This window comes from Ixodes scapularis, unplaced genomic scaffold (genome assembly GCF_016920785.2).
Source record: "Ixodes scapularis isolate PalLabHiFi unplaced genomic scaffold, ASM1692078v2 PGA_scaffold5__190_contigs__length_132052651, whole genome shotgun sequence".
Lineage (NCBI taxonomy): Eukaryota > Metazoa > Arthropoda > Arachnida > Ixodida > Ixodidae > Ixodes > Ixodes scapularis.
Window position 1 is genome coordinate 76,614,204 of NW_024609880.1, and position 110,731 is coordinate 76,724,934.

The 110,731-nt window shown below is 46.3% G+C and overlaps 4 protein-coding genes and 3 pseudogenes across 5 annotated transcripts; 4 read left to right on the top strand and 3 right to left on the bottom strand.

Annotated features, from left to right (window-relative positions):
• The first annotated feature begins 22,821 nt into the window (after positions 1 to 22,821).
• On the top strand, positions 22,822 to 25,615 carry LOC8025955 (progranulin). The gene is made up of 2 exons (XM_029988098.4): positions 22,822 to 23,147; positions 23,491 to 25,615. Exons 1-2 carry the CDS (start codon positions 23,063 to 23,065, stop codon positions 24,381 to 24,383), a joined length of 978 nt encoding a protein of 325 aa, XP_029843958.3. The 5' UTR covers positions 22,822 to 23,062; the 3' UTR covers positions 24,384 to 25,615.
• A 1,976-nt stretch (positions 25,616 to 27,591) lies between these two features.
• On the bottom strand, positions 27,592 to 50,421 carry LOC8025954 (SH3 domain-binding protein 5 homolog). The gene is made up of 9 exons (XM_042294357.1): positions 50,288 to 50,421; positions 47,261 to 47,323; positions 46,272 to 46,400; positions 45,039 to 45,206; positions 44,234 to 44,364; positions 43,841 to 43,883; positions 41,460 to 41,664; positions 36,774 to 37,132; positions 27,592 to 30,557 (listed from the first exon to the last, which is right to left on the bottom strand). The coding sequence occupies exons 1-8, from the start codon at positions 50,330 to 50,332 to the stop codon at positions 36,810 to 36,812; spliced, it is 1,107 nt and encodes a 368-aa protein (XP_042150291.1). The 5' UTR covers positions 50,333 to 50,421; the 3' UTR covers positions 27,592 to 30,557; positions 36,774 to 36,809.
• LOC121045853 lies at positions 34,962 to 36,004 on the bottom strand (annotated as a pseudogene).
• A 297-nt stretch (positions 50,422 to 50,718) lies between the features above and the next one.
• LOC8025956 (PAXIP1-associated glutamate-rich protein 1) lies at positions 50,719 to 51,529 on the top strand. The gene has a single exon (XM_002400453.5). It carries the CDS (start codon positions 50,916 to 50,918, stop codon positions 51,372 to 51,374), a length of 459 nt encoding a protein of 152 aa, XP_002400497.1. The 5' UTR covers positions 50,719 to 50,915; the 3' UTR covers positions 51,375 to 51,529.
• Positions 51,530 to 52,585: 1,056 nt separating this feature from the next.
• LOC115327150 lies at positions 52,586 to 54,474 on the top strand (annotated as a pseudogene).
• Positions 54,475 to 56,416: 1,942 nt separating this feature from the next.
• LOC8025957 (angiomotin) lies at positions 56,417 to 75,398 on the bottom strand. 2 transcript variants are annotated; one of them, XR_005714722.3, is made up of 15 exons: positions 75,137 to 75,368; positions 74,274 to 74,391; positions 72,185 to 72,600; positions 70,062 to 70,485; positions 69,210 to 69,250; positions 68,967 to 69,045; positions 68,125 to 68,270; positions 67,276 to 67,425; positions 64,106 to 64,222; positions 63,653 to 63,720; positions 62,972 to 63,106; positions 61,921 to 62,135; positions 60,502 to 60,647; positions 60,105 to 60,167; positions 58,602 to 58,895 (listed from the first exon to the last, which is right to left on the bottom strand). XR_005714722.3 is itself a non-coding variant. In XM_040205718.3 (14 exons), exons 2-14 carry the CDS (start codon positions 74,341 to 74,343, stop codon positions 58,830 to 58,832), a joined length of 2,073 nt encoding a protein of 690 aa, XP_040061652.1. In that variant the 5' UTR covers positions 74,344 to 74,391; positions 75,137 to 75,398; the 3' UTR covers positions 56,417 to 58,829. The 2 variants fall into 2 exon arrangements, 1 of the variants encoding a protein (XP_040061652.1); XM_040205718.3 differs by lacking the exon at positions 60,105 to 60,167 and having other exon boundaries at positions 56,417 to 58,895; positions 75,137 to 75,398.
• An 18,439-nt stretch (positions 75,399 to 93,837) lies between these two features.
• On the top strand, positions 93,838 to 95,291 carry LOC115327154 (annotated as a pseudogene).
• The last annotated feature ends 15,440 nt before the right edge of the window (positions 95,292 to 110,731 follow it).

Genomic DNA, 110,731 nt, shown 5'->3' on the forward strand with positions numbered 1-110,731 from the left:
AAAGAGATTATAAACTCAATTGACACCTCTTTGCTCTGAAGGCATAATTTTGGGTATTGTGCAAGACAAGTGGAATATCTCCACTTTTTTTTCAACTTTTTTATTATTACATTTTCAGCCTTTTTGGGATGCTATGCAACTACTATCTCCAAGTAGAGGCTGCATTAGCATATAGAATTTCTATCTAGTCTTGATGTGCTTTTGGACAACTGAAAAGGTTATGAAACATTCATGTCAGATACCGCCTCACTGTTGTGTGCAGGTGACAGCGACAAAACCCTGAAGCCGTGCTTGCACACCAATTCCTCGCAACCCCAATGGATGCCCTGCTGTTCTGAGGCCAAGCTTAACAAAAAGCATTGCTTAGGATTCTGTCGTAGAGCAGTGAATAGGATGCTGAAAAGCAGGTTCCGGTGGTTGCAAAGGTGCTGGTCACAGCAACATCATTTGACTTTCTGCACAATGCGGGCTTGTATAGCTCTATTTTGGGGTCTCTCCCTTGAGCCCCAAGAGTCCGACCCCGAGGATGGTTTAAGCTTTGACAGCAGAGGACACGCTGTGCAGTGCTGAAAATCTGAGAGGTGGCCACCCCTGCAAGTATGTGCTGCCTACCAGGGTCTCCCTGCTCAAACTTGAAGCCTGGCAGCTGTTGAGGCTACTACAAGCTTTGTCTCTCGTCACATCTGCGAAATATGCTTGTGTGTATCTGCTTGCAATGTTTTGTCATACTTTGTAACTTGCCAAATTAAGTAGACACGGTAAGTCCCTTTGGCTGCAGAGTGGTCTACCTAAAAGACAGTTCAAGCAGAGTTTTGGTATGGCACCTAAAAATGGAAGTTTGTAATAAGGTGATGTTTCTGAAAAAGCTTTTTAACACAATATTTTTGGCAGGTTAACCTTGCAAAAATGCAAACCGCATAACTGAAACGTCGAGGCATTAGAATAGAGAATAATAGAGGGCCTCCTCATGGGTGGCATCTTGTTTCCCATTGACTGCATAAGCATTCTGGCTCTAACAGTACATTGTTCCAAGCATAGAGGAAGAAAAGGTGAAGAATTAACTGTGGTTGCTGGTATCTGAACGATTGAACTTGCACCACCGTGTCACCGTTAATTGTGAAATTTCTGGTTCCCTGTATATGAAATATACATCGACATCTGAAGTCGAGATACGAGTCCCGGCACATAAACAATTGCACCGAGATTTCCTGACCCAAAATTTGTATTCGATGTATGACAATTTTGTCGGGTATGACCAAGGTAGTGCTGCAAACCTTTATTCCATGCTATACTGAAATCATGACAGACGCAAAATGGTGCCTAGGGAGCATGTTTTATTGTGCATGGAAATTCTGCACCCCCATCAGGGGCAGCACGAGTGTGGTCAGTGAAGATGACTGCTGGCTATCTGCAGCTGCTTGTCCCTCCACAGCCTGCAAACAAAGTACACGAAAAGTGTGAATGTTGATAAAAACAAGCATTTTTAAAGACTATGTTACAGAAATTGCATAGAACAAGAGAATCCCAGGGGTGTGGTGAGCAGTAGTGTATGGCATACCGCTGCTTTTATCTTCTTTTAGAACTCTTATGCAGTGCTGGAAATATCAAGAATGCGAGACTCCTGTAAGGCATTTTGTTTATGCGGGCACCTCCCTAACCAAGGAACTGCTCAGACCAGCAAGCTCATGCTGTGGGTCTTCCAGTACAACACGCAACCTATGAAGCAAGCAGCCTTGAGCAATGTGCACCTAGCATGATCCAATTACTTTGCAGCAGACAGGCCTGCTCTGTCCATCACATGAAAAATGGAAAGCGAAAAGTTGGAAATCACTCACTTCGAAACACAACACAAGGTCCGAAAATGAAAAGGAGCAAAAACAGAAGAGTCCTGCATTCACTTTCCTTTATGCTATAACTGTCTGTCATAACTGATTCCCAATGACAAGTTAACTGTTGTTCCCGTCAATGTTTTTGGTGCTGTGGAAGTCCAGCTCTTCCGCATTGCATTGAGCAAACAACAAAGACTGTGAGCCCAAGCTGCTCTGGGTGTAACTCAATAAAGCAAGGACGAAGAAACTTGGCCTGGAATAATTCATTAGTGCCATATGACACAGGTTTTCTTTCGACGGTTCTCCAAACAATGCTTGCCAGCCAATTTTAGACCTTGACTGCACTTCTCTACATCTAGGGCACTCGTGCTGTAATGTTGGGTGCCCAGCAGCATGTGCAATGCAACCAGCTGCTCCCTCTGAGTGGGCAGGAGGTCCTAAACAGTGCAGCTGGGGGCAGTTCAGGCCCTCACCATCCAGGGTGGCAGTGTACAGCTGCAGCTGAAAAAGATTAGCACAAGTGACCGATGACCGGAGTAGCAAAATTGCGACAGGCAGCGCTATTGTTCCCGAGCGCGCCGATAGCAAGTGCCAGTCATGTTCCATGTCTCAAGGTTGGTGGCTGCCAGAAAATTGAGGGATAAGATAGCTTTCGGAATGCAAGCTTTAGGATGGGCTGCTTTGTGCCGGCCACCACCGTGTGTCGCGAATTTGCTGCTCCGGTCGTTGGTCGCTTGTGCTTATCTTTTTTCGCTGCAGCTCTACCTGATGACTGGTGCACAGCTGACATGACACAGTTTCAGTAGCACGCATACATGGTTTGCAGGTAATGTCATGTCAGTATAAAAGACAAGACCTTTGAGTACTTCCAAGGGCACCGTGTTGGTGACCACCACTTGGTACATGTCAGATGTGGTTAATGGCAGAGGCTGCTCATATTGCCATGCACGTCTCCGAGCAAGCTTGCCCGTGGCCGAACGGTTATTGTGCTTAGCTTGCACACAAAGGGCTGAGGTATGATGCCTGGCCGCACATGCACCTTTTTGTTATTTCTGTAAATGTTGCATTCTGGTTTAATTCAAGAATCCCATTGCTTGTTCAAAGTCAGAATGTTCTACGCACCAAACTTTCTACACGGATGTACATGAGGGGCTCGATCGTGCTAGTCCGCCGACCTTCGATGCCTGTGATGTTACCTCTTTGTATTTTTGTTTTCGGCACAAGTTTGCCAAATTAAACGTTTAGTTTCTGTTCATTCATCACCTGAGCATCTGTCATTCACGAAATTTTGGTGGATGTGCGGGACATTAACAAAAAGGTGCATGCGCGGCCAGAAATCGAACCTTGGCCCTTCGTGTGGGAACCAAGTATGAGAACCATTCGGCCACGGGCGCGCTTGCTCGGAGACGTGCGGGGAAATACGTGCTAGTGCACGCACTTGGGCTAAGCCTAGGCATAAGTTTAAACCGTCAAGTGATGATGACAAAGTTTGTCCAGTTCAGTATGCAGAAAATATTGCTCTGTGTGGTGGCGAGAACCATCTGCTACTTACTCTCAACTGTGACAGATTGTGATATCTAGCCAAAGGTGGAGGACGTGAATACCTGAGTGCAAAAAATGAAGAGAAGTATACGGAACTGCACACCAATGATTTTGCCGAGTTCGACAGGCAATGCCCAGCCAGGTGCGTCCTGCTTCCACAGCCCTTTGCAGCAAATATTTTTAGAAGTGGACCTTTTATATAAATAGCAGACACCGGTTTTGGAATTGGTGAGCCAGTTTTGTCTTAGTGTCATTCCCTTGTCAATTTCATGGCAGTGGGTAGATGTGGTGTTGCCGGGAATGTTCGGTGGAAGCAGGTTGCTGTTGGGAAACAGGACCGGAGGCACCGTCTTTTTCCTGACACAGTCTCATTAATTGGATCTGTGTCTTGTCCGACACAAAACTCAAGTAACCATGTGTGGATTGTCTCTGCGCCATGTGTACACTTAAGTTTTTGTAAGTCTTGCTGAGGTGTCACCTTGCTAGAAACATCAACACGGTTGGACCTACAGTCACCTTGGGAGCTACCGACCAGGCACAATATGTTAATGACAGCATCTTCTACATAGTTATGCACAGTGCAGGTCATGTTCACATTTTTGTGCAATTGCTGAGATGGGTACAAAAGCTGTCACTTTGGGCAACTGGAGCCAGCGCAGTTCACCATGATCACAGTGTAGCAAAGCTGCAACCCCACAACATCAATGGCCACCAGCAGGGTCCATATCACAAGAGCGAATGACATTTTAGCGAATGGCGACATTTGAGCGAATGGTCGTTTTAGCGAATAACGGGGGCGCGCGTTAACCCATCCGTCGCGCTGCGCTTTACGCCGCTTCGCGGCGACAGTCTGCGGCAACTCATTACAAAAATATGAACTCACTTGGCCCACCCGAAAACGCCGCTTCGCGGCGTCCGACTATTCGCTAAAGTGTCGTTCGATGAAACGTGGGCGTTCGCTAAAACGTCATTCGATCAAGTGAGTGCCTCCCCCACCAGCATGAGGCTACCGACGACACTCATGCATAATACATGTCCTGACACAGGCGCAAACCACGTATTATGGAGATGAATCCAGACTGTTTTGTATACCTACCATTTGGTGGTGGTGGAGCTGCCATCTGTGCTGGGTCCTCACTAGCACCTTTGGCCACAGCAGATGAGTCCTGCATCATCCAATCAAACACAAGTTAATGCACAACAAATTGGCAGCCTTTCTGGTTCCGCGTTGATGTAATGCCCATTGCCTACACTTTAGAATTCAGGTATCGGAGTGCCTCATGCACAGCTCTAGAGAAATTAACTCGTCAGCTTGAGCGCTACGATCCGAGCTTTCAAAGAAACATCACGAGGCAGCACACTCGTGCAAAGTCAATAAGACCAAAAACAACACAGTGTCTGTTTACTACACGTAGCAAGTTTTAGGAGACCGTTACCGTGTTCTGCGGTGGCCACGGTACGGCTGGTAAGGCTTTAAGCGCGCTGAAAAGCGTGCTTCAAAGTTACAGCGCGAGCTCCCAGTAGCAATTTCGGTGCGCACGGCAACGGTACGCTAAAACCGCCCATTGAGATGCCATGCACTTACTTACCGACACTGCAGCCGAGATGCCGTGTGGCGACGGACGAGGCGCGTCCGCCCTCGAAATCATGCGCCTTCTTCCGTGTCTTAGCGAGGAACCTTTCTCATATGGGCCAAGATTCTGTCCTACTCGAGTTCAGCGAGGACACTTGGTTCACGTCCCCCACCAGACTGCCGAGTGGTAATCGTGACGTGAAAAAGCCCGACTTGACAGCAAAAATTCCAAAAAAATAGGCAAATCTTCGTACAGACACACGAGCACTTTACGTGCGACAACCACCGTCGGCCATGACGATTCATCACGATCGCGATGCAGCTCACGCATTGCGATCATCTAAATTGTTTCACTTACGTAGAAAGACATGATTCATGCGACCTAGACTTGACACCGGTAATTATATTTAGAATGTACCGCATTATACATTTTCAGAAGTTAAAAATGTTGCTTTTACGAGACCCTTCGATGCGGCGTTGCGCATTTCCCTCTAGGGACATATTTTGGGGACAAATCCCGATGAAGTTTCAACTCAATCGCCACTCTCCGTCGACGTCATCAACGCGCCGCGATGAAGTTCCCTGCCAGTTGAGTTCGCCGCCGATTGAGATTAGACTCCTCCCACCGGCGACGTCACGATGAAGTTTCTTCATCGCTTTTTCCAGCATAGACAGACTGGTGAGTGGATAAACTTTTATACGATAAAAGCTTTTTTTTTTATATAAAATAAATTAAAAGCAGAGGCTCTTCAATCACTTTAAAAAAAAATTGGGTTGTGTGGTATGTTTATACAGCCTAGAACTTGGTCTGCCTCACAGGGGCAACGAGTCTCCCAGCTGTAGATGAGAAATTTAGCCAGTGCGGTACAGCCGCTAGCCTGGGATCTTTAACGTGCATCACGCAGTAGTGATACACGACCGCACGCCGGTACGATGCTCATCCACATCGAAACGGGCAGGGGTGGGGATTGAACCCATCTTCAATCACTTCCTCTATTTTCTCGAGCAAACACGCGTAAAACAGATTTTTTGCAAGAGTGTTCAACAGGGCGCATTTCATTGTCACCCAAAATGGCTAAGGGGCGGGGTTCAGTCGGTTTGGTGAATGTCCCAGCCCCTCTCCCCTCATATGGCTATATAGTGAGGAGAGAGGGGCTGTATATATATATAGATATAAACGAATATGTGCAGATGAATGAACCGTACTTAATCCAATGAATTAAAGAATCCAAGTTTTTCAGGAACCCGCCGAAAGCCAAAAATTGGCGGAGCCAATTTTTGGCTTTCGGCGGGTTTCTGAAATCAGTATCTAAATTTCAAATTCAAATCGGTATCTAGGTACTTTTGTTGTACCTAGATATCAGTATCTAAATTTCAAATTCAAATCGGTATCTAGGTACTTTTGTTGTACCTGAGGTACAAACCTAGGTACCTTCATTTCTCAGTATCTGTATCTGTATCTTAGGTACATTTTCCAGTAACTTGTAACTAAGTGAAGTTACTTTTTACAGGTACTTTTATATTCACTTCGTCAAAATCGTAGAAAATACAATATAACATATAACTGAAAATAAATTATAATTACAGTCGTAAAGCAATATAACATCACGTAGTGTTTCCACGCAATAAATCGAACTCAAATTTTGCACTTTACAAAACTAAAAATGTTTGTAAAGAAAAAAAAAAAAAAAATCTGGGAGGACGATTAACTTTCGCCTTTAAGAGTTGAACGCGATAGGGTTATCGGGCCCCGTTCGCATGGCCTTCTCAATTGCTTCTCATGCTCTTGAGTCACACAACGACCTAGTCTTTATGATACAACACTCCCGGCGCGATTGAGGAGCTTTCGCCAGTGCTTTGATACCATTTTACCCCGCAAGGTTTATTTATGTGTTGCTCAGCACGCGCTAACAACACTCAATGCGATAATGCCTTTACCCTGACACAGACAGACATCGATGCACTTTAATGACGGCAGGATCGCAGTGTCATTCCCAAGCCCTCCGTTGCCTAGTAGGTAGCATGTCTGGCTCGCAAGCGAAGGGTCGTGGGAGCGATCCTGCGTAAATTCTTCAAATTTTTCTTTAAGGCAAATGAATTAGTTTATCAAGAGAGATCATTTGAAACATGCGGCGACCAATAATTCGTATGTCTTTAACCACCTTCATTCCACGCGTGACGTCACGTTTCACATGAGCGTTGTGGGTTGTTTGAAATTCCCGCGCGAAGTCATGTGGCTGTGACGTCACGACCCTATCGACCATTCAGGAATTTCCCGTCACGCCACCGACGCCACCGACATCCAACGGATTTTCTGTGACACAAGCTCCTAAACGCGCTCGCGTTAAAATATTCTCTTCCTTCGTAAAAACATTGACACCAATAAAGCACGTTTATCAAACTTGTTTTTGTGTACATCCCAGTACACAAAGGATTTACTTCCAATAATAATGTGACAAATTTGAGAAAAATACTTGACGTGAAAATAAAAAGTACCTATGAAGTAACTGTACCTGTACCTAGGTACATTTTTAAGCGAGTAGCTAGATATGCACCTAGGTACATTTTCGTATGAGTAACTGTAACTGTATCTTAGGTACAGTTTTGAAGTAACTTTTACAACCCTGTACATGACACATGAGAGGCCAAGTTCCCAGAACACAATTTGCGCCTCGAAATTCGTTTTCTTTCCGTCCGCAAACGCCGATCGAAAACGGGCCGGTTTAAGTCGCGCTCACTCTCTTCTCTGTGGTCACGTGCCGTTTTCTTTGGCTCATGGAGAGGTCTAGAGTCACTGTATGGGTTCCCAGAGTAACGAAACTCCGAAGGTTCGTTCTAGAACCACGGCGCGGCGCTGAAACCAAAACCATGGCGCCGCCATCTTGGGTCCACGCGTCGACGGAGGTATGAAGGCAATAGTGACATGCATTGGAGCGTGTTGAAAGAGCTGGTTCATTCCGCGATACTCGGAATGAACCAGCTGTAATCGGCACACACACCACAAAGCTTGCTTGTTGCAGTGGGCTCGAAATCTTTCCGTTTTACTTCTTCCTCCGTCTTGCGGTTGCGTTCTTTCCAAACAGGATCCAGAAGAGTCTCTTTCCATCCTCCGACCTGCTGCTGCACCCAAAAGCGCAACAAGCAGGCATTGTGCCAATAAGTACACAACATCCTTGTTTTTGACGTCGGTAACCGCGTGGAAAAACGCGCGTTCGATGGGTTGTTTGCTGGACCCAAGATGGTGATGGTTCAAGCTGCTTGAAGCGCTGATGAAGGTAAGTCTAGCAGTGCTTGTGTCACGTGACCGCTCCCGTCCAGTGATGCTCACCACGAAAAACATGATCGGCTAGAGTGAGTATGTTGTCGGCAAAACGCAAAAAAGAAAAGGAATGCCTTTCTTTGGGAACCCATACACTGACTGTAGTGGTTATTATGTGGGTTCTCTTTATTATCCCTACACTCATATCCGTAACCCGAGTTCGTTTATAGTGAACTGCCCATATAGGGAATATGGATTGTAGTTAAACGATACGTCTGAGGTGCGCCGCAGGACCTAATAGACCTTTCTCCGGAAGTGCTCTTTCTAGCCTCGACCGCAAGGAGCAAAAGCGAACAATAAACTCGAACCCAGACGCTCACGGGGAGGGGGGGCTGCGTTGGCTGCGTCGGCCTGCGCCGCCGCTTCCCGTTGAGGGCTTCTTCGCTGGTGTGCCGACTGCCGTTTTGCCGGCATCGGTCCTGTTTACCGCGGTATGTGAGTATAGTGCCCATAATGTGAGAGCCGTGTGTCCATGCGCCACTTTGCCGCTGTTGGTTTCCATCTAGCCGAGCCAGAAAACATCTCGCGACGAGTTGACCGCGCCGCGAGTGACGAAGAAGAAGCAAACATGGCGACGGTTTGTGCGATTGCTTTGGTGGCTCCGGTGTTGAGTGTCTTCAACGTCCTCGTGAGAAGATTCCCCTGCCCTTCGAAGTTATTGCAAGCACCACGAAAGATGAGGAATCATCGTCTCAACTACAAATAAGCAGGCCTTCACGAGCAACAACGGTGCCGAGCAGGCGCTCGGCACAGTTGTGTCAGGCTCACGCAGCCAGCGGCACAGTTGTGTTGGTTGTGTCGTCAGATGTTGAACAACGCCGAGGTATTTTCATTTATCATTTGGAATGGCTTCAAGAGTGGGAAATTAATCTATTTCGCGGATTGTTAACGCCGAGGCGAGTGCCCTCCGTTGCAGTGCCGTCGTCGCGCAAAGTGCAGAGAAAACCGAGTGGCGATGGCGGCGGTGCTCTTTGATCTTGCGCCGTCGGGTTCATGAAGTCCGGAGTAAACGTACGTACGTGTGTCTGCTGGATCGTTGTTTTGGACTTCCTCAAAACTCTTTCTCACGCGCATTTTCCTTGTGAAGCTTAGTAGCTCATTACACCTCATCGTCGACTGCGCTCATTTGACTACGACGGACGAGTCTGCGTGATGTGAATTTCACTGCCTAAGATCCTTGGTGCGCTGTATTGAGGGCTAATAAAATATCACCGCGAACTTCTGAACAAACGAGTCGAAGTTTCGTCTGCTATCATAACTGATCGTCTGTCACAATATTAATCAGTAGCGTTCCTAGACTCCGACCCCACAGGCACCATGCTTCGTTGCCCGGTAGTAAGTGTCTCATGGTACCTCGTAGAATTCCAGCTCCCACTTCAAGTAAGTACCATCCTTTAGAACTGGCAATTAATAGTTTCGAACCCAGACGCTCGCAGTGTGTGTTTGTGTGTGTGTGTGTGTGTGGGGGGGGGGGGGGGGGGGGGGGGGGGACGCGTGCTTACATACTCGGAGCCCTCGTTTACGCCGCTTCGCAGCGGCAGACAAAGCGCCCATTACAAAAGAAAGCTAATCCGAGCTGTCTATGTAACTAGACTCATTCGCTAGTCATTCGATGAAACGTCGTGGTCTCGTTTTCATTCGCTAAAACGGCGTTCGATCAAGTGAACGCCTCCCACTTATTTCGGCTCGGCAGAGCCGCGCTGCCGCAGAAAGGCAAGCAGATCGCGAAAATTGGTCTCAAACGTGCCACGAATGTAATATCGTATACAAGAAGCCAACAATCAAGCATTTGAAAGCTACAAGAAAGCGGTAGCGAAATATTTACTACGCAATGAACCCGGACTGAAACGCGGATGTCAAGGGTCAGCAGACACCGAGAACCTTTAAGACAAGAAAGGTTTTCTCTTGTTTTCTTGATCGAGATGGGTTCTCGAATGTTCACGACATCTTATCTGCTTAAGAACGGGTCGCGGAGGCTTCTGGTGAAGACATCGTTCACGATGTGCCGGTGCATTCGGACAGCCTGCCGCATCCAGCTCCCCAAAGCAACGCCGCCAACGCGGCCCCCCCCTCCTGCCTGCCAGTTCTCTCCGCGTGGTGGCGCGAGCGTAGATAAACATGGCGGCGCCCTGGAATCGGCGCGGACACTGGTCTATATTCAGCGATGTCATTATTGGCGAGGCGCTCTGACCCGTTTGCCCCCCCCCCCCCCACCCCCCAAACACACACACACATCTCGGTGTTTACCCAACACAAGGCCAGTGCACATGTCAACAGGCCTTGTGGGCATGTTCATGTCACCTTTTTAATAGTGCACGGGGCACAGTGTCACGGCGTCCCAACTTCTGGCTGCCCAAGCTTCCGTGGACTGCCACACTGGAGAGCGACCTCCAGCAGAACAGGCGTCTGCCACATACACCACAGCTGTTGGGACGCCGCCAGGATCGGGACTGGCGACAGCATGACACTTTTCTGATGTTATCAGGCGGACATCGAGGGACCACTTTTTTCGACGCGGTAAACACACCAGTCGGCAGTGATTTCCATACACCCCCCCCCCCCTTTCTCTTGTTTTTCTGAAGGCATCCCCTTAATTCGCAACGACTACTCCATTCACAATGCCCCCCCCCCCCCCCCCCCTAAAAATTTAGAAACCCCCCTAATTTCTCTTCCTGGGGAAACCTCTGCCAGTCGGAGACGCATTCCAGGTTGGTTCCAGGCACCATAGTTTTATTGCGAGAACCCTTCCCGCTCCCGCGAGTGAAGACACCGGTGACCGGACGGCCGTCTTGCTCGTTGACAAACTGTGGTTTTGCGAGCGTTGCAGAGGCTGACGGCAGCGTGCTCAAGACACGTTTTCTACTCGTTCATCGTCATTCGTCTAAAAAGTTTTTCAAGACTCTCCGTAGGTGTTCAGACCCGCCGATGAGAACACGTGGACATTTTAACGAAAGCGCAGGGCCGCATGAAAAAGGCACAACTGGTTGAAAGCAAGTTTCGACGGTCTCGCGGCGTGATCAAAGTTTCCTTGGCACGCCGAAGTGCTGCGTCTCTGTCTTCGCACGCTTGAATGCCGATCAAAAATCGGCGCCGTGGCAAAGTTTTGAAGGTGTGTCGCCCATAGATGCCTTTGCATCATATATCGGCCACGGAGTTCTGGATCGTCCAGCTGTTCCGGCGATTTGCTATCAATAAAGGGGGAAAGGTATCTGTACGGTTGCTCTCATGTTCCAAATCTACCCTAATGGATCACATGAGCAACGCTGTAGAGCAAGGATGGTTTATGAAGGCAAAAGTACGAGACGGCGAGATTGAAAATCTTTGAAGCGCTGCCCATATGGTCGTGGGCCATCTGTTGACCAACGCAATTAGGCGAGCCGCTCTCAAACTTGATGTCATGTTCAGTGACCCCGGAAGTGTACTTTATGTGTGTGTGTGTGGGGGGGGGGGGGGGGGGGGGGGAGGCTGGCAGTCAAAATAAAGGGGGGGGGGAGTGAAGAACATTACAATAGCAAAAGCCACCATTACCAAGATTTTACAGTTTATAGAAGGTTATTATCACTACCTATACCGTGTGTCCATTTCTGTCATGAAACAATGCGATGTTGACACAATCTGATCCATTGATCTACGGTGTCGATGTAAAATGCAGTGAAAAATCGAGCGCCTCCACGCAGTAAGCTTACATTTTTAACGAAGGTGTATTTTAATCGTAGACGCATTCCTGTGAAATTTCTTGGCGCAGCTCCGTTCCTGTGAAAAGTTACAACAATGCATTCTAAAAAAAATTCAAAAAAAGTTTACCACCGTGGGGTGCACTTGTTCTTCTGTGGTAAACCTTCACTGGCGATTCCCTTTTTTATTTCAGCATGTTTCCTGTTTTTATGGTCGTCTTTGAGAAAAGGGTAAAACACTGAGTTTATCTAATAGGGTACCTGCCTGAACATAGCAGGATGGCTCACCAAAAACCTAACGGTGTTTCGAAAACCAGACACAGAAATGCAGGCTAGAATGCAGTGTGTCAAACCGAAAAAAATACGGGTTCGGTTACGGTTCAGGTTCAGGTAAATTTATTTTGTTCCGGTTCAGTTCCGGTTCGACTAATTCGATCCGCGAACCGGTTCGGGGCGCTGAACCGGTTCGCGAACCGGTTCGGAAATTATAAATGACAAATTGCAACATCAAAATAAATTACAAATAAAACATCTGAAATCAGCATATACGAAACGGGATACATCGTAGTGTAAGGATCAGGGATTTCTACCAGGAATGGCTTCTTTATGTGCACTTAAAGGTTACCTCACCGACGTTTACGCATTCGGACTTAATCTAATTGGGTCCGACGCAGTAGCTGTAAAATCCGCGACCTCTTTATAAACCCACTTACAAGTAGAACTCGCTAACTATCCCGCCACCTCGGCGTGTAAGCAATTGAAGGAACAGTGGGGAGAAAATACAGCTTTCTTTATTTGAACTAGCCTTCGGTAACTCAAATTAGACCCTTAAAGAAGTTTTCATTAAACAAGATACGGAATATGAAAAACACTTCACCGAACGCAACGCCAGAAGGACGTAAGGATAAATATTAAAATAGAAGAGTTCGGTGTCTCACAAATATGTTAGCTTCTAAGTGCCTATACGAAACCGGATGCATTATTATCAAACTCCACAGCCTTTTCTTTTCTCATTCCGATGGAAGCAAGCTTCAAGAACTCGCGCGTTCTAGAAACGTGTTATGAAATAAGCACACAGCAGCATTTAGGATTTACGAGATTGTAGGAAAATGAAATCCCGTGACTCGATTTTTTATTTTGCACAGTCTTCCGTTCAAGCCGCGACCAGCGCAATACTGGTTCCTATGTCAAGATTTATGGATGCAGCGTTTTTCAAGATTCATGGATGCAGCGTTTGTCAAGATTCATGGATGCAGCGTTTATATTCCTAAGACTGAGTGGAGAAGAAAAATATGTAAGCGAGGTGTGTGTCAGTTGACGGCACTTAAAAAACAAATGGCATTGATAGCACATTCATTGTCAACAGCGCGTGGCCGAACCGTTTTGACATAAGCCGGTAACCGTTATTTTTTTCCGGTTCAGTTCCGGTTCGGGTTCATCGCGATAACAATATAACGGTTCGGGTTCGGGATCAGTTCCGGAAAAATACCGGTTCGGTTCCGGTTCGACACCCTGCTATACTTCATTTCAGCTTCGGTCCAGACGCAGCCAAAACTACAAGCGCGAGCTCCGGGCTTTCAGCATCCCTGCCAAGCACGCGCGCTCGTGCAGTGCAAGCACTGTTCTAAGCCACATGCTCGCGCTTTTAGCATCGGCTGCGTCTGGACCGAAGCTGAAACGAAGTATAGAATGCCATGATTCTTTGATGCCTCCGACGACCACCGTAATGCGCAGCTTCAACAGAGACTGCAGTGCGATTTCTCCCTTGACAACCTGTGTCGCTGCTAAGGCCTCCTGTTTGCTGCCTTGGCAGTTGGAATGCTTTAGTCCCTCAACATGCTACATCTGTAGGCAGTCCCTCGTTCAAGAAGGGTGTTGTATTTAAATTTTTCCCAGTTTCTATACACACTACCTAGATGGCGCCACTGTCCACCATTGCGCCCGTGTTGTCAGGGAGCGTCCCCGTGGCGCTTGACCCCCATGCAACGTTACTAAAACACTCAGTTGGGAAACTCCCATAGAGACAGCTTTGAAAAAATGGCCCCAATCTGTCTCCGAGCACCGAGCTAATGACGAACGCAACGCCACCATTTCTCCCGCAGCGGCCACTTGAGGAACTGCACGTGACATCCATTTTGGCTTTAAAGGGGCGGTGCAACAATTTGCAGACTTTGGCTAATTAATTGCGGGAATTGATCCCGGCCACATATAAAACGAAGGACCGAAAACTATTCTTTCCTGCTTGCCCTAGTTTTCCTAAAAAAATAAAAGAAATTGGTATCTCCGGCACCCCTCAACTCAACATTGAAGCGGCACCAGCTTCGCCTGTGACGTCATTCGGAGTGGCGTTGGTTTCCGGTTGGGTTCTTCTGGCTTCCGTTTCCCCAGCGCTCGCCGGCTCGCCAGGCTCGCCGCTCTCCCGCCGATTCCCGACCAACATGGCGGCATGGGCGGACGGCCTGAGCGACGTCGAGCGCAAGATGCTTGCTACACGACGGGCAGTCGAAGTCGAAGTCGAGGTCGAGACACCAGGAACAATAACGATACCACGATACTACGGACCACGACCAACGCACTCCGTCGAGCGAGGGAAAGACAAAACGTCCGGGTTGCTCGTGTAGCCTCGGGCGTCGACGGATGACGGCGACGGCAGGTTTTGTTGACTTGCGGTAGATGGCGCCACAAATAATTCATCCCTTTTAGCGGCAATATTAGGCTTTTGAAGCGTTTCTGCATGCCTAAACAACAAGATTTTTTAAAACTTAACCTTAAATAAAGCTTACAATTGCCTAACACTATCACTTACAAAAACCACTCCGAATGACGTCACACCACAGGTTCCATTTGCGGCCACCATGTGGCCGCAGGTTGGGAAAAAAAAAAACGTTTTTTTATTTTACGATTACGCAGCGAAATAGAGGTGTTTTGGGGTATGGTGGCACTTTTTCTCTTACTTATGCCGAAGTAAACAATATAAAAAATACAAGCTGCACATTCGTTCAGTGCTAAAATCATTGCACCGCCCCTTTAAGAACAGACACAGCGGTAGAGGTTACAGGGGTGCCACCCCCGTCGCCCCGGCGGACGCGCCGCGTTCAACTACCGATGTCAAAATGCACCTAGGGCGGGACGCGCTACCTGAAAGGCCGGCTGAGGCATGGTTGAATAAAAACAGTATTATACAGTTTTAGTATAGCGTTGCTGGTTCTTACGTACGCAATACGCTATAGTATAGCGTACGCTAAAAATGACCTGCTCGGACCGAATTTAGTTGTGCGTTACGTTTTCGAGTGAACACCGCGCATGATCTTGGGTTAGATTTGCTAGAGCTACAGAATTCCGCGTGCTTAAGCGCGGCCATGCTCCTGGAAAGAAATATTGAAAATGAAAGCGTGTCCAATAATTTTATTTCAAATTAAACCAAGCCGCAGCTGCCTCGTCAAGCGCGCTTTTCTGCGGGGTACAGGGGCTACAAGTAAAGGCCAGTTCAGACACTTGCGTTTGAGTGCGTTTGACTGCGTTGCGTGTAGAACCGAAAGCGAGTCACCGGCACATCTGTGCTTCGTATGAAGCGTGCAATACAATTCAAACAATCATCTTAGCACACGATATAAGTAGCAGGGATGTCCTGGTTTCTCGCTGCCGCCACGCAGTCAAACGCAACTGTCTGAACCAGGCTTATAAGAGTGCGTAGCCAAGCTCGATCACGGAGCCACCGTCAATCGTCCCGTTGAAACGGCACCTTTTATCAATGCTATCGCGGAATGAAATTCATGACCTACTGATGTCCAGTGCATAGCGAGAACTTCGGCAATTTTTTAGAGTCGCTCGTCCGTCGGCGATGAACTGTGCGAATAGGATTAGCGTTGAGCAGATCGCAGCGTTGACGCACATTCCGAGCGGCGAACATTTTCACTGTGCACTCCTTCAGCTGCACGACGATCTGATTTGACCGCGGTAGGTCCCAGAAAGAATTGCCGTGCTGAACACCACGCAATTTCACGTAACACAGAACTTCGAAAACACCACGTCGCCCTTGCTGCGCCAGTCGAGGTAACCGCCATCTTGAAACTGGCGCTCTCGTTGGGTCCGAGATCTCTCGAGAGCATCCTGCAAAGCCCGCCTCGCAAAATCCCCAGCGTTGCGTGCGTACGCAATACGCTAGCCCTCCTATTGCGTTCTGCGCAAGCGCACTCACGACCCACAATCTCCTTGCGTACGCAAAGCTATAGCGTACGGTCCACTAAAACTGTCTATTAATTGTGCCGCAAAACCCTGCAAACTAAAGATTTTAAAAACATAACGCGCCCCCCTTTTTGTACTAAACTCCAATAAATTTCATACAAAAAGAGTCTTTTTTTATTTGTTTTTACGCAAAAACAGGCTTTTAAAAAGCTCAAGCTGACCACAGTGCAGACAAATGATAAAGAGTGGCGCTGTTGTTGCATTTAGCTCGGTCTCGGTGGACGCCAGCGGCCCAGGTTCCGACGGCGAGTTTCCCAACTGAGTGTTTTAGTAACGTTGCCCCCATGTTTGTTTACCAAATCAGTACGTGTTTGGACCTTGACCCTGCCTGACGTGTCTTCTCTTCCGGGGCATTCCCGCCCTTGGGCTCCGCCGGTCCTCGCCTCACCACTTCGTCATGTGAGACCTCGTCTTTTCCGCAGGCCCACGTAGGCCCTGCGCTCCTTTTTATTTTCATGGGTGGCCGTCATTTACTCAAAGGGCTTTCTTCTCGCGTGGACCATCTCCCCGCCTCGGGCTTCGGCTCTCCCCACGGAAGCAATTGCTCGACCCTGAAGGTTGCTCAGACCGCCAAAAGAACAACAAAAAACGCGGCTGCAAAAAAAAAAAAAAAAAAGTTAGAAGAATTTTTGTGTTCTTTGGGAAACTCCACTGGGCGCAAAAAAGAAGTAAAACGAAGAAGCCAGCTGGCTGGGTGGACAAAAACAGTGCGCTGCGAGTGCAGTATGGGAGGGCCCCTGAAAAAGGACCAAGCAGGAAGTAAAGTTTCACCTGGTGGTTCTTGGCCCGCTCCTTGGAGTCGTTCTCAAACACTCGATCGGGGCCGGACAATAGTAGATGGCTGTGCTGGTCGGAGGGGTGCTGAAGGTTTGGCAGACAAGAACAAAGTCATACGATGCCAAAAGTGACGTCCAAAGGTGTGGTCAACAGGGAAATAATGGAGTATTTATATAACGAGAACAGAACTTGGTTGCAGGGGGTTGTCGCGCTTCTGCGTGTTGCCGCTCGTAGCAACCAAACGTCGACGTGATGCGCCTCAGCGCCAAGTGCCCACCGCGCACGGTGGGTGCTCAAAGTGCTGGCCGCACAAGACAAAGCTACACGGACCGGCGGACCGCGGGAGATGGAACCCGAGGGTCCGCGCACGAGTCCGTTCCAACTCAACTCCTCCTGGCTTGCCAGGGGGTTAAAAGAGCGCGCCGACACTGGGCCTGACTTCAACGAAATTTGAAATATTCCCGTCGTGTTCAAAAATAGGTTGAATATGATTCCAATATCTGTAGATGACAATCGCACGTTTGTATTTTGATCCTGGTGGCTGTATTTTTCGTTATAAATGGCCCACTCTGGCAAGCGCTCGGAGAAGGCCCAGCTTAGAGCACGTGACATCCAACGCAATCGTGACGTAGGTCGTCTCAAGACGAGCGAAGCTACGTGAGGCTGACGTCCAGAGGATGGCCTAGTCGTTCCAGCCACCGAAGCGGCTGCCTTTGTACGAATTTTGAGTGACGGGTTAATCTTCTATAATCTTCTAGGGGGACAATAGCGACTCCTGCGACACACAAAAGGGATTCTCGGGAAGAGGGGAGTTCCTCGTTCCCCTCTTCTCTCGTCGTAGCCGGAGGCGAGACAACCTCCGTCACTAGCTGTCAAGGTTCCTAGACGAGCATTACAAACGAGGCGTTAGCGACATCCACCAGGTGCTCTTTGCTAATCGTTTAATTCGTTTTAAAATTCCTTTTCGAGACTTTTTTTAACAAGATATTGGTATGTTCCCTATGATACTGCTCTTTTGAACACATATAGACCAAAAAATGAGCGCCGAAATTTCGTTGTAGTATCCCTTTAAACAACCGTATTGGTCCCAGTGCCAGCGAACATCCCACCAATCTCGGAGAGGCCGTGGAGGCTCATCTTTTTCCTTTCCGCCGGTTGTAAACTATGCCCCGCGGGCATTCCCCAATCTCCCGACCCAGTGACCTTGCCCGCAAGGGCTCTTCTCACGCCCACTTGGGGGGCGGCGACTTGCTTACTTTACCACGCCAAGACTCTTGACTCTGCGGTTAGCGGGACTCGCGACACAAAGCACAAAGACCGATGCCGCCTTCCGAAAAGTCGTCGAAGCGGCGCCCCTAATTGGAAAACACCAAGGCCGGCGGGGCCTAAAAGCTATTACCGCTCGAAGGGAATCTTTCCCGCCATCCCTACTCAGGGGAAGAGAAATCTCCATGATAGTGCTATGCAGGCCACAGGCGCCGGCTTTTACTTTTTCTCCCCATTTTCTCGGAGTTGCCGCGTCGTCCGCGGTTTCCTGACACTTTGCTTTACTTCGTAATTTTTTTCTGGAATTTCACGGACGAAGGTTGTGCCGCGATTCGGTGAATAACCAGCCGTAACAAAAACAGCGCCACGTGCTTGCCCTTAGCCAAATACGTGGCTTGGCGGAGCTGAGCCACAACGGGAACACAGGGGGGAGGGAGTGGGGGGTGCAGGCATTTTTCAGTACGCACGCACGGGGACTCAGCATATTGCCCAGCACCCCCCTTGAAATGTCAGCGGGTGCTCAAGCCCCCGTTGCCCTCCCCGGTTCCGGGGTCCCTGGTCATGTTTGTTAATGAGTCAGGCCTCTGATCAGTAATGAGGAGCTCTTGCGCGGTATTCTGTAAACAGTAACGACGAAAAAGAAAAAAAAAACAAAAAAAAACGTACTCTCTCTTCCCCCCTTCCCCCCCTCCCCCCTCCCTTCTTCTTTCGCCGCTGGACGCTGGGTCAAGCTCGTTTCTGGACTGCGAGTGCCGCAAGTTACGAATACAGTCATCAGAGTAAAGTAAAACGCTCTGCTCCAGAAGCACATGCGGCTTCACGCATGTACATTGCACTCGCAAAACATAACCACACGGCGTCGAATCTTGGTCGGTATCCAAGAGTGCGAAGGCACAGAGACGCAGCCCTTCGGCGAGCCAAGGAAGCTTTGATCACGCCGTGAGACCGGTGAACCTTGCTTTCGACGAGTTTTACCTTTTTCCTGCGGCACTGTGCTTTTGTAAAAATTCCCATATCTTCTTAACGGAAGTCTCAACGCGTACACGGAGTCTAAAAAAAAGCTTCTTCGGCGAATGATGACAATCGAGCAGAAAACGGGGTTTCAGCACGGTGCCACCTGGCTCTGCAACGCTAGCAGAATCGTAGAAGCTTTTAAAAGTAAACATTTGACAGAGATCTGTCTGGTTGGGAGTAATTAATATTAAAAAATTCGAACACCAACCAAGCCCTTCTGTAGGGACCCAACGTTTCAAGGCCAATTCGGCCTCTTCTTCAGGGGCGACTACGGCTATGGCCGTTGAGGAGCAGTGTCCTTTTCTTTTTCTTCTACGGCGTGTGTCTGGTCTTCTTCTTCTACGGCTCTGCCTTTTTCAATAATGTGACGAAGCCCATTCACATAGGCGGATGGTAAAGCCCCTAGAGATCTGTTGATGTTCTGTGGCGTTGTTTGAATGTGCCACGATTCTAGGAACAGTCTTTTTCGAGGATTTGTCTCAACGTCAACGATGCATGCGTTGTCGAAGTCAATGCGATGGTCCTTGACGTCGCAGTGCTCAGCAACCGCGCTACGCTCGTGATCGAATTTGCGCACGTCATTTTTATGTTGACGGATTCTCTCTCTAAAGTTCTTCGTTTCTCCGATGTATGAGGCCGCGCAAACCCCGCACGGAATCTTATATACAACGCCTTGGGCCCTTTCTTTACCAGGGCGATCTTTTGGGCGTGGCATGAGTCGTCCAAGGGTAGACACAGGTTTGTGCGCTAGTTGGATACCTTCTTTCGCAAGCACACGTGCCAGTGCCTCGCTTGTTCCGTTGATGTAGGGAACGCTGATGCGGGAGGTTGGGCGGAAATTCGCACTTAACTGTTGCTGCACGTGTCGTTGGTTTCGGCCTACACGGCGGGCAACGCGATGGATGAAGCTGCTCGTGTAGCCGTTTTTCTTAAGGTCAGCAATGACGGTTCGTTCCTCCTTTCTTTTGTCCTCTTCTGATGAGCAGATGGTCTTTGCCCTGGTTAAGAGTGTCCTGACCACCGACGCCTTATGATTGGCTGGGTGGTTGGATTGAAACTGGAGGTAGCGTCCAGTGTGCGTCGGTTTTCGGTATACAGAGAATTTTAGCTGTTCCTTTTGCCGTTTTACTAGCACGTCCAGGAAAGGTAAGGTTCCGTCCTTTTCGCGCTCCACAGTGAACTGGATGGCAGGCTCGATGGTGTTGAGATGCGCCAGGAATTTGTCCACTTCAGATTTTGCCAGGACGCAGAAGCAGTCATCTACATACCGCAAGAAAATCTTGGGTGGTGTAGATAATGACTGCAGTGCCTTCTGTTCAATAGCTTCCATGCAGAGGTTTGCCGTGGTGACAGAGATGGAAGCACCCATCGCGGTTCCACTGGTCTGCTTGAAGAACTCCCCCCTAAAGCTGAAATATGTACTGTCGAGGCAGAGCTCAAGGAGGCGGCACAGTTCATCGACGCTGAGGTTCGTTCTGTCGCTGAGGTTTTTGTCTTTTTCTAAAGCGTTCCTAGCCGTGACGACTGCCAGGGGAACAGGAACACTTGTAAAAAGCGAGATGACGTCGAACGATACCATGGTGTCCTCAGCGCTCAACTTTAATAGTGCAACCTTCTCTACGAAATCGCTGGAATTGCGCACATAGACTTTACCACCTCGCCACTTCGTGCTCTTTCCAACTATCTTCATCGCACCTTTTCTCCTCTTGTGGGAAATACGACGACCTATGTGCGCAATTCCAGCGATTTCGTAGAGAAGGTTGCACTATTAAAGTTGAGCGCTGAGGACACCATGGTATCGTTCGACGTCATCTCGCTTTTTACAAGTGTTCCTGTTCCCCTGGCAGTCGTCACGGCTAGGAACGCTTTAGAAAAAGACAAAAACCTCAGCGACAGAACGAACCTCAGCGTCGATGAACTGTGCCGCCTCCTTGAGCTCTGCCTCGACAGTACATATTTCAGCTTTAGGGGGGAGTTCTTCAAGCAGACCAGTGGAACCGCGATGGGTGCTTCCATCTCTGTCACCACGGCAAACCTCTGCATGGAAGCTATTGAACAGAAGGCACTGCAGTCATTATCTACACCACCCAAGATTTTCTTGCGGTATGTAGATGACTGCTTCTGCGTCCTGGCAAAATCTGAAGTGGACAAATTCCTGGCGCATCTCAACACCATCGAGCCTGCCATCCAGTTCACTGTGGAGCGCGAAAAGGACGGAACCTTACCTTTCCTGGACGTGCTAGTAAAACGGCAAAAGGAACAGCTAAAATTCTCTGTATACCGAAAACCGACGCACACTGGACGCTACCTCCAGTTTCAATCCAACCACCCAGCCAATCATAAGGCGTCGGTGGTCAGGACACTCTTAACCAGGGCAAAGACCATCTGCTCATCAGAAGAGGACAAAAGAAAGGAGGAACGAACCGTCATTGCTGACCTTAAGAAAAACGGCTACACGAGCAGCTTCATCCATCGCGTTGCCCGCCGTGTAGGCCGAAACCAACGACACGTGCAGCAACAGTTAAGTGCGAATTTCCGCCCAACCTCCCGCATCAGCGTTCCCTACATCAACGGAACAAGCGAGGCACTGGCACGTGTGCTTGCGAAAGAAGGTATCCAACTAGCGCACAAACCTGTGTCTACCCTTGGACGACTCATGCCACGCCCAAAAGATCGCCCTGGTAAAGAAAGGGCCCAAGGCGTTGTATATAAGATTCCGTGCGGGGTTTGCGCGGCCTCATACATCGGAGAAACGAAGAACTTTAGAGAGAGAATCCGTCAACATAAAAATGACGTGCGCAAATTCGATCACGAGCGTAGCGCGGTTGCTGAGCACTGCGACGTCAAGGACCATCGCATTGACTTCGACAACGCATGCATCGTTGACGTTGAGACAAATCCTCGAAAAAGACTGTTCCTAGAATCGTGGCACATTCAAACAACGCCACAGAACATCAACAGATCTCTAGGGGCTTTACCATCCGCCTATGTGAATGGGCTTCGTCACATTATTGAAAAAGGCAGAGCCGTAGAAGAAGAAGACCAGACACACGCCGTAGAAGAAAAAGAAAAGGACACTGCTCCTCAACGGCCATAGCCGTAGTCGCCCCTGAAGAAGAGGCCGAATTGGCCTTGAAACGTTGGGTCCCTACAGAAGGGCTTGGTTGGTGTTCGAATTTTTTAATATTAATCGTAGAAGCGTATGCACTTGGGCTAGTTGGTGATCCATGTATGTGAGGTTAAAAGCGCTAAAAACAACGGACAAGTGAAAGAAACGTACAACACAGAGCGCTCTGTGTTGTACGTTTCTTTCACTTGTCCGTTGTTTTTAGCGCTTTTAAGCTCACATGCTAGCAGAACCGCAATTTTTCGACGAGCAAGATGGCCGTCCGGTGGCTTCACTCTCTCGCGCTGTGCGCTGCAGCGGCCAAGCGGAGAAGATAGGTAGCGAGAACTTTTGACACTAATTTTGCCTAACGTTTTCCTAAAAACAAATTTGGGTTTTTAAAACAATTTGAATAAGTTTAAAAGCTTTTTCGGGTGTCCATCATGGACCAACAGCAACAATCACGTGTTTCTTTTTGTGTTTTGAGCGGCATTTTTCTATGTGTCAAAATCGCGAGCAGTGTCAGTTGCCCCGAGTGATCTGTGCCAAAAAGGGAATCTCGTGTGCTTCGCTCAGGAGATTAGAGATACAAAAATAGCTCGACATTCGGCCAGAGACAACGTTTTGTGAGGACGGTGCTGTATTGCTGCGCGATAGCCCTTGTTTACTCGTCTCGACGCCTGTGACGCTGCGCTTGCTGCGCTTTTGAAACTCAAGATGTTGCCCCGACTTTGTGCACTCGTCGTTTTCTTTGGATTAGCAACTTGCAAAACTTGTCCCGATCGTACGCCCTGTCAGAAAGGTATGTTATGATTTACCTCTTCCGTCACATTCATTTTCTTAAAGTATACTTTTTGAATTTTCTAGTATGGCTGTGTGCGAAGTACTTTTTAAAAAATCTCTATCAAAACCAGTTTATGAGCGTGTAATAATGAATAGTCTGATTAGAGGCAGAAGCTGCCACTGATCATGTGTATAATCAATATTCATAATCCCTCGGGGCATTTCAGTGTAGGTCGTTTCTGCGTGGACGTCTTGGTTTACAAACATTTCTGTGTGTAGGCTTTTCGGAGTAGGATGTTTTAGTGCACTTTGCTACGTGAAGCCTGCACAAGATATTTTGCACATGTAATACTTATTTCTAGATAGCACATGTTGCAAGCTGAAGGGTGGCAAGTACACCTGCTGCCCACTGCCAAATGCCGTCTGCTGTCCGGACAAGGAGCACTGCTGCCCCCAGGGTTACAGCTGTGACAACGAGACAGATGCCTGCAAACCATCTGCAAGCTCCGTCCAACCCCTCCTGCAAGCCTTCGCCAACACGAGAACCAAAGAGAACTATGTAACCTGCGGCAAGGGCGAATACCTCTGCCCGGATGACTTCACCTGTTGCAAGTCGGGGTTCGGGGTGTACAACTGCTGCCCCCTTCCCAATGCCACATGCTGCTATGACGGCCAGCATTGCTGTCCCTCCGGAACAAGCTGCGACTTGAGCAGAAGCCAATGCACACTCAATCCACAAGTTAGGCCTAAGGTCTTCTCGCTGAAGCCTGCTCATCTGTTAGGCAACATGACGCCCGGCTTCATTTTCTGCGATGACAAAACGAGGTGTGATGATACTGAAACATGCTGTCCAATATCCAAAAGTACATATGGATGTTGTCCCCTCCCAAATGCTACTTGCTGCAAAGATCTTCGTCATTGTTGCCCTCATGACTTGGTGTGTGGAGAAGGAGGTATCTGTACCAGATGGTCTGACCCCTTCACCAAGGCGACACTTGCAAAAGAGGTGGCCGGGAGGGCGACCAAGATTGTCTGTCCTGATGGGAAGTTTAAGTGTCCCGATGGCTACACCTGTTGCAAAGCCCCAGACAGTTCCTGGAGTTGTTGTCCCCTGAAGAATGCTGTCTGTTGTGACGACCACATTCATTGCTGTCCCGAAGGTTCCGTTTGCAACACCAGCAGGGGGAAGTGTCAGTCGAAGGTGAATGGTTCCCTGCCTTGGAGTTTGAAGGTCAAGGCAATTCCCATTCTGTAGGACATGTTTCCTAGATAATAGAGAGTTTTAGCAGATCATTTTTTCGCCCCGATAACAATACGTCTCTCCCTTCCGGCGGCATGCTCACGGCCGCCGGAAGGGAGAGAAGGTATTGTTATCGGGGCGAAAAAACTATCTGCTAAAACTCTTTTATAGAATGCCCTTGCTCCCTTGAGGATTGTGAATTTGCCAACCCCTTTTTGATCACTCCATTTTCTGTATTACCTAGTTTTTTTTGCTAAAAGTCTGTCTTTAAGCCTTGCTTGTTAGGCAATTGTCTCACTAAAGTGGCAATGTATTTTTTTGTAGCTAAGCCAGCCACTATGCCACACCCAAGGCCACAAGCCTCGAAAATGGTTTAGGATATAAGACTTTTACCAGAGAGTACCTTTACCCTGGGAAGGATCATTGCTCTACTTTGATTATCAATGAACTTGATCTGCTGCAATTCAATAGCATGATCAAACAAACAAATATTCAGAACTGAGTTACAGCTATATTACAACAGAATGAAACTTAACTTGGTAGACTTTAGCACTAACCTAGACTATTAAAATCTTTCACCGTTTTTTCAAAGCATTCTGTTGCTTCCTTGTTTTTCATAATGTGAGAACAATAAAAGGCATGCCTACAATTTTTACAAAATTTGTAAGCATGTGTCAGTTTGGTCTAGAGGTGTAACCTTGCCCTTGCAGTCCTTCAAGGAGTGCTAGTAAAGCACATATTGGTGGTCAAGCAAGAGCTCTAATTAAAGTGGCAGTGCAATGGTATTACAGTAATTTTTGTTATATTGTTTATCTAGGCACAAGCGAGAAAAAAAAATGTCACAGCTTCCCCCCGAAAATTGCTATTCTGCTGCGTAAGCACGAATGGAAAAACAATTAATTTGCCGATATGCAGCAACGTGTGGCGGTTAAGGGAACTGCGGTGCCACATCACCGGAGTATGCGCGGAAGTCGCCACAACCCGCCCCACTCTGCTTCTACGCTCACAGTAGTCCTGCAACAAACCGTCTTTTGTCTCAGACGCTCACTGCAACTTTTGCCGATGCTAATCCTCGAAAAGCAGAGTCACGGAGGGAGCGGCTGGAGGTTCTGAAGACAGAACCCAACGAGTGACCGGGTGGTCCCCCTGTGATGTCACTCGAAAGACAGCACGAGAGTTGAGGGGCACCTTGACCTTCCATTGGTTCCATTCTTAAAAATAAAAAATAGCGTGCGCAAGAAAAAAAATTGTTTTTGTTCTTCGTTCAATAGGTAACACATTAATTCCCACAGTCAACTGGCCAAAGTCCAAAAATCGTTGCACCACCCGTATGAAGGCACATTGCACGCCGAAAGATGTATACATTTTTTTAAACTGCCTGGATAGAGTGTAACAAACTAAAATCCTCCTCCCACCAAAAAAAAAAAATTTGCAATATCTATTACACCAAGGTGTAGTCTGGCGAGTCAGTGTGTTTGAGTGTCTTCCACAAGTTTCCATATTCTTTTTGCACCATTTTATTTATTATTTTTATGCAATATCAATGTCGCAAGATGCAATTTGGGATTAAAAGAAAGAGAAGTTGGGCCGAGCTGGTTTAACGAAAAACAGCACAAAAAGACAACAGACGAAGAACAGGAACTGACAGGACGCAGCACTGACCATCAACTAAATGTTTATCAGAAAAATACAAAACAGAAGTGATGTGGGTTTTGTTTTCTTTTCTTTTTTTTTTTTTTTAGTAAACATTTAGTGCGTAATCAGTGCTGTGTTTGGTTTGGAGTGGACTGGTTTTGAGAGGCCACAGCTAAGTTCCCGCTGTGGTCTTTTGCTTCATTCATTCGCTCGTTAGGTCCACTTTCCCTCTTTTAAGAGGAAAAGTGTCTTCTGGCACGCTTCCGTGGATTGCTGCAGGAGCGAGAGGGGAAGGAAGCTGTCGTGGCTGCATCCCAAACCGCCGACACCCGGGAAAACAAACCGGCTCTTCGAAGACAACAGTATGTGAACCGTTTCGAGGTTGGAATTTCCATCCTTTGCAGAGTCAGAACCCCTGTGCTAAATGTCGACGGATTTCGTCGAGAATCGGCATAACGACAGCAGCGATTTCGGCATCATTTTTTTTCACAGCGCATGGAGGAGACGCATGCAGGGGGCACATCTCTCTCCGCGCTCCTTCCATTCAATGGGAGTCTGACAAAAGGACTCCCCTTTTGACATTGTTAATGAGATTGACCTCAAAATAAGAGTAATTTTTGAGCCAGCATGCCTGAGCAGACAAAATCGCTCCAAACTTGAAGTGTGTCTTGCGGCATATATTGCAGAGACATTAAGGTGGTAACAGTCTTAGTATTGGAACCACATAATCTGGGTAGTTCCCTAAATTGCAGACTTTGAGCTTTTCAAAGCTACTATTAATAATTATATTCTTGTTGATTGTGCCTAATTATTTGTATTTCGTTATGATCCCCATCTGTTCGTCCACACTCTCTGTAATGCCTTCGGGCCCTGAGGGAGCAGTAAACGAAATGAAATCACACTAATTAAGTTTAGTTTTGGCAAAGGTGTACCTTTCGACAAATGTGATACATCCAGGCAGTTTTAATTTTTTTTTTTTCTTTCTTGAGCCTACAGTACTTAAAAGGATGCTGAATTGAAATCTGGATTCCACAAAACATGGCGGCAAAAGCGTGCAACGGGATGCTACAAACACCAAAACATTACTCGTACAGCGGTATCTCAAACGGATGACCATATTTTTTAAAAAAAAAGGAGGCGCATTTGATAAATATGTTGGCGTCTTGTAGAGTCAAGAAGGAGAGAGAACGGCCTCGCGTTTTTTCCGCCTTGCCGACCTGGGGGCGAAGCGAAGAGAGGAGGAAATATGTTCATGTCACGCGCCTCGTCGGCCTCGTTCGATCTCGACCACTTTTTCCAAAAATACGGTCATCCACTCGAGATATCGTCTTATGAGTAGTGTTGTAGGGATTGTAGCGTCCCCGCCTGCAGCTCCTGCATTGTTTTCTGAAATCCAAATTTCGGTTCACCATCCCTTTAAACAGTGACAGGGTAAAATTGCTGGTGCCAAACTGTTAACTCCAATCTACATCAGAATTAATGCTTGGAAACCACAAGCATCATGCTCTTACAATAGAATGGTACAAAGTTTAGAAGACATGCAGCCAATTGGGGTTGTATGTCGTTTGGTCGCACTATGACATAAAACTTCATTGAAGGCACATTTTTATTTGTCATTTAGAGATAACTCGACTTGTGCTCTATTCTAAAACAGTGTTTTGCTTTACTTTGTACAGCGTTGGCATGCACAGCGTTCGTCGCATTGTGTTTGTTTGCACCTTATGAAGAACTTTTTATTTTCATGCATGCTTAAAAGATCTCAATTAAGCTGGGATCATGCTGTTGGACATGCATATTTCCTATTGCTAACTACTACAAATTTGATGCATTACACAGCATATATTTGGCAACCTACATGGACGGTGGTTTTGAGTCAAAACATGTTGCGTCACTACACTTGGGTTACTAAATATGTGTAAGGCTAACACTATTGACAGAAAACGTCCAGTATGATTGAAAACAGATTCACATTTGAACTCTAGACATTTCAGAGATGACCAAAACCATTTGAGAACCCGAACAACCACTCTACAAATGTTTTAGTCGATCCCACCAGATAAACTAGAGCTTCCTTCTAAAACTCATATAAAATGTAGGGAAAACAAATGCAACACGTCCAAGATGAAAATAAAAAGCTTTGGTAAAACATTTTCGCAGTCTTGTGACCGACGTGTTGCTATGCCGAAAAAGCAAGGTCTCAATTTGATTTTGATGCTACAACTTGTATGCCTTGCGATGCATGATAAATTGCTACCTGGAATGTCCAGCTCATATTTGCCACTTGCTCCAAATGCTATTGTGCTGTAATGGACAGCATTGTTTTTAGGCTGCCAGACCCCAAAACACAACTGTTCACTCTCTCTATCGGTATAAAATCACTGGCAGAATGAAAATGGCACGGAGTTTCTTCAGTTTTCCTGCCTCCAGTACAAGCTTTTGAGGGGGACAAGGGGCCTTAACTTCTTTTTTTGTGTCGTTTATTTGTCTATTGTGCTAAAATTTGATTTACTGATGTATTTCTCTGTAGTACTTTTAAATATGCAATTAGTCTCCATACGGCTGCACTAGATCCTGACTTATCAATAAATTTGTGGTCTTAATTAGGTCCCCTTTATGCATCATTAGCATGAAACTCTTCACCATAGGCAATTTTTTATAGATTTGGATTCACTGAGACAAGCTTTATGTGGTGATGCTTTTCTAAGCCTAATTTATTTATATTGGTAAAATTATTTATGACCAAGCTGCAACAAAATGGAAAGCTGTCATCTTTAAAGGACTAGTTAATTGAAATAATCACATGACATTAAAAGCAACAAGAATAGCAACAAAAACACGCACAGAGCATGTCTTGCCGAACGTAAATCTATAAAAATTTCCGATACATTACGAAGACTTTCACGCGAACAGCCCGCATGAATGACCTAATCAGAATTACAAATTTATTGGCAAGTAAGAATTCTAGTGCAGATGTGAAAACCAATCGCACATTTGAAATTGCCATCGAGAAATACTAAATTTCAGCATAATAGATGAATAAACGTGAAAAAGTTTTAAGAAAATTTAGACCCTTATTCCCCTTAATAACGTGAGCTAAGAGTGTGCATGCGCAGCCAATGCACGACAGAGGGCAAGGAGAGCGCGCTGGAGGCAAGGTATTCGAAAGAGATGCCCTGCCACTCTCATACTGTCGGCCACCACACCGACCTCCATTTCAGCCGAAAGATTCATTGCAAATGACCATGCGGCAAAAGTTTGTGCATACGTTATTGATACCAGTGACAGCGTTTTCGGATGAGTGACACCGATGTTATTTGAAGCACGAAAGTTCACCTTTCGTCTCTTAATGAAATCTCTGAAGCTCAGAAAGAGCAAGCAGAGGATGAAATTTCTTGTGCGTCTATACAAACCATTCATCTATGTATACTATCTACAGAACATGTTCCTGCAATGCTACCTCAAATAAAAACGCATTCCACGTTCCAAACGATTTGCGTGCAGCTCGGGTCAGAACGGGCAGTTTAAATTCTTTGAATCCCAATGCACAATGAGGAAAGCGCTTTCACATCTACGCTGCGTTCATAGACGGCTGGTTTACCAGAAATTGAACCACTCGTATAGCACCGGTGTAGCACGGGCCTGGCTTTGGGATAACCTACCCTCGCAAAAACAAGCAATTCGCAGCTCCACAACCAGTCAGAATGTGCCGCTGTTCCGTTAACAAACCACGTCTGCACAAAATAAAGTTTGAAAAGCGACAAAGTGAGGATCGTCCCACAGAAAACGCGTATACATAGAGGGGAATACACTGCCAGTGTCTTGACTACAGAATGCTTGGAATCAAGGCACTGACTTGAGCATTTGAGCAAAATAAAAAAAGAAGAAAGACTAGCAGTACAGAGAAACTAAAGTGATGCAGCACCCGGAATTCTAGAACAGAAGGCTAAGCAACAAGGTGACATTATGGCCCGACAGTAAACTAAGTTTTTTTTTTCTTCTTTCTAACAGATGATGGAGCTAAAAAAAACATGTTTCAGAATAAAAGTGCAGTAGTTAGATTCAATTGCAAATGAAAACCTTCACTTTAAAACGATTGAGCCACTCGTTAAATTAAGGGAATGCCACAAGGAACAAAGTGTTGTTTTCAATACAGAAAGCGTTCAACGCTACCTTATCGACCCGTGAGGCGGTTCTAATGCAATATGTATAGGTGAAACTATGGCTTCAGAAGCTCTGGAAATAATAACATGTGTGACGTAAGTATAGCATGAAAAAGTAAAATGCTAATTTCTGGGTGCAGCCAGCCTTACCTGAAACATCAAACAGCTCCCCTATCATAGAGTGAACATGTGAAAAAGTATACAACCTACGAGGTGAGCCTCGGAAGGGGTTGAAGAAACTGAGATTCTGACAACTGCACCATTGCAACATTCTCTAAAAGTTGAGATGATTTCGACAGTCGCAGACAATGAGCGCCGTGGCTGGATTCACTCTCCGAGCTAACCAGCCACTTCATGGAAGCTCTGCGATCCTGCACGGGCACTGCCGAGGACACTGCAAGGAAAGTATATAAAAAAATGTCAAGATATACTTTACTTCGGTATGTAACAAGCATTCACAAAAGAGAAACCTCCTAGTATTTCTTGTAGCAATGTGTGTGTGTGCAGTGCGACTTTGAAACTCTGTTGCAACAGTAGTTATCAGTCGTCCGAGAGTTCAATTGGCTTGTCAACTTCGAGCCGCAGCCATTTCGAACGACAGATTGTCTTTGGCGGGTCGCTCCAAAAATGCGAGTGAGTCTTCCACTTGTCGATTTGGAGCATGCCCACAGAGCGGGGTTCTCTCCTTTGCGGATTTCGGAAGGCGATTTGGATCTACCAGTGGAATTCACCACAAGGCTACGGGCTCACGCGTGCAGACTTTGCCGTGACCCACCTTGAACTAAAACAAAGAACGGGAGCAATAAGAGCGGGGCAGTTACTAACCTGCTCGGCTCCCTGTCACAATATCCGATTTGGCCCTGGCTAGAATTCAAACCTTTTTTCATGAGGCCTACCTCGCACACTTGACTATCCCACTGTTACAAAATGGTCTTCCAGCAGTAGTGGACGTACATTGCCCGACACTATTCGTGCAAACAAAACATCGGCAATTTTCCGCATTTTACTCGGTTGTGGAGTACTGACCGACATCAAGCTTCACCGCTTAAAGGAGCTGTGCAACAATTTCAGTGCTTTGCTTAAATAATTTGGGAGTTGGTGTCTCGAGGTTTCTGAAGTAAAGAACAAAAAACTGCTTTTGCCTGCATGTCCTAGTTTTTATTTTAAAAATTGACAAAGAGAGGTTTTCAGCCCCTCTCATCTCCTTCACCATCTTCCAAGTCACGTGCACTGTGACGTGAATGAGGGACACGGGTTTTTGGTGAAGCTCTCTAGAGCCATCAGTGAGCAGCGAGAACTCGCCCGCTTGCGACCACATGAGCATGTGCTTGTGCAGTGCGATCAACATGGCGAAAGGAGGAAAGTCTCGTCCGGGTTCAGCCATCTCCGTCCAGCTCTGCCCCTGTCCCCCTCTGGCCTCTGGCGGCTGTTCGCAATAGCAGATAGAGCCGACGGTTCTGTTGACCTCGGATAGATGGCCCCACTAAAACTCCGCACAATAAAAGTTTTTGTCAATGATAACAGGTTTTTGACGCATTTATATTTATGTTGGAACGACAAGATTTACAGAAAAATGACCTTTTATCGAGCAGGTAATCGCACAACTTGCTATATTCTTACAAGTCCCCGATTGACGTCATGCCGCATGGTTTTCATGGCCGCCACTCGCAACTAAAGGTCGAGAAATATTCTAATTTTTGCCTCGCGATTACGTGGCAGAATCTCAACATTTCGAAGGAAGGAGATGTGTGTTCTGTCCTTTGTGACAAGATAAACAATGTCAAAAGTAGAAGATGCAAATTCTTTCAACATTACAATCATTGCACAGCTCCTTTAAGTCACTGCTTGAAGTTATGACTTTTAGGAACACTAGTAAAAACCGACAGTCTCCTGTTTATGCTAAAAGCGTCACACCATGTACAGGGTGTCCTCCCAAAACATTTACAAGATTTTTAGTGCAATAGCATTCTTTAGCTTTAGAAATCAGGAGGGGAGGGGGGGGGGGCATGTCTCGGACTCTCTGGCCTCCTAATGTGCAGTATGCGCAGTAGACCATTTCAGCTCACATTCTCACACTCCTTCACATTTGCAATCTCTTTGAAGGGCCTGATGACCTTGACATCTTCCTAGAGGTCGTCCTAGATGTTGCCTTTGACGTCGTCCTCTAGGACATCATCCTAAAGGGTGTCCCTGAGATCGTCCTAGAGGTCATCCTCGACATCATCCTTGAGGTTGTGCTTAAAAGGATTGTCCAGTCAAAACAGAAAGTACTTAAGTTTTTGTGCTCGTTACATCGAAAAAGCTTTCATATGGCCAAACATAATTTTTATTTTGATATATGAAGTGCCAATATTAATGAAACCTTTCATGAGCATATGTACAAAACTGCACCCTGAATTTTGCCAGTGTCAATGGCTGACATCCATAGCTGCTGCGTGGCATCACATAACGCAAAGGATCGTTGAATGGTTGGGATAACAAGCGTCGGTTGATGGATGTGTTGTATTTTGTTTCGAATTATATAGCCTAGGCTGTACCCTTTTGAAATATCTTTCTTGTAATGCAGTTCCCAAGCATGTGCAAAAAAGTTGCGCCTTTTAGCAGGATATTACTCGAAAACAGCCGTTGGCTTCGAGGAAACGTACCGTATTTGCACGAATATAACGCGAGTTTTTTTTCGAAATTACGTGCTCCAAAACGCACCTCGCGTTATATTCGGAATCGAGTTCAGCCACGAGGTGCGCGAGTCTGGAGAAAGCCAGAGGAGAAAGTCATCTCTCCGGCTCAATGCAAAATATCCAATGGAAAAAGAAGTGGGGGTGTGGAGGGGCATTTTGTAGCCATTGGGCCACGTGAAGGGGCGAATAGAAAACATAAAAAGCATTTTTATCGCTTTTGTGTTTTTACAACGCGGGCACGCCGCACGCGCGCGCGCGCCATGCGGGATTGCGGGCACCGGCCAATTCGAGCCAAGCCAAGCCGGGCCAAGTCAAGTCAACACAAGCCAAGCCAAGACCACCGACCGCGTTTATGCAATCGTGCAACACGAGGCATTTGTTTACGAAGAAGGACCAGAACAAGAAGTGTGATCGTGTATCGGGTTCAGCTGTCTTTTCTTTGCCTGCGCATTGTTTAGTTTCTGCTGCAGAGTGGTCTGGTGTTTGTGCTTCTGCTTCCGCGCCTTGTTTGGATTGTGGGCTGCCGAGGAGCTCGCAGGGAAGAAAAAAGAACTACCAGACAAGCAGGTGCCGTGCCGCTGCATACCTGCGTAGTCGCCAAGTGGATTGTAAACGGAAGGACCTGAGTAGTGAGGATGAGTGCAGTCAAAACATAAACTGATATTTCTTCTATTTCCATTGACTTTTCACTTCTGCTATGCCCCCGAGTGCGAGAAATTGACGCGGCATCGGTTCGCGTTATAATAGTAATAATATTTTTTTTCTTTTTGGGGGCATCAAAAACTGCCCTCGCGTTATATTCGTGGTCGCGTTATATTCGTGCAAATACGGTACGTCGTTTTGCACATGCACAAGTGCGACGGCCACCGATCAGACCAGGAGCGCTTGCAAAGAGAAGGATGCAGATTTTGCCTCTGAAACAGCATCTGGGTCCACAAAGCGGCATCGGGGTCCACATATTGGCAGATCCACTGGATCGGTGAAATGGCTGCAGGTTCCCTCGAAGGCAATGCCCGCGGGTCGAAGGCAAACGGTGAATAGTTCAAGATGCATGTAACATTTCTAGATTGCCACTTGACTTGGACGAGCTTGGTGAATTGTAGCCACACTCCATTTTCACGAGCAGGACAAACAGAGTCGGGCAGCACGCGTGCTAAATATAACTTTTGGCATCGTTTCAAGATGGCTTAGCTGTTAGTTTCGGTTTTGTAGCATATAATCAAACCGATTAATCCGATTTGGGTGAGGAGTGGGTGGAGGTAGTTGAATATCGTTGGCACAGCATTACACCTCAACTTACGGGCCTTCTGTTCGCTCAGAGCTCAGCTTGAAGCCTTCCTCTGTGAAATGATTGCTGCATAAGCGGGATCTCGATCTTGATGGGAACGCAGTGCTCCCTACGCACGTCAACTATCCATTTTGCCCTTCGCGTAACAAAAATTTCACCTATCCACGAAAAAGATTGAGCACAACAAAAATGAAGCACACTGCGGCATTCACTCGCAGGCAAACGAGGATACGGCAATGTTCGCTTTGCATTATGTGACATCAGATCTTCAATGTTGCCAATGAAAGCACTGTTTACGCTCGGATGCGATTGGAGCAGTTTAAAATTAAATTACTCATGCAAGGGGGGCACACAAAATTTAGATATTGCACGGACGATGCGTGTCCAGGCAATAACAATGATATTCAATTGTTTTCTCGAACACAAGGTTTAACTGGACAATCCCTTTAGGATCGCCCTAGAGGTTGTTGTAGACATCGTCCTTGAGATCGCCCTAGAGGTCGCCTCGGACATCGTCCTTGACGTCTTCTTAGACGTCGTACTTGAGGTTGTCCTAGACGTCTTCTTAGACGTCGTACTTGAGGTTGTCCTAGACGAATGCTATCGCAATTCATAGACAACCAACAATAGTGGATTCGGCAGCCAATTTCTTTACCACAAAAATAAACCATGCGTTGCCGAACGCCCATTCTCCCCCCCAAATGTAGCGCACGCGGTCTGAACCAGATGCCAAAGCAGGGTTCGTACGGATTCAAAGAAAGATGTTCAAGGAATTTCAAGGCCTTGTGGGAGTATTTCCAAGGACCTAACTGGATGCCGCACGTAGCAGATTTCAATAAAACACTGTTGCCCAAAGACGGCATGTATCATTTTTATTGCACAAAGTAAAGTTTAGGGGAGAGGTTTTCTGCCCAGTAACTGTTGTAAAATCTTCCGTCCTTGCTGAAGAGCTCTCAAATAGTGCACTCAGACCAGACAGTAAGCAATCTAGTCCCCACCTACTTGCTGTAACACCTGCCCTGTAGGCATTGTGCATTGTGTGGAGGCCACAGGTGCCAATGTCCACACACAGAACTTGGTACGCTTGTTGCAGGTGCACTTGGAAGTTCTTAAAGAGCGTTAACATTGGGAGCATCCATCGATAACTCGAGAATCTTCTCAAGAGGCAAAAGTTTGAGTGCACTCAACAGCTTTCCTTGCATGCCCCCGCCCGTGGAATGCCCCATAAACACTGAGTTGTAGCACCTTGTTGTCACCTTGTGAGACGAGTCCCCACGTTACATGCACATCCATTTGTTTGTGATGCAAACAGTCGTTCGAAGACTTGTCAAAAAGCACCATGTAGTGCTCACACTGTTCAATTTCCTGCTGCAAGGCCGTTAGAAAGAAAGGTCTCAGTCCATGGCACGTCACATAGGCTCATTTCTTTTCTCCGTAAGAAAACGCTTTTGCCACCTTACTGTCTGGGAGCATCTGTTGGAATAACTTGCCCGCTTTTGACGATGACCGGTAGCAACACAGGGATGTGACGACCTTCAGAGTCCACAACACTTTGGCGTTTGTCGCCAACTCGTGCGTCTTGCAAGCAGCGTTTACGTTTGGCAAATGCGGTAGAGGCGAGACAGTGGCTTGTTCACTCATGCCCGGAGCCAGGTAATTTTGCACCGAGCTCTTGGCTGCGATCTTCATGATGCCGGCATGTTTCGCACTCTTTGTAAGGCTCTTCAACACCAACTCGCCCACGGCGGCGACATCGAAGGTTTTTCCGTACGGCTTGCATCTTGCACGATGCTGATTTGTCGTATCTGGTGCCACCCAGTCCTTATATTCATCACTGCAGAGCCACACACTTTGAAATCTGCTTTTGCCGGGCATTTTCCTATGACCGACGACAAAACACGAGGCCAACGGTGGAAACAGTGCGCAGAGCATTCCCGGATCAGATTGGGTTCGGATTCAGATCTGCTCCAATGTGGTTAACCAGCCAATGAACATCGGCTAGATCTAAACGAATTGAGATAACATGGACCAAAACAAAAATCAATCGATCAGCATAACAAAAATGTACAATATATACCCACATTTGCTATTATAAATAGCTTTTCACGGATTTTCAAGGTCTAGCCAAAATATCCAGGGCTTTCAAGGGCCCTGTAAGCCAAATTTTCAAATTCAAGGGTTTTTATGGTCTAGCGAAAAAATCCAGGGTTTTCAAGGGCCTTGAAAACCCTATCTCTAAATTCAAGGGTTTCAAGGACCTGTGCGTACCCTGCAAAGTTTCAAAACTAACCGTCATCTCATTCAAAAGTTAAAAGTGATTTTCTGAAAATTTCAGTGGGCAAATTGGGCCCGTGCTGGTAACTAGCGCAATTCAGCTCCACGTATTTGAGGGGTCCTTCGGCTGCCATTTTCCCATTGAACATTCCAGAAGATCACTTACAGAGTTTGAACAAGACAATGGTTAGATCTGGAGCCTTGGCATCTGGTTTGAACTGCTAGCACCACAGTTGGGGGGAGAACGAGTGTTCGGCAATGCACGGTTCATTTCTGTGGCGGAAAAAAAAAACCTGTAAATTTTCTGGGGGGACACCTTGTACCTACTATGTCTCATATTCATCAAAAGTAGCAACGGGCAGAAACTTGCCTGGCCGTCGAATTAGTCGCTCCGCCAACTTTCCGGCTACTCCGTGCTGAGGTCAACGTCCTCAAACTCGTCGGGGCCGCAGACGCGAGTGACCCCCCGAGCGACGTCGGCTGGGGACCGCCTGGGTGTGAACTGCGAGTCGTCGAGGGTCATCCCGCCGAGCATGTCCGCCAGGGGCGTCTTGGACAGGTCGGTGGGGAGCGAGAGGGTGCTGCCGTTGGACGGGGAGGAGCCCAGGGAGCCATAAGACTCGGACTCTGCCTTGGAGAGGCCGTCCCCCGGCAGGTCGAGGAGGCGGGAGGCCGTCGTGTGCCGCAGAAGGTGGACCGAGGCCTCCAGCGCCCGCGAGTGGAGTTCCGCTGGAGTATGACAAACGGGAATCCGTGACTTTCAAATTACCACGTCTCCCAAAGCGTGCCACCTTTTTTTTTTTTTTTTTTTTTACAGCGGCAGCTGTTAGTGCTTTGTGCCCCGCTTTCGCGACGGCGTGAGCATGAACGGAACAGTTTCCCCGCTAAATTTAGCGGAAAAATTGACGTCACGTGACCTAAGTGCCAATTCAGCTTCCCCGCTAAGTTTGGCAGAAAAATTGCTCTCATGTGACCTGATGTCATGGGAACTACGGACAAATTTAGGTTCGCCGCTAAATTTAGCAGAAAAATTGACATCACGGGACCTATGCACCGATTCAGTTTCCCTGCTAAATTTAGCAGGAAAATTGACGTCACGTGGCCTATGCACCAATTCGACTTCCCCGCTAAATTTGGTGCAAAATTTGATGTCATGTGACCGGACGTCACGGGACCTACGAGCTAATTCAGGTTCCCCGCTAAGTTTAACACAAAAATTAACATCACATGACCTATGCACCAATTAGCTAAATTTGGCGGAAAGTCGCACAGTCACGTGACTTTTGGTATCTTTCTCCTCTCTATTTCTTCTTCCTCCCCAGTCCAGTTTCGGTTTCGATTTCGAGCAGTTGCATATTTTGACTTTGTTAAAAATGTATGTGACGCTGTAGCAAAATATTGATTGGATAGTCTTCTAACACAATAATAAATCGCCTGGCAAAAAAAAAATGTGTGTGTGTGTGGGGGGGGGGTTTAAAGGGGGGTCTGCCATTTAAAGACCAGGAAATATAGTAATTGCTGTAACATGTCAAAATGGTGCTTCGGCCTTCAAGTGTTTGGTCACACAGTAGACCGATTAATTAAAACTCCAGGAAGCCGCGAATTTCGTTTGAATTATGAGAAGATTGAATCGACCTTATTCAGATTTGCGCGCCATCTGTCGGACGTTGCGCCAACCTTCATCCGTAGCCTCAATCATGGCGGCCCACGTTTGAAGTGACGGGCAGAGCGCTGCTACGGGAAAGTGATGCAGCACTACTGCCGTGTCTTGCTGTGCAATCAACGAAGAAATAAGAATACAACTAAAGTAAATATACGGATTGCGTTTGATTTTTCTTTCAATCTGAATCTTGGAATAATTTTAGCATTGCACTTGGATTATACAAGTGGTGAAATGGCAAGGCCCGCACCACCTTTTTCTACTATGGTCTATGTCGAATTCTCTCGATATACAAACTATATTTACAACCATTACTGTAATATTGGCAGGTTAAGGCTGCTTCCCACATTTGTGCTGGCTGCGTCCACAGCAACCAAAACAACAGCAGCAATAAAGACACCGGGACAACTGCGGCTTGTGATTCTTTTGCGAGGCTACTTCTTGCATTGCTTGTCACGTTGTGAGTGGCAAACAGTTTTTTCGGTGACTAGATTCTTGGTGTCAGTTCGTGCATTCTGAATGGAGCCAACGCAACTTTCTGAACCAGGCTCGCTAACATAATTATTGTTGAAGTACCCAACGCCTCTTCCACATCCCAGAAAAACAACATTGTACGAACTGACACGGAGAACGCAATGCAAGCAGAGCAGGGACGGTGCAGAAGCCCTAACAGTAGCGTGGAAGCTCGATAGTTTGCGCGGCTGCCGAGAGATGGTGCTAATAATGAATAAGGTCTATTATCAAAAATTCACCTAAATATGATGCAATGTAAAATTATGGTATGTCGTATAGGTGGCTGCACATTCAAAGCAGATATTTGATGATTTCCTCTTCACAGGCCTACTAACCATAAGCAGGTATGCCACAGGTAAAGCGTTGGCAAAATGTACGAGAAGTTTGTTCATCCTTTACAAATATTGTCTTACCATGGACTGTTTAGACAGCACATGATAACTCAAAACAAAATTAGATTTGTTCATCCAGCAAAAAAGTTGTCTATTGCGAACCATCAGCCCCACTGAGCATGCCTCTCACCGAGCACCGGTGCACTGCAAAGAAGCAACACCCACGGAGGTGCGCTCCTCGGGTGTTGCTTCTCCGCAGTGCAGCGGTGCTTGGTAAAAAGCGTGCACAACGGGGCTGCGAGAACAAAAAGTATGAAGTGCACAAAAATGTTGTTTGAATTAAGCAGCCTATAAATACATAAAAAAATTAGCGGGACAACCAAAATTTTGAAATTTGTTTGAATTAATCAGAAGTATAAAATATCCGAGTTTGAATTATTGCGAGCCTACTGTATTTCTCTTTCCCTCTCTGCGCTGGTCAAAAAGAGAGGGAAGCCTTTTTTTTTTAATTCAGGGCAGTAAGTAATCCACACCAGGCACAAAAGCGACTTTAAGGCAGCTCCATCTAGGTCACTGCAGCTCGGTGAGGCCAGCCAATGGCATTTATACTTGGGGACAACTTTTTTCAAGCATTTCAGGAGAAGCGAAGACCACACGAGCACAGCTTTGATCGCCACTCAAGGTGCGCGAGCACAAGGGTACCTATAACTTTGGCTTCACTACCAAAAAAAAAAAAGGCGCGCCCAAGTATTTGGTTGGTGAAAGGTTAAGAATGCGCTAGACACTCCACTTCCAATGCAAGCTTGCCACCTTGGATAACACTTTGGTATCTTGTGGGCATGTGCAACTAAAGCATGACGGAAGGCGACCAAGCGGAGCACTTACTGCATTCTTAATCTGTCGCCAAATATAGCTCTCCTGCCTGTCGCCTGGCAGTGCAGATCTTCTCACCGACTCCTGCACTTACTACTAAAAGTGTACAAATATCGCTTTGAATCGAACGGCGCCGTGTCATCCATAGCTTCGACACCTTAAAGGCGGCCGATACTACACTGTGGCTTCCCTCTGTACTGCAAAGGTTACAGGTGGTGCAGCGCTATCCGATTCAAACCACTACCGTTATATCCCAAGAGAAAGCCCACTCAAAACTGAGAGCAAATTGGATGAAAATAAGAAGAGGGCAAACTTTAGGCATGCAATCGAGAAAAGTTGAAAAAATGCTATTTTTAGATTATGTGTCCCTGCCAAACTTGCTGTCGCGGTGAAGGGCAATGAAGCAAAGACGACTGTACTTCCCAGTCGGCAATGTTCACTTAAATCCCGCCATGGCTGACTAGACGCATTTACGTCGAGGTCATCATTGATCCAAACACTACGATTACTAGGAGCAAGCTATCTTTCGGTGTTTCAAACTAAAATGGCAGACCGAGCCGAAAAAATGGGGTGGGTTACCTTTGGGTGCTGGAGAATCTCTCGGGATGTTACGGTATTTGTGCACGCCTGTTTACTACCAGATATTTTCGGCACAGAGTTTGTTCCGAAAATGGTGGATTGAGCCATAAACAAGAACGAGCTAATAGGTAGAGCACGGGTCTCAAATTTTATTTGATTTACGGCGCCTGAAACGCGTCTCCAATCGGGATGTTTACCGCATCCTAGAAAGCGGTCCCTCCACTTGTGCCCGACGACATTATGGAAGTGTTGCGTCGTCTCCGGTCGCGACGCCGGCGGCAGTGGAGGTGGTAAATGTGGCCAACGCCTGTTCAGCCGCGGATTGCACTCCGGCTTGACAGTCCGCCGAAGCTTCGGCAGTTGGAATGCCGCGACGATGGCGACGCTTGCTCGTTCTTTTTTTGCCAGAACTTCTACACCCAACCGCCGGGATCGCGACATCCGACGGCACGACGCGCCGGCTTCCTCGAAATCGTCTGTTACCACTTCGGGACCACTTTTGGTGTACGGGCCAGATGGCGCGTCAAACACGCCAGTCGAAGACGCATTCCATGCACCCTAGTTTAATTCGTACATGACTATTCGAGGACTAGAATATACCTTCTTACATCAGTTCAACTTCTGTCAGTTGGTCCTTAGACTAAACAGCAAAAAGGAGAGAAAGAAAGGAAAAAAGAGAGAGAATTTTTAATGTACCGAGCTCAGCGGAAGTCCAGCGAAACCAGGGGAATAAGGACGGGGTACCAAGAGAAAGGAGGAGAAAGAGGGCGACGGAAGAGCGGAAAAAAAGAGCAGACGACAGGTTGAGCGCGTTCATTTTGCCGCCACGACGTCGAGTTGTTAGAGCGCTCGTCAATTCTCATTTATTTCTATACAACTTGCCACACCAGTGTTTTCCACTCGGTAAGTACAAAATAAAGCTACAAAAGCAGCAAGTACAGACCTTGCAAGTGATGCATCTCTGCATCTTAGTGTACATTAAAGAGTCGCCAGCGACCTGGACGTCCACGTCTATGCCCATCATTCCAAAGTGGCCGCAATGCACGGGACCTTTCCCCATAGATTATTGTGTTAACTCTACGGCTGCAAACGGGCTCACCTGGAGAGGCGGAGACCATGTCCGAGCCCGAGACGGCTGGACGCAGCAGCTCGGCGCCGACCCCCGGCTCTCTCGGGGGGAGCCGCACCTTGCGCTTCTCGTGGATTTCTGCCGAGATCTGCTCCAGGCTGTGCAGGGCGTCCGTGTAGGACTGCTTAGACTGGATCACCGCCTTGCGCAACGTCTCCACTTGACCCTTGATCTCCTGTAGATCACGTGTGACGGGCGATCGACCAGCGGGTCAGTCAACCGACCAGCCTAGACCTACTAAACGAGGCGTCGGAGCAGCGACGCTCCGGCCATCTTGGCGGCCAAAAACATGGATGCCCGTCACCTGAACCTTCATTCGAAATTGCAGAATGCGGTTTTGAGTTCTCCACAAATGTTAAAACAGTACACGACAGAACGAGACGGCAGCGCCCGAGTTCCCGACACGGCATCTGAGGCTCAGGAAGTCGCATTCCCTAACTGTAAGGATTGCCAGTTCTGTCCGCTCTGCACTGAGCACGAAAATGGTGGCGCTGACACAGTAAAGTCGCACACCCTAAACTTTGCGAACCAAAAACAAAATATAACGTGTCCCGCAAAAAAAAAATGCAGCGTTTTTTTTTTTTTTACAGCAAAAATAAACTACGCGTTGGCGAGCGTTCATTCTCTGCCCCAATGTAGTGCTAGCAGTGCAATCCAGATGCCCAGGTATCAGAACGAACCGTTACCTGAATCAAAGTTTATAATTGATTTTCTTAAAAATATTAGTGGGAAAATGGAGCCCATTTTCGGCTGTTTTCGCTAGCGGGTACCATTCAGCTCCATTCGTTCGGCCGCCATTTTTCCATTGAAAATTTCAGAAAATCCCTTATGACATTTGAATGGATAAAGGTTACTTCTGAAACTTTGGCATCTGGTCCGGACTGCTAGCACTACATTTTGGACGGAGAACGAGCATTCGGCAATGCAGTTTACTTTTGTAGCGAAAAAAACCTGTAAATGTTTTTTGCCGACACCCTGCACATGAGCCAATCTAAAGGAATAAATTTACAGCTACCAGCTCTACGCTTTCGTAGACATTCTCCTTTACTGGTGCAGAGAAGTTGACCGATGCTGCCATTAGAATGTTGGGCTTGTCTCTAGACAGGATCTTTCCAAAAACGGCCCATATCAGCTGACTATTCTCTTTTGTATTCAATGATCTTCAGGAACATTACAATGGAAGTATGATTTCAAAGCGGTATAGGTTAACTTACAAATAATGACATTTGCATATTTCTTTGCTTTTTCACACGATTGATACAAGTTTATCCATGGGGCATTTAGTTCAGTTCAATATTCCATAAAAATCCACTGATGTAAATTTTTCTTTTTATTTGTTCTGGCCGCTTTGTAGCTAGGTTAATAAGAAAACACGAGGATGGAACACATAGAATTTGAAAATTGCCTGCAATGTAACAGAACACCTATGTGAAATGGGAAAGTTTATCTGGTTGCATACCATACTATGTATCCTCCATAATAGCTGCAACAGAAAGCTATGACATCCCAAGCACAGAAGCCCATGAACTAGCACTTTTCTCTGTACAGTCAAATCGTACTAGTATTTCGACCTCGGTTAATTCGACTTATCGTTTAGGTAACTCGACCCTGTTCAAAGGTCCTAACAAAAGCCCATACATTTCTATAGAAAAAATGAAACCTGTTATTTCGATCTTGACATATAAAATATTGGTTAACTCGACCTAGAGAGAACCGGCGGTGGACAAATCACAAGCACAATCGGCCACGTACTAAGGCAAAAAATCCCGTTTTTAAATTCTGCAGAGTGCACCAAATTGCGAAGATAGAGAAAAAGAGAGCACATGTTGAGACATGGGACACAGCCAGGTCTCAACACAAAACAACCATTGCAACACAGCTGTGGAGCAGCAAGCGCTGCTCCGCAGTGGTGTGGCGGTGGCGGCGCAGTTGGCAGCAGTGCCGGCACACCGAACATACGAAGGACATACACGGCCGCTGCCATTGCCATCCGGCGGGGTGCGGCGGCTCATTATAAAAATATTAGCTCACCCGGTCTAAAGAACTCGATATTCAGAATTTCGCACGCATCTTTTAATGCGACCAAATTTCGCATGTCCCGTCAAAGTCGAATTAACGGAAGTCGACTGTATACATACTTGGACTGCAGAGAGGAACAGAGCAAAGACGTCCAAGAATCTAATTTTGGAACTGAGTTGTAGAAACCTGTATCCCTGCTCTAAGAGCTGAACAACAAAACGGGCCCGCCGGTTCGCTCTAAATTTGTTCCACCTTCCTATAAAATTTGAGGGGCTCATTTCCTCAAATGCTAGTGCTTACACAAAGATAGTATTGCAGCAGAAACACATTACCTGCAGCTTTTGCTGGAAAGTGGCCTTCTTTTCAAAATACAACCTGTAAAAAGAAAAAAACTCACTATATTTCTGTACTTTTATTACCGACTACACTTTGAGTCAACTTTTCTGTACAACATTACTGAGGTCAGCTAGACTCCACAGTGCTCCAACACCATTAAAGCTACTTGCGTGAGTGCACCGACTTCGGTGGTGTTTTCTTCGCGTGGGAGCGTGTACAAACGCGTTCACGCAACAGTGCGATGTTGCAGCACTGTGAACGCCGTGCAAGCCTTGTTACACAGAAAAATATGACGTCAATTACAATACCCCACAAAAACAAGCTAACCTCTGCCAAAAATCTACCTCAATCTAATGGGTCGTTCATACCGAGTGGGATGCAGTGCTCACCTGGACTTTGCAATGTCTTTCTTGAGTCTCCGCTCGAGGGAGTGGACCCTGTGCTCCGCCTCCGTGAATGAGGCTGCCCGTTTCCGGTGTTCCCGCTCGCTCTCCAATCGCATCGCTTCGGCCTCCATCACCTGCGTGCATAGTGCCCCTCTTGCCTCCTTTTCCTGGCCCTCCAAGCCCGAGAAACTCTGGCACAACGACCCCTTCCGTATTACGTCCGAGCAACTTGCGATGCCAGCGGATCGCTGTTCTCCGTATCATTTATTTTTTCTCTCGCTCTCCCTCTTTTTAGATTCATTTGTTTAGAAGGAAAGCTAACCCTGTGTACCTCTAATTTCACTGTGGTAAGTGCACTACTCCAAGAGCCGGTTACTTTCTGCTCTGTCAGTCTTCTTCTCTATGCAGTACACCTTGTTCTTGAAAACACTCTAAGAAATGCCCTTTACACATGGTCCGAAATATGACCCGGAACAAACAAAAGGCCTGTTGCTCGACTATAGCCAGCTAGCCCCGCACGCAAAACGACGATGCTGATGCACACTATAACACTGTGACAGGCTCCAAACTGAAAACAAAAGTAGTGCATTGTGAACAAGCGATCGCCAATCAATCTGTAACCTTAAGAACGCCACAAAAAACTGCCAGACGCAAAGCTGCGCGAGTGCGACAAAGCGCCGCGGTCTCGCCCGAGCCAAAACAATGTTGCGGAGAGCACAATGCTTACAAACCCTGTCCTCCTCGTGGAAATGCGCAACTTCACGGCGGGGAAGATGCACGCAACGGTCGGAGAGGGGAGAAGCCTCACCTTCATGGTGGCGTGGTTGAGCATCTCCTGCCAGGCGTTGTCGAACTCCCATTGGGTCTGGTTGCTGAGGAAGCGTTGCTCGGCCAGCGAGATGGTCTCCTTGGCTGCCTGGTGCACCTCCGACGCCCGCTGGTACTGCACCGCCGCCCTTTGGCACTCCAGCTGAGCCTGCGCGGAGACGATTGCGGTAAACCAAAAGCGCACATCTGCACGCCCACGGACTGCATGTGCGTGTGCCAGTGAACGTTACCGTTACATCATCAGTACCAGATGCAAGCCCCACAGATGATGCAGTCGGTCTCGTTAACATTGTCACGAAAATGAGCGGACGAGCGTAAAACTTAAAATAAAAATTTTGAGGCAAACTCGAGCCTACAAACCTAAAAAGAAAAGTGCTAGCATCTTGCATCAGCAACGGAAGGGCGATTGTCCCAAAGCAGCGCATCATCGCTTCTTTTATACCCATGGTACGTTCAAAACTGTTCCAAACCAAAGCACATAATGATAACCAAGAATTAGCTGGAACTCCCCAGAAGCGTACAAATTAATAAAAGAAAGAACCGGGTCAAAAGGAGTTTGAACCCTGTTCCTTCACGTGGCGACCATATGTGTTGCCAACCCTGCCATGCCTGCGGCAATGTATACCTAGTTAATATGGATACCTGCCAAATAGAGGAGATTTTCGAGGACAAACTGCATAAAAACATGTAATTATGTCTCGTTCTTATAAACAACTTCCATTTTAAACAATGTTTCTTTTTTTTTTTTTTTTTTTGTGTGTGTGTGTGTGGGGGGGGGGGGGGGGGGGGCAGAGGAGTTTATGCTAATAAGGCATGACTGCACACATACAGATGAAACCTCCCTAACTCGGACTCTCCTTTAATACATATGCACCTTCTGACTTGAATAATCGTACAAGTTTCTAGGTGATCACATCCTAGTCAAACCTGTGCCAACAAAGGTGACCCTCACGTGGCAGAAGGTTGGGAAATAGTCTGGGTTTCGTTTCACAATAGCACAGCAGAATTGTATCACTACCCACGAGGAGTGACCTGGACTAAGATAAACAGAATGCAACTCCCAAACTCTAATTAGTTTATCAAACAAGATAATTCCACAATCTTTTCTAGAGTGCACTCTGTTTAAAAAGAGATTTCAGAGCATGTTGCTTCATATTTTTTGTTTTCCTTCGTTTTGCTGGACTACGCTCATGAGGGCAGCCCCAGACCTCACCTTTTGGGCATAGTCTTTGGCTTCATAATATGGCCGGGCTGCTTCGATGGCCTTCCCGAGCTTCTTGGACAGCAGACGCAGCTTGTGACTAGATTCGCTAAGCGTGGCACGGAAGGCGGAGTTGGCATCCTGAGAAGATGTCAGTGAAAATGTGGAACGTCAGCATGACAAGCTCTATAGTGACGCCTGCAACACCAAATGCTCTCGGATAAAAAAAATAACTCTGTCATGATCTGTCCATTATTTGGCCTGGCCAGAAACAGTGATGCTGGCCAATGAGAACTGTTTCTCCTTGCAGCTTTCACGGCAAGGTTTTGAAACTACAAAAGCTCTATCATGCTGAGGAAAACAATTAGAGTTGTAGTTAATGACCGAGTTGCATAAAGTTACAGGCAAAACATAAGCACAAAACGGAGCCATATCAGTATAATAGGGCTTTGAAAAATACGAGAATTCAAGTTGTGACGTCACACGCCATCACAATAATGTTGACAATTGTGGGCCTAGATGTTTCCTCTCCGTTGCAATTTTCTGCAGCTTCAATTTCTCATGGAAATTTATTAGCAAAATATTATTTTCCACACCGTGAAAGAGTATAGCTACGCATCTGTGGTAACATTCGAACATATTTTTCTTTTTAGGTAATTTCGAGTCATCCTCACAGTTCGTGCACAATAATTTATGTTCTCAATATTGTCCTTGTAAGCTCCTTGAAATGGCATTTTTGCTATTTTTAATTATTTTAAAATGAACCCCCTACCTCCCTTAAACTGGAAGTAAACAAAATTAAGGACAACATTAAAAAAAAAAACTTTCTCTTAGCTTCAGGTTTGACCATGCTAAACATTTACGACTTGACCACCTCGTTTAGTTAGCCTCACATTAGGCAGATAGAATTCTGCCTAGCAAGAGGTGTGGCAATATAAATAAACAATTATGCCGCTCCTTATTAAAAAAGAGCAGAAACGGACAAGGAACCATTCACTCACGTCTAATTCGACCTCTAGCCGGTTGATTTCATCAGTGCAGGTATTGAGCTTCTCTAGCTGAATCTGAAAGAAAGTAGTGACTTTAAAATAGGGCAGTGTTTCCATTTCAGAAGCCTTCCAGCAATCCTCACTGGCAGACTTTCCAACGAGCAAAGAGCAAAGAGCTACGTGGAAGCGGCCAGTCGATGCTTTGTTTGCTTGCGAGCCCAGAGCGCAACACTTGAAACCGTTCCAGAAGCGGCTCCCACTCCAGAGATATCAGCGTGAGTAGATCGATTTTCTCCTACACCTGTATGTGGCTCCGTCGTAATCTAAGAAATTATGGAAATATAATTGCACCAATGTAATTAAGTGTAACCATGATAACAGCTATGATGTGCTTTCAAAAGTAATCTTGCTTTCCTTCTCCAAGCCTTCACCTTTAATAGACTCACAAATGCAAGCTTTGCTTACCTTTTACTTATTTTTCTTCACTAGTAAACATTATGAGCATTAATTTTTGCATAAATATTTTATTTGTCTCCTAATAAGTGAAAGAAAAATTATGAAACCCAATCGTTCTAATAAGTATCAACAAATTTAATTAAAAAAATTGTTCCCAGACAGAATCACAATTTTGGCCCGATTTAGTAACATGCAAATAATTGAAGCCAAAAAAAATGAAGTAACATTTCTTGTGCTAAAATAGACCCTTTCCGATATTGCGAAATTATGCATACATTATGCGCAGCCGCCATTAGTTGGTCTCATCGCTTCCAGCATGAAGCCCGTGATTGGTTCTGAGTTTGCGTCAAGCACATGCTTACGCAGCACTCATGTGGAATCTGTTTCAATACGAGTACATTACGAATGCTGACGAAGCGCTCGTGTCCATGCATGTTCACAGTGAATGACCAACTAATGGAGCCACATATAATCTATGCACTATTTCGAAAATTCGAAAAGGGTCTATTATCTAACCTCAAGGGCCAACATCGGACATTACACACAGGGAAGAAATTAAAAAACATTATTGACATTATAAGCAAAACACAAGATAGCATTTGGTAATAAACTAAGGGAGGACAATACATGGGTTGCACTGATATCACGTTGAATACTTTTGACCACCATGTAAGAGGAGGAGAGGAAAGCTGCTTTTAGAGGAATTTTGAGTGACGGGTTAATCTTCTATAATCTTCTGGGAGGAGAATAGCGACGTCTGTTTTAAATGCGGGGGGCACAAAAGAGGATCCTGATAAGAAGGGAGCTCCTTCTTGCCCTCGTCTCTGGTGGTCATTGGAGAGCTCTTTGAAGGACGTCACATGCAACCCATGCATAGTACAGGCAGGTAAAACAGTAAGAACAGAAAGTTGAAACTTGAAACGAAGAGGAAAATTGCAACTACCAGTATAATTAACTCATATTCCACAATTCAAAGAGTAATTATTTCAGACAACAGGGTTAGAAGTAAAAGAAATTTTCACAATGTTATGGGGAAGATAATTCCAATTTCAATATGTGTGAGTGGTTTAAGGTTTAAAAGACAGCTGTTTTTACACGTCTGCACCTGGTGGAAGTGGTAAGATGAGGTGGTCTTTTCAACAATGTAATGTACAGTTTTACGCTGTGGGCACCATAGAAAAGATTTTGCAAAAAAGTGTATGTCTCAAAAGAGTCCAGCAGAGTGATAGATTATAAAGATTACCACATATCCTCAATGTATTGACCAGGATAAGACTGTATACCGATGTGACAAATTTGATTTGACAGATTAATAGATGTCTCACAGGCTTTTCTATATTCAACATGAAATGGGGAACTAGCACAATGACAATTACATGCAACACACGCACACACACTAATGTTATCATTATACCAAGCGGCAAAAAATTTCTGCAAGAAATAAGAAAATCAACTCTACTACTTTCTGGCTTCTTTAAATTGAAGGTCGCAGCACGACAGCACCTCCGTGTTCGTCAATCATCTGCGCAGCGGGGGCTTGGTTCTTAGAAACAACACGTAAGAACGGTACGTGTTTTAAACACGTATTTCGTAACCTTAGTAATACGGCGAGGCTTCTTTTTACTTCCAAGAGTTTCAAAGCCCGTGCTAGTTTGTCGCCCGCAAAAATGAAGTAGAGCTACAGCTCAACGCTTTCGTACACCAACTGCCAACCAAAACAAACAAAAAGAAAGAAAAAAAATATCGTTTGCACATTCCTAAAAAAACTGAAAAGTAAAAAATAAAGGAGCGTCACGACGCGCGACTTGCGAGCGATGTTTTCGTCATTGGATTACGCAAGGCCGAGCTAGGTGTGTTGGTGTGTTCGCGTGGACGCGATCGTGTGTACAATGCAGCACGTACTTCTCCTTTCCCTCATTGCAGAATGATAACTGCGGTGGGGAGGGCTATTTCTAGCTGACGTCGAAATTCCGAACCAGGAACGGTTCAAAAACCTTTTCGGGTGATTCGAAGGGCCGCTACGTGAACTACATCCCAACGGGTCCCCGCGTTGGTATATACTTCCTCGTTTCGCTGGCCGAATTCTGCCGTTTCCGAACAAACAATCGGTCGAATAGGTGTGCACAGAAAGCGAGGAAGTGCACATCTACCGTTCACGGTCGACGGATCCCACGACGAAGCGGGATATCGCCCTATTCGGTGCGACAAAACTGCCCACAGCTACCACGAAAAGGTCACGAAGGTTATATTAATTGAATGACAATCGCCCAATTTACAGCGCTAAGCGACGCCAACTTTGCCGCAGACCGCATGAAAGAGTTACAAACGCCGCTACGACGCTTCAAACGGGCCACAGTGCTAACGAATAATCGTTTAGAAACGTCTAATTGGAGGATCGGTTGTAAGAATACCGAAGGAATGCCACTGTTTACAAACACGGGTTGCTAAGCGGCCACGCCAAACCTTGAACGCGCGGTTACCGCCTCGCGATTTTTTTTTTTCGTTTTATTTTGCATAAGTGCTTGCATTCAATTCATTATCCGAAAATATTTGTAATTTAAGAAGCTTAAGCAATGTATTTACCTGAACTCGGGGATCCAAGGCTTCCTCTCCGCCGTCATCGGCCATCCGTCACATCCCGCATCAGCGGTGAGACTAGCGAAACTGAATCAGCCGTTCTTCAACATCACATGTTATTTACACAAACTTTTTTTACGTTTATAAATCTCACATAAAAATATAATATATTGGCACATTTAATTATTTAAAACACTTGTAACCATTTCAGTAAAGATATTTGGATACGACAATCCGAAAAGTGCCGTCAGTACAATAAAGACTGTGTCCGCCGCTTCAAAATTAACTCTTGTTGTAGCTAAATGACCGAGTGACGTCAAACTTGTACTGTATTAAGGAGAGAACAGCGTAAGTAGGGGTTACTCAGTGTTGGTATTGATGACGTCGCCATAACTTTTTTGTTGTTTATCCTGCGTGATTGAACGCTGTGGCGCCGTGGCGCTTTTGGTCGCTGGTGGAGCTGGTAGGGCGGGTAGTGCTGTGGTCCTGTGGTTCGCAAACGAGTTTGAAGGTTTGAATCCAAGTGTCTCTCTGGTCCTAGTTCTTCGCTGCTTATTTTGGACAAGTTCAAAGTTAACTAATAATGTGACGAGTTGTGAGATCCAGCCTCTCTCCTAGCATCTCTTCCGCAATAATGGCCGGCGAAGACGACTGGCGAGTGAGCTGCAGCGACGACGAACGGTACCCTTCTCGAACGACAGACGCGAGCGGCAAGTCTTGGTGGGAGCCCAAACCCGAGGAAATAATCGAACTGTACACCGCCCTGTCGAAAAAGGGTGCGCTGAGCCTCGAATGGCACTGTCCTGGTCGCAGATCGCCGAGCGTTCATTCGAGCGAGTCTGGCGGCGCGGACCGCCGCGCCATTGAAGAGGACGAGACCAAGACCGTCGAACCCAACGAGTTCGACTTCGACGACGAAGGGATAGAACCAAAGTGCAGTCCCAAAATCACGCCGCGCCGGAGGACTACACCCTCGAGTACGCAGAAGCGGATAGCTAAGTTCGACAAGGTCATGTTCGATGTTCGTAGACAGCGCGAACTTGACGCCATCGAAAAAGTCGGACATCACCACTCGAACTCCGAGAAGCGATAAGTGCGTGCTTTGCGAACGCGTGTGTTGCAAAAACTATTGAAGCTGGATGGAGGTAGTTGAACTGGTTGATCTAAGCTGCTCTTTTACAGTCTGGAATGGACGAACCTTGTTCCGGGTTAAACAATTTCGGTCATAAAATTATTTTTACAAAATCATTCCTCCGAGCCTTTCTTTCTTTTTTTTTTTTTCTAAAATAAAAAAAGGCATTTCTGCCGTACGGGGTGTAACCTTTCCGAAATTCGGTCTGCGTTGTAACTCAAGAAGGTAGGGCGAGGAAAAGGAAGGCCAGGGAGGCGGTAGCAGACGGAACGTTAAAGAGGGGGAAACCTCCTCTCCTCGGCGTTCTCTTTGCTTCCTTTCCCTCGCCCTACCTTTTTAAGCTGTAAATTACTTCTTTTTTTTTTTTTATAGTAAGCATTCATTTGTAGAATTTTGTTCTGCAGCACTGAAAGCGGGTGTAGAAGGGAATTGAATCTATTACAACTTTACTCCTCCTCCCCAAACGATTGGTCCCACGGGCAAGATATTGTTTACACTGCATCTTTACGAACTGGCATGTGCTTTTTAAAGGTAAAATAAACCCGGGATTTTTAAGACGCGTCTGCTTATAGTTAGGAGCTTGTCAGCCTATCCTGCGACGAAGATAGCAGCTCTTGATGCAATATCAGCTGAAAGCGAGACCTTTGGACAAGGCCACCGGGAAAAACAATAATAGCTCTTCAACATTGTAAACCCGAGACGTAGGATGAAAGGAGAAGAAAAAAGGGGACAACACAGACACAGGTCTCAAATGTTCAGCTGAGTAACCTACGTATTGGGTTTTACAATGTTGAAAAACTATTACCGTTTTTCCCGGTGGCCTTGTCCAAAGGTGTCGCTTTCAGCTTCTACTGCTCATCGCTGGGGATGTGCCTTCAAATCCTGGCCCACGCCCTACCTGTCCGCGCTGTTCCCAGTCCGTGTTCGACAACGTTGCCGCTCTACAATGTGACGGTTGTGAATTGTGGTTCCACCACAAATGCGAAGGCGTCTATCTTCCTACGTATAGGCGACTTTCCTCGTCCCATCTGAGTGGTCCTGTGCAGCGTGCCAGCTCCCGCCTCTGGCCGACATCCTGTTTCCACAGAAGCAACACGGAGCACCTGCCTCCCCCATTACCATCACCAGCCCCCCCAAGCAGTGTTCCGATTCCCCTCCGACGAGCGGCAGCGATGGCGGCGCCCGTCGATCCCCTTACAGCTTCACGGTCAACGGTGCTCCCCGTGCGTCGGGGGAGATTTCTGTATGGTTTTCAAACAATCGCTCCCTTAAGAACAAGCTGCCCGACTTCAAAGCACTGACGTCATCCTTTCCCGACACAATATTTGCTGTATGTGAGACATGGCTAGACGCCTCCGTCTTTGATGGGCAGCTAATCGATCTCGCACAGTTCTCCCTGTTCCGGCAAGATTGTCCCTCAACCGGGGGTGGCGCCCTTCTCGCCATACCAAAACACCTGCCCTGTCGTCGTCTCGACTACCTCACCCAGCCTGGTCTGGAGGCCATCTTTCTAAAGGTCTTTTGCAGACGCAAAAAACTTCTGGCGTGTGCATACTGCCCGCCCTTGGTCCGCGAACACTCCTATGCCCTCCTCCACGACAGCCTATAACGCATCGATCCCAGCAGATTGTCTGCACTGTTCCTCTTCGGCAACTTCAATAGTCATATCAACTGGTCCGACCCCGAAACTCCCATACCATCCAATCCACTTGACGACGTGCTATTAGACATACTGGAAATAGCCGGCCTCACCCAACTTTGCGATTCTCCGTCCTATATTTCTCGGAACGGGACCACAACTTTCCTTGACCTCGCCCTCACCAACAACCCCACCTTATCCCACTGCTGCACAATCATCCATAGTCTCCCAGGCTCCGATCATCGTGCCCTCCTCACCAACATCCACTGCACAGCTCTTCAGCAAGGTCACCAAGCCAGGAACTTTCTGCAGTTCGCAAGAACAGATTTCTCTCATCTCTACCAACTCATCCATCTCGCTCCTTGGTCCATAGTGTTTGATCACCAGTTGGCTGATGACGCCTACGACCTTTGACTCGACATGATGTCAGCTATTCAGTGCGAATGTGTTCCCGTCAGGGTCAATCGGAAGCGTGGCAACCTTCCGTGGATGACAAAGGAGATTGTGACCCTCGTAAGATGCAAAAACCATCTATTCAACAAAGCGCAGAAAAATCAAAACCCTACTCATCTTAGCCAAGCCTGCCAAGCCTGCAAGGAAGTCAAGCGCCTAATTTACGTCGCCCACAATACGTACCTACAGCAACTAGCAGCAAAAGCCACCAGACAGCTAGCCCAAACTCTTCTGGGCCTACTTTCACCACCAACGCAAAATGTCCCAAGCCCCTGTCTTCACTCATAACTGCATACCCTACTCCAAACCCGAAGATATAGTCAAACTCTTCTCCCACCACTTCTCTCTGGCCCCAACGCTAGTCAACCCTACAGCATTCGACCCCCCACCTGGTCAGCCCAAGATTCCCCCCATTTCAAACCAAACAACGACCCACCCTTTCCTCCACAGCCATTCTTCCCAGTGAAACCTACGAAGCCCTCGCCCGCGTCAATCCCTCCCAACGTCCCGGACCTGATGGTCTTCATCCTGCCCTACTCAAAGCCTGTGCTGGTCGTATCTCCCCTGTGCTCACTCGACTCTTCAATGATTTTCTCTCCAACAGCTCCGTACTCGAGTCCTGGAAAGTCGTCTCGGTAAAGCCTCTCCACAAGGGACATGGCACCCCCAAGTCCGAAATCTGCTCTTACCGGCCAATCTCTACAACCTCCATCGTATGCCGGACAATGGAAAGAGTAATTAATAAACACCTCCTGGCCCACCTAGAGCACTCGAACCTCCTCAGCTCCCATCAGTACGGTTTCCGCCCAGGCAGGAGCTGCGAGTCGGCCCTTGCGACTGTCACCCATACATTGAGTGCCAGTCTTGACGGCCGAATCCCATGCGAAATCGTTCAACTTGATTTCAGGAAAGCCTTTGACAGCGTCGACCACGACTTGCTCCTACCCAAGCTACAAAAGATGGGAATCTCCGGCCCCCTCTACGCCTGGCTAAAAAACTTTGTCACTTTATTTAACTCTCTCGAGTTAAATAAAGAAACAAACAAACAAACAAATGTTGAAAGCTCACCAGCTCGCTTGCATCTTCTCTGTAATTTCAATAGTTCTTCGTTTGTCAAACGACCTGGCTCCCTTCCCATTTCCCCCTCAATCTTCACCCAGGTTGTCGTTTCAAGCAGCCAGTTGCGGTGGAGAAGCGCCGAAAAATGCACGGACAGACAGAAAGACAACAGGAAAACAATAGTTTTCGGCGCTTTTCCACCACAGTATATGTTGCTTTCCTTTTCTCCCTGAAACAAAAGATCCCCTGAAAAGAAAAAAGTTTTTTTAGTTACCTCCTTTCCATTTGTTTTCTCTCGGCATTTCAGGCGCGTGGAGGAGAGGTGGATCGGCTTGGCCATCACATTGATCACATTGATGTGGAGAGTGTGTATGACCATCTCGTTGAGGTGGAAAGAGCGTATGACCATTCCGTGACGTCATGGACTTCGCGCGCAAAATTTAAAATAAATCTCGCACCGTCATTATTGCTTTTCTTTTTCGCGTAAAATTGATTTTTTGTCACGTGTGTCCCAACCAAACTGTAAAAGAAAATATATATATATATAATGTTTTTTTTGGCTCTTACGAAGGGGAAACTTAAAAATGGGTGGGCCCTGTAGCCGATTGAAGTTGAACCGACTATGGTTGGCTAAAACAGGAAGAGAGTAGTCTTGGTGCGTGACACTGGCAGCCTCTGTATTCGCAGAGATTTTGACGGACCCCTGTCAACAAGCCCAGAGTTACTGCATGTAGATATTGTTGACTTTCTTCTCTCCATCTCTGTCTTCTTATCATTATCTCATTCTCTACCTCCCTCTCTCTCTCTTTTTATTTTGGAATTTTCTCTCGATTGCTTTTTTCATGCCCACCGAAGCACTAAAATGTGTTGTGCACCGATGGCATCCACTCGCTGCAACTTTTTTCCACGAGTGATCTGCTGGGGAAATCCGAGAGTCCAGGATGAGTTACACCACCTAACCTGCTTCTCAAAAAAAGTCGAAATTAGGATTCAACGGACTTTGCCTCAACACTGGCATGTGCTGCTCCAAGCATTCGCAAACGGGTATGCAGCAGACGCTATTGTCTTCAGCAGAATCATCCGATTAATCCGTCAGTGCCAAGATTTTTTCAAAGCCACTCACCGATTGATCTCGGTAAGTGGGACTGTTTCGAGATCGTTACCTTTCCATTGCCCAAACTTGTGTGCTGAATTCATCTGATAAGATTACAATTTACAATGTTTTAAATGTTTTCTCGTCCTTTCCTCTGGGTATTTAGGTCAATGATTTTAATAAGTTTCAAATAATTACATTAATGGAGCTTTTTTTTTTTTCTTTTTCAAGACTACCTAAATTACTTTTGCCTCTAGGTAGCCGAGCTTTCTTCTCAAACACGACGCCATGGGAGGCGCGGCGGGAGGACACGTGGTTGGCTCCGACAGCCCACATTGGGTCGCAGCAGCCATAGCTTTTCTCGTCTGTAGAGTTACGTGGAACGGAGCATATGGTAAAGAACTTGGTTTTCATAAAGAATTAACATTTTGCCACTTTTGCAATTTCATAATAATCACGAAAATTTTTTTACTCGCGAACAATTCACCCTGTGGTGACGAGACTAACAACTAGTTGCACGCGCAGCACAGCAATCACAACACGGCACGTCAAAGTTTGTTTTATCGCAACATATAACTCGGAAATAAATAAATAATAAAATTTGCATAGCTTCCCTAACCCTACCTCCCTCCCCCGGGCTAACATGGGTGTCACAAACATTTTACTGCCTCGAACGGCAGAACGAAAGAATCAGCAGAGTATGCATGCTGCGACAGCGTCACTATGTATGCAGCGATTAGCAGATGCAGGCTTGGTAGATTGAGTTTTCTTACTTTTATTACATTTTATGAAGCTGTACAAAGGCACACAAGTCCACAACAAGTAATGAAGCAATGCACAAATTCGTTGACTGTACAGGAGATGGCTGAGCTTGAGAAGAACACCGATGACCCACATTCAAAAAGTGTCTTAGGAAAAAAAAAAAAATGGGCTACATTCTTTCTCTTCAACAAACATCCCAAGGTTGAAACAGCACCTCAAGGTTGCAAAATGGCACCACGACTAGAAAACATTTTTTTCTTCTGCTCTGCACTAAAACGATGTACTAGAAACCCCATCTTCGCGTCTTTTGACATCGGAAGGTATTGTTGCTATAGCGGTAAAAAAACAAAGCTTTACATAAACAAGGAGAAGCTTGTTCTAATTCCAGACAACACGGCAGAAAATGTACAATATAATAAGCCCAACAGCTTGAAGTGAACACATTCAGGTGAAGGCACATTGCAAACAAGAAGGGCTAGACAGAACAAAATATGGAGCAGAACATTAGGTTGTTCTCGCTTGAAGAAATAAAGCTTACATTCCACGGCACTCAAACTCATTCCGAGACTTTGCCTTGCCGGCGACCAGCACCCGCAAAGCGCCGTCCTGTCACCAGTACTCGATGTATACATATTGTACGAGCAAACATATATACACATAACCATGAACCCTAGACATGGGCACTGCTGAAAACACTAATGCACTTGTTGAGAGAAGGCAACACCTGTTTTGCGTGAAGGGCACATGAAACTTGTCCGAGGCAAGAATCATTCGGCACCCTCACTCCAAGCAGTTCCAAGAACTCGTCGCACCAGATTAACCGACCGAAAACTTGACCTCACCAGGAAGCATTAGCGTTAGTAGGTGTAAAGACTGACACAATAAAAAGGCCTCGGTGACTACAATGCACGTAAAGCGAACTCGCAATAAATGTTGGATATGAAAGGTAATAAAAAAAAAGGCACTGTAGTTTTTTTATATATATTTTTTTTTTTTTCAATGTGTGACAGGTAGATGCATGGGGCTTGGCAATGTGCGATTTAGCTAAATGAAAATAATAGCAGTAAATGGTTTTGAGTTCTAAAAATTTTGTCACTCGGTCAGTTCCAAAGGTGAAAAAAAAAAACAAATCCTGCAAAATATTTGGACATTTGTGGTTTCACAGCAAAGTTCAAGGGCCATATGTGTAAGCGATGTAATACCTATATAATGTAGATACATTATTCCGGAGGACATGCTGTGGAGACTGCTTCGCAGCACTAGGTGTCCAACTTCGTCAAGGTGAGAGAACCAAGGCTCGCGTAGCCTGAAGGGGATAGGATGAGATTCTTTCGTTCCAGGTGCTTCCAGCTTGCCTTAAGAAATGCAAGCGTAGCCAGAGCATTTTTTTTGTGCATCCACCAAGGGAGCAGTACTGAAGAAAGGAAAGAATGGAAGACATTTTGCCATATCTTGGAAGTTCACAGAGAAGCTTGCAGAGTAAGTGTGCACGCTTGCACTGCCCTTTCGTGAACCCAGGCAAATAATATTTGCAGTAAAACGCCTCGGCCCATTGCGGAGTATGACCTCAAACACAATCTTTTATACTAGAAAGGCAACCACACTGTCACCTTTTCATTAACAAAAAGAAGGCAGAAGCATACTAAGAAACACAACTTATATAACAACGATACAGTCGGGGAGAGCCAAGCCCTTCGTCTGGAAGAAGCCGATTTTGCTCTCGAAAGAAGACAAAAGAAAAACTTTGAACTCTGCGAGGCACGGAGAAATTGACTAGCCATTTCCTTTTCTCTCCAATGCATTGCGAGACGTCGTCACTGCAAAAATTATATAAAGCTTAGCAGGTAAAAAAGAAAACAGGAGGGCAGCAGTTCAGTTGGTGCAATGGCATCCGTAAAAGCAACCAGAAATTATCAGAAACCAACAAGCTGGAGGGAAGGCAAGCATTAGGTGTGCAAAACAGAAAACTGCTTTCACCAAAGACTGCCTTATAAAAAAAAAAAAAAGTGTTTTATCAGTATGAATTAGGGTAACTCAAAAAGCGAGTAGTAAATAAATAAAAAGAGGAGACAAGACCTAACAAAGCAAAAAAAAAAAAAAAAAAAGCACACAACAAAAACAGAAGGGGGTGAATTTAAACAAAGAGGTCTCCCAAAAGACGGGGGGGGGGGGGGGGGGGGGGGGGGGACAAGAAAAAAAGGTTTAGAGCAAGATGAAACTACGTAGAGTGGGTAAAAACAATGACTGACTGTAGACCGAGCCAGCACCCGACGTTTTGCCAGTGCTGCGTCATTGCTGGTCGCAGTGGTCGCTGCAGTCGATGTAGAGGGTGAAAGAGGAGCAGGCGTTGGCACATGAGCAACTTGCCCACGAACGAAAAAGCGCGGGACCAGGGCGTGCGGAGGTGGGGTCAGACCCTCCAAAAGCAAGTCGAGTGCTGCTCTTTTTCTAGCCGCAAGACCTCCATTATCGATTCCTGCGGGGAGAACAACAGACAGGACGATCGGTCAGGAAAACCGGAGGACTCCAATTGGTGCGGGTGCACTCGAACGTGTGTGCAAGGTCCCACTAACAGTTTTAGGTTTGGCATATTTAACACGGACGATACTCGACGGCGCAGTTTAAGCACAAATACCGGACAGCTCGGAGCACATGTTGCTTGAAACCCCCGCTTTGCTTATCAAATACACTTTTTCAATCTATTTGATAAGCAGTGCGCACTAACAAAATGGGCACTGTTACAGCGGCACAGCCACGGGGGGGGGGGGGGGGGGGCTTCAGTTTCCTACCCCCATTCCTGCACCCCAAGTCATGGACATCCCAGCCACCTCAACCAGTCAACTCCCCCCCCCCCCCCCCAAAAAAAAATTCCTGGCTATGCCAATGCGTCACTACCTTGTTATGTCCAGCTATGTTCCATTGTTATTCAATGGTGGCTGCAAACTACTTCAGCCATCTGCACTTTCTCTGAATATAGAGTATGGCACTTGTTTGGCTGGTAGGAAGTCCTAGGAACCGCTCCCTTGCTAACTTATCTGAAGTCATCACCCACGAGCTTTATGTTTTTGCTGGGAACACATGCAGAAGGAACACACAAGAACACCTAAGACCGAACACATATTTGCAACATACATGCACGCGCACTACAAGATTCCAACCGTAGTTAGTAGTTACCAACTCGAGAAAGTGCACAGCAACCTAATACTTCTTACTGAAACTATAGCCACACTGCACGACACAGCATGCCAACAGAACACATCAAGATGCTCAAACACCGACTGTGTTCTGAGCTATAGCCACCGATAGAGTGAGAACGACAAGCTGTGTCTTTTGAATGCCTGGTCTACAGCACACGTACCAGTAAGCTGGCTCTGAAAGCGGAACAAATGCCGTTCTCATCTTGTCAGTGACTACATGTAGGTTATTCGTGGGCTGCAGGGTTTTGGCCAGGTTGTGGCTTAGGATCCATTCAACAACCGAAAAGTCGCATGCCCAACAACATGGAAGCCAACAGTTCACATACGAACACAAACAAAATAGACGGCCCTGCAAGGCCGTCTTCTCGCTCCCAAAAAAGCGGAAAGAGCATGTGTCGAGACAAGCGGCCGACATCGATTTGGCATTCCTGGTCCACAAAAGCCAAAAGGGGCGACAACCATGCCATGCTGATCGAGCGAGCATTTACCTCGGTTTCCTTCGACATCTGCGTTACACATTTTTAGTTTCTCCCGTCGCCTTAAAAGAAAAACTGAAACAGAGGATAAAAGCCAAGGCATTTTTCAGTAGGCTCCTTCTTTTCACGAAAAGTGAATACAGGCTGGCTAGCTCTGACAACTGAAGCAACTCCTCATCCAAAAAAATAATAAAATGTCCGGGACGTGCCAAATTAAGTCTCGGCATATATAGGCAACATTCGAAAAGCATTCAGTGAAACACCTGTGACCAGATCCACGGACAGCTACGTCCCCATTTCCTTTTCTTTGAAAACCTTCTAAATCTTGTACACGAGCAAATGAACAGTCGTACCAAGGGCAATGAAAACAATTTGATGACCCGTGCACTCGGCACGACGAAGTACGCACCTTGTTAGAAAGCCGGGACCCAAATTCCTTGAGTTGTTCGTCGATGCTCTTCTTGGAGTCGGTGCACGGGGACTGAGAAGCCACGGAGCTCATGCCACCCCCCGCCGTTGTTTCGCTCGTCACAACGCCAGACAGACTAGAAGAACCTGGAAGCAAGCATTCGGGTAAGACTGCAAACCAACAGCAAAGGAGAGGAATACAATACCAACTACATCGTGAATCAGTATACACACGTTTGCAGATAGAAAAATTGCCCTCTTTTAGGATTTGCGGTTTCCTTCTAAAGTGCCAGACGGCAGGATGACAGATCACGGGTATATTTTTCCAATCAAGAGCCCATACTTGTAACTCGTGAAAATGCACTGAAAGCGAAGCACTGTGATTTAAAATGTTTCACGAACACAATACAAATCATAAAATGTTCAGTTATTTCAACTTTACAAATTGAAGTGGAGCAGCCATGTACTAAACATTAACTCGTGTCATCAGCGCTGCGCTTACTATACTCCGTTTCACATTACAACGGGCCGCAGCAAACGCTACGAGCCATCCCAGCCAATCCAGACGTGTGAGCGTATCACGTGACTATGGGCCCCATGAATCTCTGCACCCTTTCCCGAAGCTGATGTGACGCTCTCCTAGCACTCGATTAGCTCCGATGGCTCATTAGGTTCTCTGCAGTCTGTCAAAAAAAAAGGATGCGCACCGTCCATCGGCTTTTCGTATCTCCCCTAGCACAGATCACCCACTCAAAATTCAACTGGTTACACCTAGGACCAATCGATTAAAGTTTTCTTGATCACAATTGGCCATCTTTCACTGGAACGATCTACCCGAGCACATTGTTCGCATCCCAGAAGTGGATACTTTTCGATCTGTCACGGCCACTCTCCACGCCATTGAACATTGTATTTGCACGTGTTAGAAAAGCAATGTAGTGTACATTTTATACTGTACCATTTTATCGTTAAATTTCGCCCCCCTTACGTTTAAAGGCATTTAAGGGTCAAATACACGAAAGGAAATCGTAAGGTTAAATGGAGTACAGAAATACTAGCTAGGAGCGATGCATTCAATCTTGCCAGCTCACACTCGGGATGTGACGGCCAGGGGTCGACATTTTAGGTCGCCCTCACTCACCCTTGCCCTCACAGCCAGACTCACCCTCAGCCCCTCATTCACCCTCATCCTCACAGTCACACTCACCTTCAGCCCTTCACTCACCCTCACGGCCCTCATACCCCCTTATGGACTCGCAGTCCTCACTCACCCTCACACTCATGAATTTTCTTGATTCAGAAACTCACTCACCCTCACCTCACCTGTGAAAATGAGGGTGAGTGAGGGCCCTCATGAGTGAGGTTTGCCGAGGTATGGTGACGGCACGTTACACCCAAAACCAGGAGCCCATGAGCTCACCGATCTCATCTTTGCTGCCCGTTCTGCGGTGCGCGGGAGTACTGCCGCCGCCCGACCCTGCCGAAGAGCCGAGGGTGACGGAGGAGGCCGCTCTTGCGTGCCGGGGTCGCCCAAGAACGGCGTTCTGGAGCACGGCGTCTTTCTCTTGGGAATGCTGCTGCAGCACCCGGATCATGGCGTCCTTCTCTGCCAGCCGGGACTCCAGATCCTTTAGCCTGCAGACGTGGAAAACAAAAAGAGGAGTTAAGCTGCGGAAGACACACTCGTGCCGCGACGCCCAGGACGCATCTTGCGCCAAATTCACTCGATGTCATTTCGCCGAGGCTTAGTTGTTGCCCCTCCTCATAGATGCAAACAGGGTGTGCACCCTATGCCACATTTGCTTGGATATGATATTCGAACAGAGCTCGCACGTCTAAAATGACTAATGACTGGCTCTATCACGCTCTTGGGAAAAGCAGACTATATACTCTATATTTGCGCCTAAGCTAACAGTGTTGTGGGAGCTACGCGCTTGACGCGCCCTCCCTTTCGTGACCCGACCCGCATTTTGCATGTGGGTATGGGCAGGAGCGTGCTCGTGCGATGGAAGATAAATGTACGACTGGTCCAGAGAGCACATAGCCTGCACCACATTGTGAACTTTTGGGTGAACAGAGTATAGCAGGTTTCGTTAGTCATGTTATGGGTACGACAACCTTTGTGCAGTTTCAAACGACTACACACTTCTGAGGCATTCCTTCACCTCTTTTCACTGATTTTACTAGCGTTGATCAATTGACAGCGGTCTTAGTAGGACGAGGAGTTATGTGCAAATCTTCCGCACACACGCATTACAACATGCATCCTGCTCTAACTACTTGGCTGAATTCCCTACACTTCTCCAGGATTGCGAGGTTTTCCGGTGATGTGCCCAGGGAAAGCCTCCCTGACAAATCTGAATTCGCTCGGTGCTCATCACAATATGCTCAACAGTTTGGTCTTCCAGACATGTCTCAAAATGAGACGCGACGCTGTACGACCAGAAGAGACGATTGTAACAGCCACTCACTTTCCCTCCTGCTCGGCGCACTTCCGCTGGGCGGCGTACAGGTCATCCATCTGCTTCAGCTTCTCCGACCGCACTTGAGCAATCAGCTTCTCACTCTCCTGAGAGGTCTGCTCCAGGGCGGCAATCTTTGCATCTCTGAAAAGGAGGCGGAGAGGAAGGGCGTGAGAAGAGGCAACATGAGGAAACTTGCTAAACTAGGAGTTTCCCAAAGCAATACCATCTTTTTGTTGTTCTTTCAGCTCGGAAATTTGATCGGGTGGTGCGAAGGAACATTAGATTTGGAGAACTCTGTGCAGCAATTTAAGATAAGGGTTTGACGAGTTCGTAAGCACGCAGTCAAGTGCTTGTGAAAACCCAACATAAAAAAAAAAAGTTATTGTGTTTATTGGGTTTGGTCAAGAGATTTAATGAAGAATGGTATAAACACCCACAGGTAGTTATCGCCGATTACAGAAACACTTGACCCAATAATGTGGCGCTTGTTTAGCAGCATAGCCGACTCACAAGATGCTTCGCTCAAAGACTGCAAAATATTCTCTAACGTTCTCTAAAGTAATTACTAGTATAGTATGCCCATTCAGATGTAGCCAGAAAGGTCTATGATCCATCGCAGTCCTTCCTCGGCCTAGCACTACCGACTAAGTTGTGTTCAGACACAGTGAGAGCGCAAAAAAAACTCACTTGGGCACGGAGGCAGCATCCACAGCAATCTGCCGCATAGTGCTTTCTTCCAGATACTTCTGCTCCCACTGGGGAAAGAAAATTTTACGGTTAATAACAGCACACTTCCCACAACCATCATACAGTCATCACTTTAACGAAACGTGCCATAAATTACTAGCTCACATCACCCACCGAGGAAAACTAGATGAAGACGTTACGACCCCAATTGCATCATATATAAATAAAGCTACAGGGGTGGCGTCTAAATATATACTAGTAGTAATGGTGTCTTCAAAGCAGCAGCAGCAGTGAGCAAGCTAGAATAGTTGACCTAGGCTTCAAAGATAAAGCATGCCAAAGGGAGAGTTCTTACATGCTTTTCACATTTCTCTTCCTGTCAAGCACATTAGTGCTAATAAACAAACTAGCAAATTCTTTGTCCACCCCCTTCACAGACTTCTCGACAATCACCTTTGCAACTTCGTTCTCAAGGGCGATGATCTTCTCCTCATACTCTCGCAGCAACCTTTTGAGGTACTCGACGTCCCCAGAATCCTTCCTGCCACTGCCCGACAACTTGCCCTCATTCTGAAAAACAAAAGAAGCGCACAGTCAACGAAAATTGCAACGTTTACATCGTTGCAACCAAAGTTCTGCGTTTTCGGCACCTACAGATATACTCCAAAAAGCAACGCTCGGGCGGAAGAGTAAAAAGAAAGAAGACGGTATTCTAGTTTGGGCAGAGTGGAGTCAGTGGGCCCTAGAAAATGCTGTCCCAGGTTTCTTTTCAAATCTCGGATCGCTTATAACAGGGATCTTTCCGTTCATCTCGTCGAGGTTTGTTCCGGATGACAGGTCATTGTACCTCTGGGTCACGACAGAAGTCATTGTTCCGGTCGCTACAGTTAAAACTTCTACGACATGCCCTTTATCACTCCCCCGTTGCACGGGATAGGGAGATAGAATGGGATGGGGTGAAAATGAGTCTCCCAGCGACTACTACTGCCATCCCAGCGACTACTACAGTGGAATCTCGTTGATACGATTCGGCATAATACGTTTTTCGGTATAATACGTTTTTTTTTTCTTTCCCGGCCAACATTCCATAGGAGCAATGCATTTTGATACGGACAATACGACCATATTTTTGCTTGCAATCGGATAATACGACTCCGAAAGCGGGTTCTCACGGGCATTTAAAAAAATATATATGCCTTTACATTCCAGCATACTGGAATCACAAGCTCGAGTCGCATTCTAATGAGCCACGAACTGCCCGTTGCGCGGCCACGGCAAGAGAGCCACAGTTAACGCTAGGGTGTTCCAACATGGCCGCCCAGTCGAGCGTTGCTGTTCGCCATCAAGCATCAAGCGGAAAGTAGCGCACTCTGGTTTCACATGGCTGGGTGTGCGTTGCGCCCGGTAGGTAGCGTTGGCAGTGTTGGGCGCCCCTAGGCGCCTCTTGCGCAATTTTCTTCGCGCATCTTCTTCCGTTTTTCCGAGTGCGCTTTGGCTCGCTTTGTTTGTTCAGCGCCTCGCCGCCTTGCTGGCCTGTTTGTTTTCTGGTGCTTCTTCTGCGGTGCTCCCTATTACGGCTCTCGTGGTGTCGTGCCATCGTGACAATGTCAAGAAAACGCAAGCCGCTGTCCCTAAAAGAAAAAATGGACATTATCTGCAAGGTTGAACAAGACCCGAAGAAGAAGCGCGTAGACCTGGCACGCGAACTAGGCTTGCCGGTTTCGACTCTTAACACTATCGTCGGCAAGCGGGAAGAAATCCGCAACAAGCTGCAAGTCTTCGGCGCCAGCGTCAAACAAACGAGAGGTGCGCAGCATGCACAGATGGAAGAGATCCTCCTGGCTTGGTTTAAAGAAGTACGAGCAGCAGGTGTGAACATCGACGGTAAAGTTCTACGCGAGAAGGCCGATGAGATCGCTCTCTCCACGGGTATCGAAGGCTTTCAAGCATCGGGTGGCCTGCTGCACCGTTTTAAGACACGACATGGCTTGACCTACAAGACAGTTTCTGGCGAGGGGAAGAACGCCGACGCAACAGTTATCTCGGACTGGACGTCAACTTTGCCAGCGCTGATATCCCAGTATCGACCACAAGATGTGTTCAATGCGGACGAAGCGGGTCTCTTCATCAACCTCCAGCCCGAAAAAAGTCTTAGTATGAAGGGTGAGACATGCCAAGGAGGAAAAAAAAGCAAGGAAAGAGTGACAGTCCTCCTCTGTTGCAATGCAGACGGAAGCGAAAAACTTAAACCAACCGTAATTGGGAAGTTCTGGAAGCCACGCTGTTTCGCGCGTAACCCGTTCCTCCCGGTCACCTACAAGGCAAATAAGAAGGCATGGATGACCGGCGCTTTTTTTTCCGAGTTTCTCACTGCTCTCGACTCTAAGATGCGTACCAAAAACAGAAACATTCTTTTGTTTGTCGACAACTGTGCCGCACACCCGGTTGACGTCGGCTGGCTCCGAAACGTCAAGGTAATTTTTTTGCCACCAAATACCACCAGCCATTTGCAGCCCCTGGACGCGGGCATTATCAAAAACGTGAAGCATCATTTTCGAAGCTTGCTGGTGAGGCGCCTTCTTGCCAAGATCGATCGAAATGACACCAACTTGAAGATTGATCTCCTTGACGCCATTCACTTTTTGGCGATGTCCTGGGATCGTGTGAAGTCGGAAGTTATCGCAAACTGCTTCAAGAAATGTGGATTTTTCGGTGCACGGGACGATGCGCTTAGCATCGAGGAAGACGACGGTGGGCTTCAGATTCCGGACTGGGATCACCTGAACGTGGACGTTTCTCCAGAGGAGTTCGTGTCGGCGGATGACCACCTGGCGACATGCGAGCTGCGTACCCTTCAAGATATCATTGCGGAGGCCACCAGCGCGACCATTGAAGATGACGACGACGACGAAGACGTCGACACACAACGGCTCGGAGACGACTGCGGGGATCGTTGTGCGGTAACTGTAGGCGACGCGCTCGAAGCGTTGGACACTCTTCGGGCTTTCGTCACAAACGCCGAGCTGGCCGACCAAACTGCGGATCTCTTTTTTAACTTTCAAAAGAACTTGTTTATCGATATTGAAAAGAAAAAAACCCAAGCAAAAGTGACCGACTATTTCAAGGCTGCGGAATAAAAACAAGTTTCTCACCGGGTATGCATATTTTTTACATTTTTGAGCTCAATTTGGATAATACGATTTTCGGGTAATACGTTTTATTTTTCGGTTCCCGTGAAAAACGTATCAACGAGATTCCACTGTACTGCCAGGAGTTTGGTAATTTTAATGTATTAACTTTCATCGAAGCAACACTTGTTTGCAAGTTTTGTCGTGGGAGAGGCTAGTATTGCCAATGGCAAAGGCGCCAATGCCAAATCTAACAAAGGAAATGTTATTTGACACAAGCGCGTTTTTCTGTATCTAATACAAATTTTACACCCCGGGTAATATTAATTTTTATTTTTAGAAACGAAAAGGAAGCACCGCAAAACTGAAATGTGAATTTTAGCGAATTGAGAATCTAACAAAAATAAACTATAATAAATTAAGAATTTTTAGCATAACATGAATTGAGGAAAACACCCTCTGAATCTGACAAAAAATGAACTCTCGGGTTCTTACCTTTTGAGCGGTGAGGTTTTCGACGTCTCTCTCCAGCTGGCTGCGGAAGCGCTTCTCCATCAGAAGCCTGCGCTCGCTCGCAACTTGCACGTTGGCCAAGGCCTGTTGAAGCTGGCTGGCGCGGTCCACGTAGAACTGCTTCTTACGGCACTGCACGCAGAAAATTATTTGTCAAACGTCTTGATTTCAGCTTGTTTTAACGCAGTTTGCCCTCACAACTCATGCAACGTCAAGAGCAAGGTCTTATATATCGACAATCCGCAACACGAACTGGGGACAAAAGTAAATTGTTTATTGGGCTTGAAACCCTGTCTACTTCAAGACACCACACGGAAAGAAAATAAGAAGGCTAAAGCAAAAGCACATTTTGCATACAAGCACCCTTCCTCCTTTCCTTACACACCATGTGCCACATGGTTGACAAAGTAAGCAAGTGCATTGGCTATGCTGAAACCATCTAAGCCATTCCCAGACGCAAGTTATGATAATTTATTTGGCACCGCATTAAATAAGGCATAATCTCGTTTACATTTAAAAGACGTCTTAACTGCAAGCTTTTACACATAAGAAATAAATAAGAGCTGTACCTAAAACTCTACCCACCGGTATAATTGGAGCACGATGCAACGCTTTGTCAGTGAGTTGACGTCCACCGTGCCCGGTGTCAACTATTTCGTGCTACTTTATCAAGGGTAGCATAGCTCCCACAGTGCTGCAGCACCGCACTTTTGCGAGGGCATGTGCACATGACTTCCTCTTGCATTTGCACGCAATTGTGTGCGCTGCTCGAATATTTGGGAACTTTTGCCTACAGAAACCCGTGGGTCAAATTGCAGGAGTTGCACGCACCTCCTCTTCCAGTCTGACCACGTTGGCCTGGGCATTGTTCAGGGCGGTGTCCAAGATGTCGATGTGGTTTCGCTGTTCCTGCAGGGTGGCCCTCTGCGCCTGCAGCTCAATGTCCTTGCGCTCTTTTTCGGCCGAAAGCTCCTTGTCTGCGAGAAAACGAACAGGTAGAAGTGTTCCATTAACTAGAGAAGATGTCAGGGAAAACAGACGGAAGTCTAAGAATAGTTCATATACTTGAATTCTAATTAAATAGGGCCTAGGGCTTATGTAACATTAAAGTCACAAATAAAGCATAAAGGCTAAACACACACACAGAAAACCAACTGAATTTGAAACAGCCGAAAATTGTTTCATGCCACATGTAAAATACTAAGGTATTTACTGAATGCAAATCGCAAATAAAAATTTGTTAAAAGCCTGCTTTCAATTTTTGTGTGACTGATAGTTTTTTCATTCTTTCTTTACAAAAATTTCACACAATTTTAAGTTGGTTGTGTTCCAGCAAGAGCCAAGGAACGAAACTACCAATTGAGAGTGAGCTCTGGCAATAATCATAGTCTTCAACAAGTTACCTTGTTTCATTGTCAAATGTAGCATTTTAACATGTCCGGGCATTAACTGGTAAATGTCAACGTGCCACGGTGAGGTTAAATTATAGAAACCTCCTCCTATCAGAAAAATATGACAATGCGGCAAATGAGTTCAAGAGCGAGACTGGGAATCCAGATGCAGAAAAGGCATGCGAGACTTTGCACTACAAAGACTCACTGATGCCTGCGATAGAACATTTTCACCTTGCACCAAAAGATCCCCCAGATGACAAATGACAAAATATCACTTACTCTGAGTGAGAAGCTGTGCAATGAGAACATCCCTCCGGCTGACCTCTTTCTTCAGCTCCGAATCATTGTGGTCGGGCAGCTGCAAAAAGAAAAAAAAAGAGCACCTTAGCATTATTACCCACAGCTCTCTTCGTAGCACTAAACATAACAAAACTGGAGCTACGGCCTAAAGGACATCTCATCTCAGATATAAAAGCGCGCAAGCTGCCAGACACGGCATACATAATGAAAATTAGCACTCACCGATCGCATATTCAGCTGCGCCAGTGCTCCGTCCAGTTGTTCTGCAGAAAAAGAAGACATTGGTCAAAACTAATTTCCTACACCTGTCAGTTGGGCACTATGTACCTTGCATATACGTTGCAAGTAAAAAATTCCTGAAATGTTCTAAGTCCAAATACACCTTGGAACAACTAGACACGCATTGCAACGACCAAGCCTTTCCTAGCCCGAAATGTTTGGCGTTTTACACAAACACAGAAAAAGGCCTCGAGGGTCCAAACAACGACCAGATGGTGCAAATGAATTTCTTGCACTGGCTGCACCCGTTTTAAAGGCCCAGGTAAAAAAAATACTCTACAACAGGAGCAGATATCTATCCCCATTTCTCTTTGGACTCGAGAGGTGATAATCCACGACGGGCTCAAAAGTGTATCGTGGAAGTACACAAGGGCAACACCATACGAAGCCCTCGGATATGGCTTACTTCTCCCATGCTGTACGAAAAGAGGTAAAATTGCTTTTCCCCTTTCCAAATACAGCTCGGGGCACAAAGTGGATTCCAAAATCACCTTTTAATGCTGCAAACCCTTAAAGCCACAGAAATGCTTTCGCTATCCACCTGTCGTTGAGCCCTCGCGACCTCTCAAAGTGCTCCACGGTTGTCGAAGACGAGAGAAAGGCGGGGCGTCCTCGTTGCTTTCCACTGTGCTTTGGCCGAGCAAGCACGCTCGCGGCTCGCAAGACGCCGAGGAATCGTAGCCTTCCACTGTGCGAGGCGCCGTCGAAGGTAGGACGCTCGCACCGGAGTCGGGGCAACCGAAACTCCTCCTCAAACCATCGGCGACCACGGCACCTCCTCCGCAACCAACCCACCTTTGAACCGGCGGCTGGCCTCCTGCGCCCTGAGCACCTCCCGCTCCAGCCGCGACTGCATGGCCTGGTGCAGCCGCTCCCGCTTGTCCGTCGAGCCCACCAGGCTGTCGTGGTCCTGCTGGAGCTTCTGCAGCTCCAGCTCCAGGCGCTGCAACCGCGACACCTTGCCGTAGTACAGGTCCAGCTCTGCCTTGAGCGCCCCGTTCTCCTCCAATAGCTGCCCCACCGCCTGGACCGCCGTCTCGGGGTCCACCGGCGTCTGGGTGCGCCCGTGCTGCTGCTGCTGGTGCAGCACCACGGCTGTAACGGCGGCCACGCCCCGGGGAGGGGACGAGCCCCTCCGTGCGGACGCGCCGCTGCCATCGGGGTCTGTGCTCGACGACGAGTTCTTCCATCGCGGGGAACCGGCTCCTCCGTTTGCTACCTGTGTGCGGGGAACCGGGTATTGAGCCGACGCGACACCCGAGACGGAGGGCAACGGAGAACTATGGCGACGCTTGCAAGCGTGGACGTAGGGAGTTTCTGGAGGCGACATGATGCATCAGAGGTGAAGCCAGAAGTGTGGAGAGAAGTGCCACCAACAATGACCAAAATGAAGAGACGCTATTGGACGAAAAGAAAAGCCGACTTGGCACCAACAGCTGTTTTGGTCGCCCTCGGGGTCCCTTTTCGTCCAATAGTGTCTTCTGTGGTTTTGGTCATCGTTGGGGGCGGGTCTCTCCACACTTCTGGCTTCGCCCCTGGTGGCATTGTGTCGCCTCCAGAAGCTTTTTACCCTCATGCTTACAATAGACCCCTTTCGAAAGTGTGCGCCATCTTGTAACTGCCGCACAAATTATTCGAGTCCAGCGTAGTTTGATCGCATACTCCGAGCACAACCAAACTGTGTCTGAAGGACCAATCCACTGTGTCTGAAGGCACGGAAAGGCAGCTTTTGCTTTTGCTCAATGATTTATACAACATCTCAAAGACAAAGAGTTTTCAGCTCTCCCAAAAACTTGCACAGACAAGACAAGTAACAGTATCATATTTTCCGGACTATAGTCTACAGACTAAACATGTTTAGATGCTGAAATTTTATGCAGTGCAGATTGTCTACAGGTGTAGACTAAACGAGTTTTTTTTTTCTTTTTTTTTTTCTCAATGGTTATTACGACAAGATGCGGCGGATATTGTGAATGACAGAGTATGTTAATGATTTATAGACAATTCAAACTTCTTTGTGAGCTAATAAAGCAGGCATTTGTCAAGCTGTACTGTTTTAGAATATATTGTGTGAGGACTAGGCAACAGGTGTGGACTATAATCATACTATTATTAATATTAATGCTTTATTTGTCTCATGCCTCAGAACGACCAGTCGGTCACGGTATAATGGCACGTACAAAGGAAACTACACCAAAACAATTTATACTAATGTATGTCAATTCCACACAGAAACTAGATAGAAAAGGTATAAAACAAGCTTTTTTTGAAAATACTGTAGGCTTGCAATAATTCAAACTTTTTATACTTCTAATTAATTAAAACAAATTTTAAAATGCTGCTGTCCCGCTACGTTTTCAATGTACCCATAAGCCGCCTAACTGGAACAGCATTATCGTGTAATTCACTCTTTTGGTCTTGCAGCCCCGTTGAGCGCGCTTCTTACAGAGCGCCGGTGTACTGCAGAGAAGCAACACCCGCAGAACTCGCTTCCACAGGTGTTGCTTCTCCCCAACGAGGCTATAGTCTACAATACACAACTTTTTTGCTGCACAAACAAACTTGCATTTGTTTTGAGGTGTCACGTGCTGTCTAAACAGTCCACGATAGACAACATTTCTATGGAATAAAAAACTCATCTCATACATTTCACCAACGTTTCATGTATGGCATACCTGCTCATGATTAGTGGGTCTGTGTAGAGGAAATACCCAAGTATCTGCTTTGTATGTGTAGCCATCCATATAAAAAAATTATAATTTTATCTCGCATTAGAATTAGACGAAAGTTTAATCATTCAAACAAAATTCGTGGCTTCCGAGAGCATGTTTTAAACCGAAACTTGTGTATGCGGACCACAGACCGGGCGCGGACTGCTAAAGCCTGCTAAATACGGTACACAAAAGACGCTGCCTCACCTGAGTAAGGTCGGGATGTGAAGTCGAAAACGACAGTCCCCCCGTGGAGCCCTTCCGGACGACGCAGTGTGGATCCGTGTGCACTTCCTTGGCCAGGTGCTTCAACACCTCCGACTGGTCGAGGTAGTGCTTCGGGATGTCTGTGATCTCGCGGACGGGTGCAGCCGGCGTGCCAGGCAACTTCCCGTTTTCGGGCAGCTTCCCGTAGAAGGGCGACGTGAATCCGTCGATGGAGCTGTTGTTTCGGATCACCAGGGTGTTGGAGCGGGAGCCAGCCTCCTCTTCCGTCAGAGCCGTCTCCTCTCCCTGGGGGTCTTGGCGCTCGCCCCGACGCAGCGCCAGCCTCTCTTCAGTGCTCAGGTTTTCGTTGGACGTGGACACATCTGTCTCGCTGCCCGAGCAGCTCTGGCAGTAGCCTGGGTGGGCCAATCGTTACGGTTAACCTCGCCGAGAAAGTGATCTATCCTTTTTGGACCCCGTCGAGCAACACTAACGGTCGCCATTTCTTGGGCACGAAGCCTAGGATTGGACCCGAGTCATCGCCGAACACGGATGCGGTGTTTCTACTCGAAATGAGCCGCGCCGAGTTCACGCCAAATGCTGTCGCAGCCCTCGTGTCCAGTACGTGCCCAAACAATGGCAACTCAGATAATTCATGCTGAGGCTACTAGGTAACGCACAACTTTGAAAGCGGTCTACTGTTACGGTTGATCTCTCTAAAAAAAAAAGTGATTCTTTTGGCTCATTTCTTTGGGTAGTATTATTCTTTGAGGTTAGTGTTTGTGTTGCTGGGTTGTACAATGTTTTTTTAAGTTTTGAGGTTGTGTTTAGAAAAAAATGCTCACTGGAGTTGCAATTATTGGTACACTGTACAACGCAACATTGGCACTTTTTTTTTTTTGTTAGCATTATTAGAGCTCTTATTGAAGGACTCATGTTAGACATACTTAAAAGTGATGGAAACTGAATTCTACCACCTGTGTTAGCATTGAGCATGAGCATAGTCATCAGGGGCTCTAAAATCGTCAGACACAAAGTTGGGGGCCAAAGTTCACGGAGTGCACCAATTGGACTATCACGACGATGACTTTGCGCTTTTGTCGCCAGCGTCCAATTGGCGCGCTCTGCAAACTTTCAGCTCCAACTTTGCGTTTGATGAGTTTAGGGCCCCAGCACTTTAGGTGGTATTCACTGGCGGCCATAGCTGACCTCGCTGCTGCTTTTGCATCACCACGGAAGAGAGAGAAGGGAGAGCTGCGTTTGTACGAATTTCGAGTGAGGGGCTAGTCTGGGACACTCAAAGGAGAGTCCCGGTGAGAAGAGAGTTCCTCCTTCCCCTCTTCTCTTGTGGTTGCTAGACAGCTGACGGAAAACTCCTCCCGAGCATACGCTGTTAGCAGTCATCTCAAATACGGCGTCCAGTGAAAACCACCTATTAGTTGTGATGAGAGCATTTCAGATTTAGGAGAAAAGTGAGAAAAAAACTGCCGAGGGCATGTTCATGCTAACAATGTTGCGCTCTCTGCACTCCATGTTTTGTAAGTGCAGTTGCATTACTCAAAGAAGCAGCGCACTTTAGAAACCCATAAAGTGTGCGTCACTAAAACAACTTTGTATATCACCAATAAATATAGGAAAGGTATAAAGAAAAACACAGGTGTGGTAGCTCTCACTGAAATAGAATTTCTTGCTAAGTCACTTCAGGATAAGGCACCCCAGTGCCTTTCTGATCCCCGTTTTGTTACCTTTTGTAAAGGTTTTACTCGTTACCTTCATTTAAAACTCCAGTGTAACTAAAACCCATGTGGCAAAAAAAATAAATTATAACAGGGAGTATTAGAAAAAAAAAATATCAACAAATTAAACAGACGGCTTGCATAAACAGAGCATTCCAGAAACTAATCCTGCAGCCTATTCTAAGCGTTTAAAAAAAATTAAAATAAAAGCAGAGTAACAGAACACGCTACCAGGAACCATGACAACGATCCCTCTATCCGAGCAAACCAAAACAAACAGTATAACGCGCAACGAAGCCCACGCTTCGCTCGGTATTTTCTCGCCGTGTGACGACGACTTGGGCACTACTTACTCGATTGGTAGAACGGCACTTGCTCATTGTGAGCGTAGGAAGTCGACAGGGTGCTTCGTACAGCCTTCATCGTGGGGTCGAGTGTTGATCAATGTCGCATCCACTCATCTAGTGCATTCTGCAGTAACCACAAAGAGGGAAAAAAAAAAAAAAAAAGCTATATGCTTACAGGCAGGCGAGAACACGGCAAATAATGTCGATCCATAACCTTCAAAAAAGCACCGCACGTAGCCAACGCGTTCATAACTCAACACTAAGGAATCTCGCGACTTTTATCGGACACAATATGAGATAGCGGCATGCAATATTCGATAAAAGCTATTCCCGTATCTGGCGAACGCAAGCACAGTACACACAGAAGGCGCCGAAGCCTTTACTCTTTATCGAAAGAATGCGCACACTTGCATTCGTTGCTATCTACGGCGAGCCGTCTCCGACGGCGCAAAGTTTACGGACGGCAGGTATACTAAACCGAGGATTTCTAAGAAGGTACACGACACAAAAATGATCGCTAAAAACCTATAGTACGACGCTGTTTTTCGGAGATCGTAGCGTCCGCAGCTCGCGTATCAATACGCTTCCTCAATGTATGGAGAACGCAGATTCGCTCCATTTTCTGCCTCGACGCCGAGTCAGTACGACCTCTCCGATCTCGCAGTACCAGCGGTACACACGGCAGGACGTTTATACTGAAAGGTCAAAGGCTCTAAATGAAAAGCGATCTCCGGCCTAGGAACGCTAAAAACGACCCAACTCCTCGCGTACTGCTCCTTAGGCCTACCGACGGGATGCGGGCCGTCCCGCAGGAGGCATTTTTTCGGCGCCCCACCGTCCGCAGTTACGACGAAGTTCGTAAAACTCACCTTCGACTTCGAGCGTTGAACAGACACGAGTAGCGGGGTTGTTTCGTTGGTGTCGTAGGGGCGACAGTTAACACGGTGTTTTTTGTTGCGCGCAACCAAAAATACACTCTATTAATGGGAGCAAAGAAACGAAACGTGTTCTAGCAATAATGCACACCACAGACGCGGAAAGAAAAAGAAATGTTTGGAATTCGCCCACGGATAAAAGAGAGGAGAGGAAGGAAGCGCATTCTCTCCTCTCAGGAATGTCTGCTGCTGTGGCGGTCGGCCTAGCGGAGAGAGCGCCAACTAAAGTCACGCGTCGATGACTGACCAATGGAAGGACGCTCTCTTCTTGGTACCCGGTTTCGTTCTTGTTTCGTTTTTGCTTATTTCTCTTGCCCATCTGTGGGCAGGTGGCCTTTCGACTTGTTTATATATATATATTTTTCTTTGCCGGGATGTGCTACTCTTTTGGTTGTTTTATTACACTCGGAAGCCGAGGCCATAGTAAAAGCACGCTCGAAATGCGATTAATGCGGGTAAAATAACGTTGACACTGCCGTGAGTTTAGTGGCACGCTGGTGGGGAATACCTAGTCTTCGACGGTCAACGTAAAACAAGATTGAAAATGCTGTTATCTCGAATACCATCCAAAGAGTGCGTTAAACAGCCCTGGCGCAAATAAAAAGAAAAAGAGTGGCGTTTTTGCATTTTTCTATCGTCACATTAAACTGACTTGTCCGCGTAAAATTTTTTCACAATTCACAAATAGCGGGGGAAAAAAATGTGAATAAGTCAAGCTAATGAAAGCATACAGGCGAGCTGAATTGAAATAGACATTTTAATCATGGAGAACGAAAACGGAGAGTAAAACAACACGATCATTACGTTCTGTTGCGCTGCCCCCTACTCTACAACGAAAAAAATATTTAGGTTGTGAATAATGGGTCACAATTCTTCCCAACGTTAAGCAGGAATCTGTTTCCGACAGATGCCTGCACATCGATCGACGCAACTTCAGCCTCATTGAGCAGCTTTCGGAACCGAACTTATTCCTAGTCTACGCGCGCACGTGTCCAACGCCGACCAACAAATGTAGCAGCAGAATTCCATTAGTTTTTTCGGTGTCTACGCCTATTCTAAAAAAAATCATCAGAATGAACACAATAGCCCAACGACAAAGAGAAGCAACTCCCAAATGCGTAGCACATTCCACACGAAGCAGATGGTCGCCGCGAACAACAACACAAAACACGCCTCACGGCGCCTCACGAAGACGACCCCGACAACGCCGACAACTTTCAGGGTAGGCTGACGCCAGTGACGCACTCTGGCACGCCACGTGACTTTAAATCGTCGCCTCCATTGGTTTACTCTTTTTTGTTGCCGAATATGATTGGTTCGTACGCATCACGTGACCAAAAAACAACGCGTTCGTGGCGGGAAGCGTACGTAGGGTTGTCCGCGCCCTCGTCCTTTTGTGTGTTCGTGAAGAGGTGGTGCCCCCCCGTGGTCGTGAATCCAACAACGGAGGGGGCAAGAATGCGGCTGCCGCGAGGAGAGATACACACCGGTGGGAGGGGCTGAGGAGGGGAGCGAGCGGTGGCAGGCGGCAAGGCAAGCAGCAGGAATTCCCCCGAGGGCTTTTGTGTGAAAGCGCGGCTGCTCTCGGAAGGAGGGATTGTGCGTGTGCAATTCGACTGGAATGTTAGCGCCCTTCTTCTGCTGGCCGGTCCGCTTCGGCGAAGGCTCGCGCTTTATGCGCGCTTGCTCGCGTACGCAACCAAAATCGTCCGCCGCCGCTCATTTTCGTCGTTGCAGACGGCGCGTTGCATGCCAAGTTGGTGCCGTCGTCACGTGGCCGCTTCTACGAAGTGAGCGGACGCGCCGCCACCGCCGCCACACGTTCTTGGCGTTCTGCCAAAAGGGAGAATTAAGCGTAAGGCATACGAGGAGTAAATTTGACTCGAAGAAACGAGTGAAGGCTCAATTTGCGCCCAAAAGATACGGTGTTGAGGGAGACTTCCTCAGTTGGCAATGATGATTTGATAGTTTCATTGTGGTTGCATAGAAGAATTCGATGAAGGAGAAGGACACTTTGTTTAAAAGCTGCTGGTACAGTGATCACCTTCGCTGAAATTTGTCACTAGCTGTTCAAATGTTTAGAATAAAAACCCGCTTTATGTACGAAGAGAAATGAATGAAAGAGGGAAAAATAAAACGACAAGTAAGAACGTTTCAGCAACCGCTGACGTGTGTGGGTAGATCACAGGTGCGTGACATTCTTGTTTTCGTTTTTTGTTTTGTTTTGTTTTTTTCGCGCGCTGCATACTGTAGAAAAGCGTGATAGTATTCTTGTCCCTAAAACTCTTTGAAATTAAAAGTTCTGGAACAGTGAAACGTGCTGTAGATGAGGGTTTCTTGGGGAAACAAAAGGAGGTAAAACCAGCTCTCGGTGCGACCTGAACTTCTCTGAACTTCTCAATTCGGTTCGAGCATTAAATCAAGAAGGTTAATCTCGGTCTTTTGGTTTTAAGCAATTCGAACATCGCAATGCTAAAAAAAAAAAAGGCGTGTCGCAGCATCGCTACTGGTTTCAATTTTATGATATCGTAATTCAACATACAAAACATACGCTAGTCCACTTTTCGGCAAGACACATCGTTGGGAGAAACATGTCCTTCAGGTGGACTGCTCCCAGTCGCGAATCAGAAGCCGCAATGGGCATTTCTGCTGCATGTCTGTGAACCCCCCCCCCCCCCCCCCCCCCCCCCCCCCCTCGGGAAAATGTAATGTCTCCTCGAATACGTCCTCTTTGTTAGCAATCCTATACCTTGACGGTAATTTCGAAGACACACGCTCAAAGGAAGTCTAAATTTTGAATCATTGCGAGCTCTTATTGGTAGTGAAACTTGCAACTTTCATCGTTTGTCTTCATGGTTGCTCGTTCTCATTCTACACAGGATGTACACTAATAGAATTTTAAAATAACGCAAGAAATGCCCACACTGCGTTTTATTTCTTCCTGTATCAAGCGCGCAAGGCCAAGCCCGTTGCCGACAGGAGTGCGGGGATTCCGCGTAAGACGTGCTTTGTTGCACAGATTACTGTTACATTTTATTACGCCACGGTGAAACGGGGAAAAAAAAGAGAGCATTTGTGCATTTTCTTTTTACTCGTTCTATTGGCGTATAAGGATGAACTAGTGTCTAGATGGAACGTAAGGGCGGGTTGAAAGAGAGGAGAGCGAGAGAATGACTGCCTAACTGCTGTCGTTTTTTGATAGGCGCTGAGCCTGCATGCAAAGGACGCATTATTGTTCCATACTTAGCGGTATAACGGGTTTTCTGCGCGTGCGGAATTTGTCCTGGACGTGCGCATGCAGTAGCTTTCATCTTGCGGAATATCAAGCACGACGCATGCGTCCACCGACCAGTGACTTTGCATTTTCCTCCCGGGTGATGAGAGCTAGAAAGGTTTATCTAGCCTGCTCGAAATTTAAGAAACGCAGGGCGGAGCGGGTCGCGGGCGCCTCATTATATCTCTCTGCAGCTAGTGGGATTGCGAGCTTCTCTGATAAGAACGCTGAAGAACGGATAACGAAGCAAGAAACGTGAACGCAAGAAAACAACTTAATAAGTTAATAAGTTGAGGAGAAAACTTAAGAAATGCCCTGGCTGCCTGTCAGCAACTATTCAGTTAGCGCCCTGCTCCTTTAACGACTTCAAGATCCATATATATGCTCTATACGTATATCACCTTTTCAGAAGAGCCGGATAGATTGGACGCGATCCCCGCTGTTGATTACATATAAAGCAGCATGTAACGTGACTCGACCGTGCACGCAACGCATGATTCTTTTTTTTTTTTTTTTTTTGAGTCGTCGCGTTAATGCTTTGGGCCAGCCAGAACTGCATGCAGCTAGTGCTCTCTTATCTCAAAATTGAGCTGCGGAGGCGTCTGGCCAGATCTCCGAGCCCCGGAACGGCGTGCTTTCGTCCGCGTGGATGTCGTTGTATAAACTCACTACACCCCCGGCTCGCGGTCATTCACGCGCCGCAGCGGTCACTGTGGGCCACCTGCAGGCTGCTTAATTATATAGCCGATCGGACACTTTCGTGCGTCGAGAACGACAGGTCGTTCACCCCTCACTTCACCTCGAACCCGCGCAATTGTCATTTGGAGAAGCAGTCGGAACATTCCGCCGTTAAACTAAGCATATGGCTTGGATTCGCGGTACGTATATGTGCACACACTATACACCAACGCGCGGCGCACGAGCAAACGGATTACTTCACGCGAATTTGACTTCTGCGCACGTGTATAGTTGACACACCTAATAAAAGAAAACGCGGATTTTTTGTTTCTTTGTAAACAGCGTGTTAATTGGGTAATTGCAAGCCAGAATTTCTAATGTTAGATACAGGGTGATTTCAGATAAGATCGACCAAAGGATGGTTAGTCGACATTTTCAAATCAACAGATGTTTTTATATGTTATTGTCTAGTGTCTGGTATGAACGAATCCAAACTTAGTTTTGACTAGAAAAAATACTTGGGGACAGGAAAAATCGTAATGCATGAGGTGGTGGACAGTTGCATTAACGCGCACTGATGGAGGGGGCCCGTTTGAGAGTGAATAACTAAAGCGATAACATTAGGAGAACTCTAATACGTTTTAGGCGCAAACTATGGGTATAGCTTGCTTGTAATATAAAGTAATCATATTTATTTAAAATTTATTTATTTTTCTAAAAATTGACAAACATGCCTGCTCGAACGACAAATGGCAAACTTTGGAGGTCTGTATCTCATGAAATAATTTAATGATTATGATATAATTTGCAGATATTATTCTACTAATATATAGCTAATATTTAAAAAATAACTAAGGTATCTGTGTGATACAATAGTTAGGATATATTTAGTCAAACATGAAAAAAAAATCAAACAAAGAAAAATTCCGATGTGAATAAGAAAAAAACACCACCCTCGATTTTTTTTAAATTTAGGTAACCTGTTATACTCTATTTCGGCATTCATTTGCATTAAAAACATGTTGCATCATTTTATTGAGCCGACATGGCTCAGGCTGTGTCACCGACATGGCTCAGGCTGTGTCATGAACCACGTGGTAGAAGCTCGGGTGCTTTCATATCAGCGCGTGGAGGGACGACAGTGCGATTCCGGAAAGTCTTTTTCGAAGGCCGCTGACCACAATTTTTTGTCTGGAGACTTTCCCTCTTTCTTCCTTTGACGTGGATCAAGCTTTGCCGACAGCCTCAGTTGTGACCTCTCTTTTCAAATGTACGTTTGCAGTGAGTGAGCTCCTCAGCCTCGGACTTGTCACTTGTGCACCCAGTAGTTCTTTCACTTGGCAATTATATGCCATCAGTTGGGGTTTAATTTCTATTATTTATGTATACATTATAAAGACGTCCTGGAGCTCCGAACGAGTGTTTTGTGCAGATTACTTTTGCAAACACAAAAAGACTATACCAAAGCAGTGGAATTTTCGAAGTGTTGGCGAGTTGGACCTAAACTCGTTGAAGCAAATTCTTCCGCCTGACTGTTCCACCAAAGTGAGTGCGACGGACTACCTGTGCTACCATTGCTTCATGCACATCACTAAGGAGATCTCGATGCGAAGCTCAGAGCAGTGCCCTGACATATTTGTGCCAGCTGAAGAAGCAATTGAAGATCTAAATCGCAGCATACTACCTACAGATGTCTCGCCGCTGAGACGACCAAGCGTCGTAAGAAGTCGGGACAGGCCTGCCTATGTCAAGAGAAAGCAGACAGAACTGGAGCAGGTTGCTGTCAAGAATATACGCTCAAGGCTACGTATTGCGTACGACAGGGACGCACCATCGGGGTCGTCCGAAACAACATGCTCCACATGCACTGAGTGGGTGGACAACTTTCGGCAGGCCTTTGAAACCGCCACCTCTCTCCGGGAACGTTGTCAACTGCTTACACTCCTGCCGTCAACACTGACGAAGAATGAGGTTCAAAAGATGATTCCACAGGCCTCAATGTACCTCATCAGTAAATCCCGAAAACTCAAGGAAAAGCATGGCGTGTGGTATGAGCCGGATCCTTACACGAGGTGCAAGGTGAGCCCTGAGAACCTGTCTGCTGCCCTAGAGTACTTCACGAAAGACGAGCTACAATGTTCGCGCCAAAGTCCCAACCAGAAGGACGTCATCTCTGTCATGCTCAACGGAGAGAAAACGTTCGTGCCAAAGCGCTTCATGACACGCTCAATACGAGAGGCCTTCCGTATATACAAAGACAAGCATCCCGATTCCGGCGTTGGGCTAATGAAATTTTATTCGTTGCGCCCTAGATGGGTCCAATGTATTCCACACCAGGAAGTGTGCGTTTGTGTGCGCTGCGCCAATTATTATCTTTGTATTGCCGCTCTAGAGAACGTTACAGGCTCCAACATTCAACACTGGTGAAATGAACTGGGCATTTCTGTGCGACCCAGCAACAGAACTGTGCCTTCAAGGAGACTGTGATCACTGCTCAAAAGGCCAGTTTCTTACACTCCAGGAACTTGATATCCCGGAGGATGAAGAGATTGTGCTTGCAACATGGGAGTCCGGCGACCTTGTGAAAAAAAACTTTGGAACCTGAGACTTTCCTAAAAGTCATCCAAGTGACGGTTGGAAGTTGGTTACTTCACAACCATATCCGGCAAACGCAAGGTAAAGCGATCTACGATGAAAAACAGTGCATGCAACGCGGGAGCATTGTCTTTCATTTTGACTTTGCTGAAAACTGGACCATCGTGCTTCCTGACGAGGTGCAAGCATATCACTGAAAAAAAAAACAAGTTTCGATATTTACATGTGTAGTGACGACAAGAAAATCTACAAACAGCTTTGCCATCATCAGTGAGGACCTGTGTCACGACGCCGCTCATGCTTGCTTGGCTCTAGAAAAAGTGAAGGAGTGGGTTGAAGACAACGTTGCGGTATACTCGTACGTGACGTACGTAAGTGACGGCGCCGCCAGTCATTTCAAGAATCGCTACCAGCTTCACCAATTTGCAAAGGACGATTGCCCACAAGCCCAGTGGTTATTTTCTGCATCTGGACATGCGAAAAATGCATGTGACGGAGTTGGCGGACTCGTGAAGCACCAGGCCACGCTGAACAACCTGAGAGAACGTTCAGTAAGCGCAATTCAGACGGCCAGGACAATGGTGAGCGTTCTATCAAAGAAACTGAAAGGCGTGCATCTTGTATATCTGGACGAAAATGAGGTTGTTCGGTATCGTGAACAAAAAAAAAGAAGAGTGGCTGACGGTGCGCGCCTTCCCTGGCATTCAGTCTTGGCACGCGTGGCGGCTCAGCAAGTCATCAACAGAAGGGACCTGTGACGTATATGTAGCACGGACAGTCGGATCTGCTTGGAAGCAACTTTATTAAATGGGTACAGCGAGGAAAACCTTAGCGTAAAGTGCCGAATTTGATTTCCCAAGGACTGCTCATTTTGAATGCAGGGACATCTTATTTATCACATTTTTCTTCACGGGGTATTTAACCTACTGTTTTTGTTGGTGGTTGCTAATAATTTTTATCTGATCACTATAAAAAAAAATCCCAAAATGTTATTCTCGAGCAGGATAAAATATATCGGCTTGCCACGATTCATTCATACACCGAGAGCATCGAAGCTGCTCCAGTTAGGCACTATGGCATCCGTCACCTGAAATTGTTTGTAATCGTAAATACACAGCCAACCTAAATATCTTACTATTATATCTTTGTTTTTGTGTGTGGAAGTAAAGTTATTTATTTTACTCTAGATGTAAAATATACCGGAAGGTACAACTTCACACTGCATCATCTTTTCTCAAATCATTAGTCTCTAATGTGATACCACTTTGTACGCTTGTGTAAAATGCTGTATATAGTTTCTCCTCCCTTTTACTGTGTGACCGGTCGCTCTTTTTATCAATGACCTCATCTGAATAAATGTATATAAAAGATTTGTGCAAGTTTCATGAAACTGGAACTCAGACGGTCACTTTCTTGTATAGGACACTGCTAAGTGTAGGCTTTGAAAAAGGACCCTACTTTGGGGAGTTGTTTCTTCTTTCACAGTGCAATGATGCAACATGTTTTTAATAGAAATGAATGCCGAAATAGAGTATAACAGGGTACCCAAATTTAAAAAAAATCGAAAGTGGTGTTTTTTTTTTATTCGCATTGGAATTTTTCTTTGTTTGATTTTTTTCCCATGTTTGCCTAAATATATTGTAACTATTGTGTCACTCAGAAACCTTATTTATTTTTTTAATAATAGCGATATATTAGTAAAATAATGTCTGCAAGTTATGTAATAATGATTAAATTATTTCATGAGATACAGATTTCCAAAGTTTGCCATTTGTCGTTCGAACAGGCATGTTTGGCAATTTTTAGAAAACTAAATAAATCTTTAATAAATATTATTACTTTATATTACAAGCAAGTTGTACCCATAGTTTGTTTGTAAAAAGTTTTAAAATTCTCCTAATTTTATTGTTTTAATTATTCACTTTCAAACTTGCCCCCTCCATCAGTGCGCGTCATTGCAACTGTCCACCTCTCCCTGCCTTACGATTTTTCTTGTCTCCAAATTTTTTTTCTGGTCAAAACTAAGTGTGGATTCGTTTATACCAGACACTATACAATGTCATATAAAAACATCAGTTGATTTAAAAATGTCGACCAGCCACCCTTTGGTCGATCTTATGTGAAATCACCCTACAATGAAGTTTTAAATGGTCACCTTTTTCAAGACATATGAGATATATATTGATTCACACAAAAATAAGAATGCGAGTAGGGAAGACTAGCCGCTTCCCTACTCGTAAATTATGAATATGCGAGGGGGTGGGAAGAGGGCAAAACGCCCAGGTCAAGGTCAAGTACGTCATTTTATGGTTCAGCGACGAAGAACTGATTGATTCTGTGTGAGAAAGATACCAACTCGTCATTGGTGATCTACATGAACTTTCCAAGTCTGTTCCGCGCCATTGGATATATATGTCTTAGCTCGTTCTGAAATTTCTTATCTTCCCACGAAATACCACGCCAAGTGGTCTCCCGGGTTTCTTAACGCTCGGAGCTATATGTTTGTTACGACGGTAGAAATTGGCAAGGTAGTTGTAAAGCGTATGTGAGAGAGAGAGAGAGAGACAAAAAAAAAATGTGTTGCGGAGAGCGCGACGCAACACGCTCATTACGGAAAACATACTACGATGCCATTAAATGTTCTCTCATTAACTCGAGTAAAAAAAGTGCAGCTTGTCAGCCTTCGGGGGTAACTGAATCCTAACGGTTTTAATTTTGCAAAGTTGGAGCATGCAGCAGCGCCGCAAACTCGGAGAGAGGCAAGGTCACCACAAAATCGAACGATGCACGTTTTTGTTTGACTCTGTCGCTGCGCTTCTCGGAACCTGCGTGTCTTCCCGAGAGGTGGAGCTTTCTTGGAATCCTAATGTCTCGGTACCTAGTGAAAATTAATCAAATTCTTCCGTCTAGAAGCCTAATGTATACGCATCTAATGATCCGCGTTGGAAGCAAAGGAAACTTGAATACCTTGGGCAGTTGCACGAGGAGCACGTCTATATACTTTGTATACACGTGCCCTTTCCATGGCCACTTTCTCGAGATAATTCTCGATTAATTTTGCTCTTAATCCTCGTGCAGTTCTTGGAGATGTTCCAACGCCCTGCCAGCGCGCAGATGACAGATATCGGCCAGCAACCCGAAAAGCAATTAAGCTAAGAATGGCGAGACGCAGGTAGACCCATGCAGGCCCTGCCCTCTCCACCACGACTCGTGTGTTGAGTTTCTCAAAGGGTAAAATAAATAATGATAAAAAAAGATAAAATAAATCAGGTAATTTATTTCTAAATCTTACTTATTTTGTTCAAATCGTACTTACTTAATTTAAATCAAATTAATTTGATTTAAACCACTATATAGCTAGAAAAAAGTGTTTCATTTCACTTGGTGTACAGTTTTAAACATAACAAATTATTTAACCAATTCCTTAGATCATTAAAAACAATGCGGAAGAAAGAATTACTGTATATCTAAGCTTTTAAAGTATCCTTTAATTAATAGCGTTTCATCTGTGTAAACCCACCACAGGCACGTAGCCAGGATTTTGTTTCGGGGGGGGGGGGGGGGGGGGGGGGGGTGAGGGCAGGCCCCATTCCCCCCCCCCCCCCCCCCCTCCCTTCCCCCCTTGGCTACGTGCCTGCCCCGCCATACTAGAACAAAGGCAGCTTATTTTAGTGAGAAATCTTTATTTGCTGGCAATGAGACATTCTTTTTGGTTTTGTTTCGTTTTAATTCTGATCTGCTTCCAAATAGATCTTACGTTACTGACGAATTAAGTGCAAGGTAGATAGAAAGCGCACCACTCTGATGTGCTCAGAAGAGCACCGCCTTTTGCTCCTGTTCCGCCTGCTAGAAACCCTTCTTGGTTGATGTATCTTTGATTTAAGTACTAAACAAAGGCACATAAAATCATTAAATGATAAACACACGGTAAATAAAAAGAAAAAAAAAGTATTTTGGGGTATTTCTCGCAGAAAAGGATTGTAATCATGATTCAAATCGCGATTGAAATCATCGTGACTTTAATTCTCCACCCTGGTTTCTCTAGAACTACGGTCATTGAAGGACGGTGGGCCTTGCGAAAAATGAAACGCTTTGCATGCGCACTTCCAAGGCAGCACTACATAGTTCACATACGAACATGTCAGACGCCACTCTTTTTTTTGTGTTGTGTGTGTTCGCTCGTCTGCTGCTCTTCCTCCTGGACGCTATCGGGCAAGAGACATCCGATTAGTGTGCCGTTGACTGGGACGAACTGCTTTACGAGCTCATAAAGATTGGCTTCTGAATGAGCCGCGCTCTTCGCGTGAGCCACTCTGTAAGCTCGCACGTCGCGACCGTTTTTACCACCACGTGGCGGTTCACTGAAAGGAACGCAAAAGTTAAAAAACAAAAACAAAAAACAACAATATAAAAGTAGGTTTTTGGATGGAAGGGCTTGGCGAACTTGATACTATATATCAGGGGTGGCCAGGCTGGCCCGGCCTAAGAGCCGCAAACAAATCCACGAAACGTCCAAGAGCCGCGAGGGGAGCGGGGTGCTAACTTTTGTCCACAGCAGTAAACGGAACTCGAACTACTTTCGATCTATCCGAGTCAAAAGCAGTCCAACTGTATGTAAGGTAGCAGTAGCACAAGATGACCAAACCGCAGCCTGTCTTTCAATTTAAAACGCGTTCCACTTCTTTTTTTTTTTTTTCTGTGTGTGTGTGTGTGGGGCGTGGGGGGGTGTGTGGGGGGGGGGGGGGAGAGGGGGGGGGGGAAAGCCGCGAGCCGCAGCTTGGCCACCCTATGCTATATATACATGGCTTGTACGTGTCTTCAGCACGCATCATGCTCGTGGTCAGTTTTCATTGTTCTTGACGAGAAAAACAATCTCGATGGTGCGAAACGTGTCCCGCAGAGAGGTATACGTGCTTAGCAAGGAGGCCATCACAATGGCTGCTGAAGTGACGTCAGCGCAAGCCGTCTATACAGATAAAGTCAGTTTACACAGAATATTTTTAGTTCGATTGTTTGCCCGAGATCCCCCTTTTTTTTTTCTCTTCCGTTACGTCATATTACATGGCACGGTCGCATGATATGGGCACGCCGTTAGTCGCGCGCTTTCCGCCGTTTATGTAGGAAAAATATCAGCGCTTCGGCAAGTTTATCCCTTGGCACGGTGCAATCAAGAACAAAAGATCCCCCTTGGCACAATGGAAAAGACAAAGAAGGCAGTGCGCAGAAGGCGATGTTTGGAGTGGCCTATAGAATGCGTTGTATGGCGGTGGGAAACGTTCGGACGCTTGTATGTTCGACTTACGCCGGTGGCTTGAGGGCAGCTGCTTATCTTCCAGACCGAGCCGGCTACCGATAGAAAAAAAGTCCGGCCCCTCGCGTATCATTACTAATTTCGCCCTTTATGTAGATAATGAAGATATATGTAGGTGCATTTTAGATTAGATATGTGTCATCTTATCAAGACGTACATGCTTCAAAGAAAAGGAAGAAGGGATTTCTTCCTCCGACAACCAAATCTCGTAAGAACTACTTTGCGTGGCGCATGAACAATGCGCAAAACTTCCTTTTTTCCAGAAGTGAAAACGCGTATAAATTAATGGTTCTCACTCAACCATTTGGTTTGAGATATAGTTTCGCGGTGAGAGGAAGATAAAGATATGGGTTTAATACAATAATGATTCAGTAAACTGACATAACAAAGAGCCAGTGTGAAGTAGACTTTTTTTAATGACACATACACGCGAAAACTCACCGAAAATGAAATGTTTGTTCTCGATCTGAGAAACGACAACTGATGAGGCTGGGCCTTCGCTTACCCCTAGAATGCTTTTCCTGGACCCCTCATTTGAGAACCACTGGTTTAGATAATCCAAAATCACCGGCGACTTAGGAATCTTGCCGTGGAGATCAATGCTAGTTGCGTAGCTAATGTAAAGGCCGTGGCATGCATGCAGCATTCTAGCAGATGCTAATCAAGCCCTGACAGCAGCACTATCAGTCAAGAAACCAATAGAGAAATGAACAAGAGCGAGAACAAAAATCCTCGGGGAAGCCAAGTTTATGCTCCATCTCACAAATGTCTGCAGTAAAGACAAAGGGCGCGTGAACCTGGAGCTCAGTAAAATGCTTTATACCCCATTCACACGACCGTAAAGGTACCTTTAGCTAAGGGACCTTTACTCTCTGCGGCCAATCAATTAACGATTTTCCGCGCGTGGCGTGTGCTCGCGACCCAAGAGCACGGGCTGATTCGCCGATAGCAGAGGGACCTAAGTCAACATCATCAGCATCGTCATCATAATGCCTTTATTTGTGCCAATGAACAACCAACAAAGGTCTACAATGTGGCGCAGTGAAAAAAGGCCAACATAAAGGTACCTTCATGTTGCCCGTGTGAATGGGGTATTAGTTTGTACGACGTGCGTAGGAGGCTCTCTCCTAAGTCACACGCTCGTGCCTATGCCTGTCTCTGCACTGCAGACATGGGCGTACCAACCGGAGGGGGAGGCAAGGGGGGCCCTTGCCCCCCCCCCCCAAATCTCAGAGGGGGGGGGCAAGGCATGTGTTTTACCCCCCCCCCCCCCCCGGAACAGCCACTGGGCAGGACAAACATTGGCCGGCGGTGCCCAAGGGAAACCAAGGACACCGCCTTCCAGTCCTCTGGGGGGGGGGGGGGGGGTCTGGTTTGCCCCCCCCCCCCCCACTCAAAAACAAGTTGGTACGCCACTGACTGCAGATGTTTCTGAAATGGAGAATAAGTCCAGCTTTTTTACAACGTTAGAAAAAAGAAGAAAATATTGAATGAAATATAAAGTGGCAACGTGCGCACATCAGAAAAACAGACACATTACGATAAAGGAAGAACAATTAGTATACAGTCAACGGCGGACTTCACGAGCGAACGTATCTGTCAATGTTGCAGATTTCTGCCACGGGTTCTGTCAATATCACTTTTTTTTTTTTTTTCGAAAATTCTGCAGCCATCAAATTAATTTTTTGAAGATGGCCGGGAATCGAGCATGCTCTAAATTCCTTCTATAATTAATTATGCGCATTATGCATTCAGGTCGTACCGCGCACCGCGAACGCGTTTGTCTAAAATGACCGATTTTTATTTGAGAGTCAAAGCACGCGTAATTGTGCTTATATATTTGTGTGCAAGTGTGTGAGACAAGTACCCACAAGACGAAACGGACGACGCGTCACGGCATATACTTATCGCAGTATGCCTTAGATAAGGCCGCATAGATTGCCCTAAAAATTGCTCGAGAGCGAAGAGCTATTTCTTCTATGGAATAATGGGCTGGCAGACAGCCGCAGCCAGTTATGAGTGACGACGCAATGAAGGACCCGCTGATACGCTTAGATCAGATTATTTCGCGCTTGGTGAAAAGCGTCCTTTGGACAAGTTTAGCACACTGCCCCGTACTTATAACGCTGCGAACGCTCTGACCGGTTATCCACACTCCCAAACCCGTCTTCACCTCAAGAAAAAAACAAGTTTTGTGCATTGCTCAAACGCGGCGCGAAATAGTTCTTACGAGATTTGATTGTCGGAGGAAAAAGCGATGCTATTGGCGTTTGAAACGTGTACGTCTCGATAAGCTAATATATATCTAATATAAAATGCACCCGCATACATCTTAATTCTCCACATAAATGGAGAAATTAGCGGTAACTCCACAAAAAAACCGGACGCCTTTTTTTTTTTTTTTTTACTACGAGGGTTGCGTCAGCGTTCGGCGAGGACTCGGATCCAATCACGCACTTCGTGCCCGCGGATGGATGGATGGATGGATGGATGCCCGAGAAATGGCGACTGCCAATGTTGCTTCATAGACCTTCGAAAAGGGTCGACATCCAGCACGAGTTTCCAAGCTTCGACGACGCTTCGGCGTCTCGTGATCCTCGGACGTGCAGGCGCAGCCAAAGCACGGCGGAAGGCACCGAGCGCATGGAGGCCGGGCGTTCAAGAACACGCCGTGCCGTTCTGATTCTGTAGGTGACTATACAGATCAATAAAGAGCTTCGGACAGATGGGCGCCATCTTGGGAGTTCGTGCATATTGCGCCTGCTTTGAATGCTCGCTTTCGGAATCGACGAACATGCGCATGGTGGGCGGTGGATTTGTAAACGTTGGAGATGCGCATAGCAGGTTGCACCAACGTGTTTTAACCGACGATTTCGAATTCTTTTCCGGAAAATCCCAGCAGGCCTTGCAACGAGGGGAATTGTGGGGCTGTTCGGATGTACGCTCGTGCCGGCTCGAAAGTTTCATATATCCTGGTACCGGCACGATTCATTCTTTGTTATCATTATGAGCTCCCAGAACACACAAAAATATACAAAGCGAACGGAAAAGAAGGTTATCAGATATTATGTTTTGTTTTCCATCTGCCTTTTCTGCGCTCTAAAATACACAACACTGTTAGAGCAACGCCAACGCCAACTTTGTCTTCGCTTTTGGATAATTTCACGGGCCGTTCACTTGAACGTCACAATGCGTAAAGAGAGCGCCGGTGGCATTACATATTTCAGGAAATGTCTATTGCGTAGCTGCATTCCGAAAACATTCCTGTCCGGACACTTTTCGAGTTGCGTCTATTAGGCGTGCATGCTGGTGATATGCACGGCGCTCTACCGAATAGCAATGCAAAAAACTTCAGCGATGTGAAGAAAAAAAAAATGGAGAGCGAGAGAAACAGTTGTTGCGATTCGTCAGAGGCGTTTCGTTCTAAGATATAAAAAAACAACAACAACAACAACAATGCGATACTCCCAACTGCGTAGAAGTATTTCAACATTAAACGAAAGGCATAGTTCTGGGTCTGCCTTCACCGAAAGTCGCATGTCTCTGAATATTAAATTAAACAAGTCCAACTCAAAATCGTTCATGCAACGGCAGCATAGTACCACAAGGGTGGAAACATGCGAAAATCACCTTGATTCCTAAAGCAGGTAAAAAACTCAACACTGAGAATCTCCGCCCTATTTCACTTATACGTCATGCCTAGGCAAATTAATGGAGCATGTCATCCTCACCAGATTCCAAAACTATGCGGAGGACATCAACCTCCTACTTGAAACAATGCTAGGATCCAGGGCTCATCTATCTACCCAGGACATACTCTTGCAACTAGACAAGGATATAACCGAAGCTGATGAGGAAACAGGAACCAAAGCAATATTGGGGCCGGACCTTCATAAAGCTTTCGACAACGTCTCCGACAAAGCCATTTTGATAATGCTCACGATAATTAATTCTAATGGTTGCATTAATGCATTTTCAGCACCAACTCGAATAACACTGCTTTCTGAAACAGCCATTGATCTTTTCATAACCAATTGTCATACTTATAAGTTGCACAGTGGTGTCATAAGCCATGACTTAAGCGATCATCTTCCAATATTCCTGTGTGTAGAGATGCTTTCCTCGAAAAATACTAAGAAATCTAAACTATATTTTCAAGATATAACGAAAGATAAACTAGACAACGTTCGACAAATGTATTGCATGTACTGATTGGAATGATATATTTAGAAAAGACAGCGCAGATCAGGCTTACGATAAGTTCATGGAGCTCTTTTGTGCACTATACAATAGTCATTTTCCATCAAAACCTTTGAAAGTGCCAAAAGGTGCTCGCAAACCATGGGTAACACCGGAATTATTGTGTAAAATTAAAGAAAAAAATGCATTATAAACCGTTTTTTTTAAAGAGAGAACCAGAAAAGCTTAAGATTTTCAAAATCTATCGAAATAGCCTAACAAAAGAACTACGAACCGCAAGGGCGCACTATTACTCCGCCCTGTTTCAAGCATCTGAAGGGCGTTCAGAAGTAATGCGGAGAAGTCTAAACTTGGTGCTACACCGAAACCGCTCGCAGAACGCTATTGAGAAGTTGATTATAGGTGGCGTAACGTTGACTGGCAGTCCTTTAGCAAACGCGTTTAATGATTTTTTTGTTAACCAAGGCAATATTGCTGTCGGCCGCAATTCATGTAGATATATTGATGAAAGCAATGTAAATTCTATATTCCTTGAGCCGGTTGTTCCACCGGAAGTTCTATATCTAACAATGCTATTAAAAAACAGTAGTTGTACTGACACTGACAATATTCAGATCCGACCGGTTAAATATGTCATAGATCTTCTCGCCCCACCACTATCACATATTTTTAATATTGCTATCGAGACAGCTGTATTCCCAAAAAGAGTGCAATTAGCCAAAGTAGCAGTGATACATAAAAAAGGTGAAACAAATGACATGGGTAATTATCGTCCTATTTCTATTTTATCTGTCTTTTCTAAAGTTTTCGAAAAAATATTGCATAACCGATTAAGTTCATTTTCTGATAGGCATGGCCTGCTAAACGCCGCACAATTCGGCTTTAGAAAAAATCTTTCCACGGAGACAGCACTTTTAGTACAGAAAGAATTTATCTTGGAGAACTTTAAGAATAGAAAGCTAGTTTTAGGAGTATTTATAGATTTCACCAAAGTCCTCGATTGTTTAAACCATAGTATACTACTTCAAAAACTTGAACGTTATGGTTTTCGCGGTCATGCGCTGACGCTTTTGAGTTCATACTTAAAACATAGACACCAATCTGTGCATTTAAGTGTTTTTTCTTCTTTGGTCAAACCAATTACTTCCGGTGTTCCGCAGGGTAGTATATTAGGTCCGCTCCTATTCAACATATATGTGAATTATATAGTTAACATAGATAAAGAAGCTAAACTTGTTTTGTATGCTGACGATACGAGCTTATTTTTTTCTGCCGACGAGCCAAACTTACTTATCAGTCTTGCAAATAAAACAGTATCAAAATTAAATGCATGGGCAAATGAAAACTCGCTGAAAATTAACACAAGCAAAACGAAAGCCATTATATTTCGTCCTAAAAATAAACAAGTCTCGTACAATTCTAACCTTATCTTAAACGCGTCACCTATTGACATTGTGTGTTCTTTTAAAACACTCGGCGTTGTTTTTTCTGAAAACATGTCGTGGGACTGCCACGTAAATCACGTTATCAGTAAGTTATCTTGTATCGTCGGGTTGGTTAATCGAAATCGCTCTGTCTTGCCAATTTCTGTGCGACTACTTACATACAACTCCTTTTCTACTCAAACTTAAGTTATTGTCACCTCGTATGAGGCACGACCACTTCAACAAATTTAGGTAAGATATTTTTACTTCAAAAGACAATAATCAGAATTATATGTAACGCTCCGTATGACTCTCCATACTGCAGACTTCTTTACGCTCTTTGCAATTATTACTGCACATAATTTATATAATTACAGGTTGAGCGTTAGCTTTAAAAACGAAGAAAAAAGGAATTCTTGCTTTCTAGCTGAACTTTCAGCACTGACCAAAAATATTCAGGCGTATCCCACTCGTCACACTGAGTATTGGAAGATGATCCCTCACAGAACAAATTATGGTAAACAAATGCTCAAACACACTTTACCGTTTTTACTCAACGGCCTCACAAATAATGATTTGGACCTTAGCTGAATAAATGTGAAATTTGTACTGTCCATGCAAAAAATGTAATCATGAATGACTGTCAAGTCACTGTATTTCATTATTTATTTCCCTTCCCTGTTTTATAACTTGTTCGTTGTTCTTGCTGCCGTCTGTCTTGCCACTGTAGGGGGCCGGAGACTCGTCAAGCTGTTCCTTTGCAGCTTTTTTCTCCGGCCTTCCCTTCATTATTGATGAGAAATAAAACTATTATTAAATCAACCCCGGGGGAAAGATGTACAACTACATCCGATCCTTCCTTATTAACAGAACTGCAGTTATAACGGTCGGAACAACAGAGCCTGCCACATCTCATCAAAATTCCCCCCAAATTGACAGAAATACCAGACCTTCATCACAGGTTCTATGCAGACGACATCACGCTTTGGGTAACCAAAGGATGTGACGGTTACATAGAAGGCACATTCCAAAAAACGGTGGACATTATTGAGTCATGCGCATGGGAAGCCGGCCTACTTATTCAGAGCAAAAATCTGAACTCTTTGTGATCAGACACAAACCAAGAGGAAGAACTTTAACTTCCCATCCCCAAATGAAAACCTATGGCAATGGACGATCCGTCAAAGAGGTACGAACTATGAGAATACTAGGATTGTATCTACAAACGAATGGGAAGAACAATGCTACACTCACTAAGCTCAAATGCACCATAGAAGCGACGGCGCGATTAATCCGGCGCATAGCTAATCGAAGGCAAGCGGTGAGGGAACGGGATCCATGCCGACTAGTGCAGGCCTTTGCGCTAAGCAGGGTACTCTATGCCACCCCTTATCTCAAATTCGCGAAAGCAGAAGAGGACAAATTGCATAGCATGATACGGCAGGCCTACAAAGCCACCTTAGGACTCCCGCTAAATGCCTTAACCGAAAGGCTTCTGAGGTTAGGAATACACAACACCTGCAATGAACTGAAAGGAGCCAATTTAATGGCCCAAACTGCGAGATTAGCCATTTCCAAAACTGACAGGAGTATTCTAACCAGGCTTGGCGTTAACTATCAGCTTACTAATAATGACGCTAAGGTAGACTTGCCTCGCGACCATAAGGCAGCCCTACTAGTCAAACCACTTCCGAAAAACATGCACCCCATACACCATGAGGGCAGAAGACAAGCACGAGCCAAAGCCTTACATGCTAAATAAGGACAGCGCAACGGATTATTTATGTGGATGCAGCAGAAGACAAACATACAAATGCCTTTGCAATTGTGGCTATGAACGAGAACGGTGACCACATCGTCTCGGCAACCATCAAAACCAAATCTTCCGAAACGGCAGAAGAGGCTGCTATAGCCCTCGCCCTAGCTTACTCCCAAGGCAGTACCATTCTTAGTGACTCTAAAATGGCTATTAATAATTTCGCAAAAGGGCGTATTACAAACACCTCCCTCAAACTCCTAAATGCTACCAAATTCTCACCTACTTACTCCGAACTGATATGGGTCTTAGTTCGACGCGAGCGCGTTGGTGAAGTTAGATAAAAAGAGAAAGAATAAACATAGGAATAAACATAGGTCCCAGCCCATTTGGGGAATCCGGGAAACGAGACAGCTAGTCCACAATAAAGTCCGAGGTTTCGTCGACCGGGCAGTGGATGAGTCTGGCTTCTTGAATTCCACGTAGGACTCCATGAGCACATATCATGATCTAACCAATCATTTTAAACCAGAAAGAAAAACTTTCGCCCCTCCGCGCAAAAGCCTGACTAAAGAACAGGAGGTTACGTGGCGTCGTCTCCAGACACGATCGTTAAGCACCCCTTCGCTCCTCGCGCACATTTATCCTGATCAATACAACCCAAAGTGTAAACACTGCGGCCAACGAGCCAACTACGACCATATCCTATAGGATTGCAAAATAAAGCCACCCCTGGGTGACCTACTTACAAATCCTTCTCCGTGTTGGCCAGCTCTGACCCCAGAACCCATGTTCTGGTGGCGGAGTGGGCTGACAAAGTCGTCAAAGGCTATGTACTCCCGACCATTTAACGCGATCTCTTAGCACCAAGCTCTTTTCGACGAATAAACGTTTTACAACCAATCGTGCAACATACGATTTTTTTAACAGATCCAGGGTTTGTGAGGCAATTCTAGGTAGACTACCTAATCTTTACACGAACTGAATTTCTGTCAGAAACCCAAACTGTTTAGTTTTTTTTTTTTTTTAATAAGAATGAGCTCAATTAGTGCCATTTAGTTTAGATGTTTTTAGCACCTGCCTAATTAGAGCCGTCATTACTGACCTCAGCGTGTTTCGCCGAGGTGCCAAGCCACTGAAACTAGTGATAACGAGTCGAGACAAAGACACGACGTTAATGATAAGAACACAGTCCTCTCTGAAAGGTCAGTGACCTCTCGCGCAATCAGGGCGGTAAAGTTAAGCGACCTAAATAAGGGGACTCAGAAAGGGAAGGTGAGTTATGGCTGCGTTATGTAACACTTTCGATGACACAGAAATCAGACTACGTGGTATCTCATGTTCGCATGATCACTTCACTGACACTCTCAGTACAAGCTGAAATTTTCAATTGTGGCCGTCATCATGTAGTAAATCTTATTGTCACACCGTCATAATTTATGGGCGAACACGTGAATTTGCGACGGGGTGTTGATTCACGTGAGGTGTGCACCAGAGAGATAGAGAGAAAAAATAAATGAAAGTTGCAGAAAAGTGGGTCAATGCCCGCGTCAATTCACTTTTAATCCACCCTATTAGGGCGCCACACCTACCCAAATGTCTAGATTAGCACAACCAAAAAAGAGAGAAAGGGGAAAAAGGTTTAAGACATATTGGAGAGGGGAAGGGGAATGTAGGTACAACACTTCCTAGATTTGCAATTAGCAGAGCGAAAGCCGGAAAGGTAGCGAGTGAAGAGTATTACGAAGCCAATGAAGAGTATAGAAAGCCTGTGGGGCCTGTGTGAGGATTTTCTTTTCCCTCTCATGTTGCGATGGATTCCGTGCAGATCGTGAAAACAGTGCAGGCTCCCATGTCCAATCTCTTCACCAGAAGCACTCACGACGACAGTTTGGTTTTAGCGGTGTTTAGGGTGGTATTTGTGATTAGATGAATGGTTCCAGGTCAGAGGACGTGCATCAGTCGATACAATAAGCAAAACACAAGCCTTATCGATCTCAATCACCACGAACTTCCCCCACCGCACGTATCACCGTTCGGGGGAAAAATATTCGTATGTAATACGTAACACCGTTCGGCGAAAAAACAATATATTTGTATCTGCATTTGTATACCGTGGTACTTTTTTTTTGCCGTTTTTGCAGACGCATCTTAGGGATACCATTTTCCATAAAAGACAAATGGATCTCGGTATCTTTATTCTGGCCTTAAAATACAAGTACCGTAATATTTGTATTTTTATATACTGTTTGAAGTACAGTGTGTGGCCGTAAGGACTTACACATTTGGCACGCCTTGCAAAATTCGAATTCCAAACGTACGTACGTGAAATTGGACACGCGAACGTGGTTTCGCCAGACGTTTTACGTCTATATTTTAGAGCTCAATTAGAAGGTACTGAAATACTAAAAAGGAAGCGAAGTCGAGGCCGTGTATTTTCTATATCCTATACCAGCCTGTATGCGCCTGCATTCTGGTATATGAGCTCGCTCCAGGTGGCTTGCTGAACTCAAAAACGCTAAAAACCAATAGCAGAGGCTGGCAATGAGCGAGATAATCGCGGTAATTAATACTTTTAACAAAAAAAAGTGAAAGCCGTTTACAACTCCCTGTAACACCGAATTAGAGCGCAGCTCTTGAGGAGCAGGAGGGAAGGGTACTGGGGGGGTGAAGTGACCTGGGGGGGGTCACGTGACCTTGGGGGGTCACGTGACGATGCCGATGATGTTATCAGTGACGTCACTGATGACGTCATCAGTGACGATGACGATGTGGACTCCGATGACGTCATCAGCGATGATGACGATGACGTCATCTGTGATGATGACGATGACGATGCGGATGCCCCCGAAGTCACGTGACACCCCCAGGTCACGTGACCAACCCCAGGGTCACGTGACCCCCGCCGAGGTCACGTGACCTCCCCGATGACGTCATCGTCACTGATGACGTCACCGGCATCCGCATTGTCATCGTCATCATCACTGATGAGGTCATCAGTGACGTCACTGATGACCTCACCGGCATCCGCATCGTCATCGTCATCATCACTGCTGACGTCACCAGTGACGTCACTGATGACGTCACCGGCATCTGCATCGTCATCGTCATCATCACTGATGACGTCATCAGTGACGTCACTGATCACCTCACCGGCATCCGCATCGTCATCGTCATCATCACTGCTGACGTCACCAGTGACGTCACTGATGACGTCACCGGCATCCGCATCGTCATCGTCATCATCACTGATGAGGTCATCAGTGACGTCACTGATGACCTCACCGCCATCCGCATCGTCATCGTCATCATCACTGATGACGTCAACAGTGACGTCACTGATGACGTCACCGGCATCTGCATCGTCATCGTCATCATCACTGATGACGTCATCAGTGACGTCACTGATGACCTCACCGGCATCCGGATCGTCATCGTCATCATCACTGCTGACGTCACCAGTGACGTCACTGATGACGTCACCGGCATCCGCATCGTCATCGCCATCATCACTGATGACGTCATCAGTGACGTCACTGATGACCTCACCGCCATCCGCCGCGTCGTCGTCATCATCCCTGATGACGATGACGATGCGGATGCCGGTGACGTCATCAGTGACGATGACGTCATCGGCGAGGTCACGTGACCTCGGCGGGGGTCACGTGACCCTGGGGGTGGTCACGTGACCTAGGGGTGTCACGTGACTTCAGGGTGTCACGTGACCTTGGGGTGACCTTGGGGGCCACGTGACCTTGGGATGACCTTGGTTACGCCGACGCCGACGGCGACGCCGACGCCACTCAAGCCGGGAACGGGCCCCTAAGAGCTGCGCTCTAATATATGAACAATGACCACCTGTGAGCAAGCTCAGAAACCAGCGTGCAGGCAACGAACATTCGGTAGAGGCATGAATTGCATGGCCGCCGTTTTAGAGCGCAGCTCTTAGGGGCCCGTTTCCGGCTTGAGCGGCGTCGCCGTCGGCGTCGCCGTCGGCGTCGCCGTCGCCGTCGGCGTCGGCGTAACCGCGCGGTGCATTATGGGTAAATTTCCCCGCCAAATCTAGCGGAAAAATTTTCCCGCTAGATTTAGCGGAAAAATTTCTCCGCTAAACCTAGCGTAAAAATTTTCCCCGCTAGATTTAGCGGAAAAAATTCCCCGCTAAATCTAGCGGAAATATTTCCCCGCTAAATCTAGCGGAAAAATTTCTCCGCTAAATTTAGCGGAAAAATTTCCCCGCTAAATCTAGCGGAAAAAATTTCCCCGCTAAATCTAGCGGAAAAAATTTCCCCGCTAAATCTAGCGGAAAAATTTCCCCGTCAAATCTAGCGGAAACAATTTTCCCGCTAAATCTAGCGGAAAACATTCCCCGCTAGATTTAGCGGAAAAATTTCTCCGCTAAACCTAGCGTAAAAATTTTCCCCGCTAGATTTAGCGGAAAAAATTCCCCGCTAAATCTAGCGGAAATATTTCCCCGCTAAATCTAGCGGAAAAAATTTCTCCGCTAAATTTAGCGGAAAAATTTCCCCGCTAAATCTAGCGGAAAAAATTTCCCCGCTAAATCTAGCGGAAAAAATTTCCCCGCTAAATCTAGCGGAAAAATTTCCCCGTCAAATCTAGCGGAAACAATTTTCCCGCTAAATCTAGCGGAAAACTTTCCCCGCTAAATCCTAGCGGAAAAAATTTCCCCGCTAAATGTAGCGGAAAAAATTTCCCCGCTAAATGTAGCGGAAAACTTTCCCCGCTAAATCTAGCGGAAAAAATTTTGCCGCTAAATCTAGCGGAAAAATTTCCCCGCTAAATCTAGCGGAAAAAAATTCCCCGCTAAATCTAGCGGAAAAAATTTCCCCGCTAAATCTAGCGGAAAACTTTCCCCGCTAAATCTAGCGGAAAAAATTTCCCCGCTAAATCTAGCGGAAAAATTTTGGTCACGTGACCCGGGGGGTCACGTGACCTGGGGAGTCACGTGACCCCCTCCCGAGGTCACGTGACCTCTGAGGGGGCACGTGTTTGCCCCCACGTGACCCCACCAAGGTCACGTGCCCTCGGGGGGGGTCACGTGACCCCCCCCCCCCCCGAGAACACGTGGCCCTCAGTACTCTCCCCTCCTCCTCCTCAAGAGCTGCGCTCCAATTCGGCGTTACAGGGAGTGGTAAACGACTTTCACTTTTTTTTATATATTTTTATTATTTTCGCACCCTTGACCATAAGCTCTGAAAAAATAGGCATAAAACACCTTGAGAAACTTGATTTATGCACCTTTCCTTACCTGTAACCCTTCATTTAAAACCGGGGCCGGCTTGCTAGAACAGTGTCTCAGCTGTGACTATACTCTGTTTCATACTTAGCGTGCGACGCTATCAAAGCTACTGGCGCGAGCATGGGGCTTGATCTCGTTGATCATTTGCACAAGTTCTCGCGCAAACAAATGAAGTCACGCGCTCGCGCCAGTAGCTTTAATAGAGTTGCACGCTAAGTATGAAACGGAGTATAGGTGAAAGAAAGCACTGCAAAGGCTCGGGCGCGCGAGCGTCTTGAGACGCGATTTGAGTCCCGCTCAGCTCGTGCGCTGGCTTTGGCAGTGCTTTCTATCCACTAGTCTTAGCTGAGACGCTGTTTCTAGCAAGACGGCCCTGCATATACTATCCCGAATGTCGCTAAGACCAAACATCCGCAGGCCGCGAGCGCTCTGCGGGAGGACGTTTCAAAGCAGCAATGTCGTGCTCTCGTGTTTGTGGCATTGGCTCCCGTCTCAACTTAAAGGTGAACGGAGTTTTCACAGTACGCGATGCCGACAGCGCGTGTTTACATACAAAATACAAAAAAACAAAAAAACAGACGGAAACACAACGCCACCTGATCACAGTCAACGCCAAAAGCTTGTACTTAAAGGGGCGGTGCAACGACACTGCTACTAGTGGGAATCAAGGACACCTGCAAGCAACGCCACTTGCCGAGAAACTCCTTTGTTGCGGTGTAATTTCAGGGACAAAAGCGAGCGTTGTCATTCACTCTGTCAGCAGGTGGAGTTTTTCTATCAACCCAAAGTTAGAATATTTCCTTGTTTGTGTTGAAAGCAATGAGGAGACAGCTTACACCAGATTTGAAGGTAATAAAGTACTATGAACATTCATACATTACGGCCCCAGCAGTATACGTGTACAAGGTTTAGCTTTTGACGCACCCTTCTTTTGATACGCTCAACGCAAGTGTAAAATGTAGCGCTGGTCCATTCTTAATCAGTGTACCATGTGCGTGCTTACACTATATTTTATAGAACGTCAAACTCCGCCCGTCTACATATTTTTAATTTTTGCACATCACTGCTTGCGCGCATAAGTCACCAAATTAAGACTGGTGCGTTGCTTAAAGGGGCTGTGCAACAATATTTGGTGGGAACGTTTCGCCCTTTACAACATCTTACTGGCGCTGGTGGGCCCTAAGAATACTCAAACGCAACGCCACTGACCAAGAAGCGTCTTCGTTGTGGTGGAATTCCAAGGATAAAAGCGGACCTTTTTTTTCAGTCTCTCCTTTGCAAAACTTGATGACGGAGCTGTGGGGACAATGCAAAATTTGATGACGTAAAGTGGGTATTGAACTACACCCAAATGACGATATTTTAATGCGATTCATAGATTTTACCCGAGCATTGCGTGAGCACTCGATTTAGGCTCGTGATAATTACTAGCTCGAGAAGCATTCGGGTAGTGGCCTGTGTCCAATCGCTGCAACGACGACAGTAGCCGAGCCATAACAATGTCTGGAACTCAGCGCGTGTCCTGTGTTTTGCCAACCCCAGCGCGCGGCTATGATCAACATTGGCGGCATATAATCGGCTCCAGATCACGTGGCCGCTCGTTCTGGCTGCGAGTTGAAGGGGTGAACGCTGCTCGCTTTTCTTTAATTTTTTTCTGGGGCTCCTATTGCGTGGGGTGAAAAACGAACGCTAGTTTCATAGGTCATTAACGTCAGGGATCCGTTCTAACCGGTCTTTGCGCAAAGTACAAAAATTGTTGCATCGCCCCTTTAAACTCCGTACAAAGGCTGTATACAGACACAGAATCTTTTCCTGGCCAGTCACTGCATTTATCACTGAACTTGTATTAAAATTGATTATTATCATTTATTGCTAGGAGTTAATTTTTAACCTTGGCATTACTTTATTATGACTCCCGCACCAGTTCTACTTAGGGTTTACGAAACTCAATATCCCTACCTTATGTAGTTTTTTTGTGTTTTTCAGTCTCATGATTTTGGTCAAAATAAACAACCAGTTACCTAAATGAGACAGCTGACCCTCCCTCCCCCTTAAAATAGTTAATTTGTTTTAATTTTTTAGGCATTTAACTCCTCACGCTAGGATTTTGGAAACCCAAGTCCATCACCTCATCACGTTTTCCTGGAAATCCAGGAAATGCTAGTAAAATGTTTTATTTTATTCGCAGGAATTTTCAAAATACATCTCGCAGTGTAAAACAAACATTATATATATATTTTTTTTTTCATTCGACCAATTTTAGAATATGCTTGTGTTATCTGGGACCCGCCACAAAGTTATCTTGAACAAAAGTTGGAACGGGTTCAAAACAGGGCATTACGGTTCGTTGCAGGTGACTACAGCCCTTGTACAAGTTGTACAAAAATGAAAAACCGATTAGGTTGGGATTCACTCAAAGAGCGAAGAAAGTGCTTGAGATAGAAATTCTTTCACAGCATATATTACGGACAGACTGGTATTGAAAAAAGGCTTTACATTTTTGAACCACACTATGCATCTGCAAGACGGGATCATTCTAAAAAAGTCGAGGAACTTCGTTACAATACTAACTGTTTTTAATTTTTATTTTTTGTTCAAACCCTTAGAGAGTGAAATACACTTAGGGAAGGAATCGTAGCTATTACTGATAACTATTTTTTTTTATGATAAACTGCAAATCTGTATTCGCGATTAAAAATGTGTTTTATTGCTGTTTCCGTTTATCTATCGTATGAATATGCATTGTTATTGCATAATGCTTTCTGTGCCCCCCTGCATAATGCCTAACGGCGCGGCCGGTATTCATGTATATAAATAAAAAAATAAAAAATAAAAGGGCCGGCCCGTCATATAAACCTGATCACATTGAAATATGTGTAATTGGCCTCCGAAATCCCCGGTGTGCTAAAGGCGCACAGGCAATTTTATATTTTTCAAAGCGTCGGTTGTATTGTTGTGCATGTGTCTCGCCATTCGCTTATACTCGCAATACCTTATACGATTTGCATGTTTTGTTCTGACCACATTCGCTGGGGACGTGAGCTCGGAGCCTATACTTCTTTTCAGCTTCGGTCCAGACGCAGCCGATGCTACAAGCGCGAGCATGTGGCCCAGAACAGTGCTTGCACTGCACGAGCGCGCGTGCTTGGCAGGGATGCTGAAAGGCCGGAGCTCGCGCTTGTAGCTTTGGCTGCGTCTGGACCGAAGCTGAAACGAAGTATAGGCAACTGGCCCCCTTGCCCGAGAACTGGCGCAGCCGTGCGCGTTCCAAAGAAAGCTCGCGCAGAGAAAAAACAAGGGAAGGACCAGGAATGTCAATTTCAGGATATAGAAAATACCACACTGTGTCGAAGCGCCACCACATACTATTTCTTGCATTGATGTACAGGTCTGGAAGGTGATCCCACCGCCATCCGTTGGTTCAGAATTACACTAAAGGTGGGGTTGCACCTTAAGTAATACGATTCCATGAGTTAGCTAGCATCGGTTGGTGCATATTTCAGACACACAACATGCGAAAACAAAAAGCAGTATAGCTAAAAAAAAAAAAAAAAAATGAAAGACGTTTACAATTTTCTGTAATGCGAAACTAGAACGCAGCTCTTGGGTATGCCCTTGCAGCTCTTGGGTAGGGTATGCCCTTGCTCCCCCTCCGTACCCTCCCCTCGTCCTCTATTCCTACGCCCCCATTTATCGTGCAATTTACGCAAAATTCAGCGGGAAAATTTCCCCGCTAAATTTGGCGGGAAAATGTCACCCCTAAATTTAGCGGGAAATTTAGCAAAAAACTTTCCGCTAAATTTAGCGGGGAAATTTTCCCGTAATGCACCGCGCGGCTACACCCGGTTGTATTATTCCCATAATGCAACGCGCGCGGTTACGCCGACGCCGGCGGCGACGGCGACGCCGCTCAACCCGGAAACGGGCGCCTAAGAGCTGCGCTTTAAAGACAAACTATGTTTCGTTCATTGGCGATTTTTTTACATGCTTTTGAACCTACTTTTACGGTTTCGTCTTTAGATCACCACGCGCTGTGAATATCTGATTTGCGCTGGAAGGCTGGCGAGCAAACCTGCCACCACAGCTTTCTGTTCTAGCCAGTATAGGAGCCGTCGATTTCGCCGGAGTCGCCAATCGGGGCCGGGGTCCCAAGTTTTTCAGATCAAACGGCTGGTGGAACATACATATACTGTACATATGCGAGCACCGCGTCGTGCTTACGTAGCGCACATGTACTGGATTAGCAATGGCCGACCAGCGCGACAAACAAACAAGCTCCACCGACGAGCCTCAAGCACGTGCACAATGTGCACGAAGGTATCTGTGACAGACCTGCGACCACTCGTACTTCCTTCCCGAGCACTCGGAGGTTGCAAGCCTACCAAAAAGGTGCCTTCGCGTGCACGATGCGCATGCCTCGAGTCCTGTCGGTGTCGATTGCTTCCGTTTGTCGCTCTAGTGGTACTCGGCCACTAGTGATTTGTACGCTTTGCGGTTACTGACAGGGTGTGAACAGCAGGAACAACAGCTTAGTTGTCCTGCCCCCCTCCTTCGATACCTTCGATAACGCTTCCGCGTCATTGGGACGAGCCTCGAGCGTGGACGCGCAACAAAAGTACGACGGAAGGCGAATGTGGCACGTGCTAAAGTCCCGGCATCGGAAACAGATGCCCCACCGTTCTCAGATACTGCCAGGGACTATAGGGAGTATTCACTGGCGGCCTTATCTGTGACTGTGAGCGCGAACTCTGAGCGCGTGCTGATGGCGAGCTTCCACAGTTCTTTTGCAACGTGCATTCCGCACCATCGAGAGTGCCGGTCTTAGCAGCCTATTGATGTGAGCTCGTTCTGAGCATGCGCTCTAAACAGCAGCCACAAATATGGCGTCCAGTAAATACTTCCTATAGGAGTGTATACACTTTATGGTAGTTATATGCGTCCATGGATTCATCGTCTTATGTGTAAAGCCGGGGTCACACTGCTCATACATCATACAGAAGACAGTCTACAAACGCGAGTCACCGCAATATCCGTGGTTCAAATGCCGCGGCATTTGAAGCACGGATCTCGCGGTGACTCTCGTCCTAATCTGTATGCAGACTGTCTTTTGTGTGATGTATAAGCCGTGTGAACCCGGCTTGAGAGTATTTTTAATCCTCTATTAGTATATTAGTAATACTCTATTACTCTATTACCAATACTCTGTTAGTCTATTAGTAATAATCATATTGTTTATGGGTTTATTTTATTGTTATTTTGTACAGCGGTAACCGAGCATGCAGGGCCGGACAGAGATGCTTGGAAAAGTACTTGGGAATGCAAGTACTGCGATGCGTGTATTTTAATGTAAACGTGCAGATACGGAGACACTTTTGTCTTTTATATAACTGAATACTCTTAAGACACTTCTGCAGAAACGGCAAAAAAGTATCCCGGAATACAGATGCATGCAGATACATTCAGTACACGTAGGAGAGCGCGTTGAAAACTACAGAACACACAGAAAAAATAAAACACATGGAGGACGAACACTGAAAGAACTGTGTGCGTCTGTGTTCGTCCTCCATGTGTTTTATTCTTTCTGTGTATTCTGTCGATACATTCACAGATATAATTTTTCCCCGAACGGTATTACGTGATACACACCGATATAATTATTCCCCGAACGGTGTTACGTGCGATTGATACCGATTATGGTCCTCCCTGTGTGTCAAGTTATGCCCCCCCCCCCCCCCCCCATTAATTACCTAGAATCCTTCATCTGATCACAGATACCAGCCCGGCTAAAACGGAACTGTCGTCGTGAGTGCTTCAGGGTTGTCCAGGGTGGGGAGATTAGACAAGGGAGTCTTTACGGAACCTGTTGCAACATGAAAGGAAAAGAAGTTCCTCACACATACCACACTCTCTACTGTTCATGATTGGTAGTTTACTACTCTTCACTCGCCACCTTTCCAGTGTTCGCTCAGCTAATGTTGAAAGTGGGCAAGTCCCACCCTCGTTTTTCGTCTGTTTTATTTTTCTCTCAATTCGGTGACTGTCTGTGATATACTGGGCAACCAGGACCTCCCCTGCATGCAGTGCGCGTTTATATTAAAAATCCTGGGACCCCTTGCAAAAAAAGAAAAAGGAAAAAAAGAAAGAAATGTCTCATACATTTACTTCAGGGTATCTCGAAGATATTACCGCGATGCATTTATATGGCGATACTGTCCAGCCCTGCTTTCGAACTCTTCAGAAAGGTGCGGAGACAGTTCGGCCTCGTGGTCGGCATTGTCAACTTTGTCTCCAGAAACAACTGCGCGCGTTGACAGGCACGCGAACACAATTGAATGTAGTTAGAACAATAAAGTGCTAACTTTCAATATTTGTGTCCAATGGTCAACTCGTACTGTATTCTATTCTTTTTTTTGTATTGTATTTATTTGCTATTTGGTAGGGTGGTAGGGTCAAGAGGTGTACTGAATAAAAGGTTAAAAAGCGCGAACAGAGGGGGGCAATGAAAAAACTAGGACGACAGGACAGGTGCTTCCTGCCAATCCACCTGCGTCTATGTCGTTTGTAATCAAACGGGGTGGCCAATTATTTAAAGCAACTCTTTAGAAAAGTGGATGCATTATGAACAAAAAAATGTTAACCAAAATCTACACTCTTCCTTCTATTCGAAGAAACTGGTTAGATATGCATTGTGGACAAAAAAAATGTTTTTATAGAATGCCTTGCTATCCAAAGTCTACGCACTTCGCACTTACACATCAGTTTACGTGGTTTGAATCCAAACGGTGTGTTCAATCGTTTGAACAAACTCGTAAGGAAACGAATGCACTCCTAATGCAAGAAGATGCGGAATGTTTGCTAGAATGCCTGTAGACTTTCTACTTAAAATTTTACATTTTAGTGTATACCGGTCGGGTTGAAATGGGGTGGCCAATTATCTTAAGGAACCGATTAAAAAAAAAGAACACATGTTAGAAAATAAATTTATAGAGCGAATGCACAGTTCTATATCTTGTATAAAATGCCGTAAATTTGTTTTTATAAGGGCGATCGCTGCGGTGAAGGGAATAGCCGAACCTCAACAATGTGTGAAACATAGCACGTGTCCCGTGCTTTGCCAACCCCAGCACGTGGCTATGATATACACTGGCGGCATATAATCGGCTCCAGACAATACCACCTAGAACACAAGGCCTGCGCGTTTCCTCCTCTAAACGTCATCACTAGTAGATCCCCTCAGCGCCCCCTAGCTAGCCCGGATGAGCAACATCGTTTGCTACATCGTCTGCTCCATCGCCTGCTTCAGTGGTTTGTGTAACAGATAATGAAACAGATGCTCACGCCGAGTTTCTCTCGCAAATAGCATACGACGAAGTTAGACGTTTACGTGGAGCGTCAAATGCATGAGCGAAATTGCCTTACTGCTGCTGCGAAGGGCTCAAAAGCCCTTCGTTGGACGCTGGACGCTGACACTGGACGCCATTTTCGAGGGCGCTGTTTATACCTCGAGTAGCTGCTTCGAAGCGTTCTACCGCAGAACGAGCGCGCGCGCTAGAAATGCGCGTCTCAAAGCCACGAGCGCGTGCTAGCTCGCGCTCCTGGCCGAGGGAGCGTTCGCGTGCGCGTCGCAAATGCACTGGAAGCTCGCTATCAGCTCGCGCTCAGCAGTCACGCACACAGCTGCGGTCGCAAGTGAATGCGACGTAGTTGCGACGCGGCCCCTACTCTCGTCAAGCTTCGGGGTGTTTGCCGCTTGGGGCGGGGCGGGGATCTACTAACGGAACGTCATGCGCAGGCCTTGTCTTCTAGGTGGTATTGCTCCAGATCACTTGGCCGCTTGTTCCGGCTGCGAGTACAAAGGGTGAATACTGCTCGTTTTTTTTTATTTTTTATTGTTTCTGCCACTGACATTTTTTAGAGTAAAACAATCAGCGCGCGATTCATAGGTAACGAATGTCAAGGAATAATGCTTTGTGGTACTTAGTGAAAGTAGAAAAATTGTTGCATCGCTCCTTTAACAAAACGACAGAGTGCAGTGGTCTATTAAGAAACAGCTAGCGACTTGTTGAATCGGCAGATACCATCAACTTCAAACTATTCGCAAAAAAAAAAAAAAAAATGTTTTCAATCCTTACAAAGATTGTGTTTGTGCTACGAGACTCCTTCGGCTGTTTGGATTCCTCGAACTTCTAGAGCGTCACTGCTTTCCTCATCTATTCCACCCCAGGCCGCTAACCAAAACGTATTGCGTTTTTTTTTTTTTTTTTTTTTTTTTTTGCGTGTTGGGGAGCACATGCGTGTGTTACGAGTTCATAAGGCGCATAAATCTCCTCCCACTACATTGCAGCCTCAAATTTTATTTTGACAGTGTGGTATACGCACGCCAAAAAAATTACAATCTCAAGATTGAATGATCGTCGTGGTAAAACGATAAAAAGAAAGTCGTATTTTTTGCCCAGAATATGCGAAGAAGTAAAAGCGATAACTGCAGCACGGTCGGGCAATGCGGGCGAAATGGTGCCGTTGTGAACCCGGTGCGACGTGGTTCATTCTTATTGCCATCGTGGTTGGCGACGTGAATGCCACTGACAACCGCCACGGGTGCTCGGTGATCCGTAAAGTTAAGTGGGTAAGCGCGGTGGAAGTTTCTGAAACCATCCAACAAGCAGCTGGATATTGCCAAAGTGGGATTGCGTACAAGGCAAGTTATGTTTAAAAACTAGTGTTTGAAGCGGGCGACAGGAAGTCTCTCCCTCTGTGACACCGTTACTGGGTGGCGCCGGCGCTTCCCTCTTTTCTCACTTGGTGCGGTGCGGCCTTAGGGGGAGAACCGACTTCCCTGGCCGTGTTGCTCAGCAAAGTGCAGCAAGTGCTCGGCAATCTCTGCAAAGTCTAGCCCGTAAAGCTGTAGCTTTAAAACACAGTATGTTATCACAAAACGTCGAACGGCATTATCCAGCATGTCAATACTGATTGGGAAGTAGCAGCAAATTGTCCCGCTTGTACGTCGGTGCGCCAATGAAGTAATCATCGTATTACACAAACTGGTCTGAACTCTGAATGCAACCTTCTAGCGGTAAAATGATTACATACAATAGATACGGGAAACGTTTGTTCGTGATGGGTTGCTCCCTGCGCAACGCAAGTGCAATAGTTCGGCGGTGCCGATAGGAAAACGAAATTCCCATAATCACGCAAGTTTTGGGCTAGATGACGCTCGAAGTCAACGTTTTAAGATTTTTTTTTTTTCACCGTGATAGCCGCCGTAAACATGCTTATGCGCGAGATTCCAAGATAGAACCGTACACGCTAGTAACGTTGTACTGGAGAGGAATTCCCGGGCTGCGCAGCGATCACAAGGCGATTCAATCGCAATTGCAAGGCGTTGAACTGTGAGAATCCTCGGGGGGGAAACCGGTCTGCTATATATTGCCTAAAGTACTAAGTTTGTTCGAGCAGAGGCAGGGGTTTCAGGGGGATGTGACCTATAGGTTTACCACAGGTGCCTCGATCGTTTAGTTCCTTTGTTGCGCTTATCACCCCGGCGAAAAATACAGTCACTGTGCTATGGACGCACGCGCGACGTCTACTATTCCTCAAGATAGAGCTACTGCGCATATTCAGAATGCGTCCTGCATTCTCAGCACATGAGGCACCTAGTAGGAGAATATTGGAATCGTCCATATAGTCTATACACGCTTCCAAGTTCGGATTCTGGGTGACGCCGTCTTGCTGCTGGTGCGTGTAGATCGCCTGACAGTCAAGCCCTGCTAAGGCGTGCCTATGGTTTCCAGATTGATCCTCAAACTGCCCAATATTAAGTGTTTTCCACCCAGAGTGGCCAGACTAGCTTTTGAAGCATGGCTACTTACAAAATGTGTATAAGCACGTGACGAAGTTGTGTCTCTCAGCGGGTAGCCAGGAATTGTTTTTAGGCGCGAAGGATTGAGGGGGGGGGGGGGGGGGCGTTGGAATGGCTGGGATGGCGGAGATCCCCCATGAACTGACTTGGTGAGCATGGGTGTATATACACATGTAGAGATGACGGTGATGTTGCTTTTCTGAACGACATCTGTAACGCTCCCGGCTGCAGGAGATTCTCATGCAGAATGTTGCTGGCAGAATCGCAGCTGTTGTTTTCTCGCTACAGCGTCTGCTTTGCTATGTGAGCCGAGTTTTCAGATTTGATGTTGACTACAACTGGTACTATAGCAAATGTAATATTACGCTTGCAGCAATAACGGCAAAGATTCCAAAGCAGTGCTTCGACACAATTTATTAGGATTTCCTGCAGTTAACGCAACACAAGTATGAGGCGTTCCTATTATTAGTGAATTACGCCCGGTTATTTGATGATTGCGCACCTGAGACACATGACCAAAACGATCCCACCACCTGCAGTGTTGCCGAACCGTGGGAAATTTCCAACCTTGTGCTGAAAGCCAAACGCCAAGGGCTAAAAACAAACTTAATTCGAATGCATATAAATTAAGCATTTTTAAAACCAGACATATTTTTTATTTTATTTGCGTTCGAGTTTAGTTACCCGTTGTCTACTGGAGCTATATTTGTGAGAAATTTCCCACGATTCGGCAACACAGCCTGCAGCTGCAGTGGGCTACGTATTTACACAACGCACAACTTGATGCCTCTCCAACCTAAAACATGCGAGTGTTGTCAACGTTGATTATTGAAATTCAATCCGGATTGTACGCGTCTTGGCAAGACGGTGAGTTTTTCGTATGAGCGATTTGTTAGGGTACATTTATCCAAGTAATACATTGTCTGTAATCCTTGAACTGATGCCGTGAATTGTGCCCACGTTGAAGATTTTTCTTCTTAGCTCAAAACCCCGCACTTTTACCCTGCACCCAAAAGCAGTCGCGTGGTCTGAACCTTAAAGTATTCAGGAGGTGGGGTTCTCCCACACGTTTGGCGCAACTCAATAACGCAGGGATGCGCCGACTTTTAGAAACTCGTATTTAAAAAAGAAAAACAGAAAAAAAAGAGACGACGGACAAAGGGGACAAACAC

Excerpts from the sequence above, each read along its gene's own strand:
- LOC8025955 (XM_029988098.4), top strand. The coding sequence starts at position 23,063 with ATGTTGCCCCGACTTTGTGCACTCGTCGTTTTCTTTGGATTAGCAACT. Across the intron at positions 23,148-23,490 it reads TCGTACGCCCTGTCAGAAAG|ATAGCACATGTTGCAAGCTG; the intron begins GTATGTTATGAT and ends ACTTATTTCTAG.
- LOC8025954 (XM_042294357.1), bottom strand. The coding sequence starts at position 50,332 with ATGGCCGATGACGGCGGAGAGGAAGCCTTGGATCCCCGAGTTCAG. Across the intron at positions 46,401-47,260 it reads GGCTAGAGGTCGAATTAGAC|GATGCCAACTCCGCCTTCCG; the intron begins GTGAGTGAATGG and ends ACATCTTCTCAG. Across the intron at positions 45,207-46,271 it reads CCAAAGACTATGCCCAAAAG|GCTCAGCTGGAGTGCCAAAG; the intron begins GTGAGGTCTGGG and ends GTCTCCGCGCAG.
- LOC8025956 (XM_002400453.5), top strand. The coding sequence starts at position 50,916 with ATGGCCGGCGAAGACGACTGGCGAGTGAGCTGCAGCGACGACGAACGG.
- LOC8025957 (XM_040205718.3), bottom strand. The coding sequence starts at position 74,343 with ATGAAGGCTGTACGAAGCACCCTGTCGACTTCCTACGCTCACAATGAG. Across the intron at positions 63,721-64,105 it reads TTGAGAACGAAGTTGCAAAG|TGGGAGCAGAAGTATCTGGA; the intron begins GTGATTGTCGAG and ends TTCTTTCCCCAG. Across the intron at positions 60,648-61,920 it reads GGGCAGCAAAGATGAGATCG|GTTCTTCTAGTCTGTCTGGC; the intron begins GTGAGCTCATGG and ends GCTTGCTTCCAG.